The 128,355-nt window shown below is 49.6% G+C and overlaps 11 protein-coding genes and 3 long non-coding RNA genes across 24 annotated transcripts; 3 read left to right on the plus strand and 11 right to left on the minus strand.

The window, feature by feature from the left end:
- Positions 1–15,060: 15,060 nt before the first annotated feature.
- Positions 15,061–17,891, minus strand: HOXA1 (homeobox A1). Of its 2 annotated transcripts, XM_036897533.2 has the most exons (3): positions 17,351–17,891; positions 17,053–17,147; positions 16,376–16,604 (listed from the first exon to the last, which is right to left on the minus strand). In XM_036897533.2, exons 1-2 carry the CDS (start codon positions 17,693–17,695, stop codon positions 17,088–17,090), a joined length of 405 nt encoding a protein of 134 aa, XP_036753428.2. In that variant the 5' UTR covers positions 17,696–17,891; the 3' UTR covers positions 16,376–16,604; positions 17,053–17,087. The 2 variants fall into 2 exon arrangements, with proteins under 2 accessions (XP_036753427.2, XP_036753428.2); XM_036897532.2 differs by having other exon boundaries at positions 15,061–16,604; positions 17,053–17,891.
- A 31-nt stretch (positions 17,892–17,922) lies between these two features.
- Positions 17,923–21,629, plus strand: LOC118918575 (uncharacterized). Its single transcript, XR_005027188.2, has 2 exons — positions 17,923–18,161; positions 21,490–21,629. It is a non-coding gene; the product is annotated as an uncharacterized LOC118918575 (long non-coding RNA).
- A 385-nt stretch (positions 21,630–22,014) lies between these two features.
- HOXA2 (homeobox A2) lies at positions 22,015–25,056 on the minus strand. Its single transcript, XM_036897531.2, has 2 exons — positions 23,804–25,056; positions 22,015–23,154 (listed from the first exon to the last, which is right to left on the minus strand). Exons 1-2 carry the CDS (start codon positions 24,297–24,299, stop codon positions 22,415–22,417), a joined length of 1,236 nt encoding a protein of 411 aa, XP_036753426.2. The 5' UTR covers positions 24,300–25,056; the 3' UTR covers positions 22,015–22,414.
- A 3,657-nt stretch (positions 25,057–28,713) lies between these two features.
- On the minus strand, positions 28,714–73,257 carry HOXA3 (homeobox A3). 7 transcript variants are annotated; one of them, XM_057504603.1, is made up of 6 exons: positions 73,118–73,257; positions 61,016–61,117; positions 47,902–48,080; positions 43,550–43,632; positions 31,852–32,511; positions 28,714–30,423 (listed from the first exon to the last, which is right to left on the minus strand). In XM_057504603.1, the coding sequence occupies exons 5-6, from the start codon at positions 32,390–32,392 to the stop codon at positions 29,618–29,620; spliced, it is 1,347 nt and encodes a 448-aa protein (XP_057360586.1). In that variant the 5' UTR covers positions 32,393–32,511; positions 43,550–43,632; positions 47,902–48,080; positions 61,016–61,117; positions 73,118–73,257; the 3' UTR covers positions 28,714–29,617. The 7 variants fall into 7 exon arrangements, with proteins under 7 accessions (XP_057360586.1, XP_057360587.1, XP_036753419.2 ...); XM_057504604.1 differs by lacking the exon at positions 73,118–73,257 and adding an exon at positions 71,131–72,447; XM_036897524.2 differs by lacking the exon at positions 47,902–48,080.
- Positions 48,088–51,860, minus strand: HOXA4 (homeobox A4). Its single transcript, XM_036897534.2, has 2 exons — positions 51,127–51,860; positions 48,088–50,573 (listed from the first exon to the last, which is right to left on the minus strand). Exons 1-2 carry the CDS (start codon positions 51,752–51,754, stop codon positions 50,227–50,229), a joined length of 975 nt encoding a protein of 324 aa, XP_036753429.2. The 5' UTR covers positions 51,755–51,860; the 3' UTR covers positions 48,088–50,226.
- HOXA5 (homeobox A5) lies at positions 61,963–66,363 on the minus strand. Its single transcript, XM_036897535.2, has 2 exons — positions 63,950–66,363; positions 61,963–62,982 (listed from the first exon to the last, which is right to left on the minus strand). The coding sequence occupies exons 1-2, from the start codon at positions 64,509–64,511 to the stop codon at positions 62,732–62,734; spliced, it is 813 nt and encodes a 270-aa protein (XP_036753430.2). The 5' UTR covers positions 64,512–66,363; the 3' UTR covers positions 61,963–62,731.
- On the minus strand, positions 65,007–71,124 carry HOXA6 (homeobox A6). Its single transcript, XM_036897537.2, has 2 exons — positions 68,167–71,124; positions 65,007–66,797 (listed from the first exon to the last, which is right to left on the minus strand). The coding sequence occupies exons 1-2, from the start codon at positions 68,606–68,608 to the stop codon at positions 66,538–66,540; spliced, it is 702 nt and encodes a 233-aa protein (XP_036753432.1). The 5' UTR covers positions 68,609–71,124; the 3' UTR covers positions 65,007–66,537.
- Positions 72,133–73,261, plus strand: LOC118918576 (uncharacterized). The gene is made up of 4 exons (XR_005027190.2): positions 72,133–72,272; positions 72,434–72,538; positions 72,675–72,862; positions 73,124–73,261. It is a non-coding gene; the product is annotated as an uncharacterized LOC118918576 (long non-coding RNA).
- Positions 73,262–74,585: 1,324 nt separating this feature from the next.
- HOXA7 (homeobox A7) lies at positions 74,586–78,067 on the minus strand. Its single transcript, XM_036897538.2, has 2 exons — positions 77,067–78,067; positions 74,586–76,101 (listed from the first exon to the last, which is right to left on the minus strand). Exons 1-2 carry the CDS (start codon positions 77,443–77,445, stop codon positions 75,782–75,784), a joined length of 699 nt encoding a protein of 232 aa, XP_036753433.1. The 5' UTR covers positions 77,446–78,067; the 3' UTR covers positions 74,586–75,781.
- Positions 78,068–83,325: 5,258 nt separating this feature from the next.
- On the minus strand, positions 83,326–88,226 carry HOXA9 (homeobox A9). Its single transcript, XM_036897442.2, has 2 exons — positions 85,567–88,226; positions 83,326–84,538 (listed from the first exon to the last, which is right to left on the minus strand). The coding sequence occupies exons 1-2, from the start codon at positions 86,150–86,152 to the stop codon at positions 84,300–84,302; spliced, it is 825 nt and encodes a 274-aa protein (XP_036753337.1). The 5' UTR covers positions 86,153–88,226; the 3' UTR covers positions 83,326–84,299.
- Positions 88,227–89,906: 1,680 nt separating this feature from the next.
- On the plus strand, positions 89,907–93,456 carry LOC130684296 (uncharacterized). The gene is made up of 2 exons (XR_008998515.1): positions 89,907–90,363; positions 91,887–93,456. It is a non-coding gene; the product is annotated as an uncharacterized LOC130684296 (long non-coding RNA).
- On the minus strand, positions 92,443–94,856 carry HOXA10 (homeobox A10). Its single transcript, XM_036897441.2, has 2 exons — positions 93,902–94,856; positions 92,443–92,732 (listed from the first exon to the last, which is right to left on the minus strand). The coding sequence occupies exons 1-2, from the start codon at positions 94,854–94,856 to the stop codon at positions 92,458–92,460; spliced, it is 1,230 nt and encodes a 409-aa protein (XP_036753336.2). The 3' UTR covers positions 92,443–92,457.
- Positions 94,857–101,283: 6,427 nt separating this feature from the next.
- HOXA11 (homeobox A11) lies at positions 101,284–111,585 on the minus strand. 4 transcript variants are annotated; one of them, XM_057504608.1, is made up of 5 exons: positions 111,475–111,585; positions 105,746–106,890; positions 105,017–105,575; positions 104,165–104,273; positions 101,284–103,633 (listed from the first exon to the last, which is right to left on the minus strand). In XM_057504608.1, exons 2-5 carry the CDS (start codon positions 105,884–105,886, stop codon positions 103,444–103,446), a joined length of 999 nt encoding a protein of 332 aa, XP_057360591.1. In that variant the 5' UTR covers positions 105,887–106,890; positions 111,475–111,585; the 3' UTR covers positions 101,284–103,443. The 4 variants fall into 4 exon arrangements, with proteins under 4 accessions (XP_057360591.1, XP_057360590.1, XP_036753394.1 ...); XM_057504607.1 differs by lacking the exon at positions 111,475–111,585 and having other exon boundaries at positions 105,746–107,514; XM_036897499.2 differs by lacking the exon at positions 111,475–111,585 and having other exon boundaries at positions 101,287–103,633; positions 105,017–105,880.
- A 4,283-nt stretch (positions 111,586–115,868) lies between these two features.
- Positions 115,869–120,312, minus strand: HOXA13 (homeobox A13). Its single transcript, XM_036897514.2, has 2 exons — positions 119,310–120,312; positions 115,869–118,596 (listed from the first exon to the last, which is right to left on the minus strand). The coding sequence occupies exons 1-2, from the start codon at positions 120,232–120,234 to the stop codon at positions 118,352–118,354; spliced, it is 1,170 nt and encodes a 389-aa protein (XP_036753409.2). The 5' UTR covers positions 120,235–120,312; the 3' UTR covers positions 115,869–118,351.
- Between the last annotated feature and the right edge of the window lie 8,043 nt (positions 120,313–128,355).

The raw sequence follows: 128,355 nt of genomic DNA on the forward strand, positions 1-128,355 counted from the left end.
GGACTCCAACTCAAAATCAAATCTTGGCATATCTTCTACTTTTCCCTGCCCAAGGCCATTTCCAAAATCACTTAATCAGTCATGCAAAGTACCCAAGTTGTTCTACTAATGAGAGAGATATTTTAGGGTACTATCTAGATTACATGACTCTAAATTAACTCTTCTAAAAATGTAGCTCCTCTGCAACAATGTTAACTTCTTAAAGTACACACATGCACAAATACCCAAATTTTAGCAAATCCTATAAAGCAGTATGTGTGTGCCATATAACTCCCAACATTGTTCTCACACAAAATTGCAAACATGAACAGTTGTGCCATACTTCTCTCTAAAATTGAGACATTAAGGAATTGTTAAATCAGTGGCCCCTAGTTCTCCTTTCTATTCTCTGTTTCTACCTAGATGACCCTTTGACCTCCACCTTCTCCGGCCCCACTAAGGCCCAAGCACCAAATTTTCTCTGACCTCCACTCCACTGCCAAAACAGAAAAGACTCTAGTATCAGTTACTTACTTTTGATAGACTGTTTGGTTACAGTTTAGTTTCAATGAGCTTTAGTCAATATGTTAATTCAAGCAGCATTTATATTTAAGCCACTTTACACCTCATTGTATAATGAAAGGCAATTTTTCCATTAAAGAATTTTAAACTTCAATTTAACTTCAGTAAGCAAGTAAGAAAATATTCTGGAACTAGGAAGAACTTGAAATCATACTTTGTATTCCTGACCTTGGGGAGTCATAAACCACATTAGAATAGCTTAGAGGCTTAGAATAGCTTAGAGAACCAAAGAATTGTTTCCTCATTCACTCATTCATGCATTCAACAAATTTTATCACATTTTCTACCATGTGCCAGGTATTGTACAAGGCAGAAAGAATCAATGATTAATAAGATATGGCCTCTATCTTGGAGTAGTTTATAGTCACAAAGAAGTTAAAAGAATTTCAAGTCCAATAATAAGAAGTGTTTTGACAACTAAAAAATGCTAAAGGAAGAGAGCAGAGCAGGGATTCACCCTCCCTGGGATGGGTTTCACAGAGGACAGGCCCAGGAGTTCAGCTAGAAGAAGTCTGACAGGACAAAAGGCCAAGAAAGGGGAAAAGTGGGTTTCTTAATCTTTTGGTCAAATATAAGGGAAGATGGGAGAAGAGTGGTTACCTTTTTTGTATTGAGGGAATTTAAGGGAAGAGAGGCTAAAGCCAAGCCCAGTGCTTTCTGCATCACAAATACAACGACAACTCAGGTTGTGGCAACAGCAGGTGACTTCATTTCATCTGTAGTCACATGCTGAAGCCAACTGATGATAAGCCTTGCCAAGAATGCCCTTAGCCACTATAGGCAAGGGCAGATGCAAGCATTGTCATATAACTCCATACTCAACCTACATGCCTTAAAATGTTATTTTTGGATCAGGATACATCAGTGAACATAAATTTTATCTATATCCTTTGAAATAGTTAATATTTGGTTTTGCTCTGTTTTTGGCCTTAGAATTTCAAAGCCTTTCATTTAATGTCAAATTTAGGATGACAAAAAGAAAACGCTGGAAGTCAAGTATTGTCCTTTACTTAAAACTAGCTCCATTTCTGGCCTGGGAAGGATTAGAGGGAAGTCCAATCTTGCTGAAGGCAGAGATTTTTGTCCCCAAAAATCTAACAAACCCAAGTGTGTACTTAGAGCTACCCTGTACTCCCTTTGCTCAGTTTCTTGTTCTAAGCAACTTTCTTAGATCTTTACCCTCCCTTGCTCACAAATTTGCAGGTGAATAAGTTGTCATGAAATATATTTAATGTTATCTCAGTCAATGTCTAATATTTTTGTATCACACCCCTTTTTCAGGAATTCTAAAACACAGCCCTCAATCTGCTATATTATTTCAACCTCTGATAAGAATGAATATTCATTCCTTCAACAAGCATTTATCCAACAATGAAGTAGATGGTTAGTTATTCCCCAATACCCATTCTCTCCTTCTTCCATTTTACATGGCTCATAGTCACCCACCCAGAGACAGCATTTCCTAGTACTGTTTGCAGCTAGGTAGGGCCATATGACTAAGTTTATCACAATAAAATGTGAATAGAAGTGATGTGCCACTTACAAGTCACTTACTTTATAGGAAATTGCTTGTACTCCACTTTAACTCTATCCCTCTTCCTAAAAACTGGAATGAAGATGGGAGGTGTCACCGCTTCAACCATGCAGATAAGACCTAAGGATTGTTGTAGCATCACAATGGAATAAACGCAAATTGTGAATGACCTCATGGTGCTAAGGCACCCCACCAGTCTGGGCTTTCACATTCCTCTGAAATTTTACACGCAAGAGAATTAAACTTCAGCCATATTTAAACCACCATATTTTTAGGTAATTTGTTACAGCAATTTAGCCAGACCCTAGGTAATACAAACATGCATTCAATGTCTATCAAGCATTTACTATGTGACAGGAGCTATATGAGAGGGAAATAAACTGGTACATAGATAGAAAATCTCTCTGGACATAGGTTGCTTATGGCCTAGAAGGAGAGACCAAAAAATATAAAATTACATTTGCTAACTGTGATAAGTGTGTAAAAGAAACAAAGAAGGTACTAAGTTAAAGTTTCTCTTAGGAAGCATCATTCAGCTAAGGCTTCAACATCTTAGGAAAAAATTGGTGAATTTGTACCCAGGGCAGGAAAGAGCTTGGCTCTTTGGACAGAACTCAAGAAGGCAGGTGAATAATGTGAACAGTGTGGCCTTAGGAGCAAAGACTCATCCAATAGATACGTGGATAGATGGATGGATGGATGGATGGATGGATGGATGGATGGATGGATGGATGGATGGATGGATGGATAGGTAGGTAGGTAAGTAGATAGATAAATAGATAAATAGATAGATAGATATAATTGCATAGGTATATGAAATTATAGATAAATTATCTTTGCATTTACAGGTGGCTTTAACTCTGTTTTCATTTTTTAAACTAGAAATTTTTTTTTAATTCCTCTAATCTCTCACATATTGCAGCACTGGATCTAAAAAAATCTGATCACCTTAAAACCATAAGAACTCTCACTTGGTAGCATCCTTAGACCCCCTCTACAGAATTTTCCCAAAATTAGATCCCCTTGTTCCTAAGGGTCACTTCCATCCATCTTATGCTCCCTTTTCATCCTTTCTGCCCCACAAACATGTGAAAAGCCCCAAGTTTCTATAATTCTTACTCTCTTCTACTTCCACTCCCTTGCCTTTCACAGTCAAACTGGGCATATGAAGTTTACGTTAACATTTCATTTCCTAGACACCTTGTATTCTCCAGCAAATGCCATCATAAAACCTTAGTTTTTAGATCACATATTGATCACTTCTCCAACCAGAATTAAAGGCTTCCTCTCAAGTTACAGATTTTAGGGGAAAGGAAGGTCACCTCAAATTACTCTATAGGACTTTTATAATAAAATCCTAAAAGTTTAAATGTCTAACTAAATTCTATAAAAGTATTAATAAGTAAATAGTATAAACAAGATAATAGGTTATATGCTTCACAACAATTTATAAAGTCCTCGAAAAGGGAAGGTATCTTCTCTCTGTAAAGTTTTACATCTTCCCTGAATAAATATTTTGATTAATGAAGGATAAAGTCATGAGACAGGATTCAAAGAAAGAAGCCAGGGTAAGAAGATGAGAGCAGAAGTTCCAAGGCGGGGGCAGGAGCTAGAGTTAGTAGAGGTCAGAGGTGAAGCCAGGAGGAGTTCCTAGAGCCAGAAGAGCAAACTATAGGTACTTTTCAAGGGATTCCACAGCTGATAGGTAACAAACCACTCACCTCACACAGTTATAGATGCTCATCAGGGATTGGACTGGATGCCTTCGTGTCATTCTCATATAAGAAAGAAAAAATTAGAGAGAGAAGATGAGAAAGAGGAAAGGTAAGAAAAAGAAAAATTGGGTAGTTAAGCTAGTTAAGGGAAAGAGCATTACAATGGTATTAAGAATGAGTGCTGAGAGACAAGCCTGCTAAGTTTAGAAGTAAGCTTTGCTATTTTCTAGCTGGGTGAACTCTCCCCTCAGTTTCCTCTTCTTTAAAATAGGGATTATAATAGTACCTATACCTCATAGTGTTGTGGAAAGAACTTGAATGAACCACCCATGTAATGTGCTTAATACAGTGCCTAGCACAATGTAAACTATCAACAACTGTCAACTACTTTTGCACTTACAGGCCAGCCTCAGAAGAATAATTGTTCAAGGTAGTAAGATAGGAATGCTGTAAAATAAATTTGTTATACAATTCAATTAGATATATCTGTGTGTTTTTAGTGAGCAAAGGGATCATCTTTGGCTCCTCTTATGTATTTGTTTAGGTTTAACAAAGCAAAACGTGTGTGCATTAAAAGAGCTCAAAGCTAGGGAATGACAGAAAATGGAATTGGAAAAAGCTGCCATCTGGCTCACCTTACACAGATACTTTCTAAATCATATAATCCAACAACCACAGTACCAGGCCACAGCCACAAGCCCTAAAAAATTTTAAAGCACAATCTTTGTATATCACATGGTACACATATCAGGATTCTTGGCTGTAAGCAATAGAAACTGACTATTGGTGATTTAATCAGAAAAGGAACATATGGATAGCTCAGGAAATTGCTAGGAAAACTGGAAATCAAGCTTGAAAACATGGAAATCTGACAGCCAGAGCTAAGTGTCACCACAGAGCCGGTCCAGTGAGACCATTGCCCCTGCCCCAAGCCCTGATGCTGCCACCCACCCTGCCAAAGCACTGGACTTGGGTGCTGCTGGATGCCATGTCTAGCAACTTCACCATGTCTGTGCTGTAAATAGACGAGGCTACTGAGATAGCAAGAATACAGCCTTTTCTGACTCAGAGTGAGACATTGCCTAAACACTAAAAGGTTCAGATGCTGGCCAATCCTAGTCAAAAAAAAGAAAGGAAAGAAAGAAAAACATGTGATAAGCAATGGTACATCCACTGTTTTAAGCAGTCACTAATAAAAATTATGCCACATAAACACAGATGTTTATGATATAAAATAAGTGAAAAAAAGTAGAATTCAAAATTATGGCACAAAATACTTGCCTTTAAGTAAAAATATGCATGGGGACAAAGACTGGACTGTAGAAAACAGCTATTTTGGGGGGAATGTGATGGTAATTGGGTTTTTTTCTTTCCTTCTATAATTTTATTATGATATAGAAACATACTATTTTATCATTACACTTACTGTTATTTGAGAGCTCCAATTCTGTCAGCAATAAAACCCCAAATGGAAAAAAATAAACTTTTTTCTCTGTATGTGTATAATTATTTTTAAATTTTAAAAATATTTTTAATACATTTTTTATTCTAAAAGACTAAGATCATTCACAGTGTACATAATAAAAATATATAAGCATATTTATCACAACTTAACACCAGGCTTCTAAAATACATACATTTTAAATCTGAAATTAAATTTAAGTTTAGTCCCAATTATATTATTATCTCACATTCTTAAGATATGAGGCTTCAACATGTGAGGATTAAATGTGTGGGCTTCAAATTCCAACTTTATTACTCACTCACTGTGTAATGCTAAGAAGCTTAGAGAATTTCCCTAAGTCTCAGTTTCTCCATCTGTAGATGAGGAAAATAAAACCCACATCATAAGGCTGCTGTGAAGAGTAACTGAGATAATGTATATAAAATCCTTAGCTCAGGATCTGGTATAAAGAAAACCTTCCATAAATATTAATATAAAGAAATAAGCTGTCATACAGCCCCTTCAACAGCTGGTGTTGGCAAAACTGGACAGCTACATGTAAGACAATGAAATTGGATTACTGTCTAACTCCATACACAAAAGTAAACTCAAAATGAATCAAAGACCTGAATGTAAGTCATGAAACCATAAAACTCTTAGAAGAAAACATAGGCAAAATTCTCTTGAATATAAACATGAACAACTTCTTCATGAACATATCTCCACGGGCAAGGGAAACAAAAGCAAAAATGAACAAGTAGGACTATATCAAACTAAAAAACTTCTGTACAGCAAAGGAGACCATCAGTAGAACAAAAAGTCATCCTACAGTATAGGAGAATATATTCATAAATGACATATCCAATAAGGAGTTGACATCCAAAATATATAAAGAGCTTACACACCTCAACAAACAAAAAGCAAATAAGCCAATTAAAAAATGGGTGGAGGTTCTGAAGAGACACTTCTTCAAAGAAGAAATTCAGAGGGCCAACAGGCACATGGAAAGATGCTCCACATCACTAGTCATCAGAGAAATGCAAATTAAAACCACAATGAGATATCACCTCACACCAGTTAGGATGGCCAACATACAAAAGACAAACAACAACAAATGTTGGCGACAGTGTGGATAAAGGGGAACCCTCCTGCACTGCTGGTGGGAACGTAAACTAGTTCAACCACTATGGAAAGCAGTATAGAGGTTCCTCAAAACACTCAAAATAGAAATACCATTTGACCCAGGAATTCCATTTCTAGGGATTTACCCTAAGAATGCAGCAGCCCAGTTTGAAAAAGACATATGCACCCCTATGTTTATCACAGCACTATTTACAATAGCCAAGAAATGGAATCAACCTAAGTGTCCATCAGTAAATGAATGGACAAAGAATGTGGTACATATACACAATGGAATATTATTCAGCCATAAGAAAACAAATCCTACCATTTCCAACAACATGGATGGAGCTAGAGGGTATTATGCTCAGTGAAATCAGCCAGGCAGAGAAAGACAAGTACCAAATGATTTCACTCATCTGTGGAGTATAAGAACAAAGCAAAAACTGAAGAAACAAAACAGCAGCAGACTCACAGAACCCAAGAATGGACTAACAGTTACCAAAGGGAAAGGGACTGAGGAGGATGGGTGGGAAGGGAGGGATAAGGGGAAAAAAGGCATTATGATTAGCACACATAATGTAGGGTGGGGAGGCATGGGGAAGGCAGTATAGCACAGAGAAGACTAGTAGTGATTCTATAGCATCTTACTACGCTGATGGATAGTGAATGTAATGGGGTATGTGGTGGGGACTTGATAATGGGGGGAATCTAGTAACCACAATGTTACTCATGGAATTGTAATGCTCATGGAATTGTATATTAATGATACCAAAATATAAATAAATAAATACATAAAAATAAGCTGTCATAACTTGCTAAAGTCTGTATCTCTCTCATAGGAATATTTTTTATGTAAAATGATGAATTACAACTTAAGTCATGACTCCTAGGGTTAAACATATCAGTGAAGCCAGAATGCCTTCAACTTCCATGTAAATACGTTGCCTGAATCAAGCGACGACCAGGGAAGTAACAAGCCATCTGAGTGGCTTTAGCAGGGTAATTAAGAAGCTTGGCTTTCTTTTTTATTTTGTCTCTGTTTCATCTGTCAAACCATACAAAGAATTTCTGAAACAGAAGAGACAAAATGGATCAGCCAGTTTTTATTTACCGATGGGATAGGGGGTATCTGAACAGTCACTCTTTCTGTCTGAAGGATTCACAGAGGTAAGTAGGAAGGAAGAAACCCTCTGGCCGTAAGTCTAGTTATTCAAACCTGCTTATTCTTAATAACTTTTAGATCTTTAGTATTTAATTATTACTCTAACTAATTACTGTAATTACTTTACTTACTATAGTAATCATTAATATATCTAGCCTAAGACTAATTTTTTGCCTGCCATTTTTAATATCACTAAATTATACATTAGTTATAAGTAAATATTTTTTTTCTTACCACTATTGTGGCTAGCACCTTTCTAGGCCTGTTTCTTCACCTGTAAAATGGAAAAATCAGAGAAGATGACTTCTAATGTCTCGTCTTATCTTAGATTCTGTGATTCTATAATTAAATAATACTAGAAATGTTTGTAATAATGCCAAGTTCTTGTTCACTTATGAAAGTTAGGAAAGTAGGAAGAAGCAAAGTCTGTTCTACATACAAGTCTTAATCTGATTCATGTAAATTTAGTTCTTGGAATAACTGGCTTCTAAAGACTGGCTCTCTTTAGGCCTCATAATATATTCCTTCAAGTTCTTGTTCAACTGGATTCCTCTGGTTATTCTTAGCTAAGAGGTGCTACCTTGTCAAGGATGAGGACTAGTTCTTTTGGGTGAGGATGAATTATTCTCTTTTTATCTTCTTCAAATGTAAGTTATGACTGGATTTGCAGTATATAAAATAACCAAATGAAAACTGGGGGTGGAGGGGTAGAATATTATGCATTCAAATATCTTCAACCGTATGGATGCTGGCTTTCATAGAAACAAAACATCAGCATTTTATATTATTCCCATTTTTGTCAACATGTTAGGCATGCCACAGACATAACTTGTGGAAGTAAAGATTATCTTTCTTCTCCCTTCAAATAACTCCCTTAATCAATTAGTGTCCAATATGAAAAAAGTCTTTTGTTAACTTAGTCCTCTTACTGCTTTATTGTTAAATTTGATCCCACTCTTTAGATTTGTTTTCATTCAAATATGTCATTTGCTTATTTTCCCAAGAATATGTAGCCACAGTTTGCAAATATATCAGATATCAAACAGTTCCTCCAGTTCTGTAATTCTTTACCAGTGAGCAATTACCTGCTATGGTACTTGCATCAACAATGATAGACTCATAACTCTTTGCAGGAGACTTACGTGGTTGACCCTGTGGAGAAGAACTACTACAAAGTGGAAAAGAGTTTGGGTTCTAGATTCAGTGGACAAGTTACTTAACATCCTGGACCCCTACATTTCCTTATCTGTAAAATCGAAATAATAAAAATACCTCCTTCTTGAGGCTGAATATGGATTAAATAAATTACTGTGTGTAAAGTATTTAACATAGGGCTTGGCTCAGAGTAATCCTGAATAAATACCAGATTTTCAGGATACTGGCAAACCACATATATTTCAGATGGTAACTTAAAAGTCAATAAGAACAGTCACTTTATTTTATAATTTAAGGATCCAAAAGTATAGAAAGGCTAAATATCCTACCCAAACTCATACTGTGAATGAGAAAAGACTAAACGTAGGTGTCCTGAATCCATTCCAGAGCTCCTTCCACAGAGACTGTCTCTGAAAATTCATGTTACTGAAAATCAAGGGACCTGCCCTCCAGAAGCTTAAGATCCATTTTGGGGAACCAAGACTAACACACATGGATAGTCTAGTTCACAATCTTAGTTAAGTGCTATATAACAAAGTTTCCTGTGTAAAAGGTGGAGTTCTGAGGAGGGACTAGCTGAGAGGGAACATTCTGGAAAGAGGTGAGACTTCAGGCAAGGCCGGTTTTGACTCTGCAACTGAATGAGGAGAGGACATTTGAGAAGCAAGAATATTTTCCTGAGGAGAGAAGCATTAATCTCTCTAGGAACAACCAATGTTTAGAAATTTCCACTCATCACAACTGCAACCTCCACTCTACCATTCAAAACATCTAAGTTGAAGAGGAATGAACATGTTCCTCGAGTAAATATATTTTGAACAAGTCTGGGAAGCGGGAACAGGCAAGGAGTAAAACCTCCCTCCCATTTTCATATCTTAAAAAGATGAACTTGGGGGTTAGGCTTCAGACCTGTGTTTCTTCTCCTGGGGAGAAATGTTCTGTCCTTCCTCATGGGGATGGAAGCCCGGAGGCCCTCACCGGGATGAGGCCGGCAGCTGCCTGTGGCGTTTCAGGCCGCACCTCTGAGCTCCTGCGACTTCCTGGAGTACCTGGAGGCAGGGCTATGCAGGCGGGAAAAGAATGAGGACACGTGAGACCTAGTGTCTGTTGAGGGGCTCTTAGCAGTCTCGGGGATGCGCGCCGACTGACGTTGCCGTCACAGCCCACCTGCCCACGGCTCCGGCTGGGAAACGCGCAGGCCTCAGGCCGCCGGGCCGCCCGCCGGCTCACCCGCGAAGGGCCCGGATGCTGCTCCCTCCCTTCTCCGCGTGGGTCCCGGGAGTGCCGAGAGAGGCCGCGGCGGTGTTTGCTGAAACTTCGGAAAGAGAAGGCGGGGAAGTTAAAGAGGAGAGAAGCAGTCTTCACCTTGGTGTCGGGGCTCCCCTCCACTGCCGCGGGGCCGCGAAGCCCGGGTGGCATGCCCCTCAGGCAGTTGCACTGGCCTGGCAGCCATGAGGCAGGCGCTGGTCTCAGCGCCCGACGCGACGCTGGCGGAGCCGGAGTTGGCGCGCCCGCCGCGGCCCCTGCGAGCCAATCTCCCAGCAGAGTTCGCCGCCCGAGGCTCGGTCAGCAGTCCCCAGCGCATCTTGAAGGAAGGACCCCGTATGTTCCTCAGAATGGAAAATTCCCGTTCATACTTTCCCAAAACTGTACTTCTGATTTTGAGGCGGCAGGGTGAGGTTGGGGGAGTCCGTGACATTTTAAATTACTGTTTCTGTATTCTTGTTATGGTTCTGTGGCGATTTTTCTTTTAAAAAGAAGCAAACTAAAATGTGCAACGCGGCTAAAAAGTATCCCAGTTCAAAAAGAAGTCATTCAATAATTTTTCCTATATTTTCTGTTGCAAGAAATTGTTTTTCCTGAGCAACTAACCACCCAAGCCTAAAATGAAAAAGCAAAACTACCTGATTTGTATAGATTAGCCTTGTGTCTAGACGTTTCACAAACACATTTTTAAAAAGAAAAGTAATTTTTTTAAGGCAGACATTTTAGTTGCATCTGGAAATGTTCATAGGAAACATTGGTCTTTTCACTTATTTCCAGTAAACCCAAAATGCAGTCTTTCTAGAATATTTTGCAGACAGTAATTGGGGTTTCAGGTTTACACATACACACATACAAAAAGCAAGTGTTCATAGGCTAGCGTCTGCGGAGCCGAGTTGCTTGATTGATAAGTTGGTTTGCAGTTCTGCAATGCAAGGTCAGCTATTTTTGATGACTGGTGTTACTACGAATAAAGCTCTAAAACTCTAAAGATTCCAGTTCAGCTCTTCAAATACTGACAGCCAGAGATGTCCCTTTGGGCAGCGGGTTCTACTAAGATCAGTAAGACCTCACTGAGGAAGGAAAATGTGGGAAGTTGTGCTGCAAGGAAACTTTGTTACTTGTTTGAGCTTGGAGTGTGTGCATGTATTAGGGTACACTAGTGAGTCATAGATATAATGGAGAAATGTGGCCCAGAACAATTCAAGAGGCTATGTTATGCCGCAAATCACACAGAAACAAACACAAAAAAGATTCAGAGTTAAAACACCTCCTAGAATGTACCTTGCATCTTCAAGACCTATCTAGCCAATACCTCTTGGCAATGTAATGGAGATTGAACTTTGGTGCAACCAACTCCTCTTTAATTTATTCTTTCCTAGTCTAGATTTAAAAACAAAAACAACAAAAATAGATCTGTCTTGAATTTTACTTGCTGTCTCTATATATTTTAAGAACATAGTTCCTTAACAATAAGTAGCCCAATGTTTTATTGTTCAGTAAGATGGCAGAAACATTCAACTGGGAGGTGGTCTCAAATCTTCAGTAATCTTAATGGCCTCAAAATCAAGGGCTTGACTGAGTGGACAGGGCTAGCAAACCAGAAATGGGAAAACATAAGCAATATCCAGCCTGAAACAAATCACATGGAGTAAGTAGGAAGGGGCAATATCAAATCAGGAATTTAGAATTAAGGGCACTAGCCTCAGGTTCTAAATCAACCTGGTTTTTACCTAGAAAGTAAGAGCACTAATACTGTGTGCTGTAAGTCATATCAATCCACCTCTTGGTGCCTTGTCTTTTTGATTCATAAAAGGAAAGGTTGGGTAATTGGGTCCCTTTCAATTCTGCTCATCCAGGCACAAGAAGCAGAATTTGTGCGCTCTCAGAAATGCAGGCAAAAAGTAGGCTTATCTACAGCACAGGGTCACCAAAGCTAGCCATCTAGTGAGTAGCTTATCAGATAGGGACACACTAACTAGTGTTTGTGTGTGTATTGAAAAAGCCATAGCTTTTCTAAGAATGAGAGAGGCATTTTACAGTCCCATCAAATATAAAGATGCTGTCTATGCACGGCTTCCAAAATTTTTAAACAGGAAGATTGCCTGTCATTCAAAAGAGTAAGGACTCAGACTCCTAGAACTTATACTGCAAGAGTGATTATTCTTCAGGAAGAAATGCAAACAGCAGTGACCGTTTTTTCACAGACATGCTCAGCCATCAGAAAAGCTTAATAAATCCCTATTTAGTATGCATTTATGCAGTGATTACATGAACTTTGACCTCTGAAGAGCTGTAGCAATTAGCTTCAGTGTCCGGCATCTTCTCCCACCATTCCCCGTGGCTTCCTTGCGTAATTTATGCACCATGAGAGTGTAAAATTTTAAAGCTGACTTTCTACCTGAGGTATTTGATTCTGCACACATCAGTTCCTCCCTCTCCTCTCCCCCATTCCTGTCTAAAGAGCCATCTCAAATGGATATTGGGGGTCCAATTGTCAATATTACTCAAACGCAAATGGATTTCAATTCCATCTTGCCCTGTACTTTTGAAAAGAAGGAAAACTCTAACTGCCCAAAAAGCTTCATTTCATAGATCTTGGCATCTGAAATAAATTGGATCTCTTCTGTCAGACCAATTTAATGTTTTAAAAATACCCAATCTAATTTGTTTTAAGTTAAATGAAACCAAATGAATGGATTGACAGAAAGCTAAGAAGGAGGCAGGAGAAGTGAAGCTGAAAGCTCCTCTCTCTCCCTCCTGAAAATAAAAGCCAGAAGGGAGAGGAAAGTGTTTTAAGTTTCTAGTAAACACTGTTTAGCAAAAGAATAATAGGAAAGTTGCCCCTCTCCCAAAGAGGGATGGAACTGTAATTGTTGCCTTTAGCGGAGAGCTCAGATAAACCGCTGGGACTCATTCTAAAGTGACCCATCAATGCATTCATCTCTTCTTGAACTTTCGGTGAACCTGAGATTAAACAGGGGTGAGCAGCTAAGCAGTTTGTTGTTAGCAGCCTTTTCAACAACCCTTTCAGACTGAGTAAATATTGATCGGTTTGAATCTGATTGCCCCAGAGGAAAACACCATGGCATCTGAATAGCCTCCAAAAGTAAACTTTCAAAGGTGAAGCCAAGAGCAGACTTCAGAGCCACAGCAAGATCTCAACACAGCCTAGTTTGGGGACACCCTGAATTTCAAGAGTACTTCGAATGAATGTGAGGGGAAGTAAGGAAAACGCATTTGAAAACTGGAATGTTATGTTGCAATTATCCCAAGTCCCTAATTGAGATTCTTACCCATCTTTAATTTATCAATAAAATATTTTTTTTCCTCTTTTGCCATTTCAGTTACCATTGCTGCCATTTTTCAAGGGGCTGTGACCCCTTAGAGACCAACACAAAAAGAGAGACCTTGAAATAGGATGTGTTAAGCGCCTTTGATTTAATTGATTGGGACAACTAAAAAGATACAAATGTTTTCCTTGTTCAAAGGTATATTAATGTTTCCTAAATGCATTGTTTGTTAACTGATTTATTCCACAACCTAGAGAAGGCTTGAGGTGTTTAGCCTTAATTTATCGTTTTCCTCTCCCTCAGCTACATTGAAGCCATCACCTTGAAGATTGGAATCTCTGGGATTCCAGCTGGTCGGGCCCTGCTTTTAGATATTGAAATCACTGCAGTGGCATGCAAATGACACTTTAACACATTAAAGTATTCGGAAACCAGCCAACTGTTTTGCTGTGTGGCTTTATACTAATAAACAAAAGATACTGTATAAGGCCCGGCGGTAAAATGAATAAAGGAGTTGTCTTTTACGTTCTCCATCCACTTATGTCCTTTAGAGGAAACCCCAGAACCCAGGAGTCAAGAGGAGGACACCCAGGTGCCCTTGATATGGCCGCAGCAACTATGCCTGCAAAGTCCAGGCTGGCTCCCTTTAACAGAGAAGTACAGGAAATCTCATGGGTGCTCTAGAAGACCTGCAAATTCCAAGTTTTTGTAGGATTTCTCCCTCCCACCCCTAGCCCATCCTTCTTAAAGGATGTGGAAGTCAGTCATATCTCTCTTTGTTTCTGATGCTGTAAAATGTCTGCTCTTCTTTTGGGGCTAAATTGAAACCTCCAAAAATGTGTGAAAATAAAGGAAAACTGGTAAGAGGTCTAGGAGGTGAGCCATTTTGAATTTTTTGATTTGCTTGCTTCCTGTTTGAGAGTAGACACATGCCTTGGTTGGAAGAATTTGAACATTGAAAGACTTCAGGGTGGCCTCCACAAGTTCACCTGGAAGAACGAACTTGTGGAGACCAGAGAAGAAAATAAAAACTTTTTTCTAGGTTATGTGGTATAGACTTAGAACTGTGGACCCATTACAGCCATGACTATGAAATCAAAGGTAAATCTGATGGGAACGAGATATGCAACCCGGAGATTGGGCTGGGGTAGGGTAGAGGGATGTGGACAAAGTGGCAGGAAGGAATGGATTTTGACAGAAGGATGGGAGGAGGGATGCAAAGATTTACTGAAAACAAAGCACACTCCATTTAAAGGGTTTAATATATTAGAACACTGCCTGACAACGCAAAAAGAAGAAAGAGGGGTGAGGTGGGTGCCCCATCTTTAAACAGCTTTATACTGGAGCTACTTAAATGTGAATCTCTTAGCTTTTGGTTCACTAATGTGAGGAAAGACTGACTGAAGAGTTTCAGCATTTGAAGGGGGTTCTGTTTATATATATGTCAACATTCAGTTGGAGGTGAAAAGGTTAGCACTTGACCCAGGAAGTATCCATGTTTGTTTCAAAAAATAAATCTGCTTCATAAATTTCCTGACCACTCATTTTTCTATTATGAGCTTTGACTGTAATAAAGGAGTTACTGCTATTTTAAAGAAAACCAACCTATTAAATAGACATTATTAGGTGCAGTGATACTCACAGGGGAAGTTTCAGCTACATAATGGAAAACATTTACTTTTTTTTACCAAGAAAATGTCCACCTCTTTGAAAATGCACACCACCCTTTTCCCCTTCCCCACATGAAATAAGCCAACTTTGTAGAAACCAATAAATTGTAGCCAAGTCAAATACACAGATTCTCAAGGATATCTGAAATTTGAATCTATTTATTACAGACATCTTAAGACCCGTAAACTCTGCTCTGGATCGGCTCACTCCAGGATCTCAGAGCTGTTTATGATTGTACAGGAAATGGGAAACATCATAGGCTCACAAAGGATAACTGATAGAACTCAGTGTGGTACTGCAAGGACATCAAAACATTGTGCGACATGCAAAGGACTATTCACGAATCACACAAAATATACATTCATTGTGCCATCCATCACATTAACAACTGAGCTTTTGAAAACACATCGTATCCAGCTAAGATAACTGTGGTAGGAAGAAGCTGGTTTGAATAACACCTTTAGGTTCTGAATAATCCAGCACAAATTTTATACAGAGTATGGCCAGAGAAACAAGAAAAGGGTGGAGATGGGGAGAAACTTAGCAGGGAAGCAAGGATTTCCAAACCCTGTGTTCTGCAGGCCTTCTTAATTCACTGAAAGAACAAATTGAGGCTACTCTCAGGCATTTGACTGAGTTTAAATGAGGGCTTTTATTTTTAAAACTATAATCACATATATATATATATAAAATTGTACGACCTTTGAGAGTTTGCCCACCCTGTTTTAGTCACTTAATCTAAACACTCCTAGAAAATCTGTATAAAGATAAATCTCTCAGAACGAAGTATTTACAACCAGCAAACTCCCACTCATGAAACTGAATTAAATTAAGGATTAATTAATTGTGTAAACACGCTCATAGTGCATCTCTTCTTCATGAGCTTCTGGACTCCTCTCTCTCTCTCTCAATCCTACTTCAAAGTAGGAGAGAACTGTAAATATAGATAGATGAAAGATGAGAGGCCTCCTTCTGACATGTTTCTGCTGACAAAGGAGACTGTTTTCCAAAGGGCATCTCTAAGGAACAGCAGGTTCTGTGGAAATCTCCTGAAGTGGGAAGGGGGTGAGGGGCATCAGAAAATTGATGCTGGTACCCGATCTGCAGTAGGAAGGTTAACACTCCCTCCACCACTACCACCACCCAGCAAGCCTCTAGTCCAAAATTCTCTGGAAACACATTATCCTGGCCAGGAGCTCCCCAGATAGGATCAAAAAGGACGAGAGATGCTGTAAATGGAAAAGAAGATAAGCTAAGAATGTGCTTTGGAAAACAAGTCCCAGTCGGAGGAGCAGCCTGAGCTCCGGGGTCTGGGGCCTGAGGTGGTCTCAGTGGGAGGTAGTCACAGTGTCTGAGGTAGAAGACCCCGGGGAAGGAACACAGGGTGAGGAGCTGGACTTCTCTGAGGATTCCTCTGCCTTCTCCTCACTTCCCGGCGGGGTAGTGGGAGAGATGGGCAATAGGCCCTCCTTCTCTCGTTTCTTCTGCTTCATTCGGCGATTCTGGAACCAAATCTTAACCTGGGTCTCATTGAGCTGCAGGGATGCGGCAATCTCCACCCTGCGGGCGCGCGTAAGATACTTGTTGAAGTGGAACTCCTTCTCCAGCTCTGTGAGCTGCTTCGTGGTGAAGTTGGTGCGCACCGCATTGGGTTGACCCACGTAGCCATACTCTCCTACTTTCCCTGGGGGCAGGATGGGAAGCGATGAGAGAATAAGGTAAAAATTTTACAATCGATGTGAGATTCCCTACAGACTTTGGAGCAACATTTCGGTAAAGGGAAGATGAACAATTTCCCAGCACAAACCGGGCTGGGAGGGTGAGTGATTAGGTGTAAAGTATTAATCTGAAGTCAACCATTAGCATGGTCAGACCAGTGATTAACAGAGCTAGAAGATATTAGCAGACACCCCCTCCCCCTACACACACATCTACACACTTTCAGAACCTTTGGAAACACAACCGTCCCAAATGCTCCTTTGCCCCAACACACCTGTGCAATCTCCCCATGCCCTACAACACTTGGGGGAAAGCAAGAACTTTTAAAATAAACTAATACTTTTCCTTGGAAACTAAGCATACCAGCTCCTTTCAGAATCATCAAGGAGCATCCACGGAATGGCAAGACTGACCTGTTTTGGGAGGGTTTCTTTTGACTTTCATCCAGTCAAAGGTCTGCGCTGGAGAAGACGTCTCTGGTGTAGGAGAGCGACAGGCTTCTTGGTGGCTGGCGTGAAGAGGGGACAAGGAGTTATTATACGTGGCCAGGGCCAGGCTCTGGTGCTCTTGTCCATATGAATGGTGAACGTACTGAGGCGAGCCCACCGCGCCCCCGGCATAACCCTGGTGGTGGTGGTGATGCTGAACCATGGGAGATGAGAGATTTCCAGAGTAAACAGCGGGAGCGCATGAGGGGTACCCGCCACTTACTTCTGCTTCCTGATTTAACGTGTAGGGGCTGTAAGGCGCGCCGAAGTTCTGCGCGCTGTAGCTTGGACCGCAACTCGAGTGGGAGTAGGACACCCCCAGGTTTCCCGGAGTCTGGTAGGTGGCCGACTGGGAGTGGTGGTGGTGGTGGTGGTGGGGAGGACTGATCTGCACACTCCTGCCCACTAGGAAGCGGTCGTCACCGCCACAGCTGTTGGCACTGACCGCACAGGACTGGAAAGTTGTAATTCCATGGTCGGAGGGGTAGGCTCGCGCTGAGCAGGTCCCCGAGTCGCCACTGCTGAGGATGGGGTATTCCAGGAAGGAGCTCATTCTTGCATTGTCCATCTGTCACTGAGTGACCGGGTCCTGCGAAGCCCTGGGTGACCGTGCCAACTTTCTCACTTCCTCCATAGGGCCGGAGAAGAAAAATGACATGAATGTACAGTGCGCAAGAGGGGGGGCGCGAGGGCGGAGGGCGCTAAGGGAGGGGCACGTGACTATGTCAGCCAATGGTGGAACCTCCTGCGAAAGTTTGCGGGCTCCCGCGGTGATGGATCACCGTTTCAGTGGCATTTAAATCCCCGGCGCTCCTCAGTCTAGGTGACGCACAGTCGCCCCCCCAGGCAGCCCAGGCGGCAGCAGCAGCTGCGGCTGCTGCAGGAGCAGATTCGGAGCTCTAGGGCGAAGGAGAGCAGAGGCTGCCTTCTGCGCGCGCCGACTCCGCCTGCCCCCCCTCCGGGGGTGGGGGCTGGGAAACATCCCGGATCTCCGCCCCCTCCCCACCGCGCCCAGAAAGACGAACTGGCCAGAGGTGAGAGGGGAAGAGAGCTCCGCGCTCTCTGGGGTCGGGAATCAGTAGGCGGTCGGGAATTAGTAGGCCCGAGCTCGCTGGGCCACCACTAGCACTCGGCCGGAGCCCGGAGCGCGCCGAGCAGGAAGGGTAGCTCCTCCGGCGCTTTCACTGCCCAGCCCCTCCTATGGTGCGGTGGAATGGTGGCGTTCAACTAGGCTGAGCCGCCAGCTATTCAAGCTACGAACAGAGAGAGAAATGCGCAGAGCACGGGCTAGGAAGAACCAGGGTACGCGAAGATGAGTTGAGGGCAAGAAAAGAAACTTCCTTCTCCACGGAGGGTCCCGAAGTACCCTCTACCCACCACCCACCACCCACCCACACACACAAACTGGTTTTTAGCCTGGCAATGAGGAGCAAATGTAATTCGACTCCTGGGAACGGGTGAGCCTTGGTAGCTAAGCTTGCTGGAAAAGGCCGAGGGTGGCCAGGCTCTTCGCCCTCCCTCTCACCTCTTTCTCCGCCCCTTTCTCCTCCCCACTCAACTTTGCTCTGGGAGCCCAACGGGATCCGGAGCAATTCGGCGGCTGGATTTTGAGGGGTAGGAGGAGGGGGAGAGAGATGACGCTAGCGGACGTGACCAGCGTGGGGGCCGGGCCGTGTGCTGCAGGCCATCTGCCGACTTCCAGGACCCAGGAGCCTGCGCGCTCCAGCAAGGGCCTCAACGGGCGAGATCACAGTTCCAACAAAGTAGGCTGAACTCCCCCCGCAAAGTTTCTAGTTTTCTGGAGGGAGGTGTTAAGGAGTGGTAGAGCTTCCTTTATCCACCCACAACCCTCCTCCCCGCCATCTACCGCACGTCTGAAGTAGTGGGTGAGGGCTAGCAGGTGGGAGGGGCGGTGGACAGATGGCTGATGGTGGACTGGACATTTTCTTCTTCCCCAACACCTCCTCCCCTTTGTAACTGAATGTGTGGTTCCTTGTGTGAACCTTCAAGTCTTTCCCTAGAGAGACACGTACAGATCTGAACGTCATCCCAGACCAGGGGTCCTGTTCTCCATTACCCTCATCCTACCCTGATGCTGACTGGGTCGTTAATTGCTGTTTACTATTAGGCCTGTCAACTCTCGGTGTGTAGAGAGAAAAGGCCAAAGAGAGGCCGGGAATTGTTGATGCATTCCTAGGTAAAAGAAATCCAGAGATCATCCAAGAAGCTTTGCTGCCAATATTGTACAGATTTTACTCTGACCATGTTTGCCACCACGTTGGAATAGGACAGATGACATTTACTGGAGGGTTGTATGTTGGTTTGGGGTTCCCACTTCACTCTAGATTTCTATCCCCAGTTAAAAGAAGGAAGTTTTGCTTGAGATGGGCACATTTCAAAGTGTTAGTCAACCTTTCAGGTTTCTGAATTCTGTTCTCCACATACAGAATTTCCCCCCAAGCGGGACAACTCTGCAGACATCTGACTGCGGCTTTCCTCAGCAGCAAAGAAATATTTTTCCTAAACATTTCCTTTTGAAATGGTATTTTTCTGTGACCTTTGACCAATATCCGCACGGTTAAGGGGGAGCACCATCAGGAAGGCTCATTCCTGCCCCAGTTTCAGCGCCTGGGGAACCTCATTCTGTAGAAGGTTGGAAAGGCAAGGTGGCCCTCCTGGAGGCGGCTTCTTGGGAGCGTCAGGCCTCCAGCGATGTAGAGAGAAGGGGCTCCTGTCGGGAAGGAGGCAGGACGTGAGGGAATCCATGCTGTCTTTGTGGACTATCTGCTCTGCGAGCTGAAGCTCGTCGGTACGCTCTCCCCCTTGCCTCCTTATCCCTTTGTTGGCCTCCGCCCGGGTTCTCACGAAGCTCTCGGCCCCAGGCTCCGGCCACAAAGCCGCCCCAGGCCGCAACCGCTGTTCTCCCCTGCTAGTTTGCGGCCAGTGCGCTCTTCAACCTCCACCTCTGTTCCTCTCTCCGGGCCTCTTTTCAGGGCCAGCATGTGTGGGATTTTTCTTGGAATCACAAGCTTGCACTGGCACACAGACCCGTAGACACACGGGACGGCCACCCACCCGCCTCCGCACACTGCTCCCAGTTCCCGGCAGGCCGGACTGTGCCGTGCAGCCGGCTCCTCCCGGGCTGGCCGCCCAGAGCGCCGCTCTCCCGGTGCTGCTCACAAAGGCAGTCTCCTCTGGCCTCGAGCCCGCAGGCTTCCGTAGCTCGGTTCCTCCCAAACCCCACGAAATCCTGGGGCTCATTTCGCGGTGCAGGAGACCCTCGGTCCTCTGGCAAGTAGGGCAGAGCCCTACGACTCGAGCTAAAGTCTCTTCAAACACCCCTAGAGAACGGGTGAAAGGCGAGCTTGACTACTCCAATAAAATGATTGCCTGCAAGCGGCTTGCTGGGCTCAAAGCGCCTCTTTCAGGGCTCTACCACTAGAAAGGGAAGGAGCAAGGAGGAAACAAAACGCTGCCGAGGCCCTGAGCTGTTTATGGCATCCGCGGCTCAGCCAAGCTGTTGTTTTAAAAGAGCAATAAAAATGAATTATGACTAAACGCCTTCTAACTTAATGCTTTCGGACGGGGATCCCCGGCAAATACGTAAGAGGATTTTTATTTGTGCATGTGTTCCTGCAATTGATCTCTTTGATGACATTCTCATTCATAGAAAGCATTTGATTTATGAGCATAGGACAAATCGCAAACAGCAGCGGCTCAGTTCTGGCCGCCGCCGGCCGGCTGCCTGGCTCTGCTCCGCGCCTGGGGCAGCCTATCCACCCCGGGGTCCTCACACACCTCTGCCACTGCAAGAATTTAGGGGGCCAAGGGGTGGTGGGAGGTAGGAAGCAAATCCAAGGAGAAAGATCGTGATTTCATAACTTCCAAGCCCTTGCTATCAAAGCCAGTTCTTAAATCATCCCGCCCCACACATGTTGCTTACACGCTGCGTTTTCTCACGGTAAGTAGCTATCAGAACAGCTCAGTGAGGAAAAAATAAACATGGGGAGACATAAGAAGGGGGGGAACAGAACAACCCAGTAACATCCCCTATATCACATTTTATTGATATTTCATTTAAAGTGCTTTTCCTCTTTCTCTCTCTAGAAATTGGGTTAATTTAACCTAGTGTGCAGAAACACTCCATTTTGAATCTCAAGTTGTTGCTAACCTGACCTCAAAGCTCTTTAATGATCCATTATTTGCCATGTACACAGATTTAAGAATGAAATTCTGATTTTTTAGACCCTGAAAAAAAGAATCCTAGAATGACTGAAGCAAAAGATTGGAAAGAACGCTTTCTGAAGTGCATTTTCCAACTAGTAACCATTGTTTTATTTTATTTTTATTTGTCTCTTTTAGGTCTGTTTGCCTGAACCCATCAACAGCTGGAGACTAATCAACCACACTGAAAATGTTGGGGATTTGTGGGGGGGGGTGGAATGTAGATGTTTGAAACAAATGTGTATAAATAAATGAATTGTTGATAACTTAGTTATTGACCTGGAGACTGGTAGCTTGTTAAAGAAACTCCACGTTCCTCCTTCCTGGAGTTGAGGGTTTCTGTAGGCACTTTATTCCTCCACTTTAAAAATGTTTGGGCTTGTCTCATCTCTGAGGCTGCCCAATCCTGTTTCTACTACCAATTTAAATCTATGGCTTGAACCTCTACACTGAAAAACCAAATTCATTACCTTAAAAAAAAATCACTTCTCAGAAGCCGTAACCATTTTCTGGCTTTCTTTTTTGTTGCTGTCTATTGCAGACTTTGAACATGCCCCCTTAATAAATATTTTAAAATTGAAAATGAAGATGAATTGTGACCAGATTTTTATTTTCCAAGTTAGACTAAAAGAAGAAAAAGAAACTGTTATGAGACTTCAGAAAGAGGGGGAGAAAAAATAAGAAAGCTACTTATAGCAAAGGAGAATTTATTCTACCAAAAATACCAATGACAATGCATCCTAATGTAATACAAAAATAAAAAGAAAGTGAAGATACGCTTATATGATCACTTTCTTGCAGACCTCAAATACTGCTTTCAGGAAATCTCATAGAGGGTTGTTGGATTCGATTTAAAATAACTAAAACTCCAAAACAATCTGTAAAAGATGGCTCTGAAACTGGGTCTGGGGAATCACTAAACAGAAAATCCTCAGCATTTAGAAGAGGAAGAGAGTAGGTTGAGAAGAAGTAAAATAAAAATCAACTCTCAGAATAAAAGAAGGCAAAACCACCTGGTCAAAGAGGATTTTGTTTTGTGATGCTTTGTTTTGCTTTAATTATTTTAGTAATTCAGATGCTGCAAGTCAATTGTGGTGAGTGTGTCTGTAAAAAAGTCAAAGCTGTCAGCTGAAATATCTACGGGACTGTCCAGGGAACCTGGCAAACTGGGTGAGACTGCATCTGAAAGCTGCAGGCAGGAATCTGTGGAAAAAACATTGAAGTCCTGCAAAGAGGGGACCTCGAGGGCCTCGGGACTGTCATTGTTTAGGCCAGAGCCACAGTTCTGGCCCATTGTTGACAAGCAGTTAGGAACAGTAGGTGACTGGTGCTGAAAATGTTTCAGATTTTTCTCATTGCTGGTTAAAGGCGAAACTGGGAAACTTTGGGAGTCGCCATTGTGTCCATTGGGAGCCTGCTGCTGAGAGAGTGCATTTTGCTGAAAAGTGTAACCTTCCCTCTCCAGAAGGGCCCCGGAGACGCTGAGGGCTTGCTCAAAGAGCGACTTCTCTTCCTCGTCCTCCTCCACTTTCTCAGAGTCTTCGAGGCTTTTAAATTTCCCTTCGCTATTTTGGTTCTCCTTGCACTGGGTCTGCCTCTTGTGCTTCATCCTCCGGTTCTGAAACCACACTTTCACTTGTCTCTCAGTCAAATCCAGCAGTGCTGCAATTTCTACCCTTCGGGGTCTGCAAAGGTACTTGTTGAAGTGAAATTCTTTCTCCAGCTCTAAAAGCTGTGTATTGGTGTAAGCAGTTCTCAGGCGCCGGGAACCCCCACCGCTGCCATCCGCGATTTCCAGGGATTCTGCGAAAAGGGAAACCAACAAGAGACACAGGCATAGTTGGAGGTGGAGGGGTCCCAGCTTGGTTATTCCACTGGAGAATAAATATAGCAGAAAAGATCAACTGCAACAAAATGGCCGCCCCTGGATGCAGTAGAGCTATTGTACTGCCTTTTCCTGGGAGCCCAGCCCTGGGAAACCCCATCTCTTCGACCTCCTTCAGATTCCTGCCTGCAGCTCCCCCCAAACTCTCCATCCGGGAGCAAACTTTATATTAGCCACACCACAATTTATAATTAATGCATCAGCTGCTTAGCTGAGCAAGAGCGATCTATCACTCTTCATTACTGTCAAAAAGCCAAACTCTAGGACAACTAGACAAGAGGAGGTCAGTTCCAACTCAAATAAATCATCCCACATTACACAAGTTAGGGAAAGTTCCCAAACCGCCCTCCCCCTTCCTTAAAAATATATATATGTCTTATTGTGGAGCGCAGGATCCCTTTTCTCTCCATCAAACCCACTCCTGAGCCCACAGGGGAAGGAAAGGCAGCCAAGCATCTCTCCCTCTCCCCCTTCTCTCCATCCCACGCTCCCCTCCCCCTTAGCTGCTCTCTGAGCAGCCCAGAAGGGGAACGGTCTTGGGACCTGGGGCCAAGTCTTTGGACTGACCTTTGTGGCTGAGGCAGGCAGGGCCGGTGGCGGCAGCGGCGGCGGCGGCCGAGGCGGGCGGCAGAGAGGTTTTCTTGGCCGCCTTCTTCTCCTTCATCCAGGGATACTCGGGAGGCTGCAGGGCGCCGGAGGGCACTGGGCTGCCGCGGCTGCCCGCGGGGCTCGGCTTGGGGCGGCCGCCAGCGCCGTGGCGAGAGTGACTGCCCGGGTTCAGGCTGGGAATGGTCTGCTCAAAAGGAGGAGGAATCAGTGTCGAGTGTGAAAGCGTCGAGGTCTTGATTGATGAACTTTGAAATGTATCAGCGACAGGGGGAAAAGATGTCAGGCACTCAGCGAGCGACGGCTGGCTATTGATAAAACCAATCTCTCGCTCAAATTCGTAATTCATGGCCTTCTCCTTGGAGCCCCCTCGGATAAAAAGTTCCCTCTTCTGGAGGGGTTTTGGGGGGGCAAGGCCCAGGAAAAAGGCGAGAGAGGAGGGAAAAAAATCTATCATAGAAGATCGGTGCTGGGGTGTTTTTTTTCTAATTCACTGATTACAGCCGTATGGGGACCGCGCTACTATTAAACTATTGAATTCATGGAGACAAGGTTGAAATTGGACCGAATTGGCTGTCACATGATTGCTTCTGCCCAATGACAATTTGGGCTTTAATCAAAAGAAGCCACTGTCTGTTTGATTGATCCAAAAAAGTCGGGAAGGAACGCCTCATTGGGGGCCAGCGAGGCTTTATTTACACTTTTTTCAAGGCAAAAATACATTTATGTGGGTGTGGGTGGGAATGCATGGGAGTGTGTGGGGGCGAGGGTGCCTGGCTGCCTCCTGATGAGCAAGGATCTGGTGTGTGCGCCTGGGAATGTGTGTGAGTGTGTGTGTGCGCGCGCGAGTGTGAGCCGTGCTTGCCGTCCCGCCGGAGGCTGCCCTCTGCCTCCCCCGCACACTCCGCGCATTGTTTGGGACTGTCGGGAAGACGCCTCGTACCTCACAAATCATTTAAGCACCTCAGTCTGACGCCTGCAGTCATTAACAAAGTAATCCATTAATCTTCAAAGTTTTGACACCCAAGGGCCCGCATCCCAGCCACATAAGTTCAGCTAAGGTAGGAGGAAGGAGTAGAGGGAGAAGGGATATGAGGCTGGGAGAAGAAAGAGGGAGGGAAAGAGAGAAAGAACAGAAAAGAGAAGAAGGACTCTTTGGGGGGTTTCCCCCTTTTATTTCCCTTCCCTCCTCCTCCTTTTCTAAAACCAGCTCCTGTATCGCAGAACTCTTTCTCTGTCTCTGTTCTCCTTTCTGACTCTTTCCCTTTTTTCCTCCTTTTTTCCCCTCTTCTCCTTTCTCCTCCTCCCTCTCTCTCCTCCGTCCACCTCTCCTTCCTCACCCCCTCCCCCACGTCCTCTTTCCCCCTCCCAAAGCCCAGCTCAGAATCCGCGACCCTGGACCCGACCCGGTCCCATTGTTAGCCATCTTTTCCAAGGCTGCTATGCATCTGGCTCCAGAGGGAAGCGGAAAATAGGAGGCGGCTCTCGAAGCTTCCCGACTGCACCATCAACTTTTCAGGAGTGGCTCGAGAAAGATAGATGCATGTGCCAAACGAGACAACAACCCCTGGTCCATGTGTTCTAATCCCTGTATAGCCAGGGCGGCGGCCAGCCAAAGAAATGCGGCCTCGAGCAGGCGCGGGGGCTCCTGGCACTCTGGGTTTCATACCCGTAGGGCTGGGGTGCGGTGAGTATATCTGATTTCCAGGAAGTCGGTTGGAAGTTACCAGCTGGGAGGGAGAAGGAACTTGTTCCTTTCTTTTTTCTTTTCCTTCCCTTCTTCTTGTCCTTGTCGATCTGACGGGAGCTTGTTGGTTCAGATGCAGTGAGGGCTCCCTGGCAGCCCGAATTGTCTCCCACACCTTCCTGTTCTTTGGCCACCAAGGATGTTTGCACTCGGGTTCTGTTGTGGGAAACAGCACCGCGGATGGGAGAGAGAGACTCAAGGAGGGATTATAAAGGTTCTGTTTCTCTGTTCACTCTTTTTTCCAAATTGGAGGCTTGAGACTGAGCACATCTTGGACTGTGTTGGAGGGCTCAAAAGATAACACCTTTAGGTACCAAACAATAACTTTAAAAAAAAAAATCCACCGAGCGAGAAAGAGGGGAAGAGGCTGAGAGAGAAATCTGAAGGTATCTCTTTTCCCCCAAACCCTAAGAATGATTATTCTCTTTTGCTTCCTTTGAAATGGACCAAGTGATCAGACTCCCCCAGGCCGGCAGGCATCTGTGGCAGAAAAATAAATCATTCTGATGGCCAGGGAGAGAGAGGTAGGTGGGGGAGAAAAATCTAAGCAGAAAACAAAAAAGGCCGAACACGGCACAAGACTAGGACTCCATCTCTGAGGCAAGCATCAAAGGGGGCTTGGGTTGGAAATTAGATATAAAGTTGCCTCTGTCCTTGACTAGCCCACAGCATTACCTTACAGATAGAGGTGCTATTTTGGAAAATGTGAGGTTTTTCAGTTTTCTTGCTTTTATTCCAAACAAAGCTCTGAAGGAAGTCTGGGCACGATCAATCTTGCTCACCAAAAGCCTTGACAGCTTCTGGCCCTTAAGAACACATTTCAGCTTCGAGCTCTTTCCAAGATCAAATGTGGCTGAGCAAAGAGGAGAGCAGGAAACACAAGTAAACAAGGAAATCTAGTCTTTTAAAATATATTTTTTTGGCAGCAGGATTATAAGGCTGTTTTAAGGAAAGGTGCTTTGTGAACTCTGGGAAGGAGGCTTTTGGCATTTGTTTTTACAAGAAAATACTGAGTTAAGGGGAAGGGGAGCTATGGAGAGGCAGCAGCGCTGCCTCTATATCGGTGAGGCTTTGTCAGTGGCTGCGTGGGTGAGAGCTTTCTGTTCGCCTCAGCAGCCTTAATTCAAATACCATCTGGAAGAAAACCCTTTTCTCTGACCACTCATGAAATCTCCCATAAACCTATTACTTTTACTCAGGTGATATTTTAATAAGGATTTTTTTTTTCAGTATCTATGAAGCTGGAGGTGAGATCAAGATTTTTTTCTTCAAAAGCCCAAATGAATGTCTTGATTGACAAGATATGGGAAATCATATTGGAATCTCATTTAAAAAATCTGTCCCCTGAGGGAAGGAGGAGGCCTCCAAACCATTCCCTCCTCAGCTAAAGAGTACATTTTAGAAACAGGTTCAAACAGTGGTGTCCCTGAAAGATTTGCCTTTCTGGGTGGATAGCTTTCTTTCCCTCTCCCTTTCTCTCTCTCTCCACTGTTCCTTATTTTCCCAGGTTATTTTGTACGCATTTCTAAAAGTATTACTTAAGACTCCTGTGTCTTCTCAGCCTTCTCAGTTCAGATCTGAACAACCAAAAGGGTGGAATCTCTAGTCCTCACAAAGACTGGTTTTCCAGCCTCTCATTTCTGAGGTGCGCCATATTTCAGCAGGGAGGCTTGGAATAGAGTGGAGAGCAAATCTACTTTTCCACAGCCTAAACTCTTTAAAAAGAATACACACACACACACACACACACACACATATGTATATGGGATATATGTATCAGAAGCTCCAGGACCGATATGGGGAAGCACTCTGGCTGAGAGAAACATCCAGATCTCTATAGCTGCCTGGCTTTTTTCTTTTTCTTAAAATGTGAGGTTACCTAAAAACAGCTCCTGCAGAACCAGCAGGTACCCAGAAATGCCCCCAGTGCCTCTTCCCAAAGATCATCTGAGGGAGCTTCTCCTGGGGAAGACTGAGGCCATGATAATGGATATTTTAGATTGCAAACAAAATGGCGACATTTTCCACCTCTGTCTCTGAAAGACACAGTCCAGGGAGAAGGGGGGTTATTTCTCGTATCAGACGCTCCTGATCCTCAGACGCAGGCGATTCCTCACTTCCAGCTTTTAGGGGGGGAGGGATGCTGCTGGGGTGCGGTTCTGAGGTTTTCACTTTCTGAATTTGGTTCCTTCTTGAAGCAATTCTTCAATCTGCAGATGAAAATATTTCCCTTTCCTGTGCCTGCCTTTGCCTCTGCCAGCCAGTCAGTAGGCAGCCCTATCTTCAATCCAGGAGTAGAAATGTAGTGTTTAGCTCTTGTAGCATCAGATGAAAGTAGTACTTATGAAATTGCATTTTTATTAGAAAGATACCAATCTTTCTCTCCTCCCTTCCCCCTGGGGCCATAAAAGGAAAGCCAGGAGGGAGGAAGGAGAGGAAATAAATCAAGAGAATGCCAAATTTTAAATTCCGAGCGGAAGCCGATGCTGGGACTCAAGCAGTTCAGGGAAGGGCTCAGGAAGGCTCTCGGAGTTCAGCCCTTCTTTTGCTGGATACCTGCGTGAGCTTCAGTCTCGTTCGAGCCGCCTTGCTCCCAGTGGCTATTTTAGAAATGAATCAGACCTCCTGGCGCGATAAGGGACCTCGAAACATCCGCGGACAATCGGGTTGCTCCTAGAAGTCCTCAGCATCCTCCGCGCTGCCAGTGATTTCACGGGTTAGGGCATTGGTTACTCCGCTTGGACCGGAGGAAGATCGTGGACAAGACAGCCCTGCCTTATGCCGGTGGTGGGGCCGCCAGAGCACCTGTGCGCTCCCCGCCGAGCCTACGACCGGCTGCCTTTCTTTCTTCCGCACTCAGCCCTCCGCACCCCTGCTCCCGCGCTGGCTTCCCTGGCAGCTGGGAATCAGCAACCCAGCGGGCTGGCTGCCTGGCGTTTCCAGCCTGACGCCGCCAGGAGCTCCGGCTGCCGTCCCGAGAATTCGCAGTGTTCCCAGGGTAGCCGCCTGGCCGGGCCCCACGCCGGAGCTGTTAGGCTGCCGTGGCGGCCTGCCCCGACAGTTGCCTCTGCCTGAATTCCACTCAGATCCCCATCTTCAGCCAAAGAACCCCTTCTGAACACGGTTATTATTCAGAATAAAAACTTTATTTTTGTTTTGTTTCTCAGAATGTGAGCAGCAAGGAATGTAGAACTCTCAGAACAAATCTAGCATTTTTCTAATGCTAGTGCTTGTTTTTTTTTCAGTTTCGCCGGATGTTACAAACCTAAATCACTGTTTTCGAAAGGTGGATCCTCTCTGGTATTATTGCATCATTACCGTTTTTATAAAGGAATTATATTTCCCTTTCAAATAAAAAAATGTTTCTATGTATGCCAATACACTATTGAACAAAAGGCCCAAGAAACCTTCTGAACAATCAGGGTACAGAATTTCTTTAATATAAATACGAACGGATGGGGATAAATAATATTTAAAACTTAGATTATTCAATGCTTGCAAAAAAATATAAATAAATCTGACTGTTCACCAGCATACACACACGGAAAGACGTACACTTATCCTTGCACAGGGAACCCCTGTTTCAAAGCGCCTTTGACTTTTTCTCGCTTTTTAAGAAGTGCAATTTTAAAAAAACTAAAAATTAAGAAAAAAAGAAATCGCTTCCCCTCGGAAGCCATAATGTACGAACAAATTCACATTGAAGACCTCGGCTAGAAAATTTGTTCATATACCCTGTTTCTGATCAAAGAGTAGAGACGGTAAAGGGTGCAGGGCCTGCGGCCTAGCGAGGGCGGGATAAGATAAATATCGCTACTGATAACTGACAGCCATTCCAGCAACCAAGATTGCTACGTCACAAAAACTATAAAAACGTGTTACAAAGAAAACAAACGGGAGTGGGAGGGAAGAAGGGGGCAGAGGAGAGATAAAAGGGAGGGACAGGAAGAATTTTAAACAAAACAAAAAAAGCAAACGCATAAGATGAGGGTGGGGGACTCTCCTGGCGCGCAGCCCCGAGCCCACCATCACAGATGGGTGAGCTTGGGGGCTTCCTGAATTCTTCCCTGAGAAGGATGGTGGGCGGTAAGGTCCGTGTAGGTGGGGTGCGGCTCCCCTGGCCCAGGCCCATGATGGTGGCCGCTGCCCAGCGGCCCAGCACCCCCATAGTCAATGGCTGAGGAGGCGGCGTGGGGAAGGTGAGTGAGGCCAAAGAGGGCCGGCCCAGAGTTGCTCATGGGCTCCACATAGCTGCCCCCCACGAAGACGGGGCTTCCCTGTAAGTGTGGGGTCCCATAGCTGCCGTTGCCCTGCAGGCCATGAGCGTGCGGGTCATAGTCGGTTGTGCCCCCCGCGCCAGTCCCCGCCGCAGCGTAGCGCTTCTGAGGGGGTGGCGGAGGCGCGCAGCTCGGCAGGGGTGCAGGGTAAGAGGCAGGGGGCAGCCCATAGGCGCCCTGGGGGGGCTTGGAGAAAGGCGGGGGCGACTGGGGCTCGTATGAGACGCTGTTGACCAGCGAGTGCATAGAGTTCAGATAGCCGCCCGCGCCAGGGGGTACGGGGCTGCGACTTGGGGACTGGCCCCCTGATGACGTCAGCATGCCCTTGCCCTTCTGATCCTTTTTGTACTTCATGCGGCGATTCTGGAACCAGATCTTGATCTGGCGCTCGGTGAGGTTCAGCAAGTTGGCCATCTCCACTCGGCGGGGTCGGCACAGGTAGCGGTTGAAGTGGAATTCCTTCTCCAGCTCCACCAACTGCGCACTCGTGTAGGCTGTGCGCGCCCGCTTGGACGATGCCTGGCCAGGCGGGCTCTTGTCGCCAGCGCAGCTCTCCCCTGCGAGGACAGAGACGAAGAGTGGCGTCAGGGGCTGCCCTCGGCCGCGCCCAGTCAGCCCCTGACCCAGGCCCCTCTTTGCTCTAGGCCCCAAACACTACTCCATCTGTCAGGGCCCAGAAAGGGGGAGGGAGAACTAGGTGCTATCTTCTGTCCTCTTGGGGAACAGTGCTGGTAGCTGAGTACCTAGCCCTTCATTCAGTCAAGTTGCAAATCACAGGCTTCTCCAAAGGGAGAAAGGACAGAAAAGCAGAACTCCCAGTTTGTCTTTCTGGTTTATATTTCCTTACTGGAGCTGTTCACGTTCTGACTCATTTACTGATCCTTCAAGCCTACCCGACTACAAGTTCCCTGCGGGCAGGTCTCACCATCTTCAATCCCTTTAATAAATGGAGTGTGGGGCACCTAATATACACTCAATAAAATTTTCCCTCACTCACTATTTGACTGAAGGATTAGACAGTTGCCTCAACTGGCCACTTATTTAATCTACTCAGTGGATTTGGGTGTAGTGGAAGCTCCAATCTGGAAGGCCTTCTCTGCCCAAAGGAAGAGATCCCATTGAAGATATCTATTTCTGGTGAGGAAGCTAGTCCCTGATGCTGATCCTATTAATTAGGGTTCTCCATGTCATCAAGCAGCCTGTCCCCGGTTTAGCAGCTAATCTTATGGCCTCCTATTCTCTCTGGCCCCCTAAATTCTGGCTCTAGAGGGTCCCAGATGCTCAGGCTCAGAATAAAGCACTTGGCAACTAGAGAGGGCAGAGGCAAAGGTAACCAAGATGCTGGGACGCCCAAGACTCAGGGTCTATCCTCCAGTGGAGTCCAGTTCCAGCAGGCCCCTGTGGTTCTTACTAGGATGACAAATCTGAATTCCCTCCCTTAGGAGGTCCCTGGCTGCCTTCATTGTACTAAGTATGAGTAGGGGTTCCTCAGAGATAAAGCAGCCACTCCATCTACTGGAGCAAAAATTTAAAATAGGCTCTGGTTATAGGCAAAGCATTGATTCTGACTTGGAGGACAGTTAGGCCTGCTTTTGTTATGCTACATTTTAGTGTGGGGTGGATGTCACTGTTTCATTAGACACTACGAGCTATGCTAAAGAGAGACAGTAGAGCTAAGCTCGTTCTACCCAAAGGTCCTAACTCCAAGAGTGGAACAGAAGGGATTCCAAACTCCTTGGCCCCATTTGCTCTTGGACAGGTCCAGAGAGACTCCCATCAGCTCTCTGGGGTTTCCTGGGGTGGGCATCCAGAGTCCCATTACCCCCCTGACTGCAAAGACACCAGAAACATTTGTGGGGTGGAAAAACGAGAAGCAGTGAATTCTTGGGAATGTTCCACCAGCACTCCCAGACTGTGCTGGCTGGGGCTGGAAGTGGCTTTTGGGGGCAGGAGGGAAGACCCTCCTCCAGAAGGCATCCCTTTACCTGAGCTGGAGCCGTTGGTTTTCTGCTTTGTGTTTTGTCGAGACTCTTTCATCCAGGGAAAGATTTGTTTGGCCACGGTGGGCGAGTTGAGTAGGGGGCTCTTGGCCGTGCTGGCGGGGGTGGGGTTGCTGCCGGTATTCTGAGGTGGGGAGACTGAAGAGGGGGGCGGGGGCGCGGCAGGAGTGGGCGCCTGGGCCTGCGGCGGGGGCTGAGGCTGCTGTGGGGGCTGAGGCTGCTGTGGGGCAGGGGGCGCGGCCTGGGGCAGCAGCGGGGCCAAGGGCGACTCGCCCAGGCCTGGGGGCTGGCTGGGCGGGCCGCTCAGGGTGCGCAGACATGCCTCGCTCAGCTCGTGAGCCTTAGGGTGGCCCCGGGCGCTGGCCGGCGACTGGAGTGAACAGGCGGGCCTGTTGTAGCCATCGGTGCCCAATGATGTGGTCGCCGGGTACGGCTGCTGACTGGCATTATAAGCGAACCCGTTGGCTGCCTGGTAGGGGTAGCCACTGTAGATCGCCGAACTGTCGTAGTAGGTCGCTTTTTGCATTGCGTTGTTTCACGATCTGGATCGCACACTTTGACAGGGGCTTGACACCCGTGAGGGCGCACATTGGCACGCCCCGCGGTCACGTGACGCTCCGCCGCCAATAGCAACCCCGCGCAGACCTGGGGGGGCGAGAATCGCAGCACGGTGAGGGCTCCGCGCAAATCCATCTTACTCTCAATAGCTAAGTGACATGAAAGCCATAAAAGAAAAAGTGGTCAGCAATATTTAGTAGCACGACTTGGCCCCGGGCGTAGAGAGCCGCGCTATAAAAAGCCGCTGGAATTTACTGGCAGCTACAAATATTTGCTTAACTTGCGTCTGGAGTTGGGGGGTTTTCCGGGGAGAGGGAAGGAGAGTGAGTGAAGGCTGGAAGCCGGGTCTCCGTAGTTGGAGTCCAAAAGGAATAGGGCTGGGATCCTTCTTTTCCAGGCAACAAGAAACTTGGGATGTCCCTTCCTCTCTGCTGCCTGTCCTCATCCAGCGAGCCCCACGACTCCTTCCCTCCAGGGATCTTGGGAAAGCGGCGAGGAGGCAAAGGAGAGTTTGAGTCGCCAATTTTTCCTGCAACCCTCGCTTTGGGACTGATATTTGCGAAAAGAGCCCTGACACAGGGTGACTTCCCATCCAGTCCCTTCTTGGACCTTTCAGCACCCAAGAGAGAGGTATGCACAAAAAAGTTTTGAGTCAGTTGCCCTACTCCACCCTGCTGGATTTCAGAAGCTGAGCTTAGATGAGGCAGTTAATCTACCCTTGTGCAGGGATATGCTCCACCTCCTCCAAATGATACCACTGGGGCCCAGAAAGGAAAAGAGAAAACTTTGGATGGTACATCATGTGTGAGGAGGAACCAACATATCAGGCCACTACCAGCAAGTCAAACTCAAATCCTGGACAGTTCTTTACTCCTTTCCTCTCCTTACTTCTCAGGCATGTCCTAGCAAGCCACTCCCACCTATCTCCCCCTGTTACAGAAGGTCCCCAGACCCTCCTGCCTTGGACTTTCTGAGGTGCTGTTATTCAGGGCAACTATCGAATTCTACCTGTTAAAACATGATGGATTAGAGAAAAAAAACAACCCACGAGGAACCTGAAAAACCAGCGTTCATCTCCATGACCACCATTTGAACTCTCCTTCCAACTTAACGATAATAGGTTCTGTCTTAGAAACTGCTATGTAATTTGATGTATGGGGGTCATTTGGCTCCGGACGAGGGATGGAAGCACAAACCATAAAATCCTGCCAGAGTTCCCTGATCTTTGTATGCTGTTGTTGTTGATATTTGTTACTTAGCCTATTAACCTGCTTCAGAAACACCAAGTAAAGGGCACATCTGAAAATCTAAAAATCAACTGAAAGCCTTCTCAACCCTTTTTCTATTTAGAAAGCATATTGCAGAAATGAAATATGTGTTTTGTTTTTGTTTTCAACCTTCTCATGCTCTACCTCTGATTCTCAACTCAGAAAAGTTCCATGTGAGTTCATACATTCTCTCACACACAAAAATACACACTCAGAATATTAGTCTCTCTGACCATTTAAGAAAATTACAACGATAAATTCATGAAGAAAATGGTTCACACTTCATACCCCAACTATATATATTTGAATCCTGGAGTTTTTTGAGTTTTCCAGGAATAGCAGACACTTCGTTAACTACATTTTTAAAAAATGTAATAAGCATCTACCAGTGGATGATTATAATTTTGTGTTTAATGGAATCCGACCAACATCTGGAAAACAGGCACAATTAATTTTCCAGAACCTCAATTAAAAATTACAGCATCCCTTATCCGGAGTTATTGTGCATGATCTTGAGCCCTGGAGTATTATTTCTCTTTCGGAGACAGATAGGAAGCTACAGATACAATGACTGAAAATAAATAGAGGATTAAATAAAATTTTTAACTGAATAGCAATTTAATGTCTCCTTTTCCTGTTCTTTTACTGAAAACAGTTCCTATTACATTTGGCAGTGTTAATGTCTGCAATTATAAATGTTTAAGATACTAGGCTTGTATAAAGTAAAATGTCAGGTTAAGAAAATTACTCCAGACATTTAAACAGCAAAATATTAGAGAAAACAAAATTAAGTTGATTTTGAACGTGCAACATTTAAAGTGACTTGGTTAATCTATTATCACAAGCTACACCACCGGCCTGCTGCTTACTTAAGTGTTTTCATCAAGTTGTGCATTGTCTTGTAAATAACAAAAAATAACTTAAAAAATCAAAGAGCATACAACAGTGCTCATTAACTTAAAATATGAATTCACCTCAGAGACCCCACCAAAGTGCTTTCTATTGTTTCAGGTCAGCAGGCAACCACCTTGGGGCCCACATAATCCTCCCCTCAATCCAGTCGCCAAAGTTTGCCACCTAGTAAAGAAGTTGGAGATTTGCCAGTCGGGAAACTTTGCTTTGCACACCCAAGCAAGATCTGGGGATGGGAGGAGATTCTTATGAAAAGATCTGTTTCTGGGCAATAACTCCCAGGTGTTAAGAGCTGAAAGAGAGTTGAGGAGGCTAAACTGAGTGCAGGAAGCAAGCCCTATTGTCTCTGGAAGATTTGCCCAAATTCAACCTCCTTCCTTCAGACACCGCTCCCTCTTTCCATTTCCGCCCCTTCCTCAGCCTGCCCTCAGCCCGAATTTAAGCGGAAATATCGGGTAAGAGCCCCCGCGTCCCCTAGCCAACACCTACCTACCCAAACCAGAAAAGTTGGGGCTGGGCTAGGAGAGAGGGAAGAGGTGGGGGCGGGGATGGGAAAGAGGCCTGAACTCGAAGTGTAAGGGTATCAGTCACTGCCGGGAAGGAAGCTCCGGCTTGTGAACTCTTCTTGAACCGAGATTTAAGTCTGCAGCCATAAATCACCGAGACGTAAACTCCGCCATTCAGCGCTGAGAGCGGCCGGTTGTGGCCCTGCTTACCTTAACTTCTGACGAGTGCCGCGAGTGCAAGCTCGGGCTCGGGCTGCGGCCCCGGCCCGGCTCGGAGGCCCGGCCGGGTCCCGTAGGCGCGGGATGGGCACCGACCCTCAGCATCAGCCGAGACGGCGGGCGGGAGGGAGACCCCGAAGCCCGGACGCCGCGGCGCACAGCTCGGCCGCCTCGCTGCTCCGGCACGGCTCGCCCAGGGCGGACTGGGGCTGCTTGGACCCCCCACCCCCACCCACCCCACCCTGCCACCCCTCCCCCACACCCCCGCCCCCTGCCCTTCCCGAGGGCAGCAGCCGCGGCCCTGAGATAAGCGCTAGCACGGCGCAGGCTCTGCCTGGGCTAGTGGCACCGACTTGGGTATGTTTCTTATGAATATTACACGCGGAGCAGCTTCTGGTCGGGGGTGCGGTGGGGGGTGCTGGGGGCGGGCAGGAGGAGAGGCCGAGGCGGCTGGGGAAGCGCGGGCCGGCGTGGGGGATGGGGCTGAGGCGAGGGGAGGGACAGGAGCGAGAGGGGGAGCTCGGCAGCGGCGGGAGGAGGGCGGCTCCCCCCAACTCCCAATCCCCTCCCTCTCCTCGCTCCTAGGCGTCACTAAAGTCCAGGAAAATTATGCTAATGAGGACAACCGACTCTCACAAAGGGGCTCTTGCTGGGGTCTATTTCTTAGGAATCTGTTTGAGAAACCACATAACCCTCTGCCCTGGACATTCCAGTTGCGGGGGTGGGAAGTGCGAGAGAAAAGAGAACCAGGAGAAGAAAGTTCCCCAAGACTTTGGGCAGTACTTCACCTGCCACCCCAGCCCAAGTACCTCTAAGCCAATATTAAGGGAGCTATGATCAGGCCTCCTTTGTCGAGAGACCGCCCCAAGGCCAACTGGGTGGCCTTTGGTTATATTTTTAGGCAGAAATCCTTGCAGCCAGGAGGGCAGTAGCCAGGCTAAGAATGCACTTCGTCGGGGCAGTGAAATGGGACCCTCTGGATTCAGGTACACACAAGGGTGCCTAGAGACCTGCCAGCTCCTGTGTCTATTTCACAGTTACAGACATACAGCTCATTCACAGGGAAAGAGATAAAGCTCTGACCCCAACATGAACTGTCATATATGCCCCCCTACACCAGTTACTGGTATACAGGGCTGCAGAACAAGGCAATTGCCCATATGTGCCTGGTAATATTAAGGAGGACGGTCTTTCTCCCTCCTAATGCCTCCCTCAACTCCCCATATTCAGAAGCAAACTGCAAGGTTCTGTGGGTGGCAAAAAGAGAAATGGAACTTTCATGCAATTCCAGGGTGTCAATGGCTAGTCCTTCTCAAAGGAAGGTGTTAAAAATATAAGTAGTATGTTTAAAGTGTCAGGGAGCCAAAGTGTCACCTTAGAGCAAAAACAAAGCCAAGGGAAAAGGGAGAAATCAAAAAGCACTCCGGGCCAGGGTGGCCTCATGCATACCAATGGTTTTTGTCATTTATGGCTGGGCAAGATTTATGAGTCAGGGCCCCAAAGCTGTAAACAGAGTACAAAACAGCAAACACTTGCTCCTTATGGCATATTTCAGCAGCACGACTTGAAAGGGGGAGCCGGACAGCGTAGGAGGCGAGATCTCCTGCAAAAATCCGATCGGTTGCATTTTTTCTTCAAACCGGTGGGTTGGATGTGGCATTTGAAGAAAGAAGGCGTGGGTCAATAATCAACCCGCACTTTCTCCTCCAAACTGCTGACTCGATTCTCACCGCCTTCTCAGCTAAACCAGCTGCAGGGAAGGCCAGCTCTCTCTGAGAACCTGCTAGGGGAGGGGACAGCCTGGGCCAAGGGGGTCCAAGGTGCCAAGGGAAGGGCTAGGGCTTCCGGGGCCCATACCTTTCCACCAGCACCAAGACCTGCTGGGCAAATATCGGGGACTGGACCCGTTCAACTGCAGGAACCCAGAGAAAGCTGGGGTGGAAGCGTGGGCCGTCCCCAAACTAGGTGGCTTCTGGGCTGTGGGCTGCAGCAGGCAGAAGTGGGGATCCAACCTCAAGACTAGGGTTTGGTGTGCTGGCACAGAAGACTGTTGGGGTTGAGTCCTCTGTGCTATAATCCAATGACTGGTTTTTGAACAAAGCAGGCGAAGTGATTAAAAAAAATAATTTACAATAGCTGAAGGTATTTTTGTTTGTCCTTGTTTTTTTAAGAGAAAAATCTGCCTGTCGATTACCACCACCCAAAATTTCTGCTGTTACTGCCATACCCTTTCTGGCAAACCCCGTAGCCATTCACACGACGTGGCCCAAACCTCTGAGGTTTACTTTACTGAGAAGACCTGTAGACCCCCTAAATTCCACCGTGCTCCCCAATCTCTTGCCCATGGGGACTAGAATAAAATATTTTCTTGGCACTAGAAGAATATTTGGAACAGAAACGGTGTGCTTGTGCCTTTTTAACCTTCACATGACTGACTGCAAGGGCCTGATATGGCTCAGAGGCTGCCTCTGCAGCTAGGGCAGAAGGTGAGGACTAATTGTTGGCAAGAAGAGGCATCCAAATTCCACAATGGGGAGGAAAATTAATGAGGAAATACACTTGTCCACGCGCATGAGGCTGGCATTTTCAGGGTAAAAGGAGACTGACTTTTTTTTATAACTATAATATAGCTATAATGGAGTGACTTTCGATCTTTCCATGGAGGAAAAACCAACCTGTGCTCTATAAATTTGACTATTGGCTTCTTCTCACTGTGCTCACTTTTATACAGAACCAGCTCAAGAGCCCATCCTTAGATATTTATTCTTCTTGCTGGCATTTAAGTGACAATAAAAAGATGCCTTTAACAAACCTCTATTCCTTCTCTCGTTCTTCCTAGCGAAACTATATTATTTATGAGTCTTTAACTGGGTCAAAAATGCACCAGAACTGGGTCATAAATCATATGAAATGCTGACAAGTAATTGAACAGCAATTAAAGCTTACATTTTATTTTCAAGGGGTGTTTTAGAGCACTTGAAACTGCCTCAGTTAAACACAGTTAGCACTGAAGCCGATAGCAAGGGAGGGCAGAAGCAGCCCTTCCATTCTGGTGAAGTAAATTCCAGTCAAGTAGGGGAAGGCTGATTTTATTTTTTTTTCTCAAGTACAAAAGAAATATGATTTTTTTAAAAAGTGCCGGGCAAATCTTATCCCCAGCTCCTGCTCTGAGAGTTCCAAAAGCAGAGGATAGATAAGTTTCGTTCACCTTTTCAGGGAGTTTCCATCCTTCCCAGAAGTGCTGGGTCCCCAAAGCCCAATTTGCTTGGGCTTTCCTAGTAATTTGTAAGCACACAGTTTAACTCTCATCTGCCTCCATCTGGCTACAGCACCATTTCTGGGACTCCAAAGCCAGAGAAATGTCTACTTCTGCTTCCTGTAGACTCTGCCTCCGGACTTCCCTCCAGCCCACGGCTCACTGGCCAGTCCTGGGACTCTCCAAATCCGCACAAGGGGGTGTCCAGATCATGCATATTATGAAGCCCAAACCCAGCTGTGGCTCCCTGCTTCCTGTCTCCCGAATGTTAGAACTACTACAGAGCTTCTGAGCATCCAGCATGCTTGCTAAAGCCTCTCTTAGATCTGAGCTATCCTCCTCCACCCCTACTCAGGCAGAGGGTGCACAGGAAAACAATGGCTCGGCCTGCAGTCGGGTTATTTCGGTGGTAAAGCCAGTCCTGCAAACCCCATACTGAACAAAGTGGCCCGAAGTATCATCAATAAAATGGCAGCGCATCTGCACACTCATTGATTTCCCTTTCCCAGCTGCTCCTACTACCCAGGTCAGCCCTAACCCTCCATCGCAGGCTAGCTAACACGACCAGCCTGAGCGATTCCCCTTCTCCTTCACCGAGCCCCCACCCACTCCAGGCAGTCTCGCCCAGCGAGCTCGGCCCCGCCGGTGCTTCGGGACCCTCCCTCTGCCTGGGGCTCAGCAGCTCCTGAGACTCAAGCCCCGCTGCAGTGGACAAAGCCACCAAAGCGCTGGAGGCCACCGGGCCCACCTAGAAGCCCCCAAGTGCCCCTTTCTTTACACCCTCAACACTTTCCAGGGATTTAAACTCAGTCTGAGGCACTATTGGGGATCTTTCATACGGTTTCGGTTCTAAAGGAGAAACAAAGGAAGAAAGGGGCTAAGAGTCCTGCCGTGAACCAGGGTCTCCTCGCCTGACCTTTGTCTCTCACAGCCATAACTCACTCTAGATATGAACAATCAGCGGAAATACCTTAAAATAAATTCCATCCTCCTGGTGTGGCCTCGGGTCCCACCGGCTAGCTCTCCCAGAGCCACTCCATGAGCGCTGAAAACTGCAACCCGCTAGGAGAGCTCTCTCCGGAGAAGGGGAAGGAGGAGGTGGGTGTGTGGGGGTGGGGGGAAAAGCTCTCGTTCTGTAGAGAATCTAGAAAACGTAATCACAGGCGTAGCCCGCACGGGTCTCCGTTCCAAATGCCACAATAATGCGCTGTATTATGTGCTCACGTGGTCATACGTCAACTTAAATCCTTTTATTTGAAATAGGGAATCACTGAAGGAAATAGGTTTCCAAGCAGAACACTTAGCTTTGGGGGAGGAGAAGTGGGGGACCCTGACCAGCAGTGGAGAAGAGGAGAAGAGTTTTGTTTAGGGCAGTAGGATGCTGGGGTGTCTCCCCACACCCCAACACGTGCTACACAAGGCCACTTATCCCCGATTATATTTCTTTACACATAATCCATACACAAGGAAACAGCAATGCTGTCCCCATTCTTAGCGTCCAAATAACTTTTCTTACAATCTTCCACTCACTGACAAACTGAACCCAGCACACTCAAGCTCTCCAGTCTCCTCTGGTCCACTGGCCAGTACATCAAAAGGCAATTCGCAGGCCTGTTTCCAGAAGAAAACACAGTAATGATGGCCTAGTCAGTGGACTCCCTCATGGCCTGCCTTTGTACGGAGTTTGCTCACACCCACGCTGTACACCGCAGCCACTGGAGAAACCCAAAAGGCCCATAATTACCTGACAAAAGGCTGAAGTACCTCCTTCAAGTCCCTCTGGTTTTTTCCATGGGAGCCCCGTGGGAAAGAGGTGCTTGGCTCTACAGAGGTGGGTCAGAGTTTTGTAAAATTTGGTGGGACCCTGTGCCCAGACCAAACCTGCAGTTACACATATCCTCATTGTATTGCTGAGACAATACAAGAAATTATAGGCTTGTAATGATGAAAAATATAAGGTGAAAGTATCTAATTGTCTTTGCAAGAGGAAAAAAAGGACCAACCTTTGCTGGCATCCGTTGAACTAACCTATAAGACAGCTTGGGACTCTCTCTGCAGATGAGTCTGTTCACTGTCCCCCAAGACAACTCTGTCCACCAGCAGAAACTGAACTGCACCAACTGTGCTCCAGAGGAACCTGGCTGAAACAAATAAGCCTCCCCCCACCCCATCCCAATCTTATTCTTGCCTTCTGCTTGGTGACACTGTCCACTGATTACAACACTTCACCCTCTCACACACTCAAAGAAGTCCCTCTTGTCAGGTCTTATTTTTTGAACTTTGTGAGTGTTCTGAGATGGTGAGGTCCTCATGCCAAATTCTTTTGTTCCTTGAGAGTGGGTCTTCAGCTGGCTAGGCCTCTCTAAGAGGGAGGACTCACTTGTAGCAGCTGCAAGAGGCTGTGCATGATTCCTCCCTTCATCTCCTCCCCTACAGAGGAACAGAAGGAGCCTGGTGAGAATGTTAGGCCCTCAGTAAGGGGTCCTGGTCATGGGGATGTCCAAATCAGAAGGGCAATAAAAGAGGAGGAGATCTAATCCCTTAGAAGTGAGCCCTGGCCTGAGTTGGTGGGCAGTATAATAATAAGGCTCTGTCTATGGTATAACGGAGAGAGAACCTCTATATCAACTTTCCCAGCTCTGACCTAAGCCATGAGCTCAAACATGAGAACGCAAAGTAAAAACTTGCTTCTCTCAGGTTTAGTGGTGGGAGACAGGACCAAAAACTAGTTTCCAAAAAGCACTCTCCAGTTCCCCAAGGACTCTGCCCACTAATACACCGTCCTCTGCTCTCTTTATGCACCCCCACCCCCACCAATATTTCATTCTCTCCAGATAGCTTAGGAAAGACCTGTAAGTATTGCTGGATTGCTGACAAATTCCCCCCACCCCAGTCAAAGTTTCTGCAGAGGCTTCAACTCGAACAGGAGAAGGGGCCCCTTTAGAACTCTCAGAACAGTGTAGAGCAAATCGAAACTCCTGAGGTCATAAATCAATGGGGAAAGTCTTTGGTACAGCTTCAGAGAAATGCCTTAACGCCAGCAAGGCCCAGCGGCATCTCAGTTCCAGCCAGGAGCTTCCATGCCCACATTAACAGCTCAGTTAATACTCCAACTGCTGTTTAACAATTAACATTAACGACCTGGGGTGGGATGGGGTGATTTGGTGAATGTGAAGAGAAAAATCTGAGGAAGTCAAAGGAAATGAAACTTTTAAAGTGAAAACAGCTTCCCTAGACTGTTGTGTGAGCAAGCCACTAGGGAACCAGCAGCTGAGAGTCCTCCTTCACCACGCTGAAATCCACTTCCCTGGAGCAAGGCTATGGGCCTTTTAAAGTTAAAGTTCCACAGAACAAGAATAGAGATGTTCAAGTATCTAGGTCTAGGCTGGGAAACACAGCTGCCAGTCCCCCTCCACTTAATCCCCAGCCCCCAACCTGGCCAGGGCTGGGGATAGATGCCCTGAATCCACACCAGGAGACCTAAAACAGGCACAAAGTTGTCTTGGAAGGAGCAGGTGACCAAGGATACAGAGCTTTAGTCAATATTTGCAAGGCTGTTGGCAGATTAGATATAGCTGTATTCAAACACTGTAATCTAATTTCTCTGTCAAAAATACACTTAACATTTTTCTCCCTTTAGTTAACTCAAGTGGTTTTTCTACTCAGCATAAGGTAAGGCTCTCTTAGCTCACTGTGTGTGTGTGTGTATGTAGGTTATATATCATTATTTAACATGAAATATTACCTGTGGGTACAACTGCAATACAAATGGGCTCCAAGTTATCTGGACACATATAGATGTATATATCATTTTATAGACATAGTCACAAACTCCTGCAACCATCTATACATGCAATCGTTCTGTTGTGATGCAAATCATATGTACACACAGAGTTGCTAATTCCTGAAATGACTGTGTCTATGCTTGATATAAATAGACATACAGTAGCTGAAAAAGTAACCCCACTTTACTATTTTGTTTACTTCCTATTGGATAAAATAATAACTGTATCCAGACCACCATACCAGCCTTAGAGAGTCACTAAATAGCATATTGCAATTAATTAACAACATGATATCTATTTGGGGAGCAAATTCTAACAAAAACTGAGGCCGAGGGAATAGAAAACAAAATCTCAGAAAACTTTCCAAAATAAGTAATTCCAGAAAGAACATAGCAAACCCATTCCTTCACATCAAGCTTCCGAAAGCTATTTCAGGAGCCTCCTCCCCCCAAATAGGCACAAAATTTATGGATCTTTTACAAGGTAATAAACCACAGTAATTACCTCCCTGCATCCTAAACTAAGAGAATAAATTAAGCCAGAACTTGAAAATAATTTTTAAGAGTTTTCCCTTGTTCCAAATAGGAAAAGAAAACCCGGGCTTTTCCCGTAGGAAGAACAGCAGATCAACCCCGCTAAAGGAATGAAGACCGGCTCCCTGCGATGGTCCACATATTTGAAATACAGCAACTTCCCTCATGCCAAGGAAAGGCAAAAATATGGGAGAATGTGCAAGGTGACGAGGTTAGTTTCCTCAACGAAGAGCTGACGACAGTTTCCGAACTCACAGGCTCCGCGAACAGTCGAAAATGAGAGCAGCCCACGCAGCGGCCGCCGCGCCCGTGGCCTCTACTTGCTTTTACCCTGCTGTTTCGTGTAGAGGTTTGTTTGGCGCTTGCCGGAAGAAACAACACACCCTTCTGACACCCACCTCCCCCCACGCACACACGTTCTTGGTCTCTGCAGCCGCCTTTCCTGCACAAACTCGGCTTTGGGGCAGGCTCTTTGTCCGCCTGAAGCCCTGCATTCTCCGGCGGTGCAGCTGAAGGCAACCGAGCTCCAAAACTTCTCCGAAGTTACATATTGACCAGAACCTCTTTCAAAGGATTGAGCCACCTGGGAAGAGCAAGGCTTGGTGCAAAGTCCCGGCGCACTGAAGAGTTTCGGCGCACCGCTTACCTCCAAAGATGTTTAAGGCTGAACCAGAGATTGCCTCCAACTCCGGGTGCTCAGGGAATCGTCTTTTCCGGTGTTCGGGCGCTCTGTGGACAAATAAACAGCAGAGGGTGAACGGTGGCTGCGAAGGAAGGGAGTTGGAGAACCGGAGTTGGAACCGCTGCCGGCGCGGGCGCCAGGGTGTCCCCCCGGGTGATGCGGACACGGAGGAGTCGCCAGGGCACTCGTCCATGCGGCACACTCATTTCTCGAAAGGGTCCAGTCTACAAATGGCCTTTAGATAGTGATTTATTTTTGAAAATTAAATACGTACTCCATCTCCGCACCCACACTCTCTTTTTTCTTTCTTTTTATGGGGGAAGGGGGAGGAGGAAGAGGGGAAAAATAGACGAGGCAGAGGAAGCCAGGAGGGTAGAGGAGACTTTGCTGTTGGTGCGGTCTCTGGTCGGAGAACTCTCCTCACGCACCTCAACTTGGAGAATGTGAATGCACGCTTTATTTTCTTTTGCTAACAAAGGGAAGCCTTGTCTGGGAGCATTCAATCATGGACTCTCCTGAAACCTCACAAATAGTGTTCATTTATGTTTGGCGAGAAATCATTCTCTGGCTTAGTCCATGGGCTGGGGGCAGTCTTGAGAGGTTTTGTCTTCTGGTTCATTCAAGCCCTGGGCAGTCACTTCTTGGTCCCAGTGGGCTAGTAGGACTGCCCGGTGCCCAGTTCCTCAGAGCAGGCCATTTAAGGCTGATGGAAATTGGGAGAAACTGGTAAGGAAGCAGACATTGGACAATACACGACCTGGGGACCCTATTCAGCCAAGCCTCGCCCAGCATCATGCCCAAATTCTACTGCCACCTCGTCCCTCAACATATTTGCAACCCTGTCTTGCTCTCCACCTAGCAAATAAGTAGTCAGCCAACTTTCGGGCGGTGGAGGGAAGATGCTGGGCAAGGGGCAAAAAATCTTCTAGTGCTGGGCTCTGGCTTGGAGTTCTTCACTGGGCTGGGACTCTTGGGGGTTCAGTTGCTTTCACTGCTCTATGCCTGTCCCACAACCCCTTCACCCAGGCCCAGGCAGCCTCTCCACACTCCAGCTAGCCCAAAACCAGCCGTCAATGGCAATTCTGCTTCCATGCAATCCTGCTGATTAGTGTGCTCAGAGAGGTTACCAAATAGCTGACAACTCCCCTGACCCCCCGGGCTTCAGGCCCCCTAACACATTGAACAAGTGGCCAAAAACTAGCAGCTAGCTGCCCTCTGCACCTCCTTGACCTACAGCCCCCACCTTCCACTTGGGACTCAGAATCCATGCTGGGCCCCTTTTTCTTGTTCAAACAAGCCCTCTAAGTCCCTAAAGGGAATGCCCCCTGGCCTTGGAGCTCCTGGCGTGACCCTGAGCAAGGTGTGGCTTAGCTACCCTGCGCATTGTCACTCAACTTCGTCACAGAAAGATCCACTATGCCACTATCCGCCGCCGCCCTCCTCCCCTCCGCGACGCTTAGGAGTATTGTAATTATTACGGTTATTACTGTTGTTGCTATTTCCTTATCCCCCAGTCAAATATTCAAGGATGAGGTTCCCTATAAATCGTTCAGACTAATGAGTCACAAAGAGATGTTGCCCAGGTCTCTCCCTCTGCAATGGCCGCCGCTGTGGCCTCTCCGCGCTTTTGGTGCTCGCTTGCTCCCTCGCTCGCCCGGAGCGGGTGATTTATGAACACCGGGAAAATTGAACAAAGCCGCGCGCCCGTCCTGTGGTATCTCTGCAGCCGTCCCCAGTGTGAATTATAACATTACCAACTGTCTGCGCATCGGTCCCACTTCATCACCAAAGCCAGGACGTGACCGCAGAAAACCGGAGCCCAAACTCACGTTTCCCCGGACGCGGCGCGCTCCCCGGTCTCGCAGAAATCCCGCAGAAAAAGCCGCAAGACCCAGCGTGGGCCCGCCAGCTCCGATCCTCCTCGCTGAAGGGCTCCCTCCAGGCCTCCAGAAGGAGTTAAAGGCCTTTGGGGATAAACCTGAGGGTGTGTATTTTTTAAAATCAAATAGGAAGTTGGAGACTCACTTCTGAGAGATTCATTCTTAGTGAGGCCCTGACGACTCCAATCCATTCCTGACGATCCGCATTAATTATTTAATGAGTCACGTGACCTCGGAGATTACAATTTCACTATTTCCCTTGAACAGGCGCAACACCTTTATCTGCTGCAACCGGGGTACTTGTTTGGCCTTTTTTAGTTTCCAGGCCTCCGGAACGCAGAAGCACTTGCCCACCTCCCGACCCAGTGACTACCACCGAAATCCCAGGGCGAGCACAGCAGAATTAGTCACTCCAGGACTACAAGAACTGTGCCCACCACTCTCCCAGGCACCCTGACGTCCGTCCCTTCCTGAACCCTGAGGGCAGTCCGCCTGTCTCCAGGCCCGGGTTGAGGGTATTTGGTTAACATCCCAGGGCTGCTTTGACGGCGCATGAGGCAAGAACCCAACCTCCTTCCCTCACCTGGGCACACCTGTGGCGTCCGTGTCAAGTGTAAGCCAAGATGCATACGTCTATTCCAGGTAGACTAGGCTTCCACAGGAAAGATGCCTGTGAACTTCCCCCTACCCACTGTGGGACCAATGGCTCTATTCAACCTACACACTTAGAAACAAGAACATAGTGGGGAGGAGGGGCATTCAGCTGCCTCAGTTTTCTCATCAGTAAAATGAGAGGATGGAACCAAAATAGCCTCCAGATTTCTTTCACGTTGGGCATTCTTTCCATCAGGGCACATCTTAGCTCCAGGAATTAGTTGCAGTGAGAGTGGGGCTGGTCTGAAATGGGGATGGGGTTACTACATGAGCTTGGGGCCTTGAGAAGAAGAGATGCCAGAATTCCAAGACAGAAATTTCAGATTAGTATGTTTCACAACAGCCCCAGCAGCCTCCCTGATGCTCTCAAAGAGTTAGAACACATATTTTTCCTCCTATTTTCCCCAGCTCACACTCTGAAATAAGCAACAGTTTATTTTTGGACCAGTGGTGTATAATAAGGAGAAGGGGCAACAGAAGCAGCCATTGGGAAGGGTGATCTTGTGTTCTTCAATACAGGACAGTGGCTAGGGATGCAGAGACCAGAGAAGTGCAAAGAACAGCTTATTGTCTGCACAGAACCCACTCATTCAGATGGGAAGCCCCAGGTCTGTGTTTGCTACGTTGATTCTTTGGGGTTTTTCTTTCCTCCCATTCTAAAGAGTTGCTGATCTATTTCTATGTTGATCTGTTTCTATGTTAAAACTGCTGGAGGGAGGCAGCAGTGAGAAGAGCAGCACTGTTTAAAAGCTTAGGGGAGCAAGGGGACAGAGGAGAGATGGTGGTACTGATCCCAGGGGGAGGAGGTTGAGCAGAGGGAGAAATGTGGGCATCCTGGGACAGCTGGGTGTAAAGTCAGAGATGCTGTGCAGAGGGCCCACTCCCCATATATCTAGGTAATCTTCCCATGAGCTCCATCCTGGGTATTAAGTACTCTACTATGCCTGTCACAGTTGAATTCCTGCTGTAATAAAACACCGGGTATATCATAGATTTCAGCAAAACTAGGAATGAGAGCCTGCAAAGTGCCATTTTTCTTCAGAGGGGAGAGTGTTAAGTACTTAATTCAAACTGTGACCATTAAAATGTCTCCTATCCGGTTTAGGTTGATTTCAGATGTTGACAAAACTTTTATCTCCAGAGTCATGCACAGCTTGGTTCTGTGACTAAAGCAGATGAGTGTATGTTAAGAAAGAAGGAAGAAAGAGATAGAAGGAAGAAGGAAGAAAGAGAAAGAAGAGAAGAACATGTGTAAGGGTCATTTTGGTAGGAGAGTTACAGAGCTTATACAAAATACTGTCTTTAAAGGTCAAGGGTTTGAGAGGCCAGTAGGGTTCGCTTAAAAAAAAAAAAAACAATTAATGAGAGAGAAAATTTGTCCTCTGGGTGAACTCTTATGGTTGCCCTAGCAAAGGGAAGACAATGCATGATTTTGAAGCCCAAAGTGGGATTTTCTGAGCTGTTATAACAAGCTCCTTAAAGGCCAGATCTGAAACAGGCAAAACATTGTGAAGAAATGATACAATCATTTGGATCATTTTTGGATAACTTTGGCTTTGCAATACTTACCAATATTTTAATAATCAAGACAGTTTAGGCAAAAATGCCCCTTTTCTATTCTGGAATATTAGAGAAACAATCTCGATCTTCTCTCTTCTGGATAGATTACAAGAGTAAGTAAAAGAAAGTTATCCGTTTCACTCCCATGCAACTCTTCAGTATGAAACTGATGGATGTCCGCATAACCCTCTTTCCCTACAAAGGAGAAATGTAAAAATTTACCTGAAGTGATGATAATCTGCCATTTGAAGTTTTGCAGCCCACCACTCATTTTCCACCAACAGTCTAGGCATTTTTTGAGCGGACAGCCAAGATACTCCGTCTTTGCCGAGGCCACATTATTTGCAAGAGGATCCCTCACTTCTCCACAGACTTTTCCCAGAGAATGCCTTTCAGAATTGCTGTTGAATTACAAAGAAGTATTTATTGTATGAGGTGATTAATGATCCCCGGGAAAATTGCTATTTTCAGCGCGATTTAATTTCGTTTTACAAGTTCCTGTAGAAGAGGGAGGGTCAGTAAGTTTCAGCAGCAGTTGCAGCGCCTCCAGAAATCCCTGGCACCCGTTCACACCTTATAAAATGCACTTTATGCCAGGTTTGGCCCGACGTGGGACCAAGTGTATTTATTTGTCTCTGAATTTTCCTGGGGAGAGGTGGAGACCCCTCAGAGACTGGTGTCCATCATTTTCCTCTCAGATCTGGTTTGTTCATAGGTAGCAAACTGATCACCCATGCCTGTATCACACACAGGGCAGAAGAGGCGAAAGCGGTACCAGCCCTGACCACCGGCTAAAGGTATGCTATTGATGGAAAAACGTTCTTAAAATTCCTCTGATATTGCAAAGGTAGATTAGTGCCTACTCCAATCTCTGCCAAAATTATTACATGAACTAAAAACTGCACTCATTCAAGGCCAGGTGACAGTTCTAATATTCTGAGGCTAGCATTGTTGGTTTTCTGCATCAAAGTACTCCCTTCAGTGACTACCAAGTCTAAATCCTCTTTACTGATTTGTAAATCAGTAAACAAATACTGAGGCTATCCAGACTGAGAAGTGGGTTTTGATTTTCAACCTTTGGGATCTAAGCACATTTAAGGAAAGTGACCCTAGCTGAGAGTTTGGCTTTCTGCCAGCACTGAATACTCCCAGGTCTGCCTTGCTTGGGGTGTGGTTTGGGATGTCATTACGCTTTTTCATTTCTCAGGAGAAACTCTGGAGGGTGTACTGAGAAAACTCAGTTTATTTTGAAAGCTTTTCCTTTAAAAAAAAAAGAAAGAAAGAAAGAAAAGAAACAGAAAAGCAAACAAAAATTCCCAAGCTGGAGCTAGGGAAGAAAAGAACCTTAAAAACAGCCAAGAAACAAAAAGCAATCTCAACCCTTTGCACAAACTATTTTTTATTTCCATGGAAACAGGCAGATTAAATGTGAAGGTGCAATAAATACCAAAGGGACTACTTCTTTCCAAGTGTGCTTGGTGTTCAGCATGTAGAACAGCTGCAGAAACTCCTGGGCCACAGTACTGCATGGTTTCATCTTTCATTGCAGGGAAGGACGCGTTTCTGTGCCTTACAGAGACTTGAAGGCTGAAAGCCTGGCCAAGTTTGGGAAGAAGAGGAGCCCTCTCAGAACTCAAGAGCCTTTCTGCTCTTTGGAACTTTTCCCACAGTGGGTCAAACTTAACAAGAGTTCAGCTCAAGTTGAACACACTGACACAAATTATGGGACAATCAGTCCAAGTGAACACACCTCAAGCCATCTACAAAATTTTTACATGCAAGTCAAGCATCTCAATCCAGAGAACTTGTTTCTTTTTTAAAATTAAATTAGGAAACACACAATCCTGTCTTAGAACTTCAATGTTTTTTTAAACGGAGTTTATTCTTAGCACATGGCTTTTTATATAGCCACACCACAATTTGTACAATGCACATGGGTCTAAATGCACTCTCCTCTCCCTCAAGATTGTGTCTTAGAATAAGACACCAGTATCTCTGTTAACAGTATTTTAAATAAACGCAAGGAAGGGAAACTAACATGTGTCACATCAACTGCCACATTTTGAGAATTAAATAATCTTGTGAGGTCCACAATGTCTACTCATATATTCAGTTCAACACAAGCTTGTATGAGAGCTTCCTTAATGGGGGAGGAGGATGTAAGGAAGTTGGGAAAAGGGTGTTTTCTTCTGCTTGCAACAAGTATTCATGTACATGTCCTCAGTCAGCATAGGCTGCTTTGCTGACTTTAGCCATCTCAGAAGTATTTGATGCAGTGGTCCTTCTCAGGGTACCCAAACCTAGCAGTCTTATTCAGGCCAATAGGTTGTTCCACCAGCCAGCATCGTGGCCATTGTCCTCTCTTGGGTAGCAACTAACATACGCTCTTACCGGGGTAATGTCTTCTTTTTTTTATTATCCTTTTCACCAAGGTGGGTTTCGTTTTGGGGTCTTTTATGGTCCAGACGGGGAGGGTGGATGGGGGAAAGGGTAGAAGAGAGAAGAAAAGGAGGGGAGGAAAAGAAACTCGTCTAGATCTCTAGGAGATTATATGGAAGAGGGAATGGGTGTGGAGGCGCCCTGGTGGGGGTTGGGATGCAGGTGTGGACTCTGAGTTTGTGCTCTCCCTGGCGGGCCCGTTGAGGCTGAGGCCGAGCTGGAGGATCGCATCTTAGTGTTGGGCAGTTTGTGATCTTTCTTCCACTTCATCCTCCGGTTCTGAAACCAGATCTTGACCTGGCGCTCGGACAAGCAGAGCGTGTGGGCGATCTCGATGCGGCGCCGCCGGGTCAGGTAGCGATTAAAGTGGAACTCCTTCTCCAGCTCCAAGACCTGCTGCCGGGTGTAGGCGGTTCGAGAACGCTTGGGCTCCCCTCCGTTATAACTGGGGTTGACTGAACGCCCATAACCCCGAAGGAGGAAGCCAAGGAGGAGGGAGTGGAAGAGAGGGAAAGAAGGAGGAGAGAGAAGGTGGGGTGGGGAAGAGCAATTGGACATCATCATTATATAATAACCTGACACCAAGTTCACGCAAGACACATAAAACGGCAAAAGAAAATGTTTCACAGGCTATTGACAACGGGAAACACCCGAGAGCCATAAAGAATGGTGCTGGGCATAGGGGCTGAAGAAAAGCTTCAAAGACACACGGCCTGAAGCCTCTGCCAGGGCAATTAAATTTATGGGGGCTATAATTACTGCCCTAACAGTTTGGCGTCTCGTAAATCTCCTGATAAAGGGACCCCGGGTACGAAAAGGTTCTCACGTTGAGATCAGGCGGCTGGCTGGCGCGCACACACCCACTACCCACTGTAGCTTGGGCCAGATGGGGGCTGCCCTCCCGAGGCCCCTTTCCCCTCTGCCTCTCCTCCTGACCCCCTCCCCGACCCGCTAACCCGGCCCCTGCCCCAGCCCACCTTCCCGCGCCTCCCCAGCGTCGCCACGTACCGGCGCTGACATGGATCTTCTTCATCCAGGGGTACACCACGGGCTCCTTGCCCTTCAGGCCCGGCGGGCTCTTGTCGGCCAGGAGCAGCGGGCACGCGGGGGCGCTGCCCCCTGCTGGGATGCCCGGGGTGGCGGGGGCCGCCTCGCAGCGCCGTGGGGGCGCAGGGGGCGCCGCGCGATGCTGCGGGGGAGGCTGCGGAGGGAGCTGCCGCCCGGGCGGCAGGACATGGCTCGCATGCAGGCCGTGCGCTGGACCCTTGGTGTGCGCCGTGGGCTGCTCGGACTGCGGCTGCCGCCCAGGGCTGGCACCGGAGCGGTAGCCATAGGGATAGGCGGTGTCGGCAGCACCGTGTACAGGGTAGAGCGCGGCCGCGGGGTAGGAGGGCTCGCGGGCCGCCCGCGGCGCGTAGTAGGAGGCAGGGGTCTCGCGCCCGCTGCCCGCATGGGGAAGCTGGGGCTGCTGCGGCGGCAGGTGCTGGGCCGCGGGCGCTGGGGGCTGCTGGTAGCTGGGCCCCCCGCCCGGGCCGCTGTCTCCGCTGCCCGGGCCGCTGTGCTGCGCGTACTCCTCGAAGGGAGGGAACTTGGGCTCGATGTAGTTAGAGTTTATCAAAAACGAGCTCATGGTCATTAATTTGTGAAGTGCAAAAATACTAATTTTTCTCGCGTTGTCGTTTTTCTGGGCTCGCCGAGGCCCCTCCCCCTCCTGCCTTGCTTCCCATCCCCCCCTTTTCTCTGCTCCTTTCCCATCCCCCGCTGTCAAGCGCCCACCCCTCCCCCTTCCCCTCCCTCCGCAGCCAACACCACCAAAGTTCGCGCCGCTCCTCCCCCGCCCGCGCGCACGCGCTCCGTCTCAGCTCTGCGCGCGCCCCGCCTATGCCCCACGTGATCCACCCCCGCCAATGGGCGCGCCGCGCGCGTGGACCCGGATCAGGAAGCGCGCGGGTGGTTGATGGATACGGCTGTCTGGCCCTGGCGGAGGGAGGGAGCTAGCGCTTCGGTTCCCCAATCCCCCAACTTTGAGCCTCTCTGGGAATTTGGGGCCAGTCAGGCTTCTGGTCTTCCTGGACATCCAGGCCGGGCCCTTTACGTGCCCAACTACAAACCTAGGCCTCGGGGCAGCCCTGGCCCAGCGTTGACCTCCGGTCCAGGGTAGCCCGGTCTGACGTACCCCAGGGTTCGAGGTCGGCTGGTGTAGGGAATAGCGTCGGGACCAAAGGGGTAGCCTACGTTTAATTCTGGCCCTGGAATAAAATGAATGATGCCCAAAGGCCCGTTTTTTTTCACCTGCTCATCCCTTTTCCCACTTTGCTCTCGCCGCATCCGCCCAAGAACCCCCGCTTTGAGAAGCCCGGCCGGAGCCGCAAAGGGTGGGTGGGTGAGCAACTGAGAAATCCTCCGGAAGATGTAAAAGGCCATTCCAATATAACTGGGTTGGCATTTTGTATTTGATTTTTTTTAGAGGCACAATCTATTTGGTGTTTCCCTAAGAAAAATCGGAACCTTTCTAATAGAATCTCATTTGAAGAAGGTGTCGATGCTCGCATTTACTAAGTGCGAATGTGAGAGAGAAGGTGGCTCAACGGTGGGAAGGGATAGAAGCAACGCCTCCACAACACCAAGCTTTGAAACCTACAGCTTCCGATTTTAGAATAATCCTCGAACAAAAACAAGCTAAGGATAGAATAGGCACTGTGCCCACTTTGATCGCCGACGGGTCTTTTCCCGCTAAAAATATTGTTTTGTCTTTTGGATGGTTTCAGGCGGTATCTGAGGCTAAAGTTATATTTACAGGACAGCCTATAATTTCTGAATTGATGAAAATTAGCATATTAACGGTATCAGCAGCTCAGGAAAGGGGGGAGAGAGGACTGTTGCCCGCCATTTGGTAATTGAAATTTGATGAGTAAACTAATTACACCATTATTAACAAATACATTTCTTATTAATTCCACCTAATGTTGATCTTTGAAGTAAATACTGATGCCTTACTCGTATCCCATCCCTTTTCCAAGTAACAGACACACTAGATCCTGTACTTTTCAGCCTAGATTAAAGCAATGCAAACTAGCATAGTCACCATTCTAAAAATACTTCATATTGGCTTGCAAAGCAAGGATTTTTCAGCTGGTGCACCTTCGTTAGTTTTTCAAACAGTATAAACAGCCAGCTCACAACTGAGTCTGGAACGCAGACAAGGAAAGTTACAGCCTAAGCCTGGAGACACTTCAAAAGGAATGTCAATTCCATCTTCATTTGTATCAGTTACTCATATGAGTTAGTAAATGCTGGAATATATCCATTTGATGGATAGCCATTTAATGCTCAGCCACATAAAGCCTATTAAATGGGGCTAATCTTTAAACTAATTTAGGAAAAGAGGTTAAAAAAGGGATCATGTTAGCTTTCTAACGAATCACCCTGAAGTGGTCCAAAGAGGTTTTCCACATTGGATGTGTGTCTGTGAAGAGTGCTCTCCATCGAAGTGAGGCAACTAGAAAACAATTTTTAATGAAATCTGAGCCACAGAGGAAATCAATGCTGAGTATAATCTTTAGACATCCTCTCTAGACTTAGGGAAATATCTAGCCTGTAATACAGCTGCCTAAACCAATATCTCTCTACAGCAAGAAAAAATAACACATACATACATTATATACTATGTTGTATGAAAAATACATACATAGTATAATTTACAAAACTGGGTTCTCAAGCTTGAGGGGGAGAATATGACAAGGAAATTTCACCCTCCTCCTCATGTAATCAGTCTTGAATACTAGGGTCTTAACCATGTCTGTTTAATATTATTTACAGACACTAAACACAGAATTCATGTTGTTTAGCCTCAGAACCTTCTACTAAGTTTCTATTTTAAAGTATTAACAAGGCATGGGCACTGTTTTGTATATGGTTAACCTAAACGAGTTAACTGTGCTGTGTTTCATGCAGTTCTATTACTTTAGGAAGATGGGCTTACACAGAATCCCCCAAGGCCTGTAACTTGTCTTTGTGGTTCGTATCATAAACACAAACGGAGCCAGGACCACCAAGTGTTATCTCACACAAGAACATTTTGACATTTTACTGCAAGATTTATGGCTGTAATAAACAATCTCAGTACCTTTTCTGATCCTTCCACAATCTCTTTGCAAGCCATAGCACCATTCCATTGAATCAAATAATCCTTTAAAAAACATTTTTAAAAAACCCACAACTCTTGCCTTTACATAAGATCCAAGACACCAAAGTAAAACCAGGAAGAAACTAACTCAATAAACAAACTGAAGTTTACCAGCAGCATCTTGCCTGAGAAAAGATGGGATGCCCTGAAATCGAGCAGAGAGAGAGCATGCTAATCTTCGCACACCAACTGGCTCCAGTTCCAAGCAGGGTGAAAGCGTTATCCTTTTCTTGGAAACTGGTAAGCACATTTGCTCATTTCCACGTACAGAGATAACATATATTCCCAACAAAAGCTGTCTTAAAATCCCATTAAGTGAAATAACTTTTCATTATGTTCTCGAATTCCAGATGGAGAAGGAAAGGGAAGGGAATCCAAGGGAGAAGGAGGGCGAGAGGGAGGCAGTGTTTGCAGCCTAGTTTGAATCTGATTTGAATCATTTTGAATATATTTTGAACAGCCTTCCCTCTTGAATGCAACCTTGTCCCAAGTTTCAAAGTGACCGAACAGTGACACTGTGTGCATTTTGTTTCTTATTAATCTTATACATTGACAGTCTTTGTTAAATCACAAGGCGCGCCCTTCACCAGCCGACATTTTCATATTTGTTAGACGCACTGACCTGAAGTTCACCTCGGCCTTGGACTTTGCGCTTCTAAAAGGTCTATACAGTGTCTTTTAGAGAGCAGGGTGCTTTGCCCAGGTCATTCCTTCTCAGGGAAAACCAAGAGGGGAAAAGTAAAGGAAATGTAAACGTTATGGAATGCATTGACTGTATTTGTCCTTTGTTCTTTAGAGTGAGAGTCCCTCAGACTGTTCTCGATCTGAAGCACGTCTCTGGAGCGTACACAGGAATGGTTGAATTTCAAATTGCCTGATGGTGGCATTTGAGGGCTTCTCTCCATCTACACTAGGCATATGATTTTAGAGAAGCAATACTTTTATCAACCATTTGACCAATTAATTGTTTGAGGGTAATTTCCTTGTAGTAGTTTATGATAATAAACATGACCCAGGCTAAGGATTGTATTTGGATTATACAAGAATGTTAATCAAGATGGTGTGAAAGGCTGGAAGATCAAAATCCTCCAAATAAAACAGTAAACACTCTGAAAGCAGTAACTTCTGCAGGTACCTTTTTTCTTTTTCTTTAAAAACTAGTTAATAGGTGTCTATGATCATTGACGCTGACATGTTTCTAAGGTGTGGTACCTTTTTGACCAATAATGCAATAACAAGGAAGAGACACATAATTAATTGTCTTGGTGAGTAACAGAGGGGGTTTCAGTTTTCTTAATTTTGCTAGTCCAGATGTAAAAAAGTGTTAACTGCTGTAGCAGCAATCACCAGTTGTTCCTTTCTTCTATTTTCTTCTGGCACACCCCCATTTGACTTCAAGCTCTTGGCCAGAGTGAAAACTTTACACATTGCATAGTGGAAACAATCAGATTATTTCCATGAAAGCAGTGTTTGAGAAATATTTACTTTACTACTGAATGTACCTGGCACCAGCACATCCAACCAGCCAGAATATACTGTGATGGTCTTAAACGTCCCTGCATTCTGAGTAGTTGCATTAGCTTATCTCTAAAGTTAAAAAGAAAAACCTAGAAAATTTTGGCATCTTTTCCTTCTCTGTTTTTCTACACTGATTGCATTAAGGATCAACATATAGAAAAGGCAAGTATGTCCCCCTGGAAAGTAGATTCTAATGGCACCAACACTTACAGCTTATATAGGTGCATGAAAAATAAAATATTATTTAGCTCTCCAGTTGCAACTCACACACAAGGCATGGTTCTGATAGGCTTTCTTAACACAATATCCGTTTTCTTAGCTACTTTCTACCTTAGCTTGCTTCCCCTCTCCTTAGCTTTTATCCCAAATGTATTTTTAAAGAGTATTTTCTGGAGAACAGAAGCCTTTCATGGTGGTCTTATGAACTGGTCTGGCATTTGTGGATTCACCTTCTTGCACAAATGGCATATTCTTTATAGTTTAGTTATTCACTTACAGACTCTAGCACTCCTCTTGCATTCAGTTTAGGTTTAACAGTAAACAAAATGAAAAATTTCCACCAACGGGAACATTTCCATGGTACCAATAAACATTTTCTCACTGGTGGAGAGGTGGAGGAATCCTGTGTCTTTCAGGAGGGGTTCTGCTTCCTCCCCTCCCCAGCTTTAAGAACATTTTGCATTTAGTGGGTAGGAGTTTCAGAAAAAGCATTCCATGTTTGAAAACTGTAAAGAATATGCTTTGTAAGAAGTGCCTGTGTTTGCTCTTGTTCTCACACACTTTAGGAATCATTATATATACTAAAAAGAAAACAAACTGGCCAATCAAAACTACCATTTTCAAATAAAGGAAGTTTCCTGCTCAGTTCTCTTGCCTTGGAAGGTAGGATGGAACATGGGGAACTTGCTACATTATTTCTTAAAGGTTGGCTCATGAGTAGTGAGGGTTTTTTAAATTTTGTGACAAACCTACAGACTCCTGGTTCTCCAACATCTAAGGTGTTGGTGTTTCAGTAGTCTATGCCTATTTACCTGCTGCTATTCCCTCAGAATGGGAGCAATAATTCAAGATGAAATACAGCATGTATTACTCTTGAAAAGAGGAATTTTCTATCCTTTCCTCTGTAATTGAGGTCATTCAACCACTAGGGTTCACCTGGAGTCCATACCGTGATACACACGTCACTCCAAGCCATTTTATCTTTCGTGCTGATAGTCAAGATCGCAGCTCTAACATTGACATCAAACTCTGTCTGGGCAGATGACTAAGAGTGCTGCACAACATAAACTTTTGACCCTCAACTTTTTGACCTGCAGTTGCAATCACAAAGATACACAAAGCTGTGCCTCTTCTTTCAGGGGGAAGGGGCCCCCAAGGATCTCAGGGACACCCTGTTTCTGCCAACTGCCTTTTGGAATAAGAGGGTAAAATGGATATTTTTGTGACTGTATTTCCTGTCAAATCAACCTCCTACCTCCTTCTGTCAGCATTTAAGTAGGAATGAGATTATTTCAAAATCACTCATCATATTTATGAGGAAAATTTGCACTAGGACAGGGGAAACTCGCAAAATGTGAAAGAAAAAAAATAAGATGGGGAAAAAGCAGTCAATGGGAGTTGGAGACGTTTTTTCTTTATTTAAAAATAAAGATGCAGCCCTAATTGTTGGAAGAGCTGGCCCAGGCAGGCGAGTTGACTGTGAACTTGTACTAAAGCGTGCTCTGCTGGCGATTCCTAGGGTGTGCAGATTTATCTTCTCTGCATTTACTTAACCCGGCAGTGAACTGCGCGGGCGTCATTTGTTAGGTGATGACAGACTTCACCTCCAGCAAGGACTGCTTCACAAAATTGCAATAATTACCCAATAACCTTCATAACAAATACTATTATGGAAAAGACTGGATTACGGGGGAGAGGACCTACTAGGAGAGGGACAGCTTTCTTTGTGAGAAACAACAAACAAGACAGACCTAGGCAGATCTTCCAGTTCTGGTGTTTAGAATGGCTAGGACTGTGGCTCCCCTCTCCTATGTGGGTGGGAGCCTAGGCTGCCCCCCTCAGCTCTGTCTGGAAGTCCCATTTATAGTTTTGTCATTGAACAGAAAGAGATCCTGCCTTAGGAGCCAAAGGATGGAGCCCACAGCATTCTGCACTCTCCAGGGCGGGCACACCTCTGAGATTCCCGAGCTAAGGCAGGGGAGAGGCTTCCAAGGCTTTCCTTTTTAATAGTTCATCTTTCAGGATGTAATTTACTCTCTCCTCACTAATTGTTTGGCTATAAATACTCTTTACATCTCAATAAATGAAAATGACTCCTTTTCTGATAGAAAATTCTGTCTTGCTTTCCCAGAGCCACCAACAATGAAGCGAGGAAAAGAGCAGGAGAAAAGGAATCTTAACATAATGTTGTGAAATTAGACCACGGAAACCTTCAAAACCCTAAGTAAGTGTGACCAGAAGCTTCCTATTATATTTATAGTTCAGGAAATATTGTCTCTTCAGCTTGTAGAAACAAACGAGGCCCTGCACATTTCGGACACCTTCTCCTTTTACAAGAGGAGGAGCACAGACAGACACTTCTGCCACCGGCTGAGGCTGGATGTCTTCATAAAGCCCTCAATTACAGAGATTTCTTTTTTCTAAGTAAGTTCTCTGGCAAAAACAATCCAAAAAAATGCACGAGAATAAATATCTGCCAAATGAGGAGATAACAAGCCATTCTCTTCACTATGCTTCCTAGGAAAGCAGAAGAAAGAAAAAATATTGCTCCAGTAATACTCACATTATTTTGACTGGATGCTGTATGTTTTAAGTCATGTTACTCAATGTTAGTTGGCCTGCTCTTTTAAGCTCAAAAGTTGTAGGAAAATTGCAACAGACAGATGTCAGCAAGCTGACAACATTTACAATCTGTAATTTTCTTTTTAATTCCTGGGGAAAACTGTCTATATTGTGTAGTGCTGAAGATCAGCCCAACAGCCCTTCTGCTCTTCCCACACCCCAGGGTAGGGTGTGGCCATGGAGGTGGTGTGGACACTTCCTCCAGGCACGTTCCTCCAGCAGCTAACAAATGTACCTGCAAGCAACCCTATCACTCTTCTTTCTGCTACTAATTTTGGTCACCAAGAAATCACTCAAGCAAGATTACCAAATGAGCAACTAAAATAAAACCTTAACCCAGTATTTTTCCAGTGAAGAACCTGAAACGCAGAGCAGCAAAACAAAGACTCCAGAATTCTCAGACATATAAAATAACAAAAGAGAACCCCAATAGAGGTTTATATTCTACTTCCCACTAAGATGCCGACACATCTTCCTGAGGGTTGAAGTAGCAATGCTCACTTTAACAGGTTACACAAAAATGACTTCACGAATTCACCTTGCCACTATTCCAGAGAAGTGATAGTTGTGGGAGGGCTTTGATTTTTCAAAAAACTACCCAGGTTTTGCTTTTTGGACCTCTGATATACAAACATCTGTTGGACTTAGGTGTAAGTGGCCTCTGCACAATAAAGTTTGTTGAAATTCCAAATCTATACTTTAAATTTCTTTCTTTAATTTAAGTACTTAGTACAATACATATTTTTACCAATTAGCACTTGCAGAAACTACCCAGATCCTAAGGAGAACAGCATTTGGAGACCGAAGATCCCCCCCTTTTTTTTCTTTCATTTGGCTTAATTCTTCAAACAGGATGGGGGACATCTGCTAGGTTTCTTGTGGGTACCCATCCAGAGAAAGACCCCAGGACAGGCCACAGCATCCCCAGTCACTGCTTTACCACCGAATAATGGGGGTTTGGGGCCAGAGTGGGTGGCTGGAGCCAAGTTGGAATTGTATCCAGGAAAATTTTTATTTCACCTTACTTCACCCGTTGGTGCAATACTGGGGACTGTTTTGGAAATCATAGATTATGTAAATTTCCTGGGATCAAACAGAAAGAGCAGCTAACAAAAGAAAGGCGGAAATCTCCTACTGACAAACAACCGATTTCTTCCCCAAACTACCCTTTATGATGTGTCAGGAAAAACAACCTAATGGCTCTGGGGACTTTTAAGTTGGGCACTGAAGACTACTCGATTTCCCTCCAAACTTTAGTTTGGAAGAGAGAGTTTGTATGTTGAGGGGAAGTAAATTTCTCTGATCTTCAGGGTTATCCAGGGGGATGCCTAAGTTGCTTATTGAGGGCCCTGTGCATAGAGGTTTTAATTCTACAAAGGAGGAAAGGAAAAGGAAAGAAGAGGAGAAGAAAGGCAAGGCGGAAGAAAAGAAAGCACTTTAACTCCTTTCATTTAGCCTGGGGATTCAAAGACTAAAGTTAAATCCGGCCATAAAGTTTATTGCTTCAAACTCACAGGCGGGTGAGAACAGTCCCACCAAAATAAAAAGAACATGCAGGCAAACAAGGTTCAGGGCCTGGTCCTGGGTGCGGGGGTGGGGGGTGGCGGGTCCTCCTTGCGGTGGGAACGCGAGGTCTCCAGTATCCTGTGGGCGCTAGTGTCCTGGCCTCAGCCTCGCCTTTCAAGCCAAGAACTCAGCCTGCAGGCCCGGCCCGCGTCCTGCCGGCCTCTGCCACCCTCCGGTTCTCAAGAGCCAGCCTGAACCCGGCCCCCAAGGCAGCCGCCTCAATTCAGTGCTGCCAAATGACCTCAGCCTGCGCAGACGTATTGCCACAGCCCCGTAAGGAATCCCGCCAGATCTGCCTCGGCCCTACCCGGGCCTTTCTTTCAGACTCCCAAGCAATCCCAGCGCATCGCGGCCCTCGGCGCCCGCAGCAGGCGCCCCACTGTCTCCCGGCCCCCACTTAGGGCTCCGGTACCCTCAGGAGCCGACCCACCCGCCCCGGAATGGGGGCCGACCCTGCCAAGTCTCCACACACAGGCCCATTCGCACAACCAAAACCATCTTTCTACACGCTGGTGAGAGCAGCGGAAGTCATTAGCAGCCGCGGCTGGGCAGCAATTAAAGTTAGGCCTGGGATGCGGCGGCCACAGGCGCTTTTCACCGTGGGGCCTCCTCAAAGCTGGCTCCTGGCGCTGCACGTTTGGACAGAGAAAAAGTTTGCTCTGCCCTTTTGAATTCAGAGACAACCTCAGAGTCATTGAACCACAGAGAGAATGAGTGAGAGAAAGATGGAGGAAGAAAGTTTTCAGAGTACAGATAAACTTGAAAGCGCTCAGGAGGCAAGCTTACCTTAACTTGGAGGGAGCCATTTTTCGGAGTTTTGAGAACTTGTGGTTTAGACACTTCTGGACCTAAAATTGACAATTTGAATGACCAGGCGGCACACGTAGCCTGCAAAAGAGTCAAATGGAGTCCAGCGTCAGTGAGATTATATGTTATGTGGTATATAATGTTGGATGTCAACTCCCCAAAACCATAAAACTTACTTTAATGGCCCCACGTGACATTTTATAGCCAGTGAGCCGATCTGTCTGTGCTATGGATGATTTTACGATCTAATTCATAGACAAAACCCTATTCATTTGGCACCTAAATGTCATATAGCCGGAACTGGGGCTTATAAAGTTTACTGTTTTATAACTTTTAAAAGGAAAGACGGCATCAGTGTAAGCAGTCGGTAAATGTGCAAATCTCTAGTTGCGCTTTAGCTGCTCTGAAGAGTTTCCCAATCAAGCTAGAATGGGGTAAGTACCTTCCATTTGTAGCAAATCAATTGTAGTTAAAGAAGCCAACTGGGTTCAGGGTGAGGAGTGGGAAGGGATGACTGGGTGGGTTAGGGCAGAGGGTTTGGGGGCCGTAAGTTGGCACAGCATCCTCTTCAGCCAGTGGAGGCCTAGGATGGCCTTAGAAAAAGAGGCAGCACCTATGTGGAACCCTACTAACAAAGCCCTGGGCTTTTTCTCCTTTCTCTCTCTTCCTCTTTTTTGTACCCAGCAAATTAACTTGGTTTCCTCAGAGATGGGCATGTTAGACTAAGGCTTTGAAATCACCTACAGTTTTCCACCTTCTGCCCTGAACTCTGATGGGTCAGAGTTAGGGGAGGCTGCGGATCATGAGGTCTGAGATCTCCCTGCACAGGCAGGCTGCTCAGGTAGCCTCAGATTCACTGCCTTCCAGCTTGGACAGACAGAAGAGCAGAAAGAGCCGCTCACTATTTGGCACAAACCAGACCAGGAGAACTTACAATAGAAAGTTTATTTTTTGTTTCCAGTCAGTATTTTTTCCTTAAAAACAAATACAAAAAAAAAAGCTGATCACAGTTTGCTTAAACAGCCAGACTTGGACAATATTTGTAACTTCGTTCACAAAAACATACATCACTGAAGCTGCGCTTATAAGAGCCACTTCCAGAGTTCGTGCAAAGGGTCCTACAAAGGCACGCAGGGACACACCGCTCAGAGTCACAGTTTTCGTCACAGAGTCACTAGTCACTACACGTCAAACAAGTTGTGTCTCATCAAGTCACCTCTACAACAGCATTAATTACACAAGGAATATAGGTAGTTTGAATAAAAATATGTTTAACAGCTTGGAGCTATTGAGACAGGAACACTTCCACTCACATGCACAGTTAAACAACTGGAGTGCAACACACAACACTGGCACTAAACGAGGTCGAAGGGGGACTTTTGTGTGTTTTTTTTCTCTTCTCTTTTTTGTTATAGTTACTTCAAGTAACACAGCTTGCTTCATATAAATAAGTTAAAACATCTATTTTTTTTTCAAGACAAAGCCATTCAAGACAAAGAGATGAACAGAAAGCAGATCTACTTATACAGGCGCTATAAATGGCAATAAACAGGCTTATGATTAAAAGATGAATTAGGGCAACGAGAACAGAGCTTCTTCACAGAAGGAACACAAGGGAGTTTCAGAAAGTCACCTTAGTACTGACATTACGGCGGGATCCGCTAATACTGCTCAGTACTTTAAACGCTCAAATACTCAGGGACGGAAGGCCCCTCCCGCCGCCGCCATGCTCATGCTTTTCAGCTTATTATCTTTTTTCCACTTCATTCTCCGGTTTTGGAACCAGATTTTAATTTGTCTCTCGGAGAGGCAAAGAGCATGTGCTATTTCAATCCTTCTTCGGCGGGTCAGGTAGCGGTTGAAGTGGAACTCTTTCTCCAGCTCCAGGGTTTGGTAACGCGTGTAGGCCGTTCGGGCCCTTTTGCCTTCCGGGCCGCCTATGTTGTCTGCAACAGAAAAGTCAGCCGTTTAGCCATCAACTCCTCAGCGCCTAGCTACCAAGTCCACCAGCTGGAGGAGCCAGGGTCCTGAGAAAGAGACAGCGGGGTAAAGCTCAACAAGTCCTCCCTCCTCGCCTGCCTACCCCCTCCCGAATTTCCTTCCCACTTCCTTTCTAAAGAGAAAACAATACAATTTGGACTCTGGGAACAATCGGCCCATCTGAGGCTGGAGCCGCGTCCCTGAGGATTGCCAGTCTTTCCCTCACCCCTCTCCTGCCCTCTGGCCCTAGCCCTGGCGCCCGAAGCAGGGGTACAGCCCTCTCAGGCTGCCCACGGCTCAGAAACCCACCAAAGTAAGGCCCTTTTCTGAAAGCCCAGTTGGCTTCCAGGTCACCCTCCCTTAAAGTTCCAGCCCTGAGAGTCGCCTCCTGCTCAGCCCGCACGCTGGGGGCTCCTGCTTTCTTTTTCTTCCCTTTCCTTTTCTGCTCTCCCTCCTGCCCCCAGATTTCAAAATCCCGCCGGCTCTCGCCTCGATTATTCCCCTACCAAGCCCCTTTTCGGGGACTCGAATTAGTAACGCTGTTTCCCCAGCGTAGCCTTTCTCATAAATTATCCACCCTGACAAGCCCGATTCACTGCCCCTACTTCCATCCTCTACCTCTCTGCGCCCTGCTCGGCTGGCCTGACCGGGGAGCGCGTTCCGAGGCGCCGGGGTTCGATATGGACTTTTTCCTTTCCCCCCTTTCAATGTCTAAACTTGCCGGGCCTGCGGCCCTTTTGCCATCCCCCATCCCCCAACACCACCATCTGAAAGCTCTGGGTGCTCCAGAGAAGGAAAGAAGGAAGGCCGGAGGAGAACCGCGGGAGAGGAGAGACCAGGGGCGAGATGGGGAGACAGGGCGATAAAAGAAAGCAGGGGGACCGAGAGCCGCGCCCCCGCGGCCGCGTGGATCTAGAAAAAGGCTGGCTTTACCATGACTTATGTGCAGCTTGCGCATCCAGGGGTAGATCTGGGGTTGGGCAGGCGGCGCCGGGCTCGGCTCGCTCTGCGCGCTCGCCTGCTCGCTGCTGGCGGGGGCGTCCTCCTCGGGTCCGGACGCCGTGCCAACCCCTTCTCTGCTGTTGATGTGGGTGCTGCCGGCGTTAGCCGAGGCGCCGCTGGAGTTGCCCAGGGAGTTTTTCCCGCCGTGGTGGCTGTCGCTGCCAGGCGAGGGGGCCACTGCAGAACAGGGCAGCGGATCGGGCGGAGGCGAGTGCGTGGACGTGGCCGGCTGGCTGTACCTGGGCTCGGCGGGCGCCGCGCTGGCGCCGGCCCCGTAGCTGCGGGCGCGCTCCCCGGAGCCAAAGTGGCCAGAGCCCGAGCGGCCGACGCTGAGATCCATGCCATTGTAGCCGTAGCCGTACCTGCCGGAGTGCATGCTCGCCGAGTCCCTGAATTGCTCGCTCACGGAACTATGATCTCCATAATTATGCAACTGGTAGTCCGGGCCATTTGGATAGCGACCGCAAAATGAGTTTACAAAATAAGAGCTCATTTGTTTTTTGATATGTGTACTTGATTTGTGGCTCGCGGTCGTTTGTGCGTCTATAGCACCCTTGCACAATTTATGATGAATTATGGAAATGACTGGGACATGTACTTGGTTCCCTCCTACGTAGGCACCCAAATATGGGGTACGACTTGGAATCACGTGCTTTTGTTGTCCAGTCGTAAATCCTGCCTGATGACCTCTAGAGGTAAACTCGTGCACTAATGGGGAGTTGGGTGGAGGCAAGAGGGGTGGCGCGCGCGCCCCAGGCGCGTGCCCGCCACCCGCTGCTGCCTTTCAGTCGGACTCGAGCGCCACCCGCTGGAGGCAGGGCGCATCGCTCCGCCTCCGACCCGGGGCTACAAGGGCCGGGGTCGAATTGAGGTTACAGCCCATTATAGCAAAATTATTGCATTTCCCTCGCAGTTCCATTAGGATGTACCAATTGTGAGGCCGTCAGCTGCCGATCGCGCGCCCGGCGAGGATGCAGAGGACTTGGGGGGAGATGGTGACTTGGATTTTATTTACAACAACTTCATTTTCCCGCTGTGCAGCCCCTTATTTTTGTGTCGAGGTTGGGGTCGGTTCTGCCCGTCGTGCCGGCAGCTCTGAAATTTTAAAATACAGATATCACCTTCGGGGAAGAGGGGAGGCCATTTAGTCAATTGGAGAAATAAATCCTGCCCTCAGCAGCAGCTACAATTATGGCTCTGTTTTTTGCGAGCGCATGCGGGACAGTGTCCCTGCCGCTCTTAAATGACAGGCGTCTATTAAAGATAGCTTTTGTGTAGTGTTTCTCTGAGGCGAGGTCAAATTCCATACACTTTTATAACTGGAGTCGATTTTTCTTTCTTTAAGTACGGCTTTCGTGTCATTAATTTGCTATTTGATTTGCTTTAAGTATCCATTCTGGAGAATTTTCACCAACGAGTCCCTTTCCTCCAGCCAGCCAGGCCCCAAGTCAGAGGGTTCCCGGTGAAGCCGGCGAGTGAACCCAGGCTCCCCGCAGCCACAGAAGCTGCTTGGGGGCTGGGGACCCATGGACTGAATTATTATGGTCTTGCTTAGATATCCAGGAGTAAAATGAGGGTGCTAGTGGAAGCATTTCGTGGCAGTGCCTAGTGTCTCCGTAGTTATTTTCCTGCGTTCTAAAAGACGAAAGATATTCTCAAACAGCCGAAAGTCACGGAGGGATCTCCAAGCTGGAGGCCGCGCGTCGCAGGCACCTCTGGCACGTTTGGAAACCAGAACTCTTGCTGTTTCCATGGCCCTGGGCTCCCTCCTTAGGTCCTGAAAGCTGCTGTGGTTGTTGGCAGGGCCGACGCTATCGGAGGCAGGCAGCCGGAATCCAGAGCCCGGAGCCTTCGGGAGCCCAGTCGCTCCCGGGGCTGTAAAGTTCCGCCCGCGCCCAGGTTGGCTCAACTCGGCTGAGGCTGCTCCTCTTCCACGGACGGTTGGGCGCGGGGCCGAGAGCCCAGGCTCTCTCAGGGCACCCTTTGTTCCCCGCTTTTCTTCCTGTCTGGGGGCGGCCTGGGAGGCCACAGAAATCCTGGGGCCCAGCCTTTAGGCCCCCTCTTTCCAGTGGCCGCTGTCGATTTGGTGGTATCCTCCGGGACTTGGTGGCAAGAGACCGAGGCGGTAACTCCCAGGCACCAAAAGGGGCTCGGCTTGGGGTTCTTTCCTTTCCAGTAATCCTGCGTCCCGAGCTCAGAGGCGTACAGAGACGCTAGCACAAGAGCCGGGGACGAATTCGGGGCGCGCCCTGGGATCCCGAGCAGGCTTGGGCAGCCTTGGAGAGCCGGGCTATGTGTGCAGTGCGCCCTGCTCCACCGCTAGGGTTGGCTGTGTGTGGGTTATTATTATTTTGTAAGAAATACTCGGGCGTTTCAAAGCTCCGGGCTCCCCTGAAGCTGCGGAAGCCCCCCCACCAAACAATAGGAGCAGGCGGGGAGAAAAGTTGGGGAACAGGAGAAGGCAAGGGGGCAAAGCCGAGGGAGGTTGTGGTTGCTGGCCTTGTCCCTGCCCAGGCGTCTTACTCGCCCGCCTTTGCCTCAGCGTCCTCCCCGCTGGGCTGTGTGGAATTGATGAGTTTATTTTCCTTTTTCCACTTCATGCGGCGGTTCTGGAACCAGATCTTGATCTGGCGCTCGGTGAGGCAGAGCGCGTTGGCGATCTCGATGCGGCGGCGCCGCGTCAGGTAGCGGTTGAAGTGGAACTCCTTCTCCAGCTCCAGCGTCTGGTATCGCGTGTAGGTCTGGCGGCCTCGGCGCCCGTGACTCCCGTACACAGCACCTGCGGGCAGAAATGGCCGGGCGCCGGTAAAGCAGTATCTGGGCAGCTGAGCCAGTCATCCCTGCGCCCCACGCCCTGGGCATCTGGGTTGGAAACCACCCACCTCCGCTCCAGCCTCTCCCACTACGGGGCCGAAAGCGGGATGGATGGGAGATATTTCATACCAACCGAGATATTTTCTACCTAAAATGACTTGGGGTGAGAGTTATTGCTTTGAAAAATCTGCTCTGTTAAGAAAACCATTATAAGCAAAAGAATAGAACGACCAAGCTTAATTCCGGGTACCTAAGTAGGGTTTTTTGGGGGGAGTGTAGTGAGTGTGCCTAGGAGTGATGGGTGTGGAACCTTGTGAATAGGGTAGACACTCCAAATTCACACACGGATCTCTGTGAAGATGTTACTGTGGCCAGCCATGTCAGGACTCAACATGCTTTTGGGGAAATTAAAATGGTCAGCCCTCTCAAATCTTTGCAAATGCACTCAAATTGTATGGCCCTTCTGAGAAAGCAGAGTTCCCTTGAAAAAATTGGATTTTAAAGCAAAACACTAAATTAAAAAATCTGCATTAGGCTGTGTCCTTCTCTAAGGATTCCCCATGGAGTTTTTGGAAAGCAGGGGCAAAGAAATGGAGTTAGGGACATCTGGGGTTTCTGAAAATACAGAGCTGTGATGCACTATCTATTCTGGTGCCAAAGGGGCTCATGGATGGGGGGCTTTCCCCAGCTGGATGTGTGAGACTCAGGCAGGGCCTCAGAAGGAGGTAGAAGTTGGCTGTGAGTGAGCAGTTGAGTGGAAGAGGGAGGAGGGGTGGGAGGAGAGAGAAAAATCCTGAGACTGTGAATGTGGCCCTCCAGGCTTTGGGGAGACACTGGAAGAGGCCAAATGAGAGCCTCTATCTATATGGGATTTCGAAGGGTAGACGGGAGAGGGGGTTGGGAGGTGAAAGTCAGTTACCAGTGATGATGCAGAAGAACAACTCTGCTTGGCAATCTGAGCAGAGTGCTCCCAGCGAGCTGTGTGGGCAGGTGCTCCCTCCTATCCAGTCTCCCTCTCTCTCCAGGTTGCCCTTGTCATAGGTCTCACATAGTGTGTCTGTGACACCCTCCACTCCCCTAAGGTGTCACTTTACACGGACACTAGTGCCCTGACTTGACTTTGCCACAGCTTGATTGCCCCATTGGGAATGGATTGGGTGCTTTTTTTTCTTTTTTTAATTCATGTTTAAAAGCCAAAGAAACTTTGTTCATTTTCTTCCTTTCTTTCCTTTTACTTTTCTACTTTCTTTCTCCTCCTTCCTTCCTTCTATCCCTGCCTTCTTCCCCCTTTCCCTCCACTCTCTTGGGGGGTGGGCTGCAGGGAAATGCCTTACCCGCGCAGGAGTTCATCCGCTGCATCCAGGGGTAAACAGGGCTCGTGTACTTCCGGTCGGTGCCTTCGTCATGGAGGGCTTTGCCTGGCACGCTGCTGCTGTCGGGTTTGTACTGCTGCTCGGGAGAAAAGTGCAGGTAGTCCCCGGGGCCCCTCTGCTTGCCACTGCCCGAGGGCGAGGCGCCACTGAGGTCCTTATCAGAATAGAAACACGAGGCCCCGTACTCGTAGGACGCCCGGTTGCAGGCCAGGACCGAGTTGGACTGTTGGTAGAAACAAGGTGAGGTGTACGTCTTGTCCGGAAGGCTCGACGCCCCGTACGAGGCTGGGAAGGGCCTCAGCGCGTCATAGCCAGCCGGGTAGAGGGGCAGCTGGCCCAAGAAGGAGTCCTGGCCGCTGGGCAGGCTCCCGGGGAAAGTGGGATTCACAAAATAGGAACTCATTTGCGCGCCCCTCTGCAGGACTGTGATTTGTTGTGTATTAGTACATCTGGCTATAACTATTAGTAGTCATCGAACTGGTTTGTTTCTGGATGGCCGAACGCCAAAAGCGACAGCAGCAAATCGCACCAGCTGACACAGCGACGGCCAATGGGAGAGAGCGCCGGAGCCCGCTCCCCGGGGACCGCGGCGACCGAGGCAGCAAAGTTACAAACAGCCCCCAGCCCGCCCGCCCGCCGCCCGCCCGGCAGATTAATGGGCGCACACAGCCAGCCGGCCCAGCTTTTCCCGAACGCCAGCGGCGGGCACGGCCCGGGCAGGGGAGTACAGATCAGGCCGGGGTAGGGGCACCAGCATCCGGCTGCCGCAAAGGCCCCGCCAGGCCCGCTATTTCCTCCTCCCCTTTTTGCCGTGTTGGATGTTGCTGCGTTTTCTTTCCAAACAGGAAACCTGACAGCCCCGCGCCCGGAGGGGCGTGACAAGGATGGCTTTGCTCCCCGCCTGCCTGCCCTCCCAGCAGGGTCTTGAGTTTGCCCCTCCCCCTGCGCTCCCCTTCCCGTAGGTGCGGGTTCTGGAGCTGCAGAAGGGGTCTGGGAAACCAGGCCTTCACGCCCAGCACCTCACTCCTGTGCTTTAGGAAGCGGTGCATCCCCTCCTTTACTTCCCAGCTCCCACCAAGGGTCTGGGCCTCGCTGCTGAGAGCAGAAGGCTCACATTCTTGACCAGGGAACGGTCTCTTACCCCACAAGCCCCCACCGCCCACGTACAACACGTCTCCTTTGCTGGCCTCAAAGCACCACACAAGCTGTGAGCCCCATCTCGCCTCTGAACCCAGGAAAAGAGAAGCCGGAAAGCACTGGTTTCAACAGGAAAGGAACCTGTACAGGACTGGCCTTGAGACTGAGCTCCAAATTCAGCAATGGAAACTGCTTCCTTCTTGCTCTCCCGCCACCCCGACTGTTCAGAGCTGAGACAGATCCAGTTGTGGAACCTCTGTCCTCATTCCAGAGGCACAGACGACTCAGGGTCCCTGGCCCAGCCGAACATAGAGGGCAGCTGGTTGCCTGGGAGGTGGGCGGGTGAGGCAAAGCTGTGGGATAATTGATGTGCTTGGTTTCTGGGGTTCCTGATTGTCCTCACTGTCCTGGGGTGTGCCCTCTTTCCTGCCTTTCCTGGGACTGTTTCAGGGCCTGCCTCAGCACTTGCCCCAGAACCAGGAATATGTCTTATTGGCTACAGAAACCACCTGAATTGCTTTTGCCGTGGCCCCTGGACTGGCCTTACCCAGGCAGGACATGAAAACCCGGTTCTGGACTTCTCTCTCCTGCCTTGTGGATATCTCCTGAGGTGTGCCTTGGAGACAGTTGACTTTTACAGCATAGGGAGCAGTCTCATTTTGTAAAATGTTATACCTTTCTAGTGGCATTTTACGACTGCATTCGTTGGGTTTGTAAAACCTCGATTTAGCTCTAAAATCCTCAATTCTGTGGAGATTGAAGAAAGACTATATGATTTGGTTGAATTTCTGGAGGGTGTTCATAACATCTGTAAAACTGGCAAATGCAGGCTGATGGGATTCAGGACTTGGGGGAATGGCAATACGCCCCTAGGAATCTGGCAATGGCTTCCTTAATTTCTCCCTTGCTTTTCAATTTTATTTCTGACCCCACTTGCACCAAAGGGAAAATATTGTGAAAGAGCTGAGCTGAGCTAAGGTTTGCCTCCACAGAGCCTACTGTGTCCCCTTGAAAGCAGCTGCTGCCCACCGGGTCAGTCTTTGCCTACAAATCTTTGCCTGTGCCCCAGCGATTCCAAGCCGGGAAAGTTTCTCCTCTGCATATATAAAAAAGCGCTTGGCAGGGGAGGATAGAATTTAACGCTGCTCTCGAATTTCTTCAGGGAACAGATTCGATAGGTGAAAATGAAAATCCAAGGGTCAAAAATTAAAAAGGGAATTATTTTTTAAAAGCTATGTTACAAGAAAATCTTGTTTGACCTATAGTTTCTTAAACAAGACCATCAAATGACAGTAATTTCAAACAATTTACTATTATGTAAGATGAAAATAACTATTTGGAGATGTTGATAAATGTTTACATTTATTTCTGCTTCATTTCTCCAGGTCCCACACAGCGTTGGGGCTGGTGGCTGTTTACTACTATGGTTATAATTTGTTATGGTTTGGCCTGGATTCTCAAGCTAATAATTGTCCCAGCCAACAAGAGAATATGGTTTCTCAGCTAAGAGCCAAAAAGCATTACAAATCTAGCTTCTATAGGCACTAAGAAGGAAAAAAATATATTAAATTGAAATCTCTATGTGTTAGCCAAGGCTAGTACATATCATGTTGGCAGCTGCCCAATTTATTTATCCAACCACCATTTTTTAAATATCACAGACAGACAGAGCGACTCCCTCAGGCAAGAATAGAAACCCAGACGCTGGAGGGAGCCTCTCCTGAGATGGTGAGAATGGCTACCAGGACTCTGTCTTCTCCGTAAAAACCACACAGAAAGTCCACTTACCTTTTAGCTGCTCTTCAAGGGGGGATGGGATGGCGAGCAGGACCCCACAGTGGGCCCTTTCCCTGGGCTGCCCACTGAGCTCCTCGACCTCCGCCAGCCTGGAGGGCGGCCTGCCGGTGTGTGTGTGGGGGACCTTGAAGGCTACCCCGTGCGCCCGATCCCTAGCCCAAGCCAGAGCCCATAGCACACAGGTGCAGCCTCTGCCTGTCACAGGCCCTCTCCTGGAGCCAAAGCCCGCCTTCCTTGCCATAGCCAATCCTCCTCAGGGCCAGCCAGGCCTGCAGGCCGCAGGACTACGAGTGGTCTCTCCGATTTCAAAATCCCAAGGCGGGCGCGTTCCCAGAACCAGAGTGCGCCCCTGGGGGCGCCTTGGGACGCGCAGTTTGGACAGAAGCAACCATGACGTGCCAGACAGCCTGTGCAACCAGTCTCCACGGTGCTGGGGGGCGGGGGCGGGGGGAAGGGGAGAAAGGTGGGAGGGAAGGAGGGCCCGAGTCTAGTCGGGCGTTCAACTCCTGTCTGGGGTGGCCAAGTCGGGGGAGGTGCCCGGGTAGTCAGGTTCTGGGAGGCCGCCTGTCAGGTCCTCTCTCGCCCCCCTCTCCTCAGCCTGCTTGAGAATCAATGAGGGGCCCGCGCAGCAGTCGCGCCAGACTGCACTACGCGGGGCTGCGGCTGGCGTCGGTCCCGGCGACCGCCACAGCGTGGCAGCAGCGAGCGCCAAGCGCGGTCACAATAAATAATCTGCCCGCGGCAGCCGCAATCAGGCTGCCCACGGCCCTGCAATTCAAATATACAGCTTTATCCCCCCTGAACACACCCCTGCGCTGGCGGACGCCCCCAAGATCCACAGCCCGTCTTAATTATCTAATGTATACCAAATGTATTACCTTAAAATGGGAAAACAACCACCAAAACCAAAAAACCAAAAAAACTCTAGCACCTCAAGATCGTTTCTGGTCTCTGTCCCAGGAAGCTCCCGGGACAGGTCTGCGTGGGGATCACCCAGGCCAAGCTACCACCTCACTGTGCCACCAGGAGATGTAAAGTCCACGCCCGCAGCATCCTGAGCGTCTTCTCCCGGGCGGCTCCACATCCCGCGCTTGTGGGAAGCGGGGCGTGCGGTGCCAGCCCGCAGTGCCGAGGTGGGTGCGGGGTCCCGCTATTGCCCAGACTCGGTTTGCGTCCTGCCTTAAGCCTTAGTTGCGGGCCCTTGTCATTCTCAATAACACTATTGCCTCCTTTGCACCGAAATTTCCCGCCAAGCAACACCCAGCAATTAACCCCATCTTCTCTTCCAACACAGACTTCCACCCACGCACCTACTCCTTCTCCGCTTGCTGCAGACACCGCCTATCGGAAAACCGCGTGAAGGGAAGCAGGCAATGAGCAAATGAATCTGGCTGAATTAGTAAGTTTTTTTTTCCGCCTCATTCTACTTTCTCTCCATCCAATTCCCACAGCACAGAAGGTGCTATGTTGGTGCTAAGAAAACGCCTGTCGGTTAATGCAGTCTTCCCTCACCTCTTCCCACTTTCCCATTGCAGTTGTTGGGGAATTCATTCGAACCATTTAGGCCATGAATGAAAAAGAAAAAGGAAATCCAAACCCAAGGAGCGCGGGGTGCAGGGCCACTTTCTTTTTTGGGTGCTGGGGAAGGGGACAGAGAAGACCTCTGAGTTGCTGCAAGGGCGCTGTGCCACAGAAAGAAGGCGGGCAGGCATTTACTGCCGTGGTGAGCCATGAGCCAGGAAGAGGAGGGAGGGAAGGACTGTGTGTGTGTGTGTGTGTGTGTGTGTGTGTGTGTGTGTGTGTGTGTGTGTGTGTGTGTGTGTGTGTGTGTGTGTGTGAGCGAGAGAGAGAGAGAGAGAGAGAGAGGTGAGCGCGAATGTGAGCGGGTGGGTGGCAAAGCCGCCCTGGGTGCCCTCTCCCACCGCCGCCGCCGGCTGCCATCTCACCACCTTTGCTCCTGTCTCCCCATATGTCTCACCTTCAGACAGCGGCTCCCAGAAGCTCCTGCCCCCTTGACAGCTGTCGCTTGGGCAGCCCGGGGAGACGAATTGTCCTCATTTCTGGAGCCAGAGGACGCAGGAAATTAGCCAGGTTGCGAGTTGCAAAGCGGCCGCCGCGGCGCCAGGAACTGGGCGCGCCCCACCTCCAGCGGGAGCGGCCGGGCCGGGCCGGACCTGGGCCTCTTCTCGCTCGCCATTGCTGGACAAAGCGCAGCCGAGCCGGGCTGGAAGGCAGAGCTCCGAAGCAGGCAGGACGGAGCGGAGCAAAAGAATGCGGCTCTATTCTCGCAAGGGAAATTATAAAAAAGTTCATGTTCACGGTTGCCATCCACATGACCGACAGCGGCCAATGGAAGGGCCGAACAACTCATAAAGTTGTATTGCAAAGTTGTAAATTTTCATAAACAACAACGGATTTATGACCCTTTCCCCATCACTAAGAGGAGGCAGCTCTTACACCGGCGCCATCTTTCCACGGAGGCTGCCCCGACTAGGGCCGCAGGTTTCACAGACCCTGTTGGGCCGCCTTTCATTAAAAGAGCAGTAAGAATCGGATCCAGCCCAGGCATGAGACTGGAGTTGAGGGTTTCGCCTAGCCTACAGAACTCTGAATGTTCTGTGCTGTCGACACCGACCCTCGCCCCTTTCCTAGCCCCTCATTCTTCTCCGTACCCAGACGCCCACCCGCTGAGGATTCACTGACCGGGTCCATGGCCCCTGCCCCTTCCCAGTTGCAGCGCGGGGTCCCTGGGAACCCTTGCTTCGCCTGAATGTGGGGTGGGGTACTGTGACAGAGGCCCTGAACGCCACCTCCTAGCCTGGAGCCGGGTTCAGGCCTCCTGGAGCATTCAGGATAAATCGCAGGGTGATACCCCTTTCCAAGCGCGCCCCACAGCCTTAGAAGAAAGGGTAGATTTGGGATTGCCCAGGAATTTATGGAGTTTTGGGGGTATGTTGAGAGAATATAATGCATCCGTCGAAGATTGTTTTCAAGGGATCTGGAAGATGTTTGTGGACACACAAAAACCAGGCACAAATCTCCACACAGAGAAATGCACATATACAATTATGGACACAGAAACACACATTTATGTACACAAACACATGCAATTATGTACACGCAGAAAAACACACACACTCAATTATGGACACAAATACAATTATGGACTCATGAAATAATCTATGCAGACATACAGAGAACTACACATACAAAATGAGGTATGCACATACCTATATACAAATCCACACATAAAAAATCCACACAAAAAGGAATTTGAAATGCATATACACTAATACACGGACACTGAACACTTGGACCATATTCCCCTATTCATCCTTCCACTTTTGCTTCCGCAAAGCCCCTTTGGGCACATAGATACAGCCATGGCTTGCTCTCTGGCCATGCTCACCATCTCTTTCCTAACCCCCTAGATAAAGCAGTCCACATTTCTTTGTCACCAAGCATCTTTATTTTTCTGTTACATAGAACATGGTTAGCTGGGCAAGACAGAAAGCATACCTTCCTGTTCCTGGAACCCCAGGCTAGAGCCAAGAGGGATGAAGGGATGTAGGACAACACAAGAGATGAAGGGCATTGAGGAGGGCATAGGCTCTCCCCACCCACTATAGAGTTAGCTCAAGACAACACACCATGCTGCAAAGTCACCCCGTTAACACATCCTTCCCAAGTCAAGACATTGCCTTACAAATGAGCTCCAAGACTATATAAATGACAAAAAAATCTTGTTCAAATATACAGTATTTGCTATTGTAGGAAAAGTAAGGGTATACATATTCAACAAGGCTGGACAGGAGGACACAAGGGTCAGGGGAGGAGGCAGGGAAGCTGGGAGCATCTCTGCAGTCCTATTAAACACTAGCTAACTCAGAGGTCTACAGCTAACTTGGGAATGCTCCCCTCCAGAAGATGATGGGCCTGAACTTGGGGTGCCCAGGCCAGAGAAGGAGGGATTCTAGATTGCAGCACTTACAATGCTTTGGAATAAATATATTATTTTTCAATTTAAATAGAAGCCAATACCCTGTCCCTGGACCCCAGTGCCTTCTAAGCGCAGCCTTAGGGATCCCAAAGGCTGCCATCCAGAAGCAGCAAGGGCCTGACAAGGGAGGGGCTGGTTAGGTAGGAGGCGAGCCAGCAAGCACAAAATAGGTAGTTTGGGGCAGTAGGTAGTACTGAGAGTCAGGTCCTTGCCGGTATGGGGGAGGTGCCGGGTGTCGGCCAGTGTTGGGACACTTCTGGGCTTCCTGGGAGTGGAGGCCCTTCGGGGCTGGGCCCATAGGTAGTTTTGGGGTGCCTCTAGCTGAGGCCTGTGCTAGGTAGTATTTTAGCCGCACCAGCACAGAGCTGGCCGGCCTGGGTTTGGGGGGTGTCTGTTGCGGTTCCTTGGAGGCAGAGGGATCCCCAAAGAGACCCATTTTAGGCGACTGCTCAGTCCAAAAAATGTTGGGACCTGGAGTGGGTAATGGGGTATAAATGGGGCGCAGGTTAGGGACGGGAGGGGTGTTTTGTTTTGCTTTGTTTTACATTTTTTAACTTTTTTCCACTTTTGTAAATAAAATCAATGAGTCTCTAAAGACGCGTTCCCGACTGTCTGGTGCAGCCATGGCCCCAGCTCAGCCCCTCATTCCTCCTCCTCCTCATCGTCCTCGTCTTCGTCGTCGTCCTCGTCGTCGGCCTTGTCAGCGGCGGCAGAGGTTGTGGCGGCGGGCGCGGCACCCTCGGGGGCTGCTGCGGCGGCCGGACCCTCGTCCTTATGCTCTTTCTTCCACTTCATGCGGCGGTTCTGGAACCAGATCTTGATCTGGCGCTCGGTGAGGCAGAGCGCGTGGGCGATCTCGATGCGGCGGCGCCGCGTCAGGTAGCGGTTGAAGTGGAACTCCTTCTCCAGCTCCAGAGTCTGGTATCGCGTGTAGGTCTGGCGGCCCCGCTTCCTGTCGGGCCCTGGGAGCAGATAGGCGGACACATGGACACAAGGACAGACGAGCCGACAGGACACAAACAGGACAGAGCATTAGCCGCCGTCCCAGAGCCCGCACGCTCCTCCCCGCCCCTACCCGGCGCGTTCCCTCGGCCCGGCGCTCCGAACTGCGCTGGGGGGAGGGGAGCGGGAGAGTCTGCGGAAGACCCCAACCCGCGCTGCCAGACGCGCAGGCTGCCCTGCGAGGAGGCAGGGCGCAGAATCCCAATTTTACAACCGCCCTTTCCAGCCGGCTAGGCTTCCACAATGTCCTGTTTTCCCCTGACAAAGGGAAATTGTAAATACAGAGCGTGGGCAAGTGGGAGACGCTGCGCTTTTGCCGTTCAAGATGAGCCGGCCGCTTCCCCGCCTTGCTAGGCAAGCGGGCGACCCTCGGCGGCCCGCACTCCAAGGGCGCCTTCCCTCCCCAGAAGAGGGACCCCGAGATGGAGTCTGCGCCCCCATCCTGGACCTTCTAAGGACACTCTCACCCTCTGTCCCGCTCCCCCAATTCCCGCTTTTAAATGGCTCCTGGCACAGGGGCGTGTGAGGGGCCCTGAAGAAGGGTTTGGCTCTCTCAGCTTTTGAGAAAGAAAAGCCAGGCTGAAAGGAAAAGCAGAAGGGAGGGTAAGAGAAGAAAGGGAGGGAGGGAGACGGAATAGCGAATAAACTTAAAGCTAAAATTCTAAGGCAAATGGAGTTAAATAAATTTACGAGGATCGAACCCATTAATTGGACCATAAAAAGTTTTATGAGCCTCATTTACATACAATGCTATAGGCTCTCCACGCTATGGCGCCTCGGCTCTAATTAAAACCAGAAAGGCAGTGCCTCCAGGAGTCACGGGGCCGCCGGCTCGCAGCCACCTCTCTCCGCGCTCTGCCCTTCCCAGCCCCGCGCTCCCCGCTCCACGTCCGGCACCCCCGGCCCGCCTAGCGGCTGCGCCTACCTGAAGACCGCATCCAGGGATAGATGCGGAAATTAGCCTCGGCCGGGCCGTGCAGCGCGCCTTCGTCCGCCTTGTCGCAGGCGCCTTTGGCGAGGTCACTGCAGAGCCCGGGGATGTTTTGGTCGTAGGAGGAGCAGGGCAGGTTGCCGTAGGCGTCGGCTCCTAGGCCGTAGCCGGACGCAAAGGGGCTCTGATAGAGGGGGCTGTTGACATTGTACAAGCCCGGTACGGTCGAAGCGAAGGCGCCGGCGCCCGCCCCGTAGCCGCTTCTCTGCGAGTTGGGCGCAAAGGAGCAAGAAGTCGGCTCGGCATTTTGGAACAGAGAAGCCCCCGCCGTATATTTGCTAAAAAGCGCGTTCACATAATACGAAGAACTCATAATTTGGACCTGTGATTTGTTGTCCGGCAGCTTTCAGTGTCGGTTTTACGAGGTAGCGTGATATATGATAACATTACACCCCCAGATTTACACCAAACCCCATTTTCTTTTGGACGGAGCTTGCCGCAGCACGTGACCGCCCACATGACTGTCTCCGCCAATCTCAGCAGCCCTCACAGGTGGTCTCGCTCCGCGGGGCCCGCGGCAGCCTAGAATGGAAGGGGAAGAGGCTCAAATATGTGGCCAACGAATCTGCCCACGCCAAGCCGGCCGGGCGCGTCCTGCGGGGAAAGGACCCTGAGACTCTGCAGGAGCACTCGGCTTGCTGCCAATCTGGACACCTGGCCTGCAGTGGCCGCGCGGGGCCGGGCGGGCACCGCCTCCTCTTTCCAATTATAGAACCCCTGACCAAGCCTGCGGGCCCTCCCTGTCCCTCATCTGCCCACTGACTCAGCCCACGGAGGGTGTCTGTACCCCGCGCACCCGTTTGCCCCACGGTGGCCCTGTGGGCAAGGCTCGGCTCTGAGCAAATCGACTTTGCCCGAGTATGCCCCCGCTGAAGTCCTCTGGGTAATAGGACCACTTAGACTCCCATCCAGATGGGGCAGACGCAGCGTCGCTTCCAGCTGCACCGAGAACGCCCAAACTGGAACCATGTGGTTCGAATAAAGTCAACGTCTCCCAGCTTCCTTTCCTTAATCAGCGGCGTACTGTTTATACGATCTAAAGGAAGCAGTGAAGTATTTATTAATGAGCCTCATTTGCCAACAGATTTATTAACATGGGGTTCCCCTCCCTTCCCCTGGACACCGCTGGCCGGGCGGGCTCTGTGCGTCGCTCCTGGGCACCTGGGTGGTGGCCTCTGGCAGCCTAAGAAGTAACTGGACACTCTTTTGTCCATCCTGCAACCCTTGGTCCCCTGGCTCAAAGGGAACTAAGTGTCTTTACTCCAGCTTGGAGGAACTTTGGGTGCCACACCTTTCCAGGTACCCCTAGTACCGGTGAGGTTTCTGGTAGCCTTTACCGGCTCTTCTTGGGCCTGGATGCCTGCAGGCAACACATGCTCTAGAGAGTTTGGAGATGAGAGAGGAGAGTCCGGGCACCTGGGGGCTGCAACCCACTATCTATCTCCATTTCTTTTGTAGACCCCAAAACAAATAAAGGGACCCCCTCCCAAAAGGCCACTCAGATCTGGCTGCTTCACCTTTCCAAGAACCAGGCTCACAGAGAGTTGGAACACACAGTAGCCTCACTCCTTTCCACCCAGGCCCCCAGTCTCATGGAGCTTACCTTCCCAAGCCACCAAGCCCTGAGAGGGGTTGGACCAGCCGTAGTAGCCCCTGCTGTCACCGCTCCGTGGAAGGTGGTGGGGTGAACCCTTCCCCTAAACGCCTCATGAACTGCTGAGGCCGCGCTGGAAGCCCAGCCACCAGGTCAGTACGCCTTTTACTGCTCAGCTCGATTGCACACCATAAACCCGACCTCACAATGGAATTGCTCCGGAAATTCTCTAAATTATAGAGTTTGGTTGCTTGTGTACAAAGCGCTTCCCATCACTTTCAGAGGGTGCAGTCCCCCTCTGTTTACCGCACCTTCTCAGGGGGTCCCAGGGGCACAAAGGGCGGCGGGAGGCTCAGACCCGGATACAACGGAGCCCCAGCTCCCGCCTGGTGGACTACTCAGGGGCGTGAGTGTGGAAGGGGGCGAGAGAGGGGCTGGCGGGGCAGGTGGGCGCCTGGTGGTTTCCTTTGGGGATACAAGGGCCATGGGGAGGGCAACATCCATGTATGCCCTTTATGGAAAATTAGGATTATAGCGTGTCGTGGTTGGGGAACGGAGGGGGTAAGGAGGAAAAAGGAAGAGAAAAAAATATTCCAAATAGCATCTCTTTCTGATAGGAAATAAAAATCTAAGAAAGTTAAAGGAAGACGAAGCAAACAAGAAGAAGGCCAGATCAAAGAGGCGGAATTAGCTTTAGACCAATAAATTGTTCCTCGGGTGACACAGACCAAGATGCAGAGAAAGACCCCGGGGCCGCTGCCGCCGTCTGTCTAGACTCCAGCGGCTTGAGCTGCTGACAGCGAGAGGGTTTAAAGTAGAACTGCCCCGACTGAGGCCACCCAACAGACCCTGGGAAATGATTTCGGGGATCGCGGTAAGAAACCCAGTTTCCTCAAGAGGGTTGTTAGCCCGCACCACAAGCTCATTCCTGCCCTGGTTTTGCAGCACAGATCCAAGTGATCCGGGCAAGATGTGCTGCCCCTCCGCCTGTGCCAAGGAGGATCCAGATACTGCCGGCAAAGCCTCGGCCTTTCTGGGCCCAAGTCAGCCAACTGGGATGAGTCCTGCGGGTGCTGAAACCTCCCTTTCGTTTCTGGGCTCCCTCCCTTCCTGCTCTTTCTATGACAGGGTTTTAAAACGAAAAGGCCAGACCAAGTCAGGCTTTCAATAAGGCCTCTTCAATTGCGTGTTTTTGAGCCACTGGCTTCCTACTTAACTTGGTTGAAAAGACACAATTGCAATAGCTCATATAATAATATATTCACAGAAATACACATTGATACTTGGCCTGGAGCAGGCACGTGTAGGCGGGTTTCTAACCAGCCGAGCTCTCTTTAAATAAAGACGCTTTTCCACATCTCTCTTGAAGCTGAACTCCTACCTACTAAGCGGAATGTGTTTCCCCTGCTTCTTTTTACCAAATTCTCTTCAATATTTAAATCCGGGTAAGAATATGAACCTAGCTCTGGGGCAGCGAATGTAGCCTGCCGGGAATCCGGGCGGTTTGCTTCTCTGAAGGTTCCCACCCGCGCGCGGTGTGCGCGTCGGTTCTCCAAGCAGTGACTAGTCCCTGGTCGTGCCGCGGGGACAAATCCATGCCGCATGAGTGCAAAGTTGCTGGGGCTACCGCGGTATCTTGTCTGCGAGGCTTACAGGGAAGCGGTTCCCAGACACGCTAGCAGGGAGAACCGCCTCCCAGTCTCCGGCCGGCCAAGGGCAAGAGAGGCCCCGCCTGGCAGTCCATGAGGCCTCTGAGATCCCAAACGGCCTGCACCTACCTGGGGCCTCCGTGATCGGTGAAGAGAAGCGGTCGCCACGAATCTGCTCCTTCACCATTTATTTGTAGTTACACAAATCGAGTTTTTTAAATCTGTGGCTTGAAAACACAGCCATGGGAGGCCCTCAGGGAAGCTATGAAAACTTAGAAACAGATGCTGTGAAATAGCTAATATTACATACGTAAATATAATGAAGGTGTGTGTCTGTAATACTAACGTGTGTATATAAATAGAGAAAAAAAGAGAGAGAGAGAGAGGAACACCCGGGAGAGATGTCAGCCCCTAGTTTTACAGCGTGCACAGCCTGGAGATGCAGGTTGTAAACATTTTGTGAGCTTGGCGGAGACTATTACAACTCAAATAAACGCACCGCGTGGCGTGTTCACAGGGCTCCGGAGTGCCTGGCAGGGTTCTCTGTTTGCTTTTGCGTTCTGCCTCTGAAACTATTCTACACCCGAGACAGATTCTCACGCCCACGCTCTTGGAAGGCGCCGGAACGGGTTCCCGGCCCAGGGTCGGGGATAGGCTGGGCCTGAATCAGGCTCCCCTTCCTACTGAGCAGGGGACCAGGATAGCCCCAGCACCTCCACTGCTGAGGAAATTCGGCGGCTGAGAGAAAGCAAGTGCTGCTTTCACGACGTGAGCTCCTCTTCTGGAAGTAGGATGCTGTAATTATTTGAAATATATTTATAAATATTGATTTTACAAAAACCAAAGCAGTTCCTGGTCTGTCCCCAGGGATTCCCCATCCTGGGCAATTCAGCCTTCAGACCCACACTAGACAGTCACCAACAATGCTTTATGCCCAGTTTTCAGTCGCCTAATTTTATTGTCACACATTCAAGGCGGCCCAATCCCGGGGTCTTGTCTGTCCTGCGGGTGCTGGCTTTTCCAACCTCGTACCGGAGTGCAGTGTTCCAGGGGCCTCCCGGGCCGCCGCAGGGCCCTCTGGGGGTCACCAGGTCCCGGGGCTGTAGGCCTTAGTTCTTGTGTCTGTCCGCTAGTCAGCCAGGTTCTCCGCGAGTATAGCGCTGCCCCAAGGACTGTCCTGAGGCGGGGACGGTGACCCTACAGCCGTCCCCGCGCTGGAGCTACAGCTCCGCAGCCAAGCGACAGAGGCAGCCCTCAGCGCTAGGCACTAGGGGATGCGGGAGAGGGAACGGGAGCGGGGCAGGTGAGGCGAGCCCTCCCCGCTCGCTGGTTTCCCAGCGAGCCCTTAGGCCTAACGAGGGCGGCACCGAAAATATACGACCACGATTAATTTAAACCTGGGGCTCTCATTCCAGAAAGACTCGCGTCAAGTCGACATTTTAGGAACTCCCAGAGTTGCGGCGGCTGGAGATGGCGGCGCTGGCGCCTCTTGCGTGGAGCCACACTGCCATCCGCTGGTCATACTTAGGTACTGCAACCTCAGCAACAGGGCCTGAACTTCCAACAGCTGCCGCAGCGGGCCGGGTGTCCCACTCCCAAAGGGCCGCGAGAACCCAGTCCCCGGGAGGGGGTGGAGGCGTCTGCGTGGAACCTGGAATCTACGCTGCCGAGAGGGCAGTGCCCATAAAAGAGAGCTGTTTCCGCAGCCGCTTTATCGGCGGCAGAGCAAACAAATGAAAGGGCTTTGGTGGAAAATCTTAATTGGGGCTGGACAGTTATAAACTCATTAAGGGCCGAATTCCAGACAGTTCGCAGACCTGGCCTTTATGGCACACCCTTACTACCCATTCTTTGAAGTTCCTTCTGTCTGCAAGAACAGAGGGCGTCCCAACCTGGCGGCGGGGTGGGGGTAGGGGTGTGAGCGGACGCTGCATCCTCTAGCAACCTGGTTCCTTTTTTATGCGTCGGAACACAGAACTTTGCAGAAGTGGGGGGAGGGGCAGTGAGAAAAGAAAAAGGTGGGAGATGAGGCTCAATTCTCTGGCCACATCCAGGAGGCGCTCGGGCCTCCGAAGTTGTGGCCGTTCCCCCTGCAGCCCTTTACACCCCATAAACGGTAACAGCCCTCATTTTCTTTTATGGCGCTTCAGGCTCCTCGGTTGCCTAGGCCCTGCCTCTGCCAAGACTTGTGCTCGGGAGGGTGCGCGGTGCAGCACCCAGAATACCCCCGGCCAGCCCGACCGGACGCGGAGGTGCGGGATCAAGGCTTCAGTCCCCTGAGAGCCCCCAGTGTCTGTCTAGGCGGCCACATTGGGGCAGTCGGGCTCCTGGTTCCCTCCTCGGAGAAGCCATAGGAGGCAGACCCTCCTCAGCACTTGCTCCTGCCCCCACCCCCACCTGCCAGGGAAGGCCCCAGGAGTCTCCGTGGACCCGGTTTTGGGGGATTTCTTGGGGCGACAAGATAAAAGAATGGCTTTTTCCGGCTACTGCCCAGTGATACCCAGGACCCCAGACCAACTCCGCAGAAGCATCCCGGCTTTCCTACAAAGGAGAGGGGAGCTGGGCCTCTGCTGCTTGTGCAGCCAGGCAGCGGGCCTGGTTGGAAGCGCTGAGGCCCGCCCAGAGCTGACTGCACCAGGTTCTGGCTCCAGGTTCCCTCTCCGAAAGCCTGCCAGAGGCAAAGTTGAGCTTCTGCCCTCCACCCTAGCCAGTTCCCACCCAGAGACTTTACCCAGCCTAGCTTCGCCTGCTCTAGAGAAGAAGGAGCAAAGAGCTGACCCGCAAAAAATACAAAAGAATCAATATACTTTATTTGGCAAAAAGTTAAATATAATCTCAACACAACGATTTGGTCAGTAGGCCTTGAGGTAACTATTGCAAAATATACAGTGTATGTTCAGCCTGATGGAAACCCCAGATTCATCAAGGATACAAATCTACTGTAGCCCAATGGCAGTTTCATAGTGTATAATTTATTAATAAAATTAACTCCATTACAATAAGCATTCATTTTCCCCCCAATTAAAGTTAAACTGTAAACCATAGGTAGTAACCTTCTGCACATAATGTATAGCTCCGAATTTCCTCATTGTTCATCTGGTGCAAAACAATATTCAAAATTGTCTGATTACCTTTTTTTGATAATGTGGATTACATACACAATGAACAAGACGAATCTATAGAGCATGTAAAAACTAAAATGCCCGCATTTCAAAGGTGGAGAAAACCATGAATCTATGAATCCTGGAGAATCCTTTCTTTCAAAATTTTATTTCACTGGGAAATACAGCTAGTTTACAATCAAAGGTTAACAGCCTAGTTTTACAGAAGACATATTCCACTACAGAGCTATACTCTATGCAACTGCTTTCCCCCCGCCCCCATAAACAACCTGAGTTCAAATTGAATTCTAGCTTTCACAATCACAACGGGTGCTTCACCCAGCACACAAGTTTGAGTCACAAAACATAATTACCACAATAAAACACAGTGTTCAAGTATCTGGGCAGATAGCTCTGCCGCACGAAGAGCAAATTAAATTAACTACAGAGACTAAAAACTATACAGCCAGCCATCAACAGTTGTGCATCATAAAAAGGTAGTTTTTTTTTGTTCGTTTTGAGTCGGAAACAGGTAGATTTTTTATTTTTAAATATATACAAGCTAGCACACACAGCCATCAGCGCTGCCCTCCCCCCTTTTTTCACCTTACAGAAAATGGAAAGCTTACAATACCTCCTCCATCAAAGCGTCAGGCCAAGGAGCCAGCCTGAGACGGGTTTGGCAGGGGTGATGAGGCCTGAAGTGTAGAGCCCCTTTGTGTGGGGTGGTGCAGGCTGGGTGGAATGGGGATGGGAGAAGGGGAGGGCAGTCTTTTCTCTTTTTGTCTAGCTCGCTCTCTTTTCTAAGTGAACTCGAGTGGCATCACTCGTCTTTTGCTCGGTCCTTGTTGATTTTCTTCATTTTCATCCTGCGGTTCTGGAACCAGATCTTGACCTGTCTCTCCGTGAGGTTGAGTAGTCGGGCCACCTCATACCTGCGGTCCCTGGTGAGATACATGTTGAACAAAAATTCCTTTTCCAGTTCCAGCGTTTGGTGTTTTGTGTAGGGGCAGCGCTTCTTCCGCGTGGAGCGCGCATGGAGCCAGTTCGCAGCCGGGTTGCCTGCGGATAGAAAGAGAGCGTGTTTAGGAGGACAAGCACCATCAGCCCCAAACCCTCGCCCCCTCGGGCGAGGGAACCTCCTGAGGTCTTCAGGCAAAGTGTAGAAGGCTGCTGAGCTGGTTAGTGCAGGCTGCCCGACCTCTGCACAATGGAACCCTGGCAGACAGACACAGGGACGGTCACTTACAATTGCACGCTGTAAAACCTCGGCTCCGCCTCCCCTCCAAGGCCCTCTTTCTCCTCCTCTGTCCTCCTGTCCTTTCCTCTCCTTCTTCCCACTCTCGGTACACCGTGTAACTAGTGAAATTTGGGAACACATGTTGCCAGGAAGGAGAAAACCATACTGCCCTGTGCTCATGCAGCAAGATTACTATTCCTTTCTTCCCCTCGCCGTGTGTCTTCCTTGCCCCACCTTTCCTTCTACTCTCCCCACTCCCTATTTGACCTCCATGGAAGGCCGAGGGAGCTGGGCAAGCCAGTATGGCGCCCCAAGGCCGTTGATCACTTCTCCAATTTATTTGAATAATCTGGCATGGGGACCTTCGTGGCCCGGTCGCCTGCAGCCTCATTTGGGGCAGGATTTACACCGCCACTGGCCGTAGGCAAGAAGTGGAAGGAATCGGCCGGCTTTTCTAGCGTCCCGGCTACAGATGCTGTCGCCGCACCCGACAATCTAGCCGCACGACTGCAGCGCTGCTTTCGAAGAACGGACCAAAGTATCTCTGTCCTGATACCAGGCAGCCAGGGAGAGGGGCTACTGGTCTGGCTAGTCCCGCAGCGCCCGCCCCGCCCCCTCTCTCCGCAGCAACCGGCTCCCCTCCCCTGAGCCCAGCGGGCCGCTTGTCACTGCTCTCTGGACTCTGGAGCCCCATCTGAGGCGTCCCAAACAGCAACTTCTGGCTCCTGGTCCTTGTTCTGGAGGCTCCCGACGCGGGCGAAGGCAGGCTCGAGAGAAAAGCTTGGAGGGCCGGCAGATCCGGGTGGCCAGCGTGGAGGCGGCGGCAGGTCTGGAGGGAGGAGACACTTACTGGGGTCGATGGGGGGCTTGTCTCCGCTGCTCTCATTCTCAGCATTGTTTTCGGAGAAGGCGCCTTCGCTGGGCTGTTTTTCTCTATCAACTGGAGGAGAACCACAAGCATAGTCAGTCAGGGACAAAGTGTGAGTGTCAAGCGTGGGACAGTCACCCCTTCTGGCGGACAGCGGTTCAGGTTTAATGCCGTAAGGCCGGCTGGAGGGCAAGCCCGCGAAGGAGAGCGCGCCGGGCGTGGGCTCCAGCCAGGAGCGCATATACCTGCCGTCCGGCGCTGCCGCCGCCACGGGCGCCTGGGGGTGCACATAGGGGTGGTGGTGATGGTGATGATACACCGCAGCGGGCACCGCGTTGGCGCCCGCCGCGTGCACCGGGTTCCATGAGGCGCCGAATACCGCCGCCTTGGACTGGAAGCTGCAAGGGCTGAAGTCGGGGTGCTCGGCCAGTGCTGTGGCCTGCCGGGTGGGCTGACCCAGGGCCCCCGGAGCGTAGCGGCCCGCGCCCAACTCCTCTGCGGCATCGGCGCCCAGCAGGAACGAGTCCACGTAGTAGTTGCCCAGAGCCCCGGTGGTAGCCATCGCCATGCCCCGTCCCGGCCGGCCGGCCCGACCCGCGGAAATTATGAAACTGCAGATTTTATGTAACAACTTGGTGGCACCAGGGGGGGGAAGTACAGTCACCTAATAAGTTGCCGGCGCCCGAGCACCCATTGGCCGCGCGCGTCACGTGTCCGCTCAGCAGAACAATAACGCGTAAATCACTCCGCACGCTATTAATGGCCCGGTGTTTTGCAGTCATAATTTTTATAGCAAAAGCCATATGTTTTTATGCAAAGGGATCGCGGCACTCCACGATCGGGTTTGTTTTAATTGTGGCCAACGAAGATTAAAAGATCAAATCTGGCCTTAACGCTGTACTCCCTTCCCTCCCACCGCCACCACCATACACACATTTCTTAAGCGGACTATTTTATATCACAATTAATCACGCCATCAGCAAGGCACGCGGGTTCCGCGTGCCAGTGCGGCCAGTGGAGCCCCACACATAAAATTACACAATAATTGAAGCCATAAAAAAGCAGCCAAATCACATTCTCGCTCTACTGTATTTAAATCTATATTTATGATATTTCATAAGGAGTTATTGTTTCAGAAGCCACAGAGGCTGGTGGGAAGTTGGGAACGACCTACAGATTCGTCTGCTTCGCTGTGGCTCCCAGCTGTAAAAATTTACGAGGACTTGGAAAGGTTAAATTAGACAGTTGTGTTTGGTTGGCCAGCTCCTTGTAAATAATCCCCGCGGTCCCCGGAGATGCTAGTTTACCCTCGGCCGGCTGCGACAAGTCAAATTCAACGTATCCGTTCCAAACTGAGCCACCACTGACCCTGCCCAAGCTGGGCACGGACAGGCTGCTGAGAGGGCACCGCCTACTGTGGGCCCCTGAATTTGCCCAGTTGAATCCGGGGGAGGCCGAACTGCTCCCCGGTCTGCCGCTACACCTCGGATGAGCCCCGCACAGAGGAGCCGCCAGCCGGCCCTGAGGCGAGGGATTTGAGGGCCTGGTTGTACCGTGCGTTCCGGTCTCACCCCGCGCACACGCGCGTCTCCCGCGCCCTGCTCATTGTAAGGCAGAAAGCATGCTCCCAACGCGGACGCAGCGGGCGACGCAGCCCTGTGCTGGGACCTGGAAGGCCCTAACGTTGAGCTCTGCGGGCTTCATTGCACTCCCTCAATCCGAGCTGCTGTGAGAAAAACTAGAGGCGGCATCGGTGGAAGGCGACTTCGGCTTGCGAAAAGGCAGCCGCGCAGGAGACCCCGGGGCTCCAGGAGCTGGGAGGCCCTCATGAGAGTGGCTGTTCTCAGGCTTCTTCAGGGCTCCTTCCTTCCTTCCTTCTTGGCCACCTCCCCGGTTACCCTCCAGGCCGGCGGTTCCACAGTTACAAGGCCCAAAGTGAGGCGGCCCGGCCGCAGCTCAAGTCTAGGGCTAGATATTAAAACGGGGAGGCGCACGGGGCACTGACTTCAATCCCATCCCTTAGCTTGGTCAAACTGAGGAGGGTATTTCTCACCCGAGTCTTTCAGCGGTAAAGTAAAGGCCTCGGCCGCTCTGTTAATTCCAAGAAAAAAACCCACCGCAAATACGAACGGAAAGCTGCAACTGCTGAAAACGAGGTAATTAAATTCACGTGTGAACACCGTGCCTGCAAGAGTGTGTTTCTCATTAGTCCACTTCCCTGGCGGCAAGGGCCGGCGGCCGTGGGTGCTTCCCACCTCCTTTTTTGCCTTCATCCTCCCCAACAGTTCCAGCAACCTCTCCCTACCCCCAAACCCTGATACATCCCCATCCCGGGCGGGGACCCTAAAATGCCAGGCTCTCCCCGAGAGTGAGACTAAGAAGCCTCGCCGAGAGCAAACGGGTGCCCCTTTCACTGCCCGCGCCGGAAGAGGGAAGTGGCTGACACAGTGAACTCCGGCGTGGCCGGTCCTGGCAGCCTCAGCCTCCTCCGCTCCAACATTTTCCTTTCCCTGTGAATTCCTCCGCATTATCCCCACCCACAACGCAGCTCAAGAAGTCCCAAATATCGGGCAGCTCACTGAGTTTGAGATTTTCATTAAGAAAAATTAACCCTGGAGGAAACCTTCACTCCAAACTATAGTTATCTGCAAACGAGCTGGACATGTCTTGGTGGCCTTTTCCTTTTTTTTTTTTGTACCCAGAGAAGATACGAATTATTATTAAAAAAAAATAAAATAAAAGGCTGTTCCTTTAAATAGCGTTAGCCCCCCAAATAGGACGGTTACTAAATAATTAGCAAACGTTGAGTGTTAAGCAGTTCTTACTAGAGCCTAGGGGAGAACATTCGGGCTTTTGACTGTATTTGGAAAGTGAAAGGGATTGTGTGTGCAGAAAGAAATAATAAATACATGTAATTACAAATGCCTCTTCTAGCCTGAGAGTTCTAAAACCTTAGCCTCCAAAACAAATCCAGTATTCAGGTCCGGAAAATGGCAGAGAGGAATTGAGAATGCGGGGTGTCGGCTTTTCAGATAACAGGACCGCGGACTGAGCAAAGAAAACAGTTCCTGGGCCGGCAGTTGGAGCTGGGAAGGGAAGCACTGCTCAGTGAGCAAGAGTCTAAAAGCCTGAATGTGTGGGGGTTGAGGGTAAAGGAGGGATGGAGGTTGATTTCAGATCCCGGTAGCAAAAATCGCCCGATTGGCTAGTAACGGTGGACTACAACTTGGAACAAGGACTCGAGTGTGTATTATAACAGTTCTGGAATTTTAGGGTTCCTTTCTCCTATTATTTGAAACAGATTGGCCCTGGAGGGGTCCCCTTCTCCAGCACCCTTCCTCACAAGGATGCCATATCTAACATACTCTGAACCTGACAGAAACCACTGGCAATCAAGCAGCCAATCTTTGCCCCGACAGGGCTCCCTTTATCGCGGTTAAAGCCGGAGCTGGGACCAGCAGACTTGGGAGAGCCGAGGGAACTTCCCAGCAGAGCTTTCTGCATGGCTAGGCTCCACCAAGCCTAGCTAGACCTCAGCTTAAGTTCCAGTCTCAGGTCCCTCGTGAGGCTGGAGAAGGTCTCTATGCCCTTGGCATGGGCATACAAAAACATCGCGAATGCCTCCTAATTATATGCCGCTGCCAACCCACGAAGTAGGAACGCAAGGCTGCCGCCATCCGGTCGTGATCGTAACCTAGGCCTTGTCTATGCAGCGGCACACCAAGCCCAGATCCACAGCCCTCCACAGCCGCCCCCACGCGAGCCCTTCCCCAGCAGATTCCTACCTCTACTTGGGGCACACAGAAAAATAAAACTTCCCCACCCAAACACAAGGCTCTCCCAAGCCAGCCCTGGTTCCCTCCAGAAAGAAGAGTTGGGGAGGAGATGAGGTGGAAATAGAAAACTGGATACAAAGAACACGAACATAAAAGAAAAATAAAAAGGGAAGGAAAGAAGGAAGAAAGGAGTAAAGAACAGAAAAAAAGGGAAAGGAGGGAGGAAGGAAGAAAAGTCAAAGGTTCTGGGAGCAGAGGGCAGCTTAAGTGACAAGACCAGGATCCTAGCCCCTTTCCTCCCTGACCCTCCTAGTTTGGCCTGGGTCTCCACTGATAAAGAGATCTTTCCGGATCTCCTACCCCGAACTGGGGTTGGTGGCGGCCCATCTTCGCAGAATGGAGGGGTCCCGGGCCAGGAGCAGGCCTGGAGTGGGGGAGGTCCAGGATGGAAGCGTGCGCCCCTGACCTTGAATGGCCCCGAGCCCAGAATTCCTACCACGCCCCTGGTCTAACCCGACCGGGTCCACAGGTCTAACCTGACTGTACCTGCTCACAGCCAGTTGAGGGTGAGGGGTGAGGCTGGCAGCCTGGCAAAGTGCTGAGAAGGAGGCAGGGACGAGAGCCCAGCGCGGGAAAAGCCGAGGTTGCCACCGTGGGCCTGGCACGACCAGGGGCTGGATGCCCCGCCCGGCCCAGCTCCCGCGCGCACAGGTACCTGGAGACGATTTCAACTGAAGTAATGAAGGCAGTGTCGTGCTGTCGAGAGAAACGTGGATCCCAACAACAGGAAACTACCTAAATCACCGACCAGTTCTGGTGCTGCCCACGCGAAGCTGCCTCGCCCGCCGCCACCGCCGCCGCCGCCGCCGCCACTGCCGTCACCAGGGAAGAACCCTGAGATCGCGCCCGATCCGACCCCGTGCCAACCTGCGCCCGCCGCTGTCACTGCGTGCCCAGGGCTGCCGCTAATGCATTACGCAGGGAGACGACCCAGCCCGCTAAGGTAAACCTGGGAGAGGCAGCGAAGCTAGGTAAAGGAGAGAGAGGAAAATGGAAGGAGGGGAGAAAGCGAGAGGAGGGAGGAAAACGAACGGTGCTCGTGCTGGTTTCCCAAATCTGCAACTCAGCCAGCCGGCCGAGCGGCGGCAGCCCAGGGCAACCGAGTGCGCCAGGGACAGCGCCGAGTCCCGCTCCCTCTCTGGTCCTGGCCTCCAGCGCTCGCTCCCCGCTGCTCGCTCTCCCGCTCCCCGCTGCTCGCTCTCCCCCTCCCCGCCTCCCCGCCCGCCAACCAGCCGGGGCGCGCGCTCCCGCGCCCCCTCCCCCTACCGCCGCCCCACACCTCCTGCGAGCAGGAAACGCGTGGCCCCGCCGACAGCGACCAGGTGGGGGAGGCCCAGCGCAGCCGGCCGGTCGCTACCTACCCGCTGCGGCAGAGGCTAGTGGCGCACTGTGAGCCCACCCTGCTCCCCAGTTTTGTAGGCTGGGAGTCATCTAGGAACCAGGGGACCCACAAAATAACTGCCCTCTGAGAGCCTCCCCGGGGCTCCCGAAAGAAATCCTGTTTGGCTTCCTCTGTCTATGCATCTCCCCTCTCAACTGAAACTACTGGTCCAAGACAGCCACAATCCAGATATACTAGCAAGTCATAAAACTGAACAAAAGCCGACAAACCTTGCGGCACCAGGGCTATAGGGCCCAGACAAATTACGACCGTCTAGGTAATATTTAAATAGATGCCTAAAGTAATTGCAGGGAGCGCGGGCTAGTCCTCATGTTGTAAAAGTGGTGGATGGGATAAAGTGGAAGGTGAAGATAAGAAGTAAAAAAAGAGGTAAAATTAAAAAGCTTCATTCCACAGCTTTTATTCTTCTATAAGAACATAAACATCATCTTTTTTTCCACGCACAGCAGCATTACAATATTAATTTATTCTGATTTAAGATTAGAAGTAAATAGAGCTAGAACTAACATTTATAATAATGATAGAATGCATTTGCATAAAACAAGATTGGCAATTTTTCATAATAATAGACATTTATACAGATTTGTATTTATAGTTTTTTTTCTGCACCTACAGGTTTGACCCTTTATGCATGTAACTTCACAGTATAAAAGAAACCCAAACAATATCTCCCTTCTCTAGTCTATTCTGCTTGCCCCAGCCTTCCTCAGCTTCTGTGAATTTTGGAAAGAAAAAGAAAGGAAAAAGAAGAGGAAAAGTGGAAAATAAAAACCTCCACAAGATAGGGAGAATTGTGGTGTGCTTGTCTAGTGTTACCAGTGGTAACAATTATTTAATGACCAAAAAAACTTAGTCAATCTGCATGTATTAAAACTACATTAGATTATCTACAGCCAGAATGATATGGAAATTCAGAGGTAAGTGAAATAATTTAGTCCCACAATGCAAAAACTTACACAGACTGAAAGAGAAGTTCCTTTCTCCTGATTATTTTTTTTAAAGCTGGGATTATCTTACAGATAAAGGAAAAGATTAATCTTTCTTTTTCTCATTTTTCTGATCAGCCAAAGTCAAGCCCTTTTGCCAACCTACATGTCCATGCCTGTAAGCCCTTCTCTTTGCCAAGGAAGAAAGGAAGAAAAAAAGAAACCCAGGGGCCTGTATCCCCTGATTAAACACAGCCCAGACTCTAGGCAGGCAAGCCTGATGGCGGCTCCTTGCACCATTGACCTCAGGCCAGACACCTCAGCGCCTACAATGGGACATCGGCCTTCCGGCCAGATTTGTCCAGCGGCCGCCGCAGGAAACCAGCCCCACCAGGAGGACGGGCCATTTCCAGCAGTGGAACCCCAAGACAGCAAACCATCCCTTGACATTTAGGATAATATTTACCTATAGAATTTTAGCGCGATATGGCTTTTTCCCCCAGAAAACAAATAAACCAGCACCAAGCAAACAAAAAAACAAAAAGTCAGAACCAACCAGCCCTGCACAGATGTAAACGGCCAGCGACATGGAGAGTGTGGGAAGGAGGAATGGGGCTCCCGCACAGGTGCGAGTTCCTGAGCAGAGGTCGAAGACGAGGGAGGAGAATGGCTCTCAGGAAGAGAAAAAACGGCGTTGCTTGGAGCTTCATCAGGAAAAATTAAAGTTGGCTGTGAGCTCCCGGATCCGGTTTTCTCGGTTCATTTTCTTCAGTTTCATCCTGCGGTTCTGAAACCAGATTTTAACTTGTCGGTCCGTGAGGTGGACGCTGCGGCTGATCTCTAGGCGCCGCTCTCGAGTAAGGTACATGTTGAACAGAAACTCCTTCTCCAGCTCCAGCGTCTGGTGTTTCGTGTAGGGGCAACGCTTCTTCCTGCCGCTTTTTGCAGTGAGCCAGTTGGCTGCGTTTTCGCCTTTGGAATTGCCTGGTATTTAAGAGTAAAGAGGGGAAGGTTAAATCGAGGCCACACGGGCTGCACACAAGAGTGAATTCGGGATGTTCCCGCCAGAAGAGGGATGCCCTAAGTCACACAGAAAGTTATCCCCTTCCACCCCCATCTTACCCGGGGAAGAGCAGTTCCTCCAAAAGGCCTGTGCAAAACCGGGTGGGCCTCCAACCCACACCTACCCTCCCAAGTCACATTTTCCTCCACTTTCCCCAAACACCTGTTTCAGCACAAAGCTGTCAGGCGCTTGCAGAAGGAGCCGCCTGGGAGGGCAAGGCTGTATATCTTGAACTTAACGCCTTTCTTTGCCTCTCCCACCAAGGCAGACAAGAATTTCCTGCAGCCCCCTAATCTGGGGCGTGGGGTGCTTACTTGGAAGGGGGACGGACTGTGGCTGTGTCTCACTCTGGTCCCCTGGTTGCACAAGGCCCGATGAGGAGAGGGAGAAGGGCACAGCTGCGACATGCGGACGGCATGAAAAACTGATAGGGGGTCAAGGGCCCTCCCTCACGTCTTTGCAGGAGCCAGGGACATAAGTCTGGGCAATTCTGTGTTCCAGGGTAAACGAAATGGCCCCTCTGCTTCTCAGCTCAGGGCCCTGGGCCCTGACGTCCGGGCCGGATTTGCCTTTTCTTCTCCCGCAATGAGGATTTCCCGCCCCTTCAGAAACTTTGAAAAAAGCATGGGGGATCGTAAACTCGAACTTCGCCGGTTAATGGGCTTATTTATTGGTGCTGGCGGCTGCTTATTTTGGATGCCTTACAAACATCCGCGCTATCTGCGAGCGAGTCACTTACCCTCCCTCCTCCTCCCCCCGCGTGGGCCGCGCCTCGCAGGCTAGGCCCTGACCACGGCTTCGGTGCTCCGGGCCACAGAGAAGGGCATGCACCAGAGGGGATCTGCTTGCCGGTGTCCCCACCCCCAATCGGGGTGAACTGAGGCCAGTGGGGCGCTAAGACGGACATGAAATTTTACTGCATACCCACGCCCAAATATTAAAAAGCAAGTTCACAAGGTCAGCTTGCCTGCAGCTCGGGCCAAGGCCGGCCGGCTGCTGCGCGGGCGCCTGGCTCTCTGCTCTTTCCCTTCTCTGGGTCTGCCTGTTGGTCTGCCTGCCTGCCTGCGGCCCTTCAGCACGCCTTGCTTACCCAGGGAGTCCTTCTCGGGTGAGGCTTTGCTGCTCTCCGAAGGGGCCGGGGAGAGCTCCTCCGCGGCGGAGGACGACGCTTGCGCCTCCTCATCGCCCTGCGAGCCGCCGCCGCCGCCACCGCAAGCCAGCGTGGGAGGTGGCGGTGAATCAAGGGCTCGCTCCTTGCGGGTTGCATCCGCCGAGCCGGAGGCGAGCACGGGTGGTGGGTCGAAGCCGCGCCCCGGGGGCTGAGCGGGGAATGGGCCGGCGCCGAGCTGCTGCGCACCGCCGCCGCTGCCATAGCCCTTGGTGGTGCCATAGGCCTGGGAGAGGCGGAAGTAGCCGGGCACTGGCACCCCGCTGGAGGTGCCCAGGGCGCAGCCGTCGGACGGCGGGCCCCGCGGAAAGGGGGCCAGCTCGGCAGCGGAGGCCGAGCCTTTTGGGCATGTGTCCGCCGAATCGTAGAGGCAGTAGGAGCTCTCCTCTTTGATGTTCTGCGCGAAAGAGCACGAGGTGGCCTGCGGCGGGGGCTGAGGTGGTTGCGGCGGTGGCGGTGGCTGCTGCTGGGGCGGGGGCGGTGGCGGCGGCCCCTCGGGCGGCTCCATCCGGCAGGACCGGGGCCCGTCCAGCCACAGGTCTATAGGCGCGGGCGCATAGCCGTGCGCCCCGTGCCCCAGGCCCCCGCCGCCGCCCGGCGACGCCGCCTCATTGCGTTTTCCTCCCAGAGCCGGGAAGAGCCCACAACTCTGCAGCCCGTAGGGCAGGTCGCCGGCTGGTGGCAGGTAGACCCCGCCGTGGGCGTAGTATCCGCCGCCGCCGCCGCCCCCCGCGCCACCGCCACCACCGCCAGCCTCGCCTCTGCCGGAGCTGATCAGCGAGTCGACCAAAAAAGAGTTCGCGGCGGGGCTCTCCGAGCATGACATTGTTGTGGGATAATTTGGCGAAGGGAGCAGATAGCCCTTTCTGGCTGACATTTCTTGTGCAAAACATGCTGAATACGATTAGCAATCCCCCCGCACCGCGGCGGGCGCCCACAGCCAATCCTGAACCAGAGTTTCCGCGCGACCACTCCCAGTTTGGTTTCGTAGGCACGGGGCCGCTCTCCGAGGGCGCCCTCCGAGCCCGCGATTGAAATAAATATGTAATCTGTATCGATGGCTCGCTAATCACACACCCTATACCACGGCCCAAAGGCCAGGAACTGCAGGGGCTGCCCAAAGGTGGCTGGTGGGGGGCCTGGGCCCTGGTTTCGCCCCGCCCACGCCCGGACGTGAGCCCTCCAGCGGGGTATGTTTGAAGGGCCCTTGGGCCCCGCGCAGTTAACAAGTGGAGTGTTTATGGTGCGCACCCCGCCCCGCCTTAGGTGCTCCCCATCCTCATTTCAGAATCAACCACTAGCCCTCGGTGCGCTCTAACCTCTAAGGGGACCTGTTGGGGGCCCATGCTGTTCCCATTCAGCTTTGGACCTGGAACTGGCTTCCCAAAAGTGCGAACCTGGTCCTGAGGCCACCAAGACCCTCAGAGTGTTCGAAATCCAGAGCGGACTGGAAGCTGGCTATTGTCACTTTCTTGCATCCCACATAGAATTGTCCTTCAATGTCATGCCCTGGCCTCTCAGCCCCCTTACACTTTTCTCAGCCAGGTTGATTAAGTTGGGGTCTTTGCCTCTGGTGTGCTCGCCTGGCTTGCTTTCTCTGCAGCTCCTGGCGGTGGACCTTGATGGGCTGGCAAGGGGGGTGGAAAAGACTGTTAACCTTGGCTGAAAGACTCTGCCACCTTTTTATTGCGAGGCCAGAGCGGGTCCAGGCACTCCACAGCCCCATCACCTGGCAGTCTCCAAGCTCATAGCCATATCAGGGAAGTGAAAGAAATATTGATCTTCAGGGTGTTCAGCTTCATCAGAGGTGCAGACATAGAGGAGAAACGGAGTGGGGGTGGCTGATGGGCACTTCTGCCAGATTATTCTCCAACTCTCCCTTTAGCCTTGCCATTCGCAAGCTCTTGGAGGCTATAACAAGAACCAGTGTCACCATGCTCCTTCCTCTCCATCTCCTCCCCTCTTCCCCCTCCCTTCCAAACCCGCTGCTGGGGCTGCCCTCACTCCCGCGGTGTGCGCATTTTAACAAGGGAGGCCCGTGGTGAGGAAATCTGTTCCTGCAAGGCCGGGCTGGGCTCATAGCCCAGTTATAGGAGCTCTCGGAGGCCAGGCCCGTTGCTCAGCAGACACCGGGGCCTCCTTCCTCCCTAGTCTTAGGGACGCGCTCTTTGTCAACTGGAAATGGCCAGCCCAGAGAGCTGGCCCCCAAGTGTGGGCCTCATGCATGTCTCAGGAAATGCGACCTTTTCCAGCCGGCCAGATCCAGTGGAGCCCAGGAGGTCGCTGCCTTGCCCCTAACCTGTGGGCTACAGTTCTCCAGGATGCCCCAAACCTGCCGATCCTTCCATCTCCAGCCCCTGCAAAGGCCTCAACTGGAGGGGCTGAATGCCAGGATCGCAGGAAGCAGACTGTCCAGTCCTCTATGTGCAGCAGGGAAAGACCCTTGCATCCCGGGGTGGTTTGCCAGGCACCTGGCCTTGTTCTTCCCAGTATGAACCCAGTCCGAAGAGGAAGCCAAGCCCGAGAGGACCCATAGAAAGCGCCGGGAGAGCTGGCGGAAGAGCCCTGGCGCTGGCTTCTGAGATGCAAAGCAGTTGCGGTTTCTGCCAGAGGTGGCTGCTCTGCGCAGTGCTGGGAGGCCTCGCCACCGCTTGCGATGCGCTCCAGCCTCTTCTACCTCTGCGCCTTTCAGTGACTGACTGTGCGGACTGGGCATCTGGGGTGAAAAGGAGGGGGACAGAGAGAGAAAGAAGCAGAGGGACAGGAGAGGACAGAGGGGGAGAGAGACACATCTCTCCAATCCCACCGGGTCTTGAGGCCGCAGTAGCCGACCAGCTGAGTCAAGTCAGGGGTCTGTGCGGAGAGATCAGGAACTGCCCTTTTGCTCTCCATGTCGCTCCCATGCACAAGTCCAAGGCAAATTCTGAAGTGTTAGTGGCCACGAGGCCAACGAACTTGACTAAGGAAACGCTTCAGGCACTTGTAGTTTAGGACCCTTCCCGGATGGGCCTGGTCGTTAACCAGCTCACCAGGAGGGTGGAACTGACTGGGACTGTTGCACTCAGCAGTGCCATTGATAAATGTGAAAAAGCTGAGGATGCCTTAGAAGGGGGCTTTTCCCCTCAGCAGGAAAAGCTCTGCCGAATGGGAAGTAGGTCCCAAGAACAGGAGAGTGTTCCTTGAGAAAAATGACCCTAGCAGGCCTCTGGGCCTGGACTTGGTGCCTCTTCCCACTAAATGCAGAAAGTAACTTGCCAGGCCGGTGGGAAGGTTGGTGAGGGCTGGTTGCCATAGGAGAATGTTTGAGGTGCCAGAGACAAAGAAAATAAAGTGAAAGACAGTGATCTAAATATATCTTAATTTTTTTGGACATTAAGGCCCCCTTGGTAAAATCTGAGGTCCAGTTCTAACTTTTACCTTGTGCAAAAGTGCGTATCTGTGCAGTCCCACAATTTGACCCATCATTTTTAAAGAGTTCACATATCTCTCAAAGCCTTCACCTTGAGCCATCCAGAATGTTCCAGGACTCTCTGGAAATTCAGCAGCCTTGCCAGTTTGGTAAGACAACCCGGGTGCCACTCAGGAGGGGTCTGATCAGGGCCCTGTAGGGTGGCCATATGGACTTCTAGGCTGGATGGGATTCAAGAAAGAACACATGCCAACCAAGGTCACAAAATTCAGCTTGGTACAGCATCTGCTACAAGAAGACCCCTTGGCTGCAGTGCAGTGGAGGTGGAAGGCCCAATGCAACCCCCAGGCCTGGCATTGGCACTTGGGTCTTCACCAACCTTTGGGGAGAGCCAGATGTTTATCTCCAGAGTTCCTGTCCCCACCCCCCAAAAACCAAATGGATGCTGGATTTGTACTGTTTCTTGCTTAAAAAAAAAAAAAAAGAGTAGGTAAGCCCATGTGGGAGCCCCTTTCTGCCTCAGGACTGCCATCTGACCCCTACCTGGGCTTGCAGAGCCAAGAGTGAATGAAGAGCCACAGGGTTCCAGGGGGACACAGACTGGCCTGCTGCCTCTGGTTCACTCCAGATTTCCTCGCTGCAGAAGCTCCAGTTAGACGCGGCTGCCCTCTCGTTAGATCTTGGAGCTCCCAGCATCCCTGACCTCCCCCAAGGCTCCACACTCCCCTTGTAACATCGAGGTGTTAACTTCCTCAATAGAATATTCCATTTATTGATCGCCTTGTTTTTCCAGAGGATCCCTACCCCCTGGGGCAGATTAAGAAAAGTGATTCAATTGCATCCTGGGTCGGCTTCAGAGTACTCTCTCCTCTCTCCCTCTCGCCCATTTACCAGCCTTCCCTCTCCCTTTCACACTCCCTTCCAGCTGCTGAATTTCTCTGTCGCCCTCAGGATGCCTTTGACCTAAAACACCGGGTGCCTGTTTGCTTCAACCAGGTCTGTGCAGCGGGTATGTAGAAGCAGCCAGAGCCCAAATTTTACTTATAAGTAAATATTGCCCATTTCTAATCTGGGTGGTAACAATCCCTAAGGCTCTGGAGTAGAAGTAAATGCCAGACCGGTAGAATAAGCCCTTTGGTGGAGATTCCAGATGCCCTTCACCAGATAGCAGACTCCTCTTTCTGAGTAGGCCCTTGCAAACCATGAGAAAAATAAGCTTATAACACACACACACACACACACACACACACACACAAATTCTTTTTATAAATATAAGGTACTGAGATTCGGACATCCAGTAACCAAATGTGTATGTGTAGGTAGCAGAGCACTTTCAGGGCTCAGAATTATCTGACTCGCCATGGAGTAGGGCTGCGGCCCCACAGAGGAAAAAACAAAAGACAACTTCCACATATTCAGCTTCAACAAAAATTTTGGACTTCTCTGTTTGATGCATTTACTGCATAGTAAGAATTTTTTTTGTAAGCGATTACATTCCTTTCTTGTTCATCTTTAAGAATATCAACATTTCCAGGGATATTCAATGTGTGTGCTCTGAATCAATCAGGTGCAATCTATCCCTAAACAACCGATTAAAATTTTTTTCTAAATCTGACCACTGAATTAGCCTCTTTCCTAATTGGGATGGGAGGAGTGTTGGGGCTTTTTCACAGACCTCCTAAATTGCAATATCCTTAGTTTTGTCCATAATAAACTGCCTCTGGCATTGAAACTAAAAGCGGCTTTAGAATTTTAGGGAATGCCCAGGCTGCAGAGAGCACCATGTGGACATCCACCCCGTATGGCTCCTGTGGTTGCCTTTTTCTGGCAGAGTTTGGGATCTCGTGCCCAACAAAGACTAGTGATTCTGATAGGCAAAATTTACACACACATACATATACACACGCACAGAAAGCACCTACTTTCTCCGAAATTTGCCGCCACTCACCCATGCACTGTATATTTGTGAAAAGAACATAATCATTTCAAGAAACTAATGAAAACATTGATATAAAAATTTAAATATAGGAAAAGAAGGAGTTCGAATCTGGGCTCTGAATGTAAGTGAAATAATTATTTAAAACTGACTTTATGACAACCCTGATGTAGGGACTGTTGGATCAGAGCTCATCTTCAATACTAGCTTGTGAAAACATATAGGCATTTACCAATACAATTTTTGCATATTTGCAAAATATGCAAAAGATCTCATTATTACATCAAGAAATTGTTGCAAAATCCCAGCCAGGTTTATAGTGTTACATTCCAAATATACCATGCAGACTTCTCTGGCAGCCTCAAAAATCAAATGCGACTTTTCTGAATCGGCCTTTTTAGGAACAAAGGTTTCCCCGGGCTGCTGGGCAGACCAAGAGACAGCACCTAGTAGGAAACCAATGATCTCCCCCTCGATGATTGCCCCAGGGAATAAGCCCGCCTCAGCCGCCATGGTTGCTAACCGCCTCATTGTTTCAAGTAGAAACTTTCAGTTTTCCCAGTCCCGCCATCTCTCTCTCTTTTTTTTTTTTTTTGCCACCACAACCCTCTATGCCCCCTATGCCGAGCACAGCCCTGACCCTTTCGCTTGGATGGCCTCCATCCCTGGCTCAGCCCATCATGAATATCTCTACAAAATCGAAAGATTGCCTTAGGTAGAATGCTGGCGCAGGGAGGTTAAATAGTCAACTTTTCCGCTTAGGCCTCTTCCTGCTTTCCAACCTTGGGGAGCGATGGAAGAAGTGGGGGTGGGCCGAATGCCTATAGCGTCACCCCGGAGCGCACAAACCCAGCATTTACCCCAGCTCTGCTCAGACAACGGTTACCTTCCAACTCGCGCCCAAGCCAGACAGAAATTGCTAAACTTGTGGGCTCTTACCTGAACACATTTCCGAAATCACTGCCACGGGACAGTTGGCTTCTCCGCGCTGCGACGCCTGCGAGGTCTGGAGAAGGCGCGTTGCTTTAAATTACACAACCAAACAACTTCTTGAAAGTAAGCCCCCCTTTTTTTGACACGAAGGGGAGCGGGACAAGTGAAATAATGTAACGTGCTGCTCTTAGTATCACAAGCGAACAAAGGCCAAGAATCGTGCTGGGGTTGCCGGCTCCCCGGCGGCTTTGACATTGATCGGAAGTGCGCCATCTCGTGGCGACTGAGCGCCTAGGCCCGGCCGAACTCCAGCCCCGAGCCGGGATAGGGAAGCAGGCTCCGGGCAGAGACGGAGGGAGAGAACGTGCCCAGCCCGCTGCTAGAGATCTCATTTTTACATCTAAGAAATTGCTGCAAAACCCCAGCTGGGTTTATAGCGGCGCATTCCAATATGCAAATTGGCCAGCCCTGGACGGGTTTACGACCACATTGTCACAGCCATCGGAGGATGGGCTTTTATAGGACTCAGAAATCAAACCCGCTCCCGCTCGCCGCCCGCCCGCTAACAATCCTTCTGGCTAGACTCTCTCTAGCAACTTGGGATACTTTGGTTAATCTTTAACCGTCCCAAAGGAAGTCTTTCCCTAAACTCTGGGCTGCCCTACCCACCCCCTCCCTGTCCCCCAGGAGAGTCCTCGTTCACCTCTGTGTGTCTGTCAACCTAGACATTCATCTCAAGGTCTGTCCCACTCTCTTTTGAGCTCGATTTCCCCAGTCGCGCCAGTTAGACAAATACACAAATAAATAAACAAAGTGGGGCCTGGGGTCTGGGGCCTCTCTCCAAATTCCATCCTCTCTTTGCCTCTGGCCCTGCCTGGGTGGCTAGGGAGAGGGTGGGATGAGGGTGGGGTAGGAGTGGGGTGGGGGTGGGGTGGAGAATGGGGTGGGCAACAAAAGGCTCTGGCCTTTCTGCCCTGCCCCTCAAGGTTATGGGTGATGTCCAAATTTAAGGCAGAAGTTCAAAGGCAGGAAACAAAAAGGAAACCAGCATCTTTCTTTCCCCAAAGGGAAAATGCAGCCTCAACCAGGAGCTGCACGAAAAGTGCCTATAGAGACCCTGAGTCTGTTTTCTGTACCCAGACAGGTCTTCCCTTTGCTAAGGGGATCCCGGAGCACCTTAGAGTGGTCCTAGTTCAGGTCCCTCGGTCCTGATATGAGCAAGCTTAGCCTTGGATCAGACCCATTGGCCACCTCCAGCCCCAAGTTTTACTCCCAGGGCTGGGGTCAGCCTGCGAGGATGAAGCTCCATATTGCAGACCTTGATATATCCCATTCCTGGGACTCCACTTCCCAGAAAAACCTGGCCAGTCACCTTGACTTCCTAAGCCTGACTTCTAGCAGAGTTAAATTCTAAGTCACTTCCCCACCTCCTCAGGGGCCTGGTAACTTGCCCCTTTCCTAGTGTGTGTGTCTGTGGTGGGGGGATGATGATGATGGGGGTGCAGACATTTGGCAGTAAAAGGCCACCAGGGAGAGGAATGTCACACACCAGGGCCCAATACTCAAGTTTCCACAAGTCTTTATTTTCCTTGTGCTCTGTCACCTGTATACATGCTGCGATATACGGGGTGACTGCGAAGGGAGGACAGGCCAAAATAGCCTTTAAAACAGAGACCCCAGGCACTTCTTAACACATGGAGGCAGAGGAGATTCAATTGGAGGATGCCTGGCTTTCTTAGCTGAGGTCCACAGACCCTGGTGGGCCAAGCTACTTCAGAGCATCCCCTTTCCAGACATTGTAAGAAATTTAAAATACCGTTCCCAGCGCCCTTCCCGCCGTCTTGAACACCCGAAAGGAAATCAACTAATGGCAGAAAAAAATGTATTCAAAGAAAATAGGTTATGGTTCCTTTATTTACAAGTCGTTTGAACACCATCCCTGTATGAAGCATACATTCAAATATTCTTAGCAGTGAGTGAGTTTAACCGTGGAACACTGTAAACAGATAGAGCCTTTAAATATTTTCATCTTTTTTCCCCCTCTACATTGCATCTTTTAAAATTCGCTTTGGTTCCTGCAGGGAAATATATATATAATATAATATTTATCTTTTAAAATAATTCCAAATTGCTCTCCGGCTCTTGGAAGGTCACCGGAAGCTTCTAAGCTCAGTTCTGGGGTGGTAAAAGGCAGGGTGCAGCGTTGGAACCGGGTGTTTTGAGGGACTTGAGCCCTTCATAGCTAGGAACCGGGGGCCAGGCCTGCTGCTCCGCTGAGCAAATCCAAGTTTCAATCAAGTGTGGCGGAGACTTTGCCAGGCTGCCGCACTCCACAGGCATTTCCTGCAGGGATGTTGGGGCCAGCGGCCTGGGAGCAGCCTCTTGGCTTTTTGATGACTTCCACCTCGGGAACAGTCTGCTCTGCAACCAGGCTCTGGGCCTGATTGGCAGGCCAGGTCAAAGACCCTCATTGGGAGGAAAAACTAGGTGGGCTGCAGGAGGCGACTACCAGAAGTTCCGGCTTGGGACAGTGTGGTGAGTGGCTAGGAGAGGTGGAGAGCCACTAAATGACACCCGGAATAGTAGACTTTCTTCCCTCAAGGATCAGCAGCCCTCTCCCACCTCGTATCCACCTCTTAGTCCAGCAGTCTTTCACACTAGCTTTGGAAAGCAGCCCCATTTCGGATGTCGAGGAATCCCTCCCCTTCCTCCCTCTCCTGTCCCCATGCTGAACTGGATTTGGAGATCGAATAGCTTCTTGGCGCAGGAGTCCTGGGGGTGAGCAGGCTCCATGTGGAGGGTCCTGGGCTTGGGTCGATCTCCAGAAGCCTGGCGGGGGTCCCAGTCCCTGATGGAGACCACACCCAGCCTAAAGCTCCTGAGTCTCCAAGACTGAACCACCAGGGGTCCCAAACCATTCATTCTCACAATGAGAACTCCAAATCCAATTGTTAGGAATAGTAACAACAGACGCCCAAGAGAGTTCCGGCCACCTCCTTCGGGGCTATCTCTGGGTAGCCACCTCCCTCTTGCACACCTCCTTTCTTCAAAAGTCACCATGTGTCTTGACCTTGTCAAGGGCAAAATCTGCATATAATCTCATGTGTAGGAAGCCCCCCACCCAATTTCAGCTAGCTAGAGCCTTAAAGGAGAGGGTTGGCGGAATAGTACTGTAAACGGTCTCTGTTAATTTTTTTTTCCTTCATTCTCCTGTTCTGAAACCAAATTTTGACTTGGCGGTCGGTGAGGTTGAGCATGCGAGACAGCTGCAGGCGCTTCTCTTTGTTGATGTACACACTGAAGAAGAACTCCCGCTCCAGCTCCCGGATCTGGTACTTGGTGTAGGGGCAGCGCTTTTTTCGCGTGCGTTGGCCACCTGTGGAGGAAGAAAGAAGCAGGTAGTGAGCCAGGTGTGGGGGCTGCAATCCATCCTAGAGTCCTGAATGGAGGAAAAGGGCTGCTCCAGGGACTAGAGGCCCGGCCTAAGCCAAATCAAATTCTCCCCAGGCCCCAGCCTTCAGGCCCCGACTGCCGGCTGGGGACAGGCTGCAGGCGGAGGCTCAGCCCCAGTTAAAAGCCACCTCCCTAGATAGGCCCCCAGGGAAGCTACTCCCTCTGCCCCCAGAGCAGAAAGGAGGGCTCCTCACAGCAACAGGCGAGTTTCTGCCGCGGAAGCCGCTTTCAAAGCAGCCGAGTGGGGGTTGCCGCCTGCCTCCAGCCCCGCCAGACTAAACAAACAGCCGCCTGCGGACATTTCACCTTCCAGCACCTGGGCGGCGGGTTCCCAGGGCAGTAAAGGAGGCCCCAGTTCCAGTCTTTCTGAGGCTTCGGCCGGGACTCGGCCTTCAACATCTGGGGGCAGCTGCCGGGTCTTTTGTCAGCCTGCGTTCTGGCCACCAGCTCCTACCTCTCTGAGCAGCCTCGCGAGGTGAGGAGGTGGCAGCCGAAGCCCCCTACCTTGGGCTCTCCCTGAGCACCAAGGCACAACTGTCCTGGTCCCCGGCAGGAGAGGCGCACTGTTTTACATAGGGTGGAGGGGAGAGAGGTTTCCCAAAGTTGCGGGCAGGCTCCACTTGCTCCCCTTTTCCATAAAATCCCCAAGACCTAAAGTAAAAAACCCTGCTTTTGACAGATTAAATAACAATTTTGAATAACGTGCATTTGGACAGGAGTCGGCACGTAATTGCCACCACGCCAGAGGAAAATGGCTTCCTTTGGACAAAAAGGCCAACTTTGGGTTAATTTGTTTCTTTTAATATATTGCTCGAGCTAAGCCGGCTAGTTTATCTGTTAAACACGCTCCTAGCGCCATCGTTAAACAGCCATGCCTTTGAATCCGGGCCGGGACTGGAGTCCCAGCGCAACACATGGCTTTTATAAAAATCTCCGGATTACCTCGCTATCAAAGGTTCCTGGAACCCTTGCAGGGGGAATTTACAGGCCCCCACCTCTGGCTCCCCAGCCCTGAGTTGGCCCCGAGCGGGGTCGAGCTGCCGGGCTTGGGAGCTGAGAAGGGAAAAAAGGGAAAAAGGGAGTTGTTTTTTTTGCAGGCATGCCTTGGCCGGTGGGTATTTCACGGCCAATTTCAGCACTCGCCACGTGATCCCGCCTTTTATAACAAAGTTTTGTTGGGGGAAACCTAAAGGCCCTTCATAAACCTTATATGCTTATAAAACAGCATATAAAAATTTAACAGCGGTGCTGCGCTAGATTTCCAACTCCCCTTTCATAAAGCGCAGGGCGCTGCCTTTATACGTACTGGAGCCGCCGGCCTTGTCCTCAGTGTGGCCGGAAGACGACTCGGGGCTGCTGCTGCTCTCAGGGCGCCGCCGTCGCTCCTTCTCCTCTGCTGCCGCCGCCTCCCGGCAGCCGCCGCCGCCGCCGCCGCCGTCCGAACTTGAAGTTGCCGGAGTGCCCGTGGCCGCGGCCGCCGCCGCCGCCGCCGCCGCGGACGTCGCCGCGGCCGCCGGGGGCCCCTTCTCGGCGCTCTTTTCCCCGGGGTAGTCGGAAGAGGCGAGGTTTTCCGGGGTGCCGTAGGCCGTCTCAAAAAACTGGTCGAAAGCCTGTGGCAGGACGCCGTTCCTACCCACCGTGCTATAGAAATTGGAAGAGACAGCGGGGGTGGGGTGGTGGTAGACGTTGGCCGAGCTCTTGGCCAGCACGTCTCCAGGCACGCCGGCCGCGCTGGGCGCCTGCAGGCAGTCTCTGTGCACGAGCTCCTCCGCGGAGTAGCAGTGAGCCAGATTGCCGCGGGGGTGCCATTTAGTGGCGGGCTCAATGGCGTACTCTCTGAAGGTCACTTCGCGCACGGGTTGGACCTGGGGCAGGTTGGAAGAGTAGGAGTATGTCATTGGGCGCGAAGACGGGGTCTGGGGCAGAAAAGAAGGGAGGCTGGAGAAATCTGGACCCGAGACGTAGTAAGTACAACTTGGCAAATACATGTTAGAGGAGCAGGGACCACGCTCATCAAAATCCATCATTGGGCTACCTTGGGCTCTCCGCAGTAGCCGAGCTTAACATGATTCTCCACTGCAGCTGCCTCTTTGAAGCGGATCGGTGAAGTAGAAATTTGGAGACGTAAGCTGACGTGGAAATCTATCCCCATCCTTAGCAGGGAGGTGCTGGTCATGTGACCCGATGTTGAAATTGACAAGCTGCGAGCTAGTCCCGGCTTTTTTTTCCCCCCTTTCCTTCCCCCCTCCTCCTCCCCCGGCTTCCTTTCTTTGTAGCCACCTCAGGGGAAGCAACAGATCGTCACTCGGTGTTCTCACCGAAAGCACGTAATCGCCGGTGTAACTCATGTTGGCTTGGGGGCCTCCCGGCGCGCGGCGAGGCTGGGGTGCGCCCCCATGCCACTCGCTCGTGCTCAGCTGCACGGTCCTGGCCCTCAAGTGCGCCGAGGGCGATGAGAGAGCTCAGCTCCTGCCACCCACCACTCCCCGGGTGAGGGATGCCACAGACTGGGGGTGGCTGGGTGAAAGCTCGTCGCTGCGTGGCCCGTGCGTGGTCTTGGAATCTGTTCGCCTGGAGGCTCGCGTTCGCACCTCCTTCTTCGCTGTCCCCCTCCCACAGGCTTGTTCTGGGAACCATCTCTTCCTTCGACCCTGGCCGGACCCCTTTCGGGGCCAGGGTTTGCAGCCGTGGATGTGCCTGCCTCGTGGCTTGCCCGATTTGCACGGTGACTTGATTACACGCTCGCATTCATGGTCACTTCCGAAGCGCTTTAGTGCCTTCCGTCCCTAAACCGCCAACAACCAAAGCGGCTTCCCTCGCGGTTTGTCAGGGATATTCAAGTCCCGGAAGGGCCTTCGTCTTACCCGGGATCCACCTCCCCTACATCCTCCCTGCCGGCCTCTTCACCCTACCCCTTGCCCTTGGAGAAACCCCCTCCTCCTCGTTGCCTGCCGGGGTTTGGAATCACGCGGCAGAGCCAGAGGCGTGGGGGCTGCGCCGCTGCGTACCGGTCGCCCGCCTGGCCGCCTGGTCTTCTGGAGCTGAGGACTCGGGAAACCATGCAGTTGAGGCGAGCCTTGGGCTGCTTTAGAGGCGCTGACATCCGAGGAGCCTTCTCCTGGGTATGCTGCACCTTCGGGGAGTTGAGGGGAACACCAGTCTGCTAGAGGAGCTCCAGAACTGTAGGGAGAGTGGAGACAGTGAGGAGAGGGTGAGGGCCAGGGAGCTGTGGCTGAGGAAATGGTAAACACACCTCCCCTCCTTCCTTGCAAAGCCTTAGAGTCGGGGATGTGCAGGGCAGAAACTCAGAAGGCTCGGCGCATTTCCTGCTACTCATCCTACAGAAGAAAGCGGGAAACAGAAACACCAAAGAAGAGATGTGCTATCCAAACTTCCAGTACCTTGGGTGACAAAGATGCCTTGAAAAGGCTGGCTAGGTTTGAACTAAAGATACAGATGGGGGTCATAGTGGCGAGTGTGAGTCTGGCTTTCTTGGAAAGAGAAAAAAAATTAAGGTGGTAAAAAATGCTCACCATCCTGCACAAATAAGCGAACCATGTTTGGGAGAATCAAAAGAAGAGGGCATGGAGCCGCCAGGCAGGGCCAAGACCAGGGAGGGGCTCTGCCGTGAGGTGTCCCTGCACCTATCTTCTTGGAAGGAGCTGGATGCCGCTGAAGGCAAGTTGGAAAATGAAAAAGGATAACCTTTCCCTTTCCCCATTCGGGAAATAGCTGAAGGTATTTATATATCTTGGAGAGATTTAGAGTATAAACTCTAAGATCTTTTGGTATTTAAGTGTCAACATCGATTTATTTATTTATTTATTGCTGAGCTGACTGTAACTGACTCAATAACAAATCTAATCATGTATTGCACTGGAGAAGAACTATTCTCATTATGTATTTTCTCCAAATGATGGCCTACCATTGCATTTGAATACCCGCTGTAAATATCAGTAATATCGAGTAATTACTCTGTAGTGGAGTAAACTAATTTATTAGCATTAATGTTTATGTGGCTCCTCTCTCTCCGCCTTTACAAGGGTAGCTTATCACAAATCAACCTACTCGGACACATTGGTTTAATGAACTCTTTATTCAGGATTTTCTGCAAGAACTTTCATACCCCTTAAATCCCTGAAAGCTGAACTTGAAATTATTTGTGCATCTTCAGCTTGACATAAATGTCCACTGTGGCTGTGCAGAGGGCAGTAGTGGTGTGAGAAGATCTGGTGGGAGGGAAGGCTGTTGGGGAAAGGTAGCTTGAGACCTCCTAAAGCTGGGAATCACAGTTACAGGATTGCCCTGCAGTGAAAAAACTTAAATTTCCAGCGGCGACCATCAAGGCAAAATATTTATTTCTCCACAGCATCTCTTTCTTGGAAACAATATAAAAGGAAGAAGGAGAGGTGTGTGACCAGCAGTATTTGAGCCATTTTCTGACTTGGTTTTGATTCTGCCCAACTCTCTCAGCAGCCCACCCAGTCCCCGCCACCAGACCCTCGAACAAAAGGAATGCATGAGGGGCTTCAGTGACTTTGCCATAACAAAGGCGCCACCATTGCGGGGCTTGCCCCGCCCCTGGGTGAAAGCAAACAAATTCTTGCACTTGTATTAGGGCTTTTAAGCCTATAATTGAACCCGGGAGCATCTAGGAGAACCGAAAATAGTTCTAGACAGACCTGGGGTTTTATAGAAGTTTTGGCAGTCAACTTCAGCTTGTGTCTGAGCAGACTGGCTGCTGTGACCCGCCAGTGGGGGACACCAGGATGCCTCCCCCAACCCCAGTTCCTAATTATATCATTTTTCCTCTTGGCGTCAGGGAGAGGGGATCCCTGAAGAAAGGCTGGCATGGAGATGTGTGCCGTTTTGCATAACCAGTACCCCCTATGTCCTTGAGAGCCAAGCTGAAAGGGTGCCGGCAGGTTTGGATCCCATGGGTGTCTGCAGGAGACAAAGGCAGATTCCCGAAGAAAGGCTGGGGCAGAGGAAAGTGCTCCGGGAGCGGCTGGCAGGGTGATTTTTGAAAGCTACATGGAAACAGGGTGCCAGGAGGGGCTTGCAGGCTGAAAGGGGGTGGTGTGGGGGTACTGCCATCAAGATGGATGAGAAAGGCTTTTGATGCCAGGAAAAGGGAAAACGCCTGGAGTGGTGTTTCCCAGTAGGGACAGGAAAGGGTGCTCAGATCCCCAAGGCTGTGCGCTCGCTGTTCTCGGCTTGGCCTGCTCCTCTTGCCCAGAATATACTGGTTGGCAGTATGAATGTTTGGGGTGGAGGGGAGTTCAGGGTGGGTGCAGCTCTGAGGATCAGACCAAATCTTGGGGAAGCAGGGGAGGCAGGGCTGTGGGTCCTTGGTTTTTACTTTGCCCTAAGCCTAATTGACTCTTCCACTTTGCAGAAAGCCCACTTGCTGAGATGAGCCCACCAAGCTCAGGGGAAGACCCAAAAACAGGGCGAAGGCTGCCAGGAAAGCCAAGTCTGAGTTGCATTTCTTGAAGAGACAGAGATGGGCAAGGCTGTGACATTGGGCTAGAGACTGGTTTCCCAGGAGTTCTTTTTCAGGAGCTTCATAACTTGGGACCATCTCCAGCAAACAATTCTTCAGCATGTATTTCCTTTAATCGTCAACTCGGAGCACCCCGCACCTCCCACCCCCGGCAGCTAATGCAAGAGGCCAAAAATGTTTTGGAGGAAGAAAAACAAAGGCAGGAAGTGGCGGCAGCCTGACAGTGCGTGTGTGTCTGTGGAGAAGGGAGGGAGCCATTTCAATCTCTTGTTTTTCCAAACTTCAAGGTCTAGGCAGACATCGAAGGGCCAGTCCCCGTTGCTCTCCATACAGCATTTGGAGATGGCCACCGAGAGAGGAGAAGGCCGACGCCCCGCAGGCACGCCACCCTTGTCAGGCAGAAGTGGTTAACGAGGCGATTTGCTCAGCAAAGCAGACCAAGCTTTCCAAGGCTTCATTTAATTTGGTCCTAAAGGTGGAGAGCCTGGGGGGTTCTGCAGCACCTTCTGGAACTTCCTTGGGCAGGCTGAGTGCACCCTGGCAAGGATGAAGCAGATGCTAAGCACTCCATGCACCGACCCAAGCAGGAAATAGGAATAAAGTGTGTCCAGGTGCCTTGGCCCAGCACTGCTGCCTCCGCTTCTTCTTGCAGACCAGGGGTCTGGGCAGCAGCTGGAGGGCACCTGCTGTTGTGCCTGCACAGGGTAGCCTTGGAGCTGTTGTGAGCACCTGGGCAATGTGAAAACTTTTGGCTAGAGTTGTTGTGCTAGGGATGTTTTCCATCACACTCATTTAAGGGACTTGAGCTGAAAGGACTGTCACTTGATAGGCTGCTTAACACTCTCTCCAAGGGAGGATAGACCTGTAGGCTCGGAGCATATCCAGACTCAGGGGATCTGAACTCCAATTGGCCTGCTGCTAGGCGGCCCTCTTCTCTTCTTGGGGCTGGCTTGGGCACTGGCAGTGACTCATTGTTCCCCAAATCTGAGACTCTGAAGACTCCAGGGCCTGCACTTGTAGCCCTTTGGTTGCTCAGTGTGTAGTCCATAGCATGAATGCCAACACCAGGCTGTCCTATCTCCCTGCATCTCTTGCTTGCCTATGTCCCACCCTGCCTCTTCCCAGCCAAGTGTCCCCTTCCACAGCCTCCTGCCTCTTCTGATGCCTCTCCTAGGCTGAGCATTAGCTGAGGTGCCACTGGATGACACCCAATGCTCAAGCACAGAGAAGGGACTGTTGGGTTCCTGACTCTTCCCCAATTCAGGCCTTCACCAACAATCAGAACTGGCTCTCTCACCTCTTCCTTCTGAATACTCCATTTCAAGGCCCTACTGTGCCCTTTCTCTCCTTTTCCCCCTTTCACCAACACATCCTCCTTTTCTTCTGGGGACCCAGCTCCTGCTTTCCTAGGCCTGGAAATCCCGGATGGCAGCCTACCTAGAGGGAGGACTCAGGCCCACTTGACAGACCAAAACTCACTCTCAAAGATCTACAGTTGTGGATCCCATCAAGGCTGTGATGAAATATCAGGAGCCCCCACCCCCACCCCATTACTACTAGATGGAGGCAGGGGTTAATATATCCCCTTGTCTTGGTGAGGCACACACCCTGCCCACAAACTCCTCTATCCTTCCCTAAAGCACAAGAACAGGTAATACCTTGAACTTGACCTTTTGCTTGGTTCAATCTCCATCACAGGTTCAATCCTCCAAGGTCCCTAAACATTTGAAAAAGTTCATATCCTTCCTCCTGGCCACTGAGGGGAGGGGCATAGGGCTGAGCTGGGTATCTCAGATACTCAAGCAATCTAATTATTATTTAGTTTAGTGGGTCCCAAACTGATGGGAGAAACAGTTACTTCTTTTGAGAAGAACTATTTTTATTGCTGTGGACTCATTAGGGGTTTTCTTCCCCTACTGAGTGGGAACAAATGGGGGTAGAGGGAACTGTGAAGTCAAAGCATCTGCCTTCTATTCTCTGTAAAGCTTCGGCCTAAACGGGTTTCCCCAGCCAAGTGTGTCTGTAACAAAGAGTATAAAAGAGGGCGGCCCAAACAGGAGGCCAGCTCTGGCCCTCAGGGTTTTGGTCCCTAAGCTGTGGCTCACAGGAAGGCCCCATGCCCCAAGCTCCAGCTGCCTCCCAGTGCAGTTCACCGAGCTCCTCTCTTTCTACTCAGCGGGAATCGATGGATCACATTCCAGATGAGAAGTGCAAACCTCTGCCCAGTTCAACCCTGCCCTAGGGGTTCCCCCACATACCCTGCCAGGCAGTTGTGCAGCGGTACACATTCACAATCTCTCTGGCAGGTATACCCTTAAGGCCGTGCTCCTCATGATCAGCCCTAGGGATAAAGCCCAGCTTCTCTGTCATCTGTGAAAAAAAGATGAAATCATTTGCAGGGCGTCTTTGACTCACCTGGAGCAAAAATCTCAGAGGCAGACTGGACTTATGCTATTTGTTGACTGCTAGGCCTGATGTGGTAACCTGGCAGGCAGACTGTGGGCAGAGGGAGGGGGCTCCCACCCCTCCAGAGCACAACGAGGGGAATCTTGGGGCCCAAGAGTCAGGGATATTTACCTTTGGTACAGATTTCAGGCAAGAGAAGAGCATCAGAGGTCTCACCAAAGGCCTATCATGCAATGAGAGAGTGGACCTGGACTCAGCGACCTTAAGAGACTCCAATCAGGGTCCTTGCTCCCCCGTCCTATTCCTGGCCCCCCTGACATGGCTGGCCATGCCCAGTGCCTTGTTTCTATGTCTGTGCTCCCGAACTGGCATGCACTGCTGCTCGCCCAGATTAGGTCCCCGTGGGCTCCGAAGTCTCCAGCACCCCGCTCTTCCAGGATTCGACAGACATAGTCTGGGCCCCCCCTTGGTGAGGAAACTGCTTTTCAATATGGCTAGGGACGATGTAGTTGGAAAACGAAAGAACCCATGCCTCCAGTTCGCGATCCCTAGCTCTCAGAACATGCATGCTGCCGGTCAGTGCCGCGTCCTGCGCGTTCCTGAAACAGCCGCCGCGACCGGCTCTGACAGTGCGGGCGTCTGTGGCGCCGAGGACTTGACCTTTGCGACGCGAGGGGAGGGGTGCTTTCTGAGCTGCAGGGAGGCGGATTCTGCCGGGTCCGGGATTCTGCCGGGTCCAGCCTCTCCCACCCAATAGCAGCCTGGACAACCCACGCCTCCTGCGCCGCTCACCCCCTTGTCCCCCTACGTTTGGTGCAATGTCCACAGACCCTCAGCCCGAACAAAGCCCCCAGCAACGCTCTCACCAGCTCCTTTGCGAGCTCTTGCCCTCACCTCCCCTAGGCCCAAAGGCTCAGAGCTAACGCCAAGCGGTCGAAGGCCCTCCCCAGAGCTCTCCTCTCTCGCTTGACCCCAGCCGCCCTCAGCCAGCGCCAGGGTACTCCTCTGGGTGCCAGTCCTGCCCTGCCGGTGCCGACCGCCCGTGCGCGGGACCCTGGCCTCGGGCTGCGGGCGGCGCCGGGGCCTACAGACGAGGCAAACGGGGCCCAGGCGCGGGGCGCAGCGAAGCCCGGGGCTGCTTTCAGGCCCCGGCGGAGACCAGGACGGCCCGGAGCACCGGATTCAGCTGCTCGGGTCCACAGCGTGCCCGGCTCGCTCTCCGCGCCCTCGCTCTCACCCCACCCCTCAGCCCGGAGCTCAGAAAGCGGAAGTATTTGGTAGCGAAAAACACGATTTCTTTTCAGCCCGTCTCAGAACCCCTTTTAGAGAAAATGCTCCTGTCAAGTTTTATTTCCCGTGCAAACTACCTTCCACGCTGCCAAGAATTAAGACCGGGAGAGATTAAATACCCGATTATTCTCTTGGGGTGGCAGGGGCGGGGCGGAGAAGGGGATACCCGCACAAAACATTCGTTTGAATCGGCTTGTCCTCATCAAATAACGCCTGGAGAGGGCCGCGAAGGCCCGCTCGGGCGACGGTGACGTCAGCCTGCAGCTGCGGGGCGCCTCTGCGGCGCGGTCCCTAGCCCTCCAGAGTCCGCCTGGCGCGGGCCTGGGGGGCCAGGGCCTTGACCTAGGCCTGTGGTCCTGCTGCACGCCTCCGTCGGCTCGCCAGCCGTCCGGCGAGGCCGGCTCTGGGAGGGTTTGGGCCTCCATTTTGAGCACAGGGTTCACAAGGGAGCGGGGCCGGCTTTGAGCCTCGCCTCTGTCCCCGAGGGACGCGACCTCGGGCGGCTCTGCAAGTCGGCAGCGGCGCGTCCGGGATCGGACTCAAGCCTGCACCTGAGGGAGCTCCGCGCCGCCGCACGCCCGCGAGCAAAGGTCCGAAGCGGGCAAAGACGCCGTCCTAATTCCTGCCGGGAGGACCCAGCTCTGCAGCGGCGCGACTGAGCCGCAGAAATGGAATCAACTGTGGCAAGGCCTTGGCTGCTTTAGCGGAAGAATTTGTGCCAGCGTCTTTTTTCTTCTCTTTAAATTCAAATTAAAAGTAGTAAATACACTTCAGGCATTCGTTGGCGCTAGGTAGATGGGCGAGGATGGAAGCAACTCACCAGAATGAGGGTGTTTTCATAAAGGATGAAGCCGGCTGCTTTACCCGGCGGCCTAGCAAATGAAAACGTATTGTGTGCCTGTCCTAAAACCTAGGCATAAATCCCCCCAGGCCTCTTGGGTAACGCTACATCTTTGCTTATGAAAAATGGGATGTGAGCAACTCGCGGCACGTTTCTCTGATTCTCCAGGTCTTGGGCTGCTGACACGCATTCGATCAACTTTAAAGGAATGCGCATAAATCAGCAAGCCCCTAGCGTCTCCTCCGTGAGGTCCGCAAATCCGGAAGGGCGCCTCTGAACCCACCGTGTCTGGGCGGTAAGCAGTTGGGGCGCAGCCTCATCTCACTCCGAAACGCGGCAATTCTCAGAAAGAAAGAGAGATGCCGCATTTTCACCAAACCCTCCAACTACATGCAGCAGGGTGTATAATATGCACATACACTATACGGTGAAATCTATGTCATTAAACTACACGCACATGCATATATCCTCCTTAGTTGAATTTCGCTCCCTTGTGAATTTTTAAGAAAACATTCCAGTTAGGTTGAATTTTTTTTAAAATCACGTCTCTTTCTTGATTTTTTCTGTTTTCAAAAAGAATTTTTTAAAATGGATGGCTTCAGCTCTGCATCAAGCATAACTAGTAGTGAAATGCAAAGTGACATTTTACAATCATCCACTTAAAATACCTTAATAAACTTAACAGTATTAAGAGCAGAGGGAAAAGGAGGTTTTTAAAAAATGCCCTGTATTTGCAATTTTTAAAAATGGCAACAAGACCTGCCATTCAATGATTCAAAAATCTGTGCCAATTTAATGGATGAAAACGGTGTCTTGTTGTTTTCATATTTACAGTTTCTTATTCAGAAAGAGCTTCCCTTTTAGGAAAAAAAAAAACTTGAATCAGCTATTCAACAAAACTATCCCAGTGTCTGGCATTATTATTTCTATAAGATGACTGGTGTCCTCTGGATGCGTTTTTTTCTAAATGTTTAGACTAATTGCTGTTTGGGCATAAGGGAGCCATCATAATACATGTTTACTCCAGGTTATCTGGAAGATCCATGTGTGTTTAAAGTCAGAGCAGAGTTAGGTAAGACCAACATTATCTACAACCATTCTAGGACAAGGGGGGAGAAAAACCTCTGAAATATTGTCTGTCACTAGTTTGAAAAACTGAAGAGAGGAAAAAAGAAAACTACTACTTTACCCAGAGCTCCCGCAGTGGCGATGGCTTGTGTAAAGGGCTACATTCCCGTCTTCAGAGCTGCTGTTGGCCTCCTTCCTAGGCTGGAGGCTCAGAATATTTCTTAAATCTAAAGGAAAATATCCCCCGTCAAAAGAAGAGTCCCCTTTGGAGCTATTCATAAACACAGTTTGATCCAGCTTTGAAGGGGATTTTCCACCACTTTAAACATTTTGGGAGAAAGCTGTGACGTTAACTTGATGGCAGCTCATTTAGAAATGGAGTGCTGTGAAACTGACGCGTGGGGAGACTGATCTGGAGCATCATTTTCATTTGATTCCACAAGTGGAGTGAAAATCCTCAGCGCAGCAATATTTGATTGCACTTCGCAAGACCATTCCATATGTATGTTTCAAGACTATGCTGGTTTTGAGACAGATTTAGGGATTCATTCTATAATACTCCATCTATAAAGACCCTCTAAGTGTTCGGGTTGGAGAGGTGTCTGTCAGTCAGGCTGGTGACCAATCAGTATTATTTTCCATTAAACAGTGAACATAGTTCTTAGGTTCACAATTACTCTGACAAAGATAAAATTAACTTCGTTTCAAAATACTGCATCATAAGGCTCCTGGTTCCATCAGCGTTTCAGTGCATATGTGCATTGCATGGATTTAACAAAAACACAATTACCCTAGGTGTATGTGAAATATATACATACATATGTATTATTTATGACTCTAAACAGCACTGGATGTGCTTTTAGGGGATCAATAAGTAATAGATATAATACTTATTATTATAGTTTTGATGGTGGTAGTTAATATTGAATGTGTATGTTTCTCCCACAAATCCAAAGGCAGCTTCACAAGCATCAGTACGAGACTGCACACCACCCAGGAGCAGCACTTGGCTCTCAGATATCCAGAATCTCTCCTTCTGCATCCATATTATGGTCATTTTGCAGATATGATATTTTTAAGCTCTCCATACTGACTTCTTAAGAGGTGAGTTTCTTTGAATGTCTGAAATGTAACTCTAGAACTCTAGAGTTAGCAAGGCATTTGAAACTTTTTATTTGCCATATAGATTCCCTATAGCTCTAATTAGGATGGTAGACCACCTTGGAGGGTGAGGGCTAGGAAAATGGTTATTTAAGAACACCTCTTAGACTGTAACAAAAATGTATCACTTTAAAGCAGATCTGCAGAAATCTGATGCAGAGCAAGCCACTGTGAAGACAAATCAAACGTGGCCATTAAAGAAAAGGAGCAAAACTTCATTATGTAAAGTACATTTTGTACCTCAACTCTAGAAATCACCTTAAATTACAAAATCTTGGGTCATCAGTAATTAATGATACTATATCTGTACAGATTCTACAAATATATATACAAGCACACACAAGCACTAATATGCAAATATATATACATATATAAAATATATTCACATATATACAGGTACATGTATAAGTTACATATATTCAAATTTCCTTCATCTGGAGCCAAAAAGAAATGAGCACTAAATCTGAAACAAGGAGTCAAAGAGGTAAGACCTTTTGATTCCCTTGAAGATGAAGAACTACAAGGAAACTTGTCAACGCGAGGTGGCGCCCTTGATCTACTAATCCAGCCAAGGCCAATTCATGAGCTGTCAAAAGTCAAGGTCACAAATTGTCTTTTTTCGTCAAGGTCAAGGTTTAAGGCCTTTCCTAGTCCTGCCATTTCAACAAATATCAAAACCTGCCCCTTCAGACACATGCAGACCCAACAGTGTATTTTAAAATACTATAGCCTAGGCATTGCTGACACTGAACAACTGGTTTTCATTTTACACAAGGACCCTGGGAATTTATACTACGTCTTCCTCTTTTTTTTTTCCTCCCTTCAGAATACCTGACACTTTAGCCTTCTTCAAGCACTTACTTAAATTTTTAAGATTTCAGTTATGAGGGATTTCTCCCTTCGCTTAAAAAATTTGTAGAAAAAAAAAGTGAATAATAGAAAAGAAAAGAATGGTCCTTAGTTTGTATAGGACAAACCTGCTCTTTTTCTTTCTGTGTGGTGCACATCTAGCATAGGAAAATAATGAGTATTTCCTTCAGATTTTATTGGCAGTGACTATTTTATTAACATAATTAATACCACTATATCACTATCTACAGGTCTAAGGTTCTCTTAATTATTGTGTTTAATAGAAATATTTGAAAAGCAGGTGCACAAATACATTTTCACAGTGTGCTGAATGTTTTTATTTACAAGACAACATTTCATAGTGAATATAAACAAAAAAATGTGCTGGTTGAAATAACTGCTTGATTAAAAATGTGCTGTGAAGATGAATCCCTAAACTTTCTAATGCAGTCTCAGAACACAATAAAACAAGGAAAACACATTCATCCCTTAATAGACCAAAATATAGAATGTAAACATCTAAATGTGTTGGGGGAATGGATTTCTGTTCTGAGTTTTCTAAAAAATAAAAAAGGAAAATTATTTACCCAGTAATATGTTTAGTAAATATTGGGAAACACTAATTTAAATAAAAAATTGTGTTCAAACCAAAGTCCACCATATTGGGGCGGGACCTCTCAGAAGATCTGAAAAAGTGAATTCTGTGAAGCATTTGATGCTTTAAATATTTTTATAAATATATCAAATCCTTTGGAAAGTAAATGATATTGGGGCAGAAAATACAGTCCAAATGCCACAGAATATGCTTGTTATATGCAATTAAAAATTATTATAGGAAGGGCATTCCCAGCCTGGGGTTCCCTTGCAGTCTCAGAGGCTCAGCTGGTTGTATTCACTCCCCAAACAAATGATCCTCGGAAGAGTTTTCTTTCCCTTTCTCCCTTCATAGCAAATAGTCCAAGATCATTATTTCAGTACCTTCTTCCCTTTCCCCCTCTAAATCTATACGTGACGTGTTTTGCAGAATATACAATGTCGGTAGGAATTTCACTAAGATTTACCTGAGCAGTCACTTAACATGCAAAGGGGATGGTGATGGCGACTCAAGGACAAGGAGATGTTTACAACAGCCTCTTGTTTTTGTAACCAACTTTCGGATTATTACCGTATGACATAATGTGCTCAAATATAACAGCCACATAAATACTTACAAGATTTCAGTAAATGTGTAACTTATCTGAAATTGCGAATTTAGGGGTTGACGATTGACTCTAGAGATTGCCATTTAACGATCTGGTGGGGTTGGCGGCAGAATTGGCAGTCTTTACCCTTTCTTAAAGTTTAAAAATGAGCTGTAGATTCCACCACAGAGAAAGAGATCCCCTTTAGGAAAGCAAAATGCCAGTGTCTCTCTCTTCCCCATTCTTCAATTATTATTAAACATTATATTCATTATCTGGACAAAGCAACGAGTTCTGAAGCATTTCTTCAAGTTGCCCTCTTGTTCAACTTTTAATCCATTAGCTAGTGGTCTTCAGTTTGTTGATGACTTTTTTCTCTTTGACCCTCCTATTCTGGAACCAGATTGTAACCTGCCGCTCGGAGAGATTCGTCGTGGCTGATATTCGCCTCCGTTTGTCCTTGGTAATGAATTTGTTTGTAGCGTATTCCCGTTCGAGTTCTTTTAATTGCACCTTGGTGTAAGGGACGCGCTTCTTTCTCCCTCGCCTGTAGGAGCTGGCGTCTGAGGGATGAGAGACCACGTCTGGAAGATAGGGGAATAAGGCAAGTTACATGGGGATCAGACTAGGCCAGGACATAGGGGACAGCTCAATCTCAGTCACCCGCCTTACAGCGTTCGACTGCCCTTTGCCACGCGTTGTACATTTGCCAGTCTTCTGCCAAAACCTGGAGGGTTAGTGAGGAGGGTGGTTAGTTCTGCACTGAAATGAAATCATCCAGGACTCCAATGACCACCCCAACCAGGCAACCCTGCCCGCACAATGTGCCGGGCACGCTTGATCGCCTGACTCAGCGGCCCACACTTGGCTCTGGGGTCAGGGGACACACTTCTATGCCTGGCTTCTCCCTGTATACCCCATACCTCAACAATCGATGCTTCTTACACTGAAGCTATTCTTGAGAGAATGCATAGGGGCAATTTGGTAAACCGTTTCCAGGTCAATTTTCCATCTTCAAGTCGATGTCAAGGGCCGGGGAGGGCGGGGCGCAGAGGGAGAAGGACGCCAGCCAGAGTCCCCACACGTTTCTTCCCAGCCATCCCTCACCCAGGGAAAGCTTGGAGCCAGCCCATCTCAAGGACAGTGCGGACAGCGCCAGCCAGCCGGGGTCGGGCTCCCAGAGCCCCTAGAGCAGGCCAAGGGGAGAGCAGAGGGGCACCAGGGTGACCCGGGAGAGAGCAAAGGAGAAGCTAGAGCAGAGTCGGAGGACTGGGGCTGAGAAGGGGGCACCATTTACCGGGCAGAGTGGACTTCCAGAGGTGGGGAGGCTGCGCCTGCTCTTTGGGGCAGTACATTTGGCCGTTCCAGCCGTTGGGCAGCGCCCAGGGCTGGTAGCTTTCCATGGGAAGACCCAGGGGCTCGTGGCGCGATTCGCCGGGGCCCCCGAGGCCGGGCACCACGGGCATATCCAGGTAGCCAGGCACCGGCTGATGGTGGTGGTAAGGCCCGGGCGCGTAGCCCTGGTGGTAGAAGGCGAACTCCTTAGCGCGGGAGCTGAACTCCTCGGCCGCGGGGCCAGCGGTATCCATGTACTTGTCCGCGAAGGCGGCGGCGGCGGCGGCGGCCGAGGCGGGCTGCGCGCACGACTTGATGGCGTTGGGGTGCGGGCCCATGCGGGCGCACGGGTAGTAGCCGCTGCCGAAATAGCCGTAGGGCAGCGCCGCGGGCCCCGACGAGCTCTGCGCCGCCGCCGAACAGGGACTGCACTGCTTGGCGGCCTCGGCGCCCGCCGGGCCCGCTGGGCCGGGGCCTCCAGAGGACGACGCAGCCGCGGCCGCCGCAGCAGCAGCAGCGGCGGCGGCGGCAGCGGCGGCGGCCGACGGAGGCGCCTCCCCGGGCGCACTGTTGTAGGCGGCCGCGGCTCCGGGCGCCAGGGGCGCCGGGTGCGCCATCAGGTTGCGGCATTGGTTGGCCGCGGCCGCAGCGGCCGCAGCGGCCGCCGCTGCCACCGAGAAGTTGCCCCCCGCGGCCGCGGCGGCCGGGTGGGGAAAGCCCCCGCCCCCGGCCCCTGCCGCCGCAGCCGCGGCCGCCGCTGCGGCGGCCGCCGCCGCCCCTTCCATGTTCTTGTTGAGCTCGTCGGCCACCAGGCCACCGCCGTTGTCGTAGAGAAACATGACGGTGGGCTCGATCCAGCGGGGGTGGAGGAGCACGGAGGCTGTCATAGCCCGAGCCGCATGGAGAAGACCCCAGTGGCGCTGTTTTAAAAAGCCCCCAAGAAGTGAAGAGCGCGCGGCGCGGGGACGGGGCCCGAGCGAGGGGGGCGGAACGCGCCCCGCGGGGTCGCGCCAGGCGGCCGCCCATTGGCCCGGCCCCCCTTCCCGCTCCGCCCACGGCGTATGCAAAGCGGGCGGCTCCAACCCCGGCTCTGTGCGGCGCACCCGGCGTCCCCGCCGCCTCCCGCGCCGTCCCCAGCTCTAGAGCCCGCGGGCGGCCGCGCACCGTTCACCCTGGGCAGAGGCGGGGGACGCGGGCGGGTGGGGGCGGAGGACCCGGGGAGTGGGTTCGCAGCTCCTCTTCCCTTCCCATACCTCAGTGGGGCCCAGAGCAACGTGAAGCGGGAAGGCGACAGGGGTTCCTTGTTGGGCTGCGACCTGAGGCGGGGTAAGGTCAGGTAAATATGAGGGAAGCTTAGGATGGGATAGTGGCGAGAACTGGGCATAGTGGCGGGGTGTTTTGGGGGGCTTCTGGAGCTGCTTTCTTTCCAGGTATCCACCCGTCTTTCTGCAGCGAGACCCCAGCATGGACACTAGTGCTTTCGGCTTCCACAGTGTCGCGATGTACCTCTCTTTCCAGGGGAACAGTGGCTGGGCGTTTGCAGATTCGCCTGCCTCATGGTCCCAGGACATTCCACTGGAAAGCTTGGATTGCATTTAGGAGTTCCCTCTACTTCCCTGTCCACATTGTTGGGCAATTTCATACACTAGCACTTGGGTCCATAGGCTCAGAACGACCCATGGAACACACACCGATACACGTATACACTCAAGCGTACCTTGAGTACACACTCACTTATGTATACAGACTGTTCCTTACTCCACCCCAGTAACAATTCTTCCTTGTCCAGAGACTCTGAGATGGAGAGAGCAATCTGTGTATACTGTTCTCCTGAGTTCCCACATCTCCACCTGGGCTGGCCTGTTCTGGAAGGAGTTTAAGAGGAAGAGCACCTGGGTGTTGGCTGGGACTTGAGCACCCCCCCCCCAATCTGGAGTCTAATGAGGTTTCATAGAGCCTGGGTAGGAGCTGACTCTCCAGGCACCTAAGCACTCCTATTTCACTCCATTTTGGGACAGGAGAAAAGAGCTCTTTGGGGCCACTTCACACCTTCCCCCCAAGTAGGATTGGAGAGAGCACTGTCTCTAGTCTGCAGAGGGTGCCTAGTCCTTCTTCATCCAAGAACTGCTGAGAAGCCTTTCCTTCATGCCTGGGAAATGCAAAGATTTCCTGTGGGCTGGAAGATCCAAGCAGCCACCACATTTTTGGAGAGGGATTCTGGGGGTCCTGTCATTTTGGGGCCACATACTTCCATTTCTGATTGTGGAGGCTGTGAGCTGATTGGATGCCCAGAAGGGCAACATGTATTCAAAGTGAAAGTGGGTGCCTTCCACGGGGCCATCGCCGTTGGGAAGCATGCTGGACTCCCTTCTACCCCAGGAGGACTAGTGAGCAGCCAAGCTTTGATCTGCACTCCAGTCCCTGATTGTGGACTCAGCCCTAAGCTCAGCACACTGAATATCCTCAGCTCCTACCCTTGGCCCTGGTCTGCTCTCTAAGGCTCCTGGTTTTCCTGCAAGGTCTGGAGCAACAAGGCTGGGCTCCAGTTTTTGTCCTTTCTGATCCCTGGGTTTGCCTGGACCAACGTAAGTGTTGCCCAATTAAACCTTCTATGACACCTGCCCTCCCCCGCCACCCAACACACACACTGTACACATATCCACTGTGCCCTTTTCCTTCTGCCTTTTTTGTAGCTCCGGGTAAATATTGATTTGCCCCCAGTTTACCTCCTCCCTGACTGGCCATTTGCAGGCTAAGGAACCAGCCTCTGTAGGGACTTTTCCGGGCCCATTCACCCCCCTTTCTTCCTTCAAGTGGCATTGTAAAATTCACAGTGACAAAGAGACAGGGTAGGGTTCGGGGCCCCAGTTCCTGAGGACTTGAGGGCTGTTTTACATACGGGTCAGACTCGGCTGGAGGCCAAGGTCAAGTTGAAAGTTGCAGTCTAGCCAGCGTGAGAACTGCCATGCAAGCCTTGAGACCCAAGCAGCTGCAAAAGGCCCACCACCCACCTCCCTTCCCTCACTCTTAACTTCTTTTTTCTTTGGAATTCCTGTTTCTGTCTCCGTTTGGTTACCCAGCATTTTTTGCTGCCTTCGTGGACTTTTTGGGGCGGTGTTTACAGACTCTTCTTCTCTGCCTCCACCCTCCTCTCTTGGCCCAGGCTTTGAGCCTCTTCTGTCTTCCAGCCAGACCCGGAAAAACGAAAACAGAGCTCTGCGAGCCCCCACCAGCCGGCGCCTGTGCCAGCTCACCTCTGGCCATGGCGTAGCTGCTGGTGCACAAAGCGGCCAAAGCCAGCTCCACATTCCTCCCTTCCTCTCCCTATTTCATCGGAGACTGAGCCCTGAAGCAGAGAAAGGGGCCCAGGTCTGCACAGTGGCCAAGTCAACAGGGTCCCTCTTCACCAAAAATGGTGAAATGAGATTTCATCTTGTCCGCTAAGGAGCTACAGCAGGTTTGTCTGGAAGGGACGGCGCTGGGGGAAGGCTTTGGGTTGCATCTCAAATTAGGTTTTGCTCCCTAAACTTAGCAGCTCTGCTAAGGAAGGGTTTCAGGCTTGAATTATTTATTGAACTTTGTGGTGGATCGTCAGCGACAAAGTTATCTAGGTATTTTCTTAGTTTCTTAGATCTCCCATCAGCAGCATTTACAAACTCTCAAGATGTGGTTACTTAGAGAGAAGCAGCCTTCTTTTTCTCTTCTTGTCTTGGATCTCAATATACACCAAAATGATTTTTCTACCAGGCCAGTCAACGGCTTCTGATATGCCTCCGCTTTTTTTTCTTCTTAAAGTCTGCAGGTCCTGTTAGATACTGAGTTGTAGCCACTAACTCGTGGGATAGTTTATAGAATTTGAATAAGCTCTGTGAATAATTTTGGGTCTCAGTTTCTAGAATTTCTATTCACTTTGAAGAAAGAATATCTTTCACCCTACTTCTTGTCCTTTGCCGAGGGACATAAGAGATTCGTGAATGGTTCCTAATACTGTTTCTTAGCCTCTTAGTCCTCCAGGCAGCCATCAAGCAGGCTTGCTGTGGAAAAAGAAAGGTTGGAAGGCAGGCACAGACTCTCCCAGTGCTGTTCCTTTTTTCCCAAAGGGAGGATCAAGACTCACTTGCCTTCCTAGCTAGTTGGGTCAGACCCTCTGAACTGTCTCTCCGCTTTTGTCTACCAAATTCAGGAATTCCTATGGGATCGCAGACAGGCGCCATCAGCTTGAATCCTGGTGATGATAATTTTATCCTCAGACCCTTTGTGGACTAGGCTGGGGAAGCCAGGATGCCCACTGGGATCTGCAGGCTGCCGTGGCTGTGGCCCCTTGAGCAAGAGGGCAGCAGGGATGGAGGTGGGCTCTGTCTGGTGCTCTCTGATTTCTCCTGGAGGATCCCAAAGCGGGTAGCTTGGGCAAGATTGGAGGATGGCAGCCCAGTGGCTTGGCCTTTGTTCCATGAGCTGCCAGAACCTATCTCTTCAGATCCTTGGCAATCATGACTTCTTTCCTCCTAGGGCACACCAGAGTGCCCTGCAGGGCTTTGGCTACCCCAGAAGCCTCCCGCTGAAGAAAGAGACCTTGGCTGGGTGTTTTTGGGTATGGGACTTGCTGCCAGCCTGGACCTCAGGGCTCTGGGCTTCCAGAGTTGGAAGAAAAAAGGACAAAGGGAAACCAGGTTTTAATCGAGTTTGATTTTCACTAGCAAATGAAATTTACCTGCTCTCACTTTAACTCGGAGGAGGCTGTCAGCACTGCTCCCTGGCATTATTTCTTGCATCCATCCAGCATTAGGATAAACATTCCTGGGTTGGTTTTAAAGACACTTTGTATTTCAGGATATTCATGTGTTTCTAATGTATCCAAGCAGCTTTACGAGCTGCATTTGCAGAACATCTTAACCCTCTCTATCCCACTGCAAGAGGGGTTGGTCACAGAGATAATGGCAAAGGAAGAAAGATCTGGCGGGGGTGGGGAGGGGATGGCTGAGGAGCTGAGGCTAGCTAAGAGAGAAAGAGAAAGAGAGAGAGAGAGGGAGGGAGGGAGGGAGGAAGAAAGAAAGAAAGGGAAAAACACCCGAACAAAAAAGCACATCTGAATATACAGTCCACCAGACCATTTGGGAAAGAGACAAGTAGGGAACCACTTTGTTCATGGTAGGCTTTGCAAATTTCTCCACCCCTATCTACACCAGGGTGGAGGTTATACTCTTTTCTTTTTTCTTTTTTCTTGTTTTTTTTTTTTTAAGGTGAAAGGGTAGATAATAAAGAAACTTGGGGCAAAGCTGTTCAGTAGGCAGGGAAATGGCACATCCTGAGTCCCTTGCTCAAGCTTTCATTCTAGATTTTTGTGCATTTGAAGCATTAATGAGGCAGCAAAAAGCCCAAGGCTGTAAGGACAACAATTTGGGGCCATGGGAACTCATGTGGCATTATGGTGTCCAAATGCTCACACAATGAAAATGGGAGAAAGTGCAAAATCCAAAAAGAACCATGGAGATCTCACCTTGCCTTTAAGATCCCCTCATCCCATGAGTTTGAAGAGAGCAAGTTTTGGAGAACCAGCTTTCCTGTTGCCTGGTGGGTTCCTTCCAGTACCAGGCTTTCAAGGCCACCAGTGCACAGAGCTTCAGAAAGGACCAGGGAAGCCCAGAGAGGACCCTGTTTCCCTGACGTTTCTTCCAGAGAAGACTCTCAGTAGGGAGAGGGGTCTCCCTGCTCCATTAAGAACAAGCAGCCCCGGAGCGCAGGCTCCCTTGAGGAGCAAGCCCGCTGCAGTCCCAGCCAGCAGTGCCCAGACTCCCCAGGGTTGACAGAACCTTGGAGTGAGAGGCGCATTCCCGCCTCTGAGACCCGCTGCTCTCGGGTTTGGGGAGGCCTGGGTGACTCCGCTAGTGGTGGTAGGGTTGGTGATGGGACTCCTGCCTACCCTGACGGTTGGTTCTGCTGCTGCTCTGCTCTTGACTGAACCTGGAAACTCAGTGTTCGCTTAGAGGGTGGCAGCATGTGTTAGAAGCAGAAGGAACTTGGAGAAGTGCTCAGCTGGAAGGAGGAAACGCCTTCTCACAGTCTTCAGCTAGCCGGCAGGGGTATCGGCTGGCTGGACTGTGGCACCACACCACCCAGGGAGTGAGGTCCCTGTTATTCAGCCAGGAATGAGGAGAGAGCAGACGGCTCAAGGAATTTCGGGCAGCTGCGGTGTGGAAAGGGCAAGAAGGTCTGTGTCCCCAACACTGTCTGTCCCTGCCACTGCCAGCATGGAGTCCCACCCGCTGGCCTCCACCCCCATCCTAGCTTGATGCTAACTCCCGCAACAAAACAGGAAATCAGCACTGGGCTGTGGATTCATTATGTCAACAAATACACTGAAGACATTCTAGCGTTTGAAGGAAACGGGGGCTTTGGACCTAAGCCTGACTCCCAGCAGTCCTAACTTTCTTGTGGAGAAACCGGTACAGGCGGCCAGGCGGCCAGGAGGTCTGGGCCCACGTGAGTTCATCTCTTCTCAGATCCCTAAACACTCCCACGTCCCTGACCCCGGTTTCGAATTCTTAAGGCATTGAGCAACAGAGGGAAGGAAACTCACCAGCGCAGCCATGAGGAAGGGGAACTCAGAGCAGAGAACACAGAGATGTGATCGGACTTCTAGGCACAATCTGTGCTGTAACCATAAGGATGTGTGTGCCTTGATACGCACAATACAGACTCACATCAAATGCATGCACACACAGTGAACGCGGACATCCAGTGTCATGTGGGTGAAGTACAGGCACCACACCAAGTCCTGAGGAAAAATATTTCACCCTGTCGGACAAGCCTGGTGACATATTTTGAGGTGGCTGCCATCTCCCTACCTCTTATGATTTTTCTGACCATTTCCTCCCCTGTGGTTTTGTAAATACACCTGTTACAGTGGAAGGCTTTTTGAAACCCCAACTGGCATTTACCTGATTCTGATGTCCTCCCCAGAAACTCTGGCTGGCTCTGGGGACCGGCGCTGAGCTGATCCAGAGCACCCGATGCTGCTCCTGGTGCAGCCGCTGCTCCTTTGTCCCGCTGCTCCGGCCCCACTCGGCCCAACACTCAGGAAAACGAAGCAGCTCAATAAAAACTTTTGATATTAGTTTTTATGGGTATTTACTCTCTGGTCAGGGGAGCTGAGTACGGAAGCTCCATTAATCAGTCCCCAACCTCAGGCTTGGATGCTTAGTTTATGGGTTGAGAAAGGGAGCTTGCTGGAAAGAAAGCCTGGGCATGGTCGGCTGATGCTGCAGAAATGAAAAGGGTGCAGGGTCGTTTTCCGTTGCTGGAAAATGAAGATTAAATGAGTAGCTCCAGGTGTTACGCAGCAGACTATATTTTTTATTTGAGTCCTGACAGGAATAATTTTGTCACTTTTACCTAATACAATGTTAAAAAAAATCTTTTTATTAAGGAGTTTCCCAAACACAAACAAAAGAAGAATGAACCCCTATATCCCCATCTCCTAGTTTCAACTACTATTATCGTTTGGTCTTTCATGTTTCATCATCCACTTGCACTTTTTTCTTGGAGTATTTTAAAGTAAATTCCAGGTATTGCATCATTTCGTTCTCAACATAGGATTTTGAGGATAAATTTCAAGGTTGAGCAAAATTGCTCAGTAGAAAGAAATCCTTCCTATGTCTGAGGTAAGGGGTCAGTGGGTATGAACCTGAATTGTTACGACTCTAATCCAGAAAGAACTTGAGGGTCCAAATATGGACAAAAAGGGGTTTCGTGTGGAGGTGCATCTTGTCTAAAATTTTATAGGTCTCTTTATAAAAAATATGTAGTGTATGAAGGATACTTATGTTATCCTTTTCCATGAGTGTGTCCTCCTGTATTTGAAGGTTTCTACTACTGTATCAGGATTTGGAGGAGAGATGAAAAACATGACTCAGTCCTTTCTATGTCTTAAGTGGACAATACATTCCCTTCTTATTGGATAAATGACCATTTCCCATTTCAACACACCTCCTCCCCTGGTAGAAACCAAAAAAGAGATTTTGAATGATAAGCTAGAAAGGGAATGTTTATACTGGATTGGTAGCTCATCACAGCAACAACAGTTTTCAAGAAAAAAATACAATTCCAAGTGTATTATAAAAACTCAGCAGTAGATTTTTAAAAAATAATTAATAAAGGTGTTGTGGCTTATTTTGTTTTGTTTTAATTCTGTGGTCTAAGTGACAGTGAGCATGATCATCCCCAGAAAACTCTGAAGGGTGATATAACTAAAAGCCTTGCCAACTTTAGAAATCAAAAAGGCAAAACCAGAAAATAGCAAAACCCTTAACGTTGACAAGTCCTACATAGCTGGCTACTTAATACATTTTAACCCCACTTGTCTGAATGGATATTGGCCATCCTTTCTGTGGCAGAATGTTGGGTTATTTCACACTTAGATTGTTTATGGTTCCTTAATTACCTTATTTTGAGTTCTTAAATATCTGGGACATTTTTGCTCTGGGATGCTTTTATGCCAAGACTATACATTACTATAACAGATCATTGCATTAGAAAAGAGCTATTTAGCTAAACTCATAAGAGGTGCATGGTTTAAACAAGAGGAGAAATTATATGCACAAATTTTATGTAACTCTAACAACTCTAGCCAGCAGAAGCCCTTGGGGAGGCGGGCCATAAGTCCCTCCCCTGCAGCTGGTGGGACATCAACGAGTTCAATCTCTACTGGGACTTTGGGCACAGCAACTAATTCCAGGATCCCTGGTCTTCTGGATGTAGGATGGAGTTCAAGGGGGACAGGGTTTGGGTGAGGGTCAGGGTCGGGATTGCAGAAGTGAGAAGATTCAGAGGAAGAGGGAGAGGAAAAGGGAGGTGCCCCAGAAAAGCTGGGAGGCAAAGAGGAAAAGAGAGATGGGAGGCGAAAAATAAGCAAGGAAACAATAATTCCCAACAAAAAGTCAAGCCACAGTAGCCCAAGGAAGACCTGTGTATGTAAAGCTGAAGAAATTTGTTCTTTGCGGAAGCCTTTC

Source organism: Manis pentadactyla, chromosome 7, assembly GCF_030020395.1.
Source record: "Manis pentadactyla isolate mManPen7 chromosome 7, mManPen7.hap1, whole genome shotgun sequence".
Classification (NCBI taxonomy): Eukaryota; Metazoa; Chordata; class Mammalia; order Pholidota; family Manidae; genus Manis; species Manis pentadactyla.

What these genes read in the sequence shown, in the direction of transcription:
- HOXA11 (XM_036897499.2), bottom strand. Translation starts at nt 105,737, where the DNA reads ATGATGGATTTTGATGAGCGTGGTCCCTGCTCCTCTAACATGTATTTG. An exon ending in GGACAAGGCCGGCGGCTCCA is followed by an intron (nt 104,274 to 105,016) that starts GTACGTATAAAG and finishes TATGTAAAACAG; the next exon opens with TGCGCCTCTCCTGCCGGGGA. An exon ending in TCGCGAGGCTGCTCAGAGAG is followed by an intron (nt 103,634 to 104,164) that starts GTAGGAGCTGGT and finishes CTTCCTCCACAG; the next exon opens with GTGGCCAACGCACGCGAAAA.
- HOXA4 (XM_036897534.2), bottom strand. Translation starts at nt 51,754, where the DNA reads ATGACCATGAGCTCGTTTTTGATAAACTCTAACTACATCGAGCCCAAG. An exon ending in GAAGATCCATGTCAGCGCCG is followed by an intron (nt 50,574 to 51,126) that starts GTACGTGGCGAC and finishes ATGGGCGTTCAG; the next exon opens with TCAACCCCAGTTATAACGGA.
- HOXA1 (XM_036897532.2), bottom strand. Translation starts at nt 17,695, where the DNA reads ATGGACAATGCAAGAATGAGCTCCTTCCTGGAATACCCCATCCTCAGC. An exon ending in AAGAAACCCTCCCAAAACAG is followed by an intron (nt 16,605 to 17,052) that starts GTCAGTCTTGCC and finishes TCCTGCCCCCAG; the next exon opens with GGAAAGTAGGAGAGTATGGC.
- HOXA3 (XM_036897524.2), bottom strand. Translation starts at nt 32,392, where the DNA reads ATGCAAAAAGCGACCTACTACGACAGTTCGGCGATCTACAGTGGCTAC. An exon ending in AACCAACGGCTCCAGCTCAG is followed by an intron (nt 30,424 to 31,851) that starts GTAAAGGGATGC and finishes CTGTCCTCGCAG; the next exon opens with GGGAGAGCTGCGCTGGCGAC.
- HOXA9 (XM_036897442.2), bottom strand. Translation starts at nt 86,152, where the DNA reads ATGGCGATGGCTACCACCGGGGCTCTGGGCAACTACTACGTGGACTCG. An exon ending in CAAGCCCCCCATCGACCCCA is followed by an intron (nt 84,539 to 85,566) that starts GTAAGTGTCTCC and finishes TTCTATCCGCAG; the next exon opens with GCAACCCGGCTGCGAACTGG.
- HOXA5 (XM_036897535.2), bottom strand. Translation starts at nt 64,511, where the DNA reads ATGAGCTCTTATTTTGTAAACTCATTTTGCGGTCGCTATCCAAATGGC. An exon ending in CAAGCTGCACATAAGTCATG is followed by an intron (nt 62,983 to 63,949) that starts GTAAAGCCAGCC and finishes TTTCTGTTGCAG; the next exon opens with ACAACATAGGCGGCCCGGAA.
- HOXA13 (XM_036897514.2), bottom strand. Translation starts at nt 120,234, where the DNA reads ATGACAGCCTCCGTGCTCCTCCACCCCCGCTGGATCGAGCCCACCGTC. An exon ending in CTGGAAGTCCACTCTGCCCG is followed by an intron (nt 118,597 to 119,309) that starts GTAAATGGTGCC and finishes CCTATCTTCCAG; the next exon opens with ACGTGGTCTCTCATCCCTCA.
- HOXA6 (XM_036897537.2), bottom strand. Translation starts at nt 68,608, where the DNA reads ATGAGTTCCTATTTTGTGAATCCCACTTTCCCCGGGAGCCTGCCCAGC. An exon ending in GCGGATGAACTCCTGCGCGG is followed by an intron (nt 66,798 to 68,166) that starts GTAAGGCATTTC and finishes TTCTGCCCGCAG; the next exon opens with GTGCTGTGTACGGGAGTCAC.
- HOXA10 (XM_036897441.2), bottom strand. Translation starts at nt 94,856, where the DNA reads ATGTCAGCCAGAAAGGGCTATCTGCTCCCTTCGCCAAATTATCCCACA. An exon ending in ACCCGAGAAGGACTCCCTGG is followed by an intron (nt 92,733 to 93,901) that starts GTAAGCAAGGCG and finishes CTTAAATACCAG; the next exon opens with GCAATTCCAAAGGCGAAAAC.
- HOXA2 (XM_036897531.2), bottom strand. Translation starts at nt 24,299, where the DNA reads ATGATAGATTTTTTTCCCTCCTCTCTCGCCTTTTTCCTGGGCCTTGCC. An exon ending in TGCCTGCCTCAGCCACAAAG is followed by an intron (nt 23,155 to 23,803) that starts GTCAGTCCAAAG and finishes CCCTTTTCGCAG; the next exon opens with AATCCCTGGAAATCGCGGAT.
- HOXA7 (XM_036897538.2), bottom strand. Translation starts at nt 77,445, where the DNA reads ATGAGTTCTTCGTATTATGTGAACGCGCTTTTTAGCAAATATACGGCG. An exon ending in TCCCTGGATGCGGTCTTCAG is followed by an intron (nt 76,102 to 77,066) that starts GTAGGCGCAGCC and finishes ATCTGCTCCCAG; the next exon opens with GGCCCGACAGGAAGCGGGGC.